Source organism: Amblyomma maculatum, chromosome 3 (genome assembly GCF_055883805.1).
Source record: "Amblyomma maculatum isolate TAMU_Amacu chromosome 3, ASM5588380v1, whole genome shotgun sequence".
Lineage (NCBI taxonomy): Eukaryota > Metazoa > Arthropoda > Arachnida > Ixodida > Ixodidae > Amblyomma > Amblyomma maculatum.
The window spans coordinates 77,015,647-77,159,825 of NC_139346.1; the positions used below are offsets into that span (position 1 = coordinate 77,015,647).

The 144,179-nt window shown below is 45.6% G+C and overlaps 1 protein-coding gene and 1 long non-coding RNA gene across 3 annotated transcripts; both read right to left on the bottom strand.

Moving 5' to 3' along the window:
- Positions 1 to 3,205: 3,205 nt before the first annotated feature.
- LOC146195022 (uncharacterized) lies at positions 3,206 to 70,695 on the bottom strand. Of its 2 annotated transcripts, none has more exons than XR_014705523.1 (5): positions 70,418 to 70,695; positions 59,823 to 59,977; positions 58,263 to 58,345; positions 13,470 to 13,562; positions 3,206 to 3,414 (listed from the first exon to the last, which is right to left on the bottom strand). It is a non-coding gene; the product is annotated as an uncharacterized LOC146195022 (long non-coding RNA). The 2 variants fall into 2 exon arrangements; XR_014705524.1 differs by lacking the exon at positions 3,206 to 3,414 and adding an exon at positions 7,417 to 7,539.
- LOC146195023 (uncharacterized) lies at positions 45,831 to 46,940 on the bottom strand. Its single transcript, XM_084595952.1, has one exon. It carries the CDS (start codon positions 46,938 to 46,940, stop codon positions 45,831 to 45,833), a length of 1,110 nt encoding a protein of 369 aa, XP_084452078.1.
- Positions 70,696 to 144,179: the final 73,484 nt, after the last annotated feature.

The window sequence follows — 144,179 nt, forward strand, 5'->3', positions numbered from 1 at the left end:
ACCGCCCCACTCCTGCGCCTCTGCTACCGCCGCTCACGCACAAGGGAAACGCGCGCTCGCTCTTCCCTCCGCCCACCTCAGTTTCAACCGCTCGGTCCGACATTTCACCCCTTATGGTTTATGCAAAGACGCCGTAATCAGCGTCTAAAATTTATCGTGTACGAGGAATAAAATATAGTCAACACCGGTCACGCGCGCGCGTCTTGGTCAGTGCGGCCGAGCGCGGTCGAATGAAGCTGGTACACTTCAACATTTTTTGTCCGTAGCTTCTGTACAGAAATAAATTTATCAGGCTATGCAGTGTTCATTCGAAAGCTTACAGCTTTCGAATGAACACTGCATAAGAATGAACATTGTAAGCTTTCGAATAAACATAATAATCTAAACTTCTAGCCTGTGTTTGCAGCATGATAGCTATAGTTGCTTATGCGTCATTAAACCCCATATTACTAACTAATATCGGGAATGAAACAATGAAACAACTTTGCTTGTACGCACTGCTAATCTGGATTCAGTCAGCACCAAGCAAGGCATACGACACACACGCTACTTAGTTCATCACAGCTAATGATGTCAAGAATGCAATACTGCACAGATTTTGTAGTGCTGACGGCTGTACTGTAATGGTGCCGACACCGCGTCAGGCATACTACACGCACACCACGATGTTATTGTAGCATATGTGGTCAAGAATGAAACACTGAAGCAGTTTTTTTCATGGCCACTGCTATATCTGAAGGCAATCTTGCCGAACAGGACTAAACATTACACACCCCTAAATTATTCGAAGCAAATTATAGAGGTGTTTTTTCAACAGGAGCAAAGTCAGCATTGGGACAATGATTTCCAATACTATAGGAGACTGGCCAATAGGTGCTAGCATCACAACTATTCAAGGGGTTCTACACCAGACATCACTTTCCCAGTCCGTCTCATCTTCATCAAGTTAGACGATGATGGCCTCGACATGTGCACTGTCTCTTCTGTCTTAAAGAAACTATTTTATTGCGTTAGCAATACTGCGCCAGTTTTCAGCCCATCGCGTAATCCCGGAAACGACCACGTTTCACCTTGAACCGTAGCCTGGCTGAATATGGCTTTAACCAAGCCGTATGAACGTACCTTAGTGGCCTATAGGGACAATGTGAATGCCAAGGTCCTGGCAGGCTGGTTCTGACATAACCGTCCCATGCGAAACAGAGACCCAAGTTTGCAGCTCCTGCCAGCCCACATATAAAGCGCTGCTTTAACATCTCAAGCTACACCATGAGGCACACTACATGCTGAACCATAAGCACAGTCATGCAGGTATTGCTAACGCCATCCAACCCGGTTTAACCAGAGCTAAACCACAGCCCAACATGCCTTACAGCATTTGTTCAGATGGCATTTCTGGCTGCCACACAATGTTTCACCTGAAACAACATGGCTCGATTGGATTGAGCTCGCAGTGGTGAAGTGGAAGCCTCAGCACAATGCGCGCTACTGTTTCGGCTGCCCTGTCAACACGATAATTTATGTATTGCGGATTTATAGATGCCAGAAGGTACAGTGGATTCTTTTTAAGCATTTTCTCTTTCTACATAAGCTCATTCAATGTTAACCAATCCTGGTATACTTCTTTTCTAGAAGCAGTGGTAGGCACTGCATTGTAAATTACAATAACACTATCTTGTCTTAAAATTTCCAGAACAGCATAAAACCATCGCTCGAAGCGGGTGTCATCCGCCTCCTCGTGGTGGTCGCCGGTCTTTTTACCGCGAAGGACTCGTCGACGAAGCCATCCACGTTGCTGACCTGTGGTACAATCGAGCGCAGCCCCTTTCTTGACGGCTTCTTTAAACCCGCCATCAAACCACGCATGAAGGCGTCGCTGTGCGAAGCAACAGTCGTGTCCACCCACATAGTAGTTAGTGTGTCCTGCAGTCACCCACGCATTGTCCAGAAAAAAATTTTGAACCTCCTTTCTCTACCTTACGATGTCATAGAGGGATCTGCTGCCAGTCAGCGATGACACCCCGCTGAATCTGCCGCGAGTCAGGGCCTCTCTTCTCCCTCCTGAGTCCTATATCATGGAGCTTTTGGCACACGATCCATAGCTTTAGGGCAGTATCATCGCCATAAGCGTTGAAATCGCCGACAATCTTCTTCACAGTCGCGATCTCATTACGGCGAAAAACATTGATGCACCCAAGGCCTTAATGCGCACTTCCTGAAGTCATAAAGCTGCGTGCGTCGTCTCTTGTATGCTCTTCGCGGGCGCTACAAGGGAATTGTAGCTTCTCCACCATTTTCTTTCCCTTCATTTTGACATTGATGATCAACCCCATGCTGACCACAAGAAGGTCACTCACAACAGCGCACGTTTGTTGCCCGCTGCACTCCGGGTGATAATACCTCAAGATTTCGGATCATCTGCCGTCAGCAATAGCAAGTAATACGGCCGCTGTTATTATTCTTGTACCAGGTGCAAGGTGTGAACATAACTCTCCACAATTTTTGCTCGAGGAGGATAAAGCGCATTCTGATGTCACCTCGTTGAGCTCCATGGTGGAAGAGATGCAATTCGGTGCAGAACAAAGCGGTTTCGAGAAACCTCGACAATATTAAAATTCGCCATCACAATTCGTCATTTCATAATATTGTACTGTGATAAGCAAACGACCATCGATCGAATTGAGTAAAGGTATGTATTTTTGCTGGAACTCGTGAAGCATTGAGGAAATATTCGCCAGCACGGATGCACTCGAAGAACTCAGTAGTACTTGCGAGCGGGCTAGTTGGCTATACGACTCCGAAGACCTCCAGAGCTGCATGGTTATAAACAAAAAACAATGCACACACAAGAAAATTAAACCAGGACGTTAACACAGATGATGCGCTCCTGGTGTTAACATCCTGGTTTAATTCTCTTGTGTGTGTATTGTTTTTTGTGTATAACCATGCAGTGTCAGAGGTCTTCGGTCTCGAAGAAACCGCGTTCCAAGCGCTACTCGTAGGTTCAAGGCGGTCACCCGTGACATGGCATAGCTCGTTAGCTATTGATAGGAGTGGTTTCCAAGCGACAGTAAAAAATATATAATTGGTGTGTCCGTAAATAAGGAAAATAATGCTACATTCCTGAATATTTTTTGGCAACTATAAATTTGGTAGAAAAACATTGCCCAAAAAACATCATAGAAAGAAGTACAAAAAACGTGCTGTAGCTATGTGCGAATTTAATATAGAAAAGTGTGGGTTCTACCGACACATCAGATTCCTAGCTGCCGAATAAGCGATCGCGTCGGAGAAGAGTCATGCACTCAGGACGAAAAATCAGGTATTTTTGCCTAGGGCATTGATTCAAGTAGATTCTTTGGCAATCCTCCGGAACAAGTTGCTGAACCGAATAGATGGTTTGCAGAAGCAGACATTCTGTAAAAAATGAACAATTGGAAATTACGAATTCATAGCGGCTCGGGATCCGATCTCTTGATTTGAAATCAGTTCAAGGTTAGGATGACTTGCTACGAGCAACAAAGAGAGAGCAACTTTTTAGGTATCAGCAATGTTTATCATTTGATATCTTCGAGGTATGTGCACGTCGTTTACTTAGGAATTCGAAGGCGAATTTGCCGTCGGCACGGGTCCTATGTAGAGCGTTGTTGAACCAGGAAGCTTGAAAGTGTAGCATCATTTACCTGGCAATAATTTATCGGTACAACTTGAATGCATTTTTCATCGTGTAAACTGAGTAGTTATTAGAAAACGTGTGCATTTAGAATGTGTGAAAGATACTTTTAGACACATCGGACGAATTATGGCATTCCTAGTGCAAATAGCATAGAAAAAAGAACGTCACTTTCGCACTTTCGCACTTTCATTGACCCAGGCAGAAGTTCGTCAGCATACAATCAAGGAAAGCTAATGTTCAAATTTGTGTTACGACAAGCAATACCATAATTTATTGTGTCATCTTCATACAAAAAAGCGATCGTCGCTGTATTACCAATATCTTAATGCAACTATATGTATAATAATGCGTGAAGCTGCACGCATTGTATTACTTAGTGAATAAATGCATGAGTATATTCTTAAACTAGGTGTTATAATAGTGACTTGAACTGCGGCATTTGATTCTCTTTGAACCTTCACATATGTCGTTGAGCGATTTGCAGTGCTACTTGCATGTTGGCTAACGTATGAGCTGGTATCTCCGAATTTGGCGCAAGCATGCTGCCAATATATATATATATATATATATATATATATATATATATATATATAATTGAAAGGCAAATGAGGGGCTCGTTAATAAAGCATTTAAAGGAGCGAACAGTCTCGGAGTGCAAGGCAAACTTTTTTTTATACTCTTGACATTTACAGGAATGTTGTCTTGCGTTGATATTGGAATAAAGAGCAATAAATTCAAAGTGGAGGGAAAAACAACCACCATCGGCGCGTTGTTCTTCCTTCCGCTTTGCATTCAATGCTCTTCATTCCAATAATCAACACAAGACAACATTCCTGTAAATGTCAACAGTATAAAAAAAAGTTTGCATTCCACTCCGAGACTGTTCGTTCCTTTCAATTCTATATATATATATATATATATATATATATATATATATATATATATATATGGGAAACGTCATAAGATCTAAACTTTTTGCTTCCTGTAATGCAACGTGCTCTAACGATGTTGTTACGTACTACAACACTCTTATTTCTGCCATTATTAGGTGATCTGAACGGGAGGATGAAGGGATAGAGACAGCAATGAATACTTCACTCTCTTTAAGACTAATTTGATGAAAGTGATAATTTCATAAGCCCCGCCGGGGTGGCGCAGTGGTAAGACGCCCGACTACTGTGCCGGAGTTCCCGGGATCGAATCCCGGCCTCGGCGGCTGCGTTTCGATGGAGGCGAAACGAAGTGGCGTCCGTGTGCTGTGCGATGTCAGCGCACGTTAAAGATCCCCAGGTGGTCGAAATTACTCCGTAGCCCTCCACTACGGCCCCCCTTTCTCTCTTTCCACTTTCACTCCCACCTTCCTCCCTTCCCTTACGGCGCGGTTCAGGTGTCCACAGAGCAAGTGTGACAGATACTGCGCCTTTCCCTTCCTGTGAACCAACCAACCAATCGATAATTTCATAACGTGCAGAAGTCGGCGGGTTCTTATTAGACAAGTAATAAATCTGAAACATTAGATAAGCGAAGGACCAATGGACGAAGTAAGCAAGAACGAAAGATAATAGAGCTGAAATGGACGGTTACAAGAAAAAGGAGGGAAGAAACATAGGCAGAAATTTTGAGTCCTGCCCTTTACACGCGCTGACACACACACACACACACACACACACACACACACACACACACACACACACACACACACACACACACACACACACACACACACGTATATATATATATATATATATATATATATATATATATATATATATGCGCCAGGAAAATAGGGGAATACTTAAGCTCGGCCATTAAAGAAATCGCTTGAGAATGTTAACGGCTGTTGGCCGCGCCTCCTCTTGCACTCCCCTTGTTCATGTATATGAGTTTTCACATTCGCCTTGAGATTATTCTCTTAATTTCAGCCTCCATTATCTCACAAATACTTATCAGCCTACTCTATGCTTCCATATGAGCTGAAAACAAAATAACACCTAAACGAGATTTGAGACTGCTCACATGAGCATGCCTTAGCATCGTTCCTGCTTTGTATAGGTTTGCAATTCTGATTTGGAAAAATGAATATAATTTCGGTGCCTGATCGGCCATGTCATGTCGTCGCGTGGCGTCATACAAACTAACCATCACTTATAACACAGCTTTTTTAGCTCTACGCAACACCAAGGTTTGTGACTTTACGCTGACAATTCCGACACAGTCATAGTCCATTTTCTGGAGAACGACGCCTTTAAGGCTATCATATTAAAAAAGAGTGCGGCTGTGGCTTTCTGATCATTGCATTTTCTCCTCGATATCTGCTCTATGTGGGACTCAGGCCGCATGTTCTCGATGCAGGAGTGCCGCAATAACTACCATGCATGTTTGAGCTTTAGTGCCTTGGCGCATGCTAAAGAGAATCAGGTGCTGCAGAGGACACTACGTGCGCTGGCGAGGATGGTCATCGGGTAGACAAGCATAGGACGTGCTTGCCGCTACACCAGAAGCTGATTGATGGCGTAGAGAGACCGAGATAGTGCTTCCAGCCCCACGCAACTATGTAATGGTTGAGTCCTTAGACAAGCCCTTGATGTCCGTACGAATCACTGTTCGTATTGTGATATGCGGCTCTCTTTTAACTATTTGTCTTTACGAAAAAGAACTTCAGCAAGTGTCATAGCTGAATGTTACGTAGGTGCGCCTACATTCCATTTTCACGGAGAGTTTTCTCTAAAACGTACTTGTGAGTGCGCCAATGATGCCCCGCCGGCACAGGGTATTAATCAAAACATTTATTTCAATTGGAGTTTACTGGCTACATCAATTGGGATCCCATTTAGCCCATTGAATAATGTTCAAGAAACAACATAGGTCCTAAACATATGTCATGATTCCTTAAACCAGCTCGGGAAAAATTTCACTTGCTAGATACCTGCACAATAAAGCAAACTGCAACATAAAGTAGCGCTGATGATTTTGATGATGGAAACGTTTATATCTCTCTGAATGGTGCTCTGTCCAAGAGGCCGACCCAGTCCAGGATTTCTGCTACGCCTACTGCAGGTTTGGCATGCATGGTTTAGCAGCTTGCACTTGTCATGCAGGTCTCTCATGGCCAGTAAGCCTTTCCGTTTGCCTATAGGGAGGTTGGGGATATGGCGGATACCACGGGTGGCGGTGCAACATAGAGGTGCCCGTGTGCTGTGCGATGTCAGTGCACGTTAAATATCCAAAGGTGGTTGAAATTACTCCACAGCCCTATACTATAGGCACATATTACTCTTTCCGTTTTCAATCCCCTCTGTCTACTTCCTTTAAAACGGCGAGCTTCAGATGTGCCAACACGTTTTACAGATACTACTGTCCTTCCTTTCCTCTGAATAAATAATTATTATTGCAGAGTGGACTACAGTGTTAGCATGAGTACTGCTTTTTTGTAAAGTGCGAGGACGATTGTCTTAGTTGCGCATCAGTGGAGGACTATGGAAACGTTTCGAACTGCGAAAATAGGCGAGTTTTAACATGTTGATTATGGCTACACCATAGTGAATCAGAAAGTGGCATGGAAAGATCAGTTATAGTAAATACTGTCATCTGTGGCAGTTGCAATGCCTCATAATAAGATATATTGTCGCGAAGTGGTGACAAGGTCGTATTCACCTAAGCAGGACACAGGCGTGTTAGTACTGAATTTACTTCTTTATTAGGCAGACTTGCACCCGCAAAAGAACTATAATCAACTTGGTGGTGGCGATAGCAACACGCGTGCTCTTCGGTCGCCAAACTGGGAATGCCTGCCGCTCCCGTCCATGCTCAATTTATAGGCGACGAAGAGAAGTCTATATAAACCCGCAATCGATGACAAGCATAACCTGCAACATTGTAGAAATGCACGAGACTGGCTGGAATCTTCGTTATGTCGCTCGACACATGTTGCGCGACAACGAACATGATACATCGGCTCGGGACAGCAGGCATGAATAAAAAAACAATACAGAATCGATCTTCGCGCTATATTCACAGTGATAAGGCCGATGCCAGCGGCTGACTAAAAAGAGCAAAGAATGATTCGCAAGATTCGCGCCATTGATCCCGTCTCAGAAAGGCATTGCCTTGTTGCTTAAATACACGAAATGCAAGAAATTAGAATAGCTGGGGCCTTTAGTATGCGTAATAAGGCTTTAGACGCACAACCTGCGCCGTTGAGATGTGATCGTGCCATCGGGAATGCCTTCAAAATGAAGCGGTCCGAAGCGTCGAACGACGTTGTATGGGCTGAAGTACCGCCTCAAGAGTTTTTCGTCAGTCGGCGGCGGCGTATCGGTATCCAAACCCATACTTTGTTTCCCGGCATGTACTCTGCGTCATGTCGTCGCAAGTTGTACCGCCGGTAGTCGGTGTGCTGCTGGTCTTTGATGCGCAGCAGGGCGAGTTATCGGGCTTCTTTTGCACGCTGAAGGTAGGCGGCGACGTCGGAGTTGTCTCTGCCTTACATTAGCATGAATAAGGTCGCTCTGGTTGTCTCCTGGATAGCCGTGTTATAAGCAAAAATTACGTATGTAAAGGCGACGTCCCAGCTCTTGTTTACGGCGTTGACGTACATGACGATCATGTCCGCGATAGTTTTGTTCAGGCGCTCCGTACGTCCATTGGTCTGGGAATGGTACGCACTTACTTGTCGATGGCTTTTATGACGGCATTTCAGGATGGCTTACATCATCTCTGCCGTAAATGCCGTTCTTTGTCCGTGATGAGCACCTCTGGGGAGCCTTGTCGCCAGAGAATCTGCAGGATAAATATTTAGGGACTTCTGCCGCGGTGCCACTGGGCCGTGCTTTTGCTACGGCGTAGTGGGTTGTGTGGTGGGTGGCCACAATGCTCCTCTTTTTATCCGTAGATTAAGATAGAAAGGGGCAGAAGAGGTCCATCCCAATTTGATAAAAGGGCATGTTCTGGGGTGGTATCGGGTTCAGCAGCTCAGCTGTTTGATTGGTGGCGTTTTGCATTGCTGACACTCGCAGCACGTTTTCACGTAATGGGTGACTTCGGCAGACAGCCGCCAGTAGTAGTACTCGATTCGATGCAACATGAACGCAAACCTGAGAGGGCATGCGGGCTCATAGTGCAACGTCTGAAGTATTTTCTGCCGGAGGCTTTTAGGAGCAACAAGAAGCTGCGCGGTCCCGTTCGGTGAGAAGTTCTTCACTAGGGTGCCATTGCCTAACACAAACGATGACAAATGATGTCTGAATACAGCAGGTGGGAAAGCGGTCTCTCATCGAGGTAAACAGCTAGGTCGTTGAAGTGCGGGTCTCAGCGCTGATGGTGCGCAGAACTGCTGGTGCTTACCGGTCCCATAAAGGCGTTGTCATCGTCTTTCGGAAGAGCGTCGACGGGAGCGCGGGATAAGCAGTCTGTGTCAGAATGCTTGCGGCACGAATTATCGGCTACGGTCACATCAAATTCCTAAAGTTATAAGTTCCATCGGGCAAGGCGGCTGGAGGGGTCTTTACAAATTTACCAGCTAGCAGAGCGCGTAGTGATTACACCACCTTGAATGGTGGACCATATAGATACAGACGGAACTTTGAAGGGGTCCAGATGATCACGAGGCATTCCTTCTCGGTCGTCGAGTAATTGGCTTCGGGTTTCGAAAGCAACCTGCTAGCGTGGGCAATTACACTCTCCGGTCCAGAATTTTTCTGAATGAGAAAGGCGCCTAGACCTAGACTGCTTGCGTCGGTATGTATCTCAGCCTCGGCATTATCATTAAAATGACTTATGGCAGGAGGATGCTGTTGGCAGTACTCAAGTTCCTCGAAGGTGTCTGCGCGCGGTGTTTTCCATTGAAATGGCACATCTGCATTAGTAAGTGGTATCAAACATGGGGCGAGGCGCGAAAGGTTCTTGATGGGTTGACGGTAATAAGCGCACAGTCCGACGAATCGGCGCACAGCTTTCGATTCACCGGGCTTTAGAAACTGTGCGATCGCAGCTGTCTTCTGTGGGTCGGGGTGATTCTCCCTCTTTGATGACTCTATGACCCGGAAACACCATCTCTCCTTAGGCGAAGTGACACTTCTCTGTTTTCAACGTTTCAGATGACATCTTGACTGCGTCAAGCACTGTTCGAAGCATTCTCAAATGGTTTTCAAAGCTCGAAGATAAGGCAGCAACGTCATCTAAGTATACCAAATTTGCCATTTCAATGCAACCAGTACCATATCCATTACTCGCTGGAATGTCGCCGGTGCGGAGCTGAGCCGAATGGCATTTTCTGGACTTCGGAAAGGCCGTCGGGCGTTAATAACGCGTTCTTTTCCCGGTCTCTCGTTGACCTCAATTTGCCAGTACCCGCTCTTCAGATTGATTGACGAAAAGTACTTAGCGTTACAGAGCCGGTCCAGTGTGTCATCGATATGGGAAAGTGGGTAGACATTCTTCTTCCTTATGCTAGTCGTGCGGCGGTAATTAACACAAAAGCAAGCTGTGCCGTCTTTCTTTTTCACTGAAACGACTGGTGCAGCCCAGGGGCTCTTCCATAACTGGATCACGTCATCACGCAGCATTTCGTCACCTTGATTGTGTATGACCTGGAGTTTTTGCGGTCATACACGGTAGGAACTTTGACGTAGCGGTCAAGCATGTCCGTTCGTGATGATGCCGTGCATTGTGATTGGAGTTTGCCGCACATTCGACGCTGATGAAAAGCACTCGCTGTACCTTTTAAGAAGAGTGCAAATCCGATCTTGCTTGTCACGGGGTTGTACTGCACAGATGTCGAAGGTGGAATGCCTTGCTCGGTTTGGTGCATGGTCTCAGGTTGGCTGGGGAAGGTGAAGACATCCTGGGCGTCCGCTAAATCGTCGAAGAAAGCGATCGTCGTGCCATTGTTCAGGTGCCGTTATTCTTCGGTGAAGTTCGTGACGAGCACTTGAGTTTGTCCTTGACGAAAATGGGCGACGCCTCTTGCCATTCCCAGTCCACGCTCCAAGAACAACTGCGTACTTCCTTCGACGACACCTTTGGAAGTTTCGATGTCTTCGTTGCCCACGCAGGCGACGACATTGATCGAGGCAGAACGGTCAAGTCTTCTTCAGGGACGTTTAGAGCGATGTGGTGCGTCGATGTTGTCGTGGAAGCTATAGCATCGTCCGTAGAGAGTTTGATGAGTTTGAGCGAATATCGATGATTTCCCGATGCTCATTCACAAAATCAATACATAGAATAACGCCTCCCGAGCAGTTCAGTAGAGCCACGAAGTCTGCAGGATACGTATGTCCATTTAATTTCACTCTTTTCGGTGCATCGCCCAGATGGCGCAATAAGGTTACTCCCAGCGGTGCGGATTTGCGGACTACCCGAAGTTGCCGTCACTTTCTTGAGCTGGGCTGCGAAGGCTCCACTGCTGACAGATAAAGTCAGCACCGGTGTCCACTAGGGCGGTAACCCTCCGACAGTCGGCAGCAACGGCCAGGTCACTTATTCGTATCCTCGCATTGCATGTTGGATTCGGTGTCTTATCTCGGCTTCGTCGTTTTTTAGATGGCGGCCGGGGCACATCGTTGTCACTTCGCTGGGCGGCGACTTCAACTTGGGATACGGTCGTGTTCTCGTTGCCGTTGTCGTGTGTAGCGGCGATTTAATTGCTGCGTGGTCGTCACTCGTCGTCGGAGGCGGAAGATGATTTTTGCCGTGAATTAGCCTCACCTGCAAAGGTTGCTTGCTAGTTTCGCCTGCGCGGGACAGGAGAGCTTCCTGGTACGTAGTTTCGTCGCGGTGACGCAAAGCGGGATCTGAACGGCAATGGGGAACATGAGAGACGATTTGTCGACGCGTGCTCTGCCCTTCTCAAGAAGTCGTCAATTTTTTCTCGTCGCTCGCCAGGAAGAGGTCCTGGGGCGCCGATGGCGAAACCACGCAGGCCAATACGCCTGTTTTGTCGGTGGTTAACAGTCCTCCAGGCGTCCCGTTTCCTGGGACCCAAGGATCAGACTTAGGCCTGATTGGCGGGGACCAAGGGAGGGCTTTTGGAACATGACGGTAGCGGCAGGGTTTGGAAAGTAACGTCGGGGCGCTGGACGACACAACGCAGTCGCAGAATTCAAGTCGAAATAATTTCAGTTGTTATGCTGCTAAGAGCGCACGTAGATAGCGTGCTGTGACAGGCATTTCATTTTCCTCGTTATTATTATTTTTTCTATGCCGTGTGCACATGCGTTGCTTTTTGTTTGTGGAAGAGTATATAATAAACGTTTGGAGTTCTTAAAAATAAACGCAGTTGTTTGTCAAGTGTTGTCCTGGATATTTTTCTGTATCGGCGTCCATGCAATTGTTTAAACTATACGAGTAGTCTTCCATGTACTTCGTCTCCCTTATGCATTATGGAAAGGTCTTTAAAGTGACTAAATGATAAAGATGATGATTTACGCTTTGCATTGGCTTGGCCCCGCCGCGTCAGACAGTCGATGTTCTTTCAGTATCGTTAATGGGTTGTATGGGTGTACATGTATTTTTGGTTCGTGTACACCCTCCCATTTTTTTAACCTAAACGCAAGAGCGTCGACGTCCGAGCCGATAAGCGCCGTACGACGGAACACAGCAGGGAAATGAGCGAGAATACGCGCATGCGCGCAGTGAGCACTGAGGGGCAGCTGTTCTTCGCCAGGACCCAGTGGTAAGGGCAGAGGCATGTTATTTTATATTTTATTTGGTAGCCTCATCATAATATATGTCCTTTGCCAGGCTGTTGAGGAAGCCGGATCCAACCCCACCTGCTTTTTTGTGCGTTATCGCAACTGTTTCTGTTTTCTGCATGCCGCTGGGGAAAGATTAGAAAAGGCCACGTGGTACCGCCTGCTCTTTAATTTGCCGCAGGAAAGCTTACGTGACCCATAGCAAAACGAAATAAAATGGCGAAACCCATGTAGTACATATAATCAGTGGACGTATATCGCATTCTATCTAGCGCTTCCACCTGACCGCTTATTTATAAATTGATGGAAATGTTAAAAAAAGAAAAATGATGATGACGATAACGGTGCTCAAAAGAAGCAGGGGTGAGGACCCGTTCCCAGAACAGCCTGGTAGAGGAAAGCTGCACCGGAGTGCTCATTGAGCGCATGCGCGTATTCTCGCTCATTTCGCCGCTGTGCTCCGTCATACGGCGCTTATCGACTCGACGGTCGACGCTCGTGCGTTCAGGTTAAAAAAGTGGGCGGGTGTACGTATACAGTCGTGAACAAAAGTGGTATATAACACTCAGCCGCTGACCTAGCTCAGCAAAACTGCATAGAAACACCATATAGCGATAGCTTTCAGGGACAGCGGCAGTGACACGTGCATGTGCAAAGAATAGGGCACTAACATTATTGTCTGGATTTTAGATAGCTGTTTGTAGATAAACTTGGGATGCGGTTTTCCCGAGCTCCGCCACCGGCTGAGTGTTGTATACCACTTTTGCTTACGACTGTACCTGTTGCAGGCAAACAAAATCGACTGACGCTACAGCAGATACAAGGTCTGCCAGTTTTGTGCACATATATATCACCGACTGTATACAATTCTTTACAGTGGCAGTGGGCTCCGTTATGAAAGGCCGTCATGCATCTAGTGATGCTTGGGAAATGTTCGGCTTACTGTGCGCGTCATACGGCCGCTCAGTGAGGTCACCCTACTTTTTGCTTCATCGCTAAGATTTGGCCATCTCGCGAGAGTTAATGAACGACGCTTCTGATGTGTCCCGTAATGGGAGAAGGAATGATTTCTCACTAATCATAGGTCAGTGGACGCATGCACTCACCCCTTCCGCCACGCCAACGCTGCCGAACGAGAATGAAGCAGGTCTTTTGAACGTTGATGTACATCAGCTTAAACAGGCTCGGTTGACCATGCACTGCATCCAGCAGAAAAAAAAAGAGGCAACAGCTTTACAGGCGCATCTTAGCGAAAACGTTGAAATGTTTGAACAATCGGAAGGAGCCATAGGTTCTGCCAAGGCCTTTTTGGGCAAACCTGTTCATGAAAAATTAATATATGCAACTATCACTCAAGCTAAGCATGTAGAAATTCTTTCCTGCATACGTTGAAAAGATAAGCTCCGAACACAATTTCGGTTTTCGCGGTATCTGATCGGTTAGGGGAAGAAGGCGCGCATGAATAAATTGATTCATTCGATCAGTATTTGTGATTAAAACATTATTTTCTTAACCCTTGGGACTTGGTTTTTATCTCGAAAACTTTTCTAGAGAATGTACTGCTGAGGTATGAAAAAAAAACTATTTTTTCCTTTGCGAAAAATTGAGGTGAATGGCGCAGCTGACCATACAGATTACGAATCCATTATATTTGATGAAAGCATCGAACTCCCTTGGTAGCGTCCTCAACAAGAAAGGTCACATGGTCAGAGCAACCGTTATTTTTAAAATGCCGCACTTCAGTAGAAGTAATTTCATATCAGGCGGTGGCTGAGGCAAGTGCCAGAAAAAAACTGTAAATTGATTTCAATGTATTTGGCTTTCAGATTCGGGCACTTGGCGTATGTCATTCGTTGGGCATATTATAATCAACCGCCGTAAAATAATTTTGTCGTTTCTTGCTGATTCTTAATTCACTGTAGGCTGACAAAATATCTAATTTCTCTTTATATTTTTCAGGCATTGAACTAATTTGTTTCTAAAATAGAAATTGTTATCATCGTTTTAAAATAGATGCATTTTTACAAAAATAAATCTTCATTTATTGTCATTTGTATATGTCACTCACAAGTAGATATGTTGAAAGAAATTCGCACTATTTGCAGGTCATCTACGTAGACTGAGACATTATGGATTTATGGATGACCTTTGCTATGGAGTTCATTTTAACTATGAAGAGGATTATACTGAGAATGCATCCTTGGAGTAAACTGCTCTCTTGAGTAAAAGGGTTTGCGAATTGCACATTCAGAATCTGCCTCTAGGCAGTTTCTGAATGTGTGACTGGCTAGGAAGTCTCTCAAACTACATAGCATACTACCGCGGACACCTATGTCCGCTAGGTCACGGTTGATACCGGACTTCCACGTGTTACCGTAGCCATCTCTACGTCGAAGACTACGGTACAGTGTTGGTTGTGTATAAACGCTTCCCGGGATTTGTTCTCGACAGGTACAATGAAATTAGTAGCGGAACGTCGTTTTATATTAATACCGGGCAGAAGGCTAGCACAGGAAACCACAGCAGGTGATGGGCAAGCGTTCACAGCACAGTAGAGCAGAACACAGCAAGTGTTCAGGCAAGTCCCAACGGTTTCTTCAGCTTCGTCTTTTTTTCGCGTCACTACTGTTTATCGTCCTCTTCTTCAACATCCAGCAACGCGCAGGGCATATATGTAACATTACCTTCCCCCCCTCTCCCCACGAGAAGCACAGTCTCAGTGCGCATAATGTCGAACTACTGCAGGTGTAGTACGGCTTCATTCGGGTGACATCAACGATCTCGGTACGTGGCCGAGCGGATTGTTTCGGCGGATGCACAGGGGTGATCTCATACGTCACAGGGGTGACTGGCCGTAAGACACGGTAGGGTCCTGCGTAGCGTGGCAAGAGCTTCTCACACAGTCCAACTCTACGAGCGGGTGTCCAGATCAAGACGAGAGATCCCGGAGAGTAGTGGGCGTCGCGGTGACGAGAATCATGGCGACGTTTTTGGGAATTTTGGGAGGAAGCTAGTCGGTGGGGAGCAATAACTCGGGCGGCGTCAGCTCGAGATATGGCGTCACGAACGGAAGGGGAGGGTCGCGGCCCTATAGATGATAGAAGGGGGAGTAGCCCATTGTGTCTTGACGGGAGGAATTACATGCGAATGTTACAAACGGCAAAGTAACATCCCAGTCACGGTGATCATCCGATACATACATTGACAACATGTCCGTGAGCGTGCGGTTGAGGCGTTCGGTGAGGCCGTTCATTTGTGGATGGTAAGCGGTGGTGAAATAGTGCTTATTGGAGCAGAACTGGATAATTTCGTCGACTACTCGAGCAAGAAAGCAACGGCCACGGTCAGTGAGCAGCTGGCGTGGAGCACCATGAAGCAGGATGACGTCGTGGAGAAGAAACGCAGCCACGTCAGTTGCACAGCTGGTAGGTATCGCTCGGATGACAGCGTAGCACGTCGTATAGTCCGTGGCCACCGCAATCCATTTATTCCCCGACGAAGAGAGTGGGAAAGGCCCGAGGAGATCAAAGCCAACACGGGAAAACGGGTCTATTGGAATGTCGATCGGCTGCAGGTATCCAGCAGGCAACACCGATGGCTTCTTCCGTCGCTGACACCGGTCACAAGAAGCCACGTAACGACGAACAGAGCGATAGAGGCCCGGCCAAAAGAAACTGCGGCGGACGCTGTCGTACGTGCGAGATAGACCAAGATGACCCGCAGTGGGCACGTCGTGCAGTTGCTGTAGAACGGTGGCGCGCAGGGGTTCGGGAACTACGAGCAGAAGCTCGGCGCCATCTGGTCGCATATTCCGCCAGTATAAGGTGCCGTTGTGGAGCACGAACAAAGCTAGGGTTGCATCAAGGTGATTAGTGCTGAGGTGATTGATAATACTGCAAAGCTGGGGATCTAAGCGCTGTTCATGTCGAATGTTTAGAAGGTCAGAGATGGCCAATACACATGTGTCATCGTCACACTCGCTGGTGGGTGGTGGATCTACCGGGTTGCGGGAGAGGCTGTCGGCGTCAGCGTGCAATCGGCCGGACTTGTGGACGACAGAAAAAGTGTGTTCCTGAAGGTGGAGGGCCCAACGCCCCAGGCGACCAGTAGGGTCCTTCAGCGTAGAAAGCCAACATAAGGCGTGGTGGTCGGTGATGACGGAGAACGGGCGGCCAAACAAGTAGGGGCGAAACTTTGTAATGGCCCACACGAGGGCTAAGCACTCACATTCTGTGATCGAGTAATTCCACTCAGCCGCAGAAAGGAGGCGACTGACATAAGCAATGACGTCAGTGCGACCCATCTACTGTTGGGCTAGAGTGGCACCAATACCGTCACCACTGGCGTCGGTGCGTACCTCCATTGGTGGTGAGGAATTGAATTGTGCCAGGATGGGTGGGTTGGTGAGGGCCGCAATGAGCGCAGGAAATGCTTGAGACTGTTCTTGGTCCCAGCAAAATGGAGCGTCGTTCTTCAGAAGAATGGTGAGCGGACGAGTCGTCTCCGCAAAGTTGTAGACAAACCGCCGAAAATAGGAGCAAAGGCCTAGAAAACTACGCACGTCACTGGTACAGCGGGGTGTAGGAAAATCACTTACAGCAAGTATTTTGTCTGGCTCGGGTCGAACGCCACGTGCGTCGACCACGTGACCGAGCACCTTGAGTTCACGTAGGCCGAAGCTACACTTCTTCGAGTTAAGCTGAAGGCCAGCTCTTCGGAAGACACCAAGAATGGCCTCAAGGCGATGGAGATGGCTCTCGAAGGTCGAGGAAAAGACAACAACGTCATCGAGATAACATAAACACGTCGTCCATTTGAAACCGTGCAAAAAAGAATCCATCATGCGCTCGAATGTTGCGGGCGCATTACACAGACCAAATGGCATCCCCTTGAATTGGTACAGGCCATCAGGCGTGACGAAAGCGGTCTTCTCTCGATCCTGTTCGTCAACAGCGATCTGCCAATAACCAGAACGGAGATCAATCGAAGAAAAATAGCTGGCGCTGTGCAAGCAGTCAAGGGCATCATCTATCCCGGGGAGCGGGTAAACGTCCTTCTTTGTAATTTTGTTGAGATGTCGGTAATCAACGCAGAACCTTCAGGTATTGTCCTTTTTTTACCAAGCACTACAGGTGATGCCCAGGGACTGCTGGCAGGCTCTATAATGTTCCTTGCTAACATCTTGTCGACTTCATCTTGTATGAGGCGACGTTCAGAAATGGCGACTCGGTAAGGTCGTCTGTGAATTGGGCTGGCGTCTCCGGTATCGATGCGATGTGTAACGAGGGACGTTTTACCCAAGAGTCAGTCACCAAAATCTAAACTATCACTGTACGATGTCAGTAGGGTCGTAAGTGCTTTAGCACGATCATGTGCAAGTCAGGAGCAACCATGCCAGATATACGAACCTCCTGATGTGGGAACGGTGCAGGTCGTGTCGGCACTGCGGCGATAGGGTCACGTAAAAGAGCAGCCACAATAAACTCCGACAATGGGGTCAGTTCGGCGAGAGAAATGCCCTCAGGAAGAACTTGCACAAAAGAGCTGAAGTTAAGGACTGGAATACAAGTGCTGTTATTCGCTACATGCACTATATTGTGAGACTAGCGCTACGCTCAAGTGTCACGTCAGTTATGGGGCAAACAATGTAGTCGCCATCCGGAACGGAGGGAAAAGGCGACATCAGCACGTACACTGCGGCTTCTGGTGGTAGGCGACTAAATGTAGCGGAGCGGAGACGGAGCGTTAAAGTTTCAGGAGCTTTGTTGTCAGGGCAGAGCGGCAGGTCTAGATGAATCAGTCCAGAAGAACAGTCAATGAGAGCGGAGTGTTCTGTTAAAAAGTCGAGTCCTGATATGACTTCATGAGGGCAACTGGTGAGGACTGTAAATAGCACAGGGATGTGGCGGTCTGAAATGGTAACTCTCGTAGTACACATACCAATGACAGTAGTTGTGTTGCCATCAGCAATACGAACAGTAGACGAGGAAGCAGGCGTGAGGACTTTGTTGAGGCGTCGACGGAGCGAAGAACTGAGGACAGAAATGTGGGCTCCAGTGCTAATAAGGGCAGAAACGGAGACTCCGTCCACAAGAATACTAATGAGGTTTTGTCTAGGTGCGGGGGTCAGTTCCGAGTTGACAGTCCGGGTCGGGAATGCAGCGTCACTACAGGGCGCTGCACTCGCTAATTTCCCGAGTAGGTACCTGCGTGTGATGGGGAGGAGTTGCGGCGAGATACCGGTGAACGGGATCGACGAGCCAGTGGGGATGGAGATCGGCTGGTGCGACGGGCAGGGGGGACGGTTTCGTTTCGAGTCTCATCTTGTTGAGAAAGATAATGTCCTGATCCATCGTAGACGGGAAGGAGCTCTTCTGGTTGGACAGGGAAGCGTCGAGGTCCCTGGTAGTATCGGCGGTCGGCGTTGTAATAGGAGCGAGGAGCGAAGAAGGTACGGCTACGTCAATAACGCGATGTGTGACCGGCGCGACAGCAAATGAAGCAAATTGGCTTGTCGTCTGAGGTGCGCCACTCTGCAGGATTGCGTCTAGGATAGCGACGTGGGGAAGGTGGGCTGGTAGTAGCAGCAGCCACTACAGGAGCAGAGTGGGGTGTGGCGTGGTCGGCACGGGGCTGGAGGACAGGCCGACGTTTGCAAGTTCTTGGCGAACTACGGCCTGTATCATGGCCACGGTGTCGGGTAGCGGAGACATGAGTGGTGTAGGAGCTAAGGCCTCGAGTTCTTTCCGGACGATACGAGTCATGTTCGTGGGATGAGAAGGCTTTTGCAAAGGGGCCAGATCATCGCAGGATGATGTAGCTGCGGATGTTGGAAGGCGCTCAAAGCGATGAACGAGGCGTCGTTGTTTAGCCTGCTCGAATTTTCGACATACTTGAAGCACTGAGTCGACGGTGGAGCAATTCATGCAGAACAGGATGTTGAACGCATCAGCTGCAATGCCCTTGAGGATATGGCCTACCTTGTCATTTTCCGTCGTTGAGCACTTGAACTTGCGACACAACGCTAGCACGTCTTGAATATACGCAAGGTAGGACTCTGTGGAGGATTGGATGCGAGATGAAAGTTCTGTTTTTGCTGCGACAGATCGACCAATGGGCTTGCCAAACAGGTCCTGAAGCTTTTGCTTACAGATTGCCCACGTTACCAGCTCTTGTTCGTGATTTTGGAACCACGTGCGAGCTCTTCCCGCCAAATAGAAAATGATGTTGGCCAGCATAATGGTCGCGTCCCAGTGGTTGTTCTTGCTGCAGTGCTCGTACTCATCCAGCCAATCTTCCACGTCTGTATTGTCTTCGCCCTTAAATATCGGAGGGTGGCGGATTTTTGTGAGCACGACTAGCTGAGCCGAGTTGCCGCGGTGGTAGGGGCTGCCTCGGAGGTCATAGTGGTAGTTATTGATGTCGTTGAAAGCCCAGATAGATGACGGCCACTGCGCAAATCCAACTTTTGGCAGCGCAAGGGGTAATCTGTGCGCTCGGGGATCTTTGGTCACTTCCACCAAGATGATACGGAACACAAGGCTAGCACAGGAAACCACAGCAGGTGATGGGCAAGTGTTCACAGCACAGAAGAGCAGAACACAGCAAGTGTTGATGTTGTTGTTGTCGTTGTTGGACGAGCTTGACACTATGAAAAAAGCTCCCTAAATGTTTGCCTGTGCTTTTAACTTTGTATGGCGAGTGTTATGAGCATTTGTATTATAAAGGAGTAAAATACTGCGTGAATGTCCGCATCTGTTCCCAAATTTTCATTCACATTAGTTAACTGTTAATGGAGGACACTTATTGTTGCCATGAGATTTTTGCGGCAGTGCATCTGATATGTCGTGCTTTGGCTTTAGATCTTTTAAAAATAAGTTTTCTGCGGGTGGATATCTGCGAAAGAATCCCATAGCTTGGGTTTGGTGCTTTTTGGCCAATTTCTAATATTTTGGCCACCAAACTTTCTGTTTCCTGCTTGAGAGTTCTGAAGTTTACGAGATCGCCGTTGTAGCTGCTGTTATTATACATTTTGTGCATTGTACGTTTATTTCATCAATTGTGGTGTCTATAGAGTATTCTTTCACAGTGGCACTCGTGCTCTATCTTGGTCAATCGGCAAAGTGGATTTTCCGGCGCCGTGGTCTGCTAGAGATGATAGGTGCAAGGGCTGATAATGTTAATTGTTTGGGCAAATTATCACTTCCCATGAGCTCATGTAAATCATCCTAATTGAAATCACTAAAATAAAAGGTGATGCAAAAGCGAAGTAAATGCAAGTGATTTTCATGGAGCTGGGAAAGCAAAATGTTGCCCTTTCCGTGCCTAATAAACACATGCCGTTTGAGTATAAAATCTAAAGTTTGGCCCCTTGCGTTTGTAGTTTCGCTTCGCCAAAGGGAACAGTTAGGATTAAGTTGCCCAAGTGTCACAATGGCGCCGCTACTTGTTTAACAAGGTTTTCTCAATAATAAATATGAGATGTGGTGGTGTGTACAGAGAGCTTATGGTTGATGCCTACAGCTACTGCTTAGAAGTTCGATTTCTCTTGCACGGACTCGGGATGTGTTATTATTATGATGTATCAGACAGACTGCTAGCCAGCATTTCAGCTTTTTGATACGTGTTGTAAGTTTTCATGATATTTGAGTGCTGTGGCTATAGGTTTGTTTCTTGAAGGCAAAGAGCTGTTAGTGCATTATTTTGAGTAGATATGTAATGTCAGTATAATTTCTGTGGAAACATCTACTGTTGCATTGCATTAAATAAGCTATTGTGATATTTCATTTCATATCATTTTATTACCTTAAAGACCCCACGCGGGGTATTACATAAGGGGTGGGATGAGCAGAAAAGGTACAAGACAATGCAATATATGTGATCATATACAAAAATGTTGTTTAGATTGCTAGCAAGCGATAAAGGGCAGGTGATGTCGACGATATGCTGGGGAAGGCCGTTCCAATCTTTAGCTGCACGTGGGAAGAAGGAGGCTGAAAAAGTAACAGTTCAGGCACGTGCGCGAAACACTTGAAGCGTGTGGCTAGTGCGGTGGGAAATGTAAGATGCTGGCGTGATCTAGGGGGCACGGTTAAGTGATGAGTGAAAGAATTTGTGGTACAGTGACGACGAACGGAAAGAGGCGACAGTGCTGATTTAGCTTTTAGGGCTGAAACACTGACGTCGTACGAGTAAGAAGGATGAATGAACCTTGTAGCGCGGTTTTGAACGGCTTCTAGATCGTTTATGAGCTTAATATGATGCGGGTCCCATATGGCGGATGCATATTCAAGTTTAGGTCTAATGAGTGACTTGTAGGCGAGCTATTTCACGTGATCGGAGGTAAGGCGAAGGTGACGTTTAAGAAATCCCAGAGTTTTGTTGGCAGATGATATCACGTTAGCAACATGTGCATTCCATTGTGGTCATTAGATAATGTGACGACTAAGTACTTGAAAGATGATACAGATTCTGTGGACTCGTTAGCGATTTTGTAATGGAAGGCATGACTCTTTCTGCGACGGGTAATGGAAAGAAACTTGCATTTGCTAGGGTTCAGGGTCATAAGCCAATTTTTGCACCACTGTTCAATTTGGTTAAGGCCCTGCAGGAGGGCTTCTTGATCAGTTGTGTTTGTTATTTGGCCGTAAATTACGCAGTCGTCAGCGAACATTCGAATTTGGCAGGATACATGCTGTGGGAGATTGTTATTATATATTAAAAACAGTAGGGGCGCAAGAACGGAGCCTTGTGGGACGCCGGATGTTACAGGGAGAAGGTTGGAAGAGTGGTTGTTCACAATGGCTGACTGAAAACTATTTGTTAAGAAGGCCTTGACCCAGTTTAGCACATTGGGATGTAAGTTTAGAATAGAAAGTTTTTGTATTAATCGCTGATGTGGAACTTTATCAAATGCTTTAGCGTAATCCAGAAAGATTGCGTCAACTTGAAGGTTAGTGTCCAGGTCAGCATGTAAGTCGTTGAGGAACATGGCTAGTTGTGTTTCGCATGAATGCCCCTTGAGGAAATCGTGTTGGGATGCATGGAAGAAATTGTTAGAGTCTAAGAAGTCCATTACCTGAGAGTATATGACATGCTCCATGATCTTGCAGCGGACGCTAGTTAGAGAAATTGGACGGTAGTTTAGGGGGGTATTTTTGTCATCTGATTTGTAGAGTGGAAAGACCTTCCCAAGTTTCCAGTTTTCCTGAATGAGACCTGTAGAGAGTGCTTGCGAAAACAATATTTCTAGATAAACTGTACTAATGCACTTCGTGTTTTTTAGTAGTTTAGTGTTTATCTCGTCGATGCCGGCTGACGAGGAAAGTTTCATTTTCTCAATTAAAGACGAGATGCCAGTTGAAGAAAAAGTTATTGCGTCCATCGGTGAGGTTGCATTCGTAGAGAAAATTGTGTATTCTCAGGAGACGTATGTGTGGTTTCGCTTTTCTGTTAGGGCGTTTTGCCGCCGCTGTAGAAGTGGAGAGCTCAGATTTGAATCCACAGCCCCTCTAGTATCTTCGAAACACCCGCGAAGATGCTGCGGGTGTGCCTCGGCTGCATCGAGCCATGAACCTTCTGTTTGCCTTTGATGATGTGCTATTCCCTGTTTGCCAAGTTGACGCTTTGACTCTGACTCGTGTGGCTTCCGATCCGCTGCAGCGGAATCTTGTTTACCAGTCTGTGGACAGCGCTCTGGAGCTGCGCCGCCGTGAGAACGTTTTTGACCTTTTACACCAATTCCCCTCCTACGTCGACACCCCGCAATCTTCATTAGGGCGCATGATGACCGTTTCCACATCATCGACACTGGCGCTCACCCACCTCTCCATCAGCGGCCGTACGGTGTGTCCCCGACTGAGCGCCGTGTTATTGCCGAATAAGGCAACGACATGCTGCAAAGCGGAGTAATTAGAGAATCCTGTAATCCATGGTCGTCTCTTGTGGTCCTAGTTAAAAAGAAGGATGGCTCAATACGATTTTGTGCTGATTATCGCCGCCTCAACAAAATTACTCATAGAGCTGTGTACCCCCTCCAGCGAAACGACGATGCCCTAGACTGCTTGCAAGGCGCAGAATTTTTTTCCTCACTCGATTTGCGCTCCGGGTGTTGGCATGTGCTCTCGGCAGCGGCGGATCGTGCGAAGACCGCCTCTATTACCGAAGACGTACTATACGAATTTAACGTTATGCCATTCGCACTCCGTAAAGCCCAAGCTACATTTTAAAGAATTATGGACCCCATATTGCGCGGCCTGAAATTTATTTATGCTACCTGGACGATATTGTCTTTTCAGCCGACTTCGCCAGGTCTTCACCTGCCTAAACCGAGCCAGTCTTCAACTTAACCTCGAAAAGTGCCGCTTCGGAGCCCAACAGTGCAACAACGTTAGAGGGCGCAAAGAGAACTGTGGCGGCGGTGACAGAAGAGAGTGAGGGGAATCAGAACAGCGCTAACATGTGGGATAGTTGTGCCGCGAGCTTGGAGGAGTATGGACGCAGAACGAGGACACGGCTCGCGGAGCAGAGCATCAGACGTTGCATCACTTGATTCAATAAGCTATAGTTGAGGACTGGCGCAGTCAAAGCTAGCATGATGCTGAGGCAAGAAAGCCGAGCCAAGAATAACGTCATGAGAACATGTTGGGAGAACGACGAACTTGGTGATGTACAAGGCACCAGGAATGACGACGTGAGCAGTGCAGACAGCTGTCGGCTGTATACTGTGAGCAAGTGCGGTACGAATCGATAGTTCCACGAGGGGTGCAGTCAACGTTCGGAGAGAGCTGCACAGATTTTGTCTGATAACAGATTTATTTTTATTTATTTAGAATAAACATCAAAGGCCCCAGGAGTGGGGTATTACATGAGGGATATGATACAACGGCACCGGTGTCGACAAGCGCCAGAGCATAAATACCCTCAACGATGAAAGCAAACATTGGCGAGAAGAGCTCGATTTTAAAATTCTGTCGAATACGCAGTTCGTGCCTTGCGAGCTGCTCATTTAGATTCCCGACTGAGTAGCGGGTCGTCGTCGCAATGGCGAAATGAAGCAGCGACGTTGTGACGGCGAACGACAAGGGAGGAAGTCAGGAGGTTCAGGGGGTGCAGTTGGAGGACCCTATGGGACTGGGAACTGGGGGGGGGGGGCAAATAAGGATGCGCCGGCCGGGCAGCCAAGGCCATAGATGAGCGGCGCCGGCAGTTGCATGCAGTGTGCCCAGGGATGCTGCAGTGATAGCAAATAGACCTGTTGTCCGACGTGCGCCATGGAGATCACGTGTGAGGCAAACGAGGAGCAAAAGCTGTTGATTCCGAACGCACAGAGGTGAAGCATAGGCATATGCTCTTGCAGGAGGTCGACTTAAAGCCACTTCGGCATACGTGCGACGAAGTACCTGAGGAGAAGCCGGCGCGAATGCTGGAACATACATCAGTGGTGCAACGCCAGAAGAGTGAATTTTATGCGCAAGAACAGCAGTGAGATTGCGGTCGGAGCTGGTTGAGGACCGGATATAGGGACGACGTCTGGGACATGTCGCTGGATTGCACGTCGAAGTTCCGGAGCAAGGCCTGTTGACGACTCGTTAACCTATTGCTGCAGAGACTGTTGTCGCGCGACTGCCTCGAGTACAAAAGCCTTGATGTCTTGAGAGAGGCTAGATGACTCCCTCTCGGCGGCTAGTCCAGCGTGCGAATCGCCAGGCGGGCGGCGAATGAAAACATGCTCCTTTCGGAGCTCGTTAAAGCTTTGGCAGAGGTCGCAAATTTCCTTGACCGTAGTGGGGGACTTTGCGATGAGCATATGGAAGGCGCCGTCATCAATTCCCCTGAGGACATGACGTATTTTATCGGCCTCGGGCATGGTCGGGTTAACGCGGTGACACAAATCAACAATGTCCTCAGTGTAACTGGTGAACGTTTCACCGGTCAGCGGCTCCCTCGACCGAAGATGTTTTCCGTGCGGAGTTTCCTGACGGCGGGGCCGTCTAAGACCTCACAAAATTTGTTCTTGATGTTACCCTATTTGGTAATGTCCGGCTCATGGTTTCGAAACCAAAGATTACCTACAATTCTCAGGTAAAATATGACATTTTTTATTTTACGATTGTCAACGCAGTTATTGTGAAGGCAGACCATCTCGTAAGCGGACCGCCAATCGTCGACGTCGTGCTTCCACTGAAGGTAATGGGGTGCTGTTGACTTGGGCACCTTTGCAGGTGACGGGCGAAGCTGGGTGGAATGAGGTCGGCTTCGTTATTGGGGCAGTCAACTTCTGCTGTGAAGTTAAAGGGCGAGATGGGTACAGGGAACCTCGGATGGACCTCCACCATGTGATATGAGCATTTAATAGCTTGGTCGAGCGTCTAGCGCTGCCAGTAGTTCGAGCACAGCTGGATAGAATTGCCAGTCGCAGGGCTCAGATTCAGCGCGAGAGATGGGAGCCGGAGACAAGCGATTGTCATGCGATGTCGCGGCGCTGTCTGTTGTTTGTCTTCCTTGCAAGCGTTTTGATGCCGGCGGGCTTTCGCTGATATTCATGCCCTCCATGTTGGATATTGAAAAAGAGTCTGTCGCGATGGCTCTAACTTTCGCGTGAATATTTTTTGTTTCCACCACTACTGCAGAGGCAGTGTCTTAGTATGGCAGCTTTACTCCTAGTGAGCTGAGGCAAGACGTCCAGTTCAACAGCGCTGTTTTGGCTGTCTGTCCCATGGGGGGTTGCTATTGAAGGTAGCAACTGAGAACCTCTGAGGGCAGATTTTGGGATCATCGCTCAAAATATTTAGCCCTGTGAACTGTGCCGGTGGCTACTGCGGACAGGGTGGGGACCTGGATGTCAACACCAAGTCCTTCATATCGAATTGTGTCCCGATTGAAACTGAAGGCGGTTGGGGTCCCCGTGGCACCGCTTCCGAGTATGTGCCCTTTTTGAAAGGAGAGTTGCTTTCTTGCCTCGGGGTACGTTATGTTGTTTTCGGAGTGGTTATTTCTTTTTCCATACTGGGCATGGTCTGCAGTACGCACCATGCGTGTCACTGCAGTTCACGAATTTTGATGTGCGCTCACACCGCCATCGGGGTGGTTATTTTCACTGCACGGGACGCAAGTTGCTTTGGCTCGGCAAGCTAGCACGTTATGACTGAAGCGCTGCCACTTTTAGCAGCGCCTGGTGTTGAAAAAGTCAGTACAGACATTACAATTCCGATAAGCTGCGTGAGTGAACTCTGGCAGAGCTATGGTGTTTAAATTTAATACGCCTTTTATTTCTACAACGACGTCTGCGTTGTTTCTCCTTATGGTGATTCTACGAGCTGCAATTACTCCCTGCTCCGCAAGCTATTCTTTTATTTCTATATTCGCCGCGAGATCGACCTAGAGGTGGCGCCAGCGTCGCTTCGGTAGTGTGGATCGGCCGTCGGCGGCGCTCGCAGAAACGCACGCTACGTATAGTCCGCTTCCGAGTTTACGGCGGGTTTGTTGGCGATGAAAACGTGTCTTCTGCAGTATTTCTGCAATATTGCAGGAAATATTCAAGGATTTCGCCAATGCAGGAGAAAAAGCGCGGATTTGAGGAAAACAAAGCACGCAACCACCAGTCTTCTAGATTTACTTTGCACGTTTCTTGCGCTGTACCACGCTCGCGCGCCTAATACTTAAGCCTGTTTAATGACAGCTTTGTTTTTCTTATCGACTTTTAAACAGTTTGCGCGTGTCTCATGCGAGTGAGACTGGCGAATTTAGTGTCAAGCTCGCGCAGATACAAGGTTCGGGCTCTGACCGGCAGTACTTTAGATTGAATCGAAAAAGCCTGATTCATTATATCGTACTTGACTCGAGAATTAAGCAGGTTAAATGTAGCACAGGCAGCGTACGGCATGGCGAGTTGCTTTAGACTGAGTGCACATCAACTCTGACCAAGACAAACACGCATCAGTATTCAACAAAAATGAGATCACGCCGACACTACACAGGAAACCTCGCCGCACAGGAAAGCTGATTGTTCACGTGTACAGCGCTGAGTGGATTGAATTTGCCGAGATGCTTTTTCCGGCCACTGTCATAGAATGTGATAGCGTATTACTGCATGTGCCACTAACTGTAAATGATTTCCTGAAACCGAGGAAAGTATAAGGGATTTCTGACGTGTGTGATGTGATATATAATGGTAAATTAGTAGTGTAATTAATTCGTTTTGCAATGCCAATAAATTTCACCGTGTGAGAGCTTTTACACACTTGACAGAATTTACAATAATCAGCGATTAATTTTCAGTAACGTTAGAGTGCAAGCTACCAATTACTCGCTGCGAAGACGTCGTTATAAACTGCGCATGGGCACTGTCATGTTCTGGGAAGCAATTTTAACGGCTGAAAATTTCTTTATCACTAATTATTTAGCAGTGACTAAATTTTATGCAAAGTAAAATATTAGGGTAGCTTCCAAAACAGGTGCCAGATATAAAACTATTTCGGAAGAAATGGAGGTCGTCTTATAATGCGACTATAAAAATGTTGTTGTTGTTGTTGTGTTGGGTTTTATGGCGCATAAGCAACTAAGGCTATCATGCGCCAAGAGCGAGGTTAATGTATGTTCTGGTTGCAAAAGAGGAAATGGATATGTTTAATCTATAGTTTATTTAAAAAGCTTCCTTCTTCTAGGAAACTGAGAACAGATGCTAGGTTTACAAGTGCTCTTTCTCCTAAAAGCAAGGTGGGATGGAATGGGATGGTATGATTGTAAAATATAGTAAAATGTTTTCTCCGTAGTGCCTCAAGTTTTGAGCATGTAATTAGAATGTGGTTTACAGTGAGTATCTCGTCGCATTCTTCACAGGTCGGTTTGTTATGTTTCATTAGCAGAAAGTTATGTGTTAGATGTGTATGTCCAATACGAAGACGGCATACTATCACTTCCATAAAACGTTGTTGATGTGTGCTCGATTGCCATTCTCCTAGTACAGGCTTTATGAGACGCAACTTATTATTTTCTTGGTTGTTCCATCTGGACTGCCATTTATTCATCTGTTTATGTTTTATTAATTTCAAGCAATCACTATGTGGTATGTTTACTTTCTGAATCAATTTGTTGTGGGCAAGTGCAGCACATTTGTCTGCTCTTTCATTGCCGTCAATGCCTACGTGACTAGGGACCCAACAGAACACTATGTTATGTCCTTGTGTCGTGATCATTTTTACATTATGTATTATGTCACCGATTAGAGGCATGGCAGCATTTCTGTGATTTAAAGCCATCAGTACACTCAACGAATCGGTGTAGATGACACTGTTCCCAATGCCTTCATTCACTATTTTTTCTACAGCTGTCAGGATAGCATAGGATTCAGCTGTAAAGATTGATGCGCACTGAGGAAGCCTAATTATTTGTTCCCAGTTCTCTTCAACTACGGCACAGCCAACATAAGTAGAAGTTTTTGATCCATCTGTATAAAACTCTGTATAATTACTGTACTTTTCTTTTATTGTGCGAAATTCTTGTATTATATGCTCTTTAGGAGTTTGGCTTTTGTTGAAGTGTGTTAGAGTGAGATCGCAGACATTTGGAAGTTTGTACCATGGGGGTAGGGGGCTGTTTTTTGGTGCAGTGTCGGGCAAGGTGTCCAGAATTTCTAACTCACTGCAAATGTTTTCGAAACGCATTATCAGTGGCCTCGTCGCTTGTGGTTTATTTGTGAAAATTACTCGTGAGCGGCATGTTGAGACTATTGGATAGCAGAGGTGTTTTTTCTGTGACCTTATTCTAAGGACATAAGCACATGTAAGTGAAGCCCTTCTATCTTTCAGCGGAGGCTCGTTCGTCTCTGCATATAGACTATCAACAGGGGATGTTCTGTAAGCGCCACAAGAAAGGCGTAAACCTAAGTTATGTACCGGGTCCAATTTCCTTAGGTATGATGGTCTAGCTGACCCGTAGACTATGGACCCGTAGTCCAAGCTAGACCGCACAACAGATCGATATATATGTAGAAGACACGCCCTATCAGACCCCCAGTGTTTCCGAGAGAGAACCTTCAGTATGTTTAGAGATTTTATGGCTTTCCTCTTTAGGATGTTTATGTGAGGCAGGAATGTTAGTTTTCTGTCGAACGTTACACCCAAAAATTTATGTTCGCTCTTTACTGGCAACTCAATCCCATTTAAGTGTAACTTGGGATTGATCTGTATACCTCGTTTCAGCGAGAACATTACTGCCACGGTTTTCTGTGGGGAAAATTTGAACCCATTTTTAAAAGCCCATGAGTCTAGTTTATTTAGTGTTAATTGTACTTGTCTTTCACAAATTGATATGTTTGAGGATGTGCAGGCTATTTGAAGGTCGTCGACATACAGCGAGAACATAATGGATTTTGGGATTACCTTGCTGATAGAATTCATTTTTACAATAAACAAAGTTGTACTTAAAATGCACCCCTGAGGTACCCCATTCTCTTGAATAAAGTTCCTCGAGAAGGTGGTACCGAGACGTACTTGAAATGAACGACCTGATAGAAAGTCCTTCAGAACATTTAGCATCCGGCCTCGGATGCCCAAATCTGCTATATCGCGTAGGATCCCGAACCTCCAAGTCGTATCGTATGCCTTTTCCATGTCAAAGAAAACGGCGAGGCAATTTTGTTTATGTATGAACGCTTCCCTGACAGTATTTTCAAGACGCACTAAGTGGTCGGTCGTTGCACACCCTTTTTTAAAGCCACACTGATGAACATTAAGAAGTTTATGAGATTCTAAGATGAAAGTTAGTCGGATGTTTAAAACACTTTCAAAACATTTTGCTAAACAGCTGGTCAGAGCTATGGGTCTGTAACTGCCCGCTGAGGTCGGCGGCTTTCCTGGTTTCAGAAACGGAACAATAACGGCTTGTTTCCAAGCCTCCGGGAGTTTACCCAGAGTCCAAATTTTGTTAAAGAATTTCACAAGTGCCTCTACAGAGGATTCGGATAAATGAGCCAGCATTTCGTAATGAATTTCGTCAGGACCAGGCGCAGTCTGTTTTCCAGCAGCAAGGACGTTCTTTACTTCTTGGAGTGTAATAAAACTATTATATGATTCATTTCTGCCACCACTTGTTGGGAGTTTTTGTTTCTCAGCTATGTTTTTGTATTTTAGGAATGTTTCTGTGTAGTGTGACGAACTTGAAACGTGTGCGAAATGTTCGCCTAGTATATTGGCCTGTTCTTCTATGCTAGTCTGAACACCAGGGGCTGTGAGGATGGGAATTGTAAACGGGGAAAAGTTTCCACAGAGTTTACGAACTTGTTCCCACATTTTCTTAGACGTCATTGAGCTATTTATTGACGTTACATACCTCTGCCACGATTCTTTTTCAGCCTTTCGACGAATAAATCGTGCTTCTGCTCTTGCCTTTTTAAATGCTATAAGGTTTCCTTGGGTTGGGTACCTGCGGAAAGTTCCCCAGGCCTTATTTTGTTTCTTTTTTGCATCCCGGCATTCTTGCGTGTACCAGGCTTTGTTACTGCTATGCACAACTCCCGAAGACTGTGGAATAGCTAGTTTTGCTGCACGTATTATGCAATTAGTAAACCTTTCATTCAATTCATCTACAGTGAGCTCCTCTGAAAAAACTTCTTCCAGATTGGCTTTGGACTCGAAAAGTGGCCAGTCGGCTAAATGGAGCTTCCATCGTCGCGGTTTGCTTGGGGTGACTTTTGGTGATGATGACATGCGGATTAGTACTGGTAGGTGATCACTCCCATATGGATTCTCTAAAACTTCCCATTTAAAATCATTAAAGAGAGAAGGTGAACAAAATGACAGGTCTAAAACACTCATCTTTCCCGTGCTCGGAGAGCAGTAGGTCGGTTTACCCGCGTTTAGTAAGCAAATGTTGTTAGATAGAATAAAATCTTCAATAATTAGGCCTCGCGCATCAATTTTTTCGCTTCCCCAGAAAGGAGAATGTGCATTAAAATCACCAACTACCACACAAGGTTCCGGTAGTTGATTTATAAGGTTTTCTAGGTCATTGAGAGCTATTTTTCGATGTGGCTCAACATACACGCAGCACACCGTGATTCTTTTAAATGTAAGCAAGGTGGCTGCCACTGCTTCAAACTGAGTGTCAAGTTTGTATTCACTAGCTGCAATATCATTCCTTACAATGATAGCAACACCACCCGAGAGCCTGCTAACGTGCTCTCGGTCGCGGCGAAAAACTTTATATTTTTTTAGTATGTTTTTATGCTGCGCACCGAGATTGGTTTCCTGAACGCACAGTGCTGCGGGTAAGAATGAAGCAAGAATGTCTTTTATATCGCTGTAGTTTCTTAAAAGTCCTCTACAGTTCCAATGAACTAAGAACGCCATTTTATATGAGGAAGGTAGAGAGACTAAGTTTTTTCTGGCCCGGTGATTCGGGCATTTTCTTTTCTAGTTCGCTCCAAGGAGCTCCGTCGCCTGTCAGATGTTGACGGCCCCGGACGGTCGTCGTTTGTTGTGTCCATTGCGTCCTCGGACGTGCTGGACGATTGTGCAGACTGCACAGACACATTTGTGGTAGATCTCGCCGTTACTGGAGAGACCTTGGGGCCAGCTGACCTAGACGCCCGCGCAGCCTGCTTTGGGGGTGGTGGAGCAGCCCCAGCTACTTCCACCGGGGACGTAGAGGTCCCTGCCTTAGGTGCACCGTGTGTCACCTGGGCAGGTTCCAAAGACTGTTGTGACGCCGCCCCCTTTTGCGTCACAACAGAATAAGTTGGGGTGTGAGTGGACGTGAGTTTCTTACGTGCTTCCCTGTAAGTGAGGTTTTCTTTGACTTTTAGTGTGATGATATCTTTCTCTTGTTTCCATGTTGGACAGGTTCGTGAGTAAGCAGCGTGGCTGCCCTCACAGTTGATGCAAAGATGCGTTTCGGATTCACAGTTCTCAGTGGGATGCTCGTGGGAGGCACACTTCGCACATGTAAGTTGGCCTCGGCAAGTCTGTGAGCCGTGGCCATACCTTTGGCATTTGAAACAGCGACGCGGGTTAGGTATGTACGGTTTCAGTTTTATCTTCGTGTACCCTACCTCCACAGCCTCGGGCAGTGTGCTCGATTCGAAGGTAAGGACTAAGTGCCTGGTCGGTATCTCTTTGTTATCCCGTCTGATTTTAATTCTGAACACATTGATGACATTTTGTTCTCTTAGTCCTTCAAGGAGTTCTTCTTCACTTAGGTACTTTAGGTCGTCATCTGAAATGACTCCCCTCACCATGTTTAGAGAGCGGTGTTTGGTGACATTAACTGGGCATTCCCCAAAGCTGGTTACTGTAGGAAGTTTTTCATTTTGATGATGGTACATAATTTCCAAGAGTAGGTCGCCATTTGGAAGTTTTTTGACATTGTATCCTTGGCCTATTGCTTCAGTCAATGTCTTGGTCACGACAAAAGGAGATATTTGCCTAGCTGTTTTTTGAGGGTCTTCACTGTGCACCACGTGGAAGCGTGGGAATCTGTTTGCATTCTTTAGAAAGAAGTTTGCAGTTTCATCGGTCCGTCCCCTTTTTCGGGAACGATCATTGGAGAGCAAAGAAGAAGCCATGCAGTAAGTTTTTGTTCAGCCGGGGTGGCGGCCACCCACCATGGAGCCCAACGAGGGGACGGGACAGGAACTCGCAAAGCAGACCTGCCCGCGCCAGCCGTACACCCCGACTATAACCAAATATGGCATAACGCAGGGTGGTTAGCCACACAAGGTTAACCCTCGCCGCCTGGAAGTAGGAAGAAACGAAGAAGGTAAGAGAAGACAGGACAGTTGTAAGAGAGAGGATAGGAAAGTGAAAGATGGAGGGGAGGACAGGAAAAGGCGACTGCCGATTTCCCCCGGGTGGGTCAGCCCTGAGGTGCCGTCTGTGGGAAGCGTGGGCCAAAGTGGTGTGTTGCCTCCGCCGAGGGGCCTTAAAGGTCCAAACACTCGGCATCGGCTCAACCACCAGGATCCCCTTTTCCCCAGACACGGCGATGCCACGCACGGCTAAGCGTGGGTGCTCGGGGTCCGTGGTGTCGCACAGTACACGCAAACATCTGCTTTAACAGATGCCCCCTGCGGGGTCTATAAAAATGTATTTATTCCCGAACTAAACACTGATAGCTAAGCCCGCATGAAGCTGTTTTTCTCCCCTTGTTAGAAACGACGAGTTCTCTCGAAAGACAGCACTTGGACGAAAGGGGATTATAATGATTATAATAGGCTACCAATAAAGTATATTAATCTAGGTGTATTATGTAATATTCAGTGTAACAATTAGGGGCAGGGAAGATGTTTCTCAAATATTTGAGGACTTCTCTAAGGCAAAATGTGCTCACTACCACTTTTACAGATGCAGAGAAACCTTCAACAACAAAAAAAAAGAAAGAAAAAAGAAAGGAAAAAAAAGAAAAGAAATGCATATTGGCCCGGGTTTAACGCATGAAAGCGGCACCGGCTATGACGGATGATTGCAGAGGCTGGTTTTGGTGCCGTTTTTATTTTTTCATTGTTTAGTGTGCAGTCAAATCTCACAGCAGAGGAGCGCTTTTCGAAACGGTCATGATTAAATCCCCCGTTCTCGAAATCAGCAATCGAGGCCCTCACCATTGAGACACCGCGACAGAGGTTTAAAAGCAAAAAAAAAATGTACTCACACAACTCTATCGTGCATACAGAAGGCATAGCAGGCATAGAGCGGTCTGTTCAAACTGCATTCTGCTATATGAAGCAGTCTGCGGTGGCGTATGTTTTAGTAGCCGCAGTATTCCAAACAGAAACGGGAATATGCGATTTCTGAGCGTTTGCATAAACTTTTATTGACGGCAGCAACTTGTTGTGCTTTGACACTGTTCATATTTTTTTTGCACGAGGCATATAGGTAGCAAAAGCGCACAGGAACCGCGAAACAAACAAAAACACTCCTGCACACGCCGCACGCGCACGTATATCACTGCGGGCTGGCACGCAACGCGAAAACGCATCCATACTGAGTAGGTTTCACCGCGGAGCCGCAAAGTGGCGACTCTGCTCGATCTCGAGGCCAATCAGCACTTTAGAGTAGTTCGTGTTTTGAGATTACGCCCTTTGTTTGGTTGCAGATGCGATAAAGAGTAACTTGGACACTCAACTCAGCGAGATTTTTTGGACAGTTGTTTATCGCTTTGCTCATTGGTGACTACTTCGACCAGGGGGTGTCCACGTGTTTGTTTTTTGGCTTTGTTGAGCCCCTGGCCTGGTAGACACATAGGAGCCCGTCGGTCGAGGCTGGACCACGACCCCGACCGCCACCATTCGAAGTTTCTTTACTCCACTTTGCAACGTACCGCCACGCTACGGATCACAGATTCGGTATGAGGTCTAGAGGTCCGTGCTGGCACCCAGCACCATCACCTCATTACACAATGTGCCTCGGTGGGTAACTGCTCGGAAAGTACCTACTTGAAGCTCACAACATTTTGCTCATGCGTATTGAGAATAACTATTCTTTCCTAAATGCTTCAAAGACTAAGCTATACGTTTTAAAAACTTGAGACATGTCTATCGAGTAGCACATCGCTGAGATTGACCTTAGTGCGCTTCTCTAAATCTGGTTAATGCAATCCGGCTGAAATTAAAAGCATGATTGTTCACAATATCTTGGGAGTGCTTAATAATTATTATCCCGATGCGCTGCTCCTAAAATATAGACTATCATTATATTTGACTATACCATGCACATCCCTCACTACTAGCTCAGAAGCCTTAATACCAGTGAGCACCACGTGGTATATTCTCTGTGTAACATTTTAAAAACTCTTGCCCTTGTGATGACTAGTTTTCTTTGGTTTACGAGGTAGAAGAGGCGCAGCAATAGCAGGCGGATTAGCTTTAAAAGCTATTCCCTGTGCGAATAGATACCATCATCACTAACCCCCTTTCGTAATTAAAGGAAGGCGTTTTAGTTTTTTTTTTATCTAAACGTATTTCAAATTGCGGTTTTTCATTTTTACTTGGTTAGGATAAGGGACATACCCATATGAAAAACCACCTCTAACACAAAGGCCAACCAGCCTATATTTGGCACGTATTACTGCGAAGGTGGTTTTCATTGCAGTCATTTAGACCAGGATAGGGTGCGTCATGCACACTGCAATCTCAGCGCTGGCACCTGTGACGTTGGCCACACAAGGCACGAGTCATAATTTTCCTGAAACATGATTAGAGTCACATGCCTACACGGTTTTAGTAACTTGACACGCCGTAGTGGAGAGATGTCTAGCTCCGACATCGAAGCTTGTGGAAAAATATTCGATTTTGCGATTCAAGGTTCCTCTGGTCGTTCCATTCTCGTTTCATTATACAAAGAGAAAGCAATATTTTTCGCAATGAGGTAATGAAAGTGCATTGGTTCACTGCAGTTTGAGGGACGCTGGCGGCGTAATTGATGAGCAAAGGTGACAAACTGATGAAGACGGACGTAAAGGCTGGTTACATTAACTCAATTGTATTAGTCCGTCTTTCCAACAACATGAATATTTCATTTGCCTAACATGAGTGCGGATAGGATGCACAGCTTAGGTCATCCTAGCCTAAGAATGACGTCCCAAAAAAGATATCTGATGTGCGCATAGTAAACATGTGATATAGACAGGGAATGGTTACGAGGTGACGAAATATATTATTTCAATATAAATATATATTTACTACCATATCGGTGTTCACAGGATGAGGGCTGAGGTCACCATAATAGCAGGATATAAGAATTTATTGGTTATATGTGGAGACCTTCGAGGGCGAGATCTAGTTCATGACGATGTTAGGTTGCACGTAAATGTTTTTGATTTCAATCGGAGCAGTACCATGTAAGTGGGCAACTTTTTATTATATGTGTTACTTTGGAGTTTTTACTAAATGTCTAGCAATTTATTCGCAGATAATAGAGAGATTTAGCTTACCGGAGACGTATTACGTCTCCCGGAGACGTACAGACGTAGACGTATGGGACGCCTACTGCGCATGCGTGAAAACTGCCGATACGTGCAGGCGCTGGAGACGTACTCCGGAGACGTATGCCGCGTGAAGTCCAGCTTGGCGTAATCTCGCGAGATCTCACGAGATTTCAGCAGCCATGGAGCTAAGCCGCCAAGCTAAGCCAAGCGCCGATGGGATGGTGCTACGAGTGCTTGTAGAGTGCTGCTGTGCGCAACGGGCCACATAGTTCTCCCGTTTTCACATTGGCGTCATCAAATGCTGTAATACCCTTGCCCCGGCCGTGCCAAGAAAACATCATGCGCAAGCGTTTCAGTGCGGCGGACGACCAGCAAGTAGCTCGAGATCGACCATCCTGTACATACACTGTACAGCGCAGGGAGAAGGCGCCGTCGAAAGAAGTTGCAACGATTTCTAGGGATCCGCCGACGGCGAACGAGCGCTCGCTCCGCTGCGCAATGAAGGCGTTCGCAAAGGCCTTTGCAAGCCATCCAGCGTTAGAAAAAAAAAATGATTCTGGTAAGTCACTACCCACTACCTTCTCTGTTCAGACGATCGGACTGGACAGCGGACTGTCCGAGCGGAACAATTAGTTATCATATGTGACGAAAACGGCACTTTCGAGTAGCTCTGAATGGCAATGACTCGGCGCCTGCCGATCGCGTGCGCTCCGAGTAGGAGTGGTGGTGGATGATGCTTTCCCACGATACATACGACCCGCCCGTCTGAACACCGCCTAGTCGATTGCTGGGGAATAGCAGCGCAAAGTAAAAAGCCACTTACGTTGTGCGAATTAGATACATGATATTTCAGCATTTTTGCTAAACATGGCTCGAGTTGCATAATATAATACACGTCGTGTAGCTGCTTTTGTTTACATGTGCATGTAAATGTGCACAGCCACCAGGAGCCACAATAAATGAAAATTGTTTGCAAGATGGTTTACTTTATCTTCTCAGACAATTAATTGTCTGGCACCATTAGCTAACAGCACATGCTGAATGCAGTGCCAAAGCCAAATAGTGCAAGAGGTTATTTAATTTTTTTTTGCTCCAAGCTTATGAACTTGTGTCCCTGTGTCAGCACGTGAAATGAAGCATTTTATGCTGTTGGACAAACTTATTAGCATATACAAGTCGCAGAGGCTGAACTGGTTTGCTCATTGTGTTATAAAAACACCTGAAAATTAAAAAAGGATCCTTGTTAAGGACCATTGCATTGAATGAAGGCAAGTGTCTGCGTCGTGGCACTTTTCTAGTGTCCTGGAGCAACTTTCAGCTGCACAATTAGATCCTGTATTATGTTGGCAAGTTAATTACCAATCATCTGTGTCTCATATGGTTATTCCCTTTCAGATGAAAATGAGCCTGCAAGTGCCTGAATGACATGGTGCCCAGAGAGACTCATGATGATGAAAGCAATCATGACAACTCCCGGAATAGTAAGCGACAACACTTCTTATATTACTTTCTTCAATGTTCTTGTTGAACACGTTACAGCTATTTACAAAGCACTGCAATGTTCAGTCTTGATTCTCTTACTGCAGTGTACAAAGTGTAGCCAGAGTGCTAAAGTAAGCTCGTGCATGTTGTTATGCACCGGAAAACAGCCTAAGATCTCATGGCTGCAGGAATAATTATTTCTTTCATTTGTTTCCTTGCTTCCATGGCACAGCCACAAGTCTGCACAGTGTGGAGCCGCTGCTGACAACACCAAGCCTGCAGTCAGTGCCCTTGAGGGGTGAGGACATATTTACGTTATTTTGAGCAGCACCAATTTGTAAAAAGTTTTATTTATCTCAATGCCTTAACAACTTACTATAGTTTAAAACTCAAGACTGCTTAGTACAACTGCACTAGACCCTAGTTGTTAGCTTTTGCATTCATGCCAAAACTATGCATGGACCAGCAGCAGCAACAGTGCATTATACAAAATGCAATGGCCTATGAAAGCAGCGATAAATGAAATAAATGAGTAGGAAAACAAATTATTCACAAATTTTCATGTTCATGGTGCACACTCACGATACCATCGCAATGCTTTGTGTATTGTTATGCTTGTCTCAGACTGTTTTGAAGCTACACTCCATTTGGTGGCATGACTGAGTCTTCGGTTTGAGAGAAGAATGACGTTTCGAAGATGAGAGAACAAAAACAATGAAATTTGATTGCACTTCTGCAGACTTATGTACATACTTCAAAGGTCTTAACAGCAAAAGGTCAAAAGCAAGTTCATAGCAATGACAGACTATTGAGCCTCTTGCCCAGGGCCAGTATTGTTTTTTTTTTACTCCACAAGAAACCTTTAAACAATCAATCCAGCCCTCTCACAGAACTTTGGCCAATAAAACACGGCACATCTCTTCGGGTCAATCAGCCAGTCAATCAAACAGTATTGGTAAGCAATGTTCCTGCAGTCATACCTTGGGAACAGGCGAGGAGACATAGAAACTTCCTTTTTCACTTTGATAGCGTTGCAATAGTCTAACAAGGAGTCTGTCTGCCAGAAAAACACAGGGCATGTCTGATGTCACATACAGCGGATCAAAACAGCATCTGTAGAACTCAACTCCTAATGGATCAGTGTAATGGTTTTATGGCCATGTCCCTTCTCCCAAACAGCCACCGTATCTTCCTGTGTGGTGTGGCCTCAGGCACCCCTCTCCAGAATGTATTCATCATCGGGCAAAGTGTGGGAAGTTCCCACATGCTTTTTTTTTTGCGGCTTCACACTTTTGTGTGATGTTTGCCTGGACGCGTGATGCATTTCCAGCTCTTAGGTCATTGCAGCATGCTGCTGTGCATGTGCATAATCAACGCAAAAGCTCAGAAGTAATATTTTATAGAGACATTTCTACCGCAATTACCCATTTGGTGAATTTTATTTATCCTCAAGAAAAGGATGGCAAAATTATATTATTGTTTACTCCACCCTCCACTGTGGTCTTAATGCATTGGTTGATGTGAAAAAATGATTCAATTTGTTTTCAATGTGCATCAGAAGGAGCGTTCACTGACATAAAATAACATCAAATACCATGGAAAATCTTTTGCATATGCCAGCAACAGGCAAGTCCGAGTATAGATTGCTGTTGAACGTGACACTTAGTATTCTCTGCGAGCCTACAATTGTAATGTTCCGGCTCTCATTGCTGACAGCACGATTAAAAATTTTTTTTTTTTCTGGGAAAATAATCAGCGTTGTCTTTGAACAATTTATATTAAGTTTGTTTGATTGAAACCACAACAATAATGTTAACAGGAAGGCTTTGCTTTGCTTTGTCAACGTGTCTGCATCAGTGCCCGTCATAATAGAACAGTCATCTGCATGTGGTGGTGGCAAAACTAATAAATATCCAACAGGTGCAAGATAGGTGTCAACTTATCCGCAAAGATGACGGCCTGGAGTCCTTGGACATGGGCGACGTCAGCTAGTCGGATTAGACCTAGCAGAGTTTCAGGGCGTGAGCTCGACAGTAGTTTCCCAAAATTATTTTTTGTCTCTCGATTTATATTTTAGATTTCTGGACACGCCCATATCATATGTACCAGATCCACCCTATATATGTACGACAAATTTAATGGATATGTCGATGTGGGCAATGTCTTTGATGAACACTTTCAACAACAGTGGCCAAAGCAGGCTTCCTTGTGAAACACTGTTAGTGACTGTTAGATCGTTCAAATGGTGATTACTCAGGCATGCTATTTGTGTTTATTCTCCTCTCCTTCGGGGCAAGTGCCAAGGGATATACCCTACAACCTGTGTGCAATTCTGTTCACAACTATATAATCACACCAGGAAGATTGCTACAATGAGAATTCACTGCCTTTTCTTTTCCTTTCTTTTTTTCATGAAATTCTAGTTTAAGATTCGTAATTATCAAAATACCCAATTGCTTGTCCATGAACCTTTTGTACTTGCTATATACCATGGCCTATTCCCCGCCGTGGGTATGTGCCATTACCACTAAAGACAGTCATCAATGGGTCTGATACATAGGTCAGGGGTGGAAGCAGGCTCAAGCATTTTGGAGCAGCTTTGGGAGCAGCGAGACAAGAGTTTTGGAGCAGCTTTGGAGCAATGAGACAAGAGTTTTGGAGCAGGTTCCTAAGGTCAAATGCCTCTGATAATTGTAGTAATTGTTTTTCTCTCTCTGACAGAAAAAGATGAGCTCTTCCTTTTTATGCAAGTTCAATGCCTCTCCAACTTCGCACTCATTTCTGACAATGGCCACCAACTTGAAACAGACTAGCCAGCAAACAAAATGCTTGCTGGTGTGCTTTATAACTGAACACCTAGTGTGACCTTGTGACCTAACGCATTTGCCTATTCTGACATGACAGATTCAAATGTCAAGTTTACCACTTCAATGCACTCAAGCAATGCCACTAATTTGGAGCTCAGATTAATGGACATGACATTTCTGCTCTCTATCTTGTGCATATCCCTTTTTGATCCTATGCCTGTGCTGATAAATTCCTGAGCAGTGGTCAGTAGTGCCTTCAGGAAATGTAGATGGCACTGAAGGGTAGCCTTTTCATCCTTCAGCATTTTTACTTCACTACCTCCTTCCAATAGTTTTATCATTCTTTGCTTGAGCAATGCTGGGGCTCATTTTTTAAATCTTGGCAATAGGCCCTGTATGGCTTTCCAACACTCTTGAGACGCTTCCTAGTGAGTGACATCTTTGGAGTACCAACCCATAACGATTCAAGTATGATTTTGTCTGCCGTAGGCCCGACAAGCTTGTTACTGAAAAAGAGGCTCGATAGGTGCCTGCTTGTTCTTAGACCACAACCATTAGAATAACTCATGTGGTTTTTTCAGTCAGACAAGTTTCCTTCCTAACGACTTACGGTAGTTTGCGCCTATCTGCTTCGCTTGCTGCTCTTGCTTCTCCCTCCACCGGTGATCCAAAGGCTGAGAGGAGGTGCTACGTCACATGCACAGTGCATGTTTTTTGCAATTATCTCCAATCGCCAGTGACTCATATTAAATTTACTTGCAAACAAATATTTATTATGCCACATTCTTCCTTCCCTTACAAAAATTTCGTTTGTATTAAGCCCAGTGCTAGATGCGTTATATCTTTGCCACTGGTGCAAAGACATTGTTTGCGTGTTGCACTAAATTTGATGGTAGAACATTAAAACAGCCAATTTGGAGCAGTTTTGGAGCAATATTGCATTTTGGAGCAGGATAGAGCAGGAAAAGCAGTTTGGGAGCAGAATGGAGCAAATGGAGTGGCAATTCCACCCCTGATAGGTGCATTCACAAGAGGAGACTGCTGCACTTCTGTGCCATGATATAGGGGTATGCCATATGCCCAGACATTTCATGAATAATCATGTGCGTAGTTATTCACTGCAATACGAGCTGGAGAGCAATATTAAACAACCTCCAGGTTTCTCATAACAGCTTTAATTTTACAGTAATTTCTGTGAACACTGCACCTTTTCATTCCAGGAAGGTAGAAGAATACAACACGGATGTTTTATGCAGCACCTGGTGACGAACACTGCCCCGTGTGAAGATGGACATGCGGAGATCAGCTGGTGAAATCTTGGCAATCAGTTGACAAGATGCTGATTGCGCTGATGAAAGAATGAAAGTTATTTATGTTGGCACTATATCACATTGCAGATAGCACCAGTTTATTTTCTCCAAAACTCTCTCGACCATGTTCACTTTGCCAAATAAATCCCAAATACATTTTTGCAACACAAATGCTGTCGGTGTGTTTCTGTTCTTGCATTTTATGGTGCATAAGTAGCTAAGGCTACAGTTTCGCAAATACAGGTCCAAAATTATCTGCAAAGGGCATTACACTAATTTTAAATTGCATATTTTAAGAAATATTTGCATTGTGAGAATTGTAAACATATGCAATGACTCGAAAAAAAAATTATGTGCGCAACCTCTCTCAAGTGAGCCTCAGCTACAACGTTGAAAACACTGTTAGTGGCCTGTGGTCACCACTTCACCAAAAGAAATTCAAAATGTCCCGTCACATAGTGGTAATTGCTAAAAACATATCATAGGTCAGTGTTTCTCAAATAAGGGCTCGCGAAATGATTTTCAGGATCCACGAAACCCACAGCTGCAAAAAAAATAAAGATATGAGTGATAGCTTTGGCCTGACTAGACACAGTTTTGCAGGGTTAAAATCTAGGAGATTCAAAGGCGACATTAGTTTATGAAAAAAAAAAAGAGTGCGGAAACAGAGGGAGAGTGCATCTGCGGCATTCGTTGATGCCAACGTTGGTAAAACTCGAGCTCTGGCTGCACTACTGGATGGGGCTACAATGCAAAGCGTCTCGGGCATGATGACAACATGACAGCTCAATGAGAGTACAATTAATTCAGTAGTGTACAGAAAACTGAATAATGACTCTAGCAGCACATGCGACCAATAATTATATGAGCTGTGAATTAGCGGCATGAAGTGAAAAACCATAAAATGGCATCATCACTTTTTTATTTATTTATTTATTTATTTGGAAATACTGCCAATCCCAATCGGGATTATTGCAGGAAGGGCACACAAATTTGGAAATACACAACAAAAGTACAAAAATATACAGCGTTACAACGGTTTGAAACAGTAGTACAGTTAATAGCAAGTATTTGATAGTAACGGATTACAAATAACATGAGAGTAACTAAAAAAATGCCTGAAAACACACCACAGCGAAGCACACTTGACATTAACATAGAGCACTGAATGAGTTTGAACTATGATTATAACTGACATTGTAAAACGAGTAGGTGGGCTTCATAAGACTGCAAAAAAGTTTCTAAAGATGAACGTGTTATACATGATGGTAGGTTGTTCCATTCTCTAATTGCTGTCGGGAAAAATGTATGTTTAAAACAGTCTGTGTTAAAGCGATATTCTTCCAGTGTTTGTGAATGTCTATGTCGTGTTGCTCTTGTGTCTGGTTTTGCAATATACCTCGAAGTATCTATGTTTATCATTTTATGAATGAGTTGGTAAAGCAGTTTCTGCCGTGCAAGCCTGGCGCGGTTTTGTAACGTGAGTATTCCAGCTTTGTTTATTAGTTTTGTGGGTGAGTCCGTTTGTCTGTACTTGTTATAGATGAATCTAGCAGCTTTCCTCTGGACGCCCTCTAGTTTTTTTATTAGTTTATCTGTAAACGGAAACCAGGCTACATTTGCGTATTCAAGTACGGGTCTGACAAAAGTATTATACGAAAGTAATTTAATGTCTGATGGGGCGTCTCGGAGGCGCCTCTTAAGAAAAAAAAGTCGTTTTAGTGCTGATGATGTAATGAAGTTCATGTGAGTGTCCCATTTAAGATTATTTGATATAATTAGGCCTAGGTATTTATGCTGTGTAACTGTGGGAAGCGGAATATTGTTTAGTGTGTATGAAAATTCGGACACACTATGTTTCCTGGTAATTCGTAACACGGCTGATTTTTCAGTATTAATGCTCATCTGCCATTTAGCGCACCATTCACATACTGATTTTAGTGCACCATTAAGTGCTACATGATCAATTGGCGAATTTATTTTATGGTATAATATACAATCATCAGCAAAAAGCCTCATATTAACACGAACGCTAGCAGGTAAATCATTTATGAAGATTAGAAATAAAATAGGAGCTAGAACGCTGCCCTGGGGTACACCTGACGTGACTTCAGTTATTGTGGACTTTTCACTGTTAAGCTCTACAAATTGTAACCGGTCAGATAAATAGCTTTTGATCCAGTTAATGATTGTTCCTTTGCCTAGTGTGGATTCTAACTTTAGAATTAATTTGTTATGCGATACACGATCGAATGCTTTAGAGAAATCTAGTAAAATCAGGTCTATTTGCTTTTGGTGGTCGATGCTAAGAGAAGCATCATGTATTAGTTCTACTAGTTGAGTGACGGTGGATAGGTTTTTACGGAAGCCGTGCTGAAATGGTGATATAATGCGTTGATCTTCCAGGAATGTTGTTATATGTTTTAAAATTAAGTGCTCCAGTAGTTTACATGCAGTACTTGTTAGTGAAATGGGCCTATAGTTACACGCTTGATTTTCACTTCCACTTTTATGGATAGGAATTACCCTTGCGATTTTCCAATCTGCGGGAGGAAAGATGAGGCTAAAGATTTGTTGAAAATAAGGCATAAGTATTTTGCGACCCATTCCGCATATCTTCTAAGAAATGTGTTTGGTATTTTGTCTGGTCCGGGTCCTTTTTTGGTATCTAAATTTAGCAAGAGGTTAAATACGCCAGCCTCGTCAATTGTTAGTGGTTCAAGGCATATGTTGGGAGCTTTTATGTGTGGTAAGTTGCCATCATCTGTAGTGAAGATCGAATGAAAGTAATTATTCAGTGAGTTCGCTCTGGCTTTGCTTTCGTCAGGACTCATTATGGTCGTATTATGTTGTTTTGGGTTTAAGTAGTGCCAAAACTTTCGCGGAGAGCTCTTGAGAAAACTAGCAAGTTTGCAAGAAAAATAGTCAGCTTTGGCGACTTTTATTTTTGATTTCATATTCCTGATTGCAACGGAGAGAATAGAAGCTCTTGTGCTACTGGGTTGTGCTTTTAAAGATTTTCTCAGCCGCTTGACTTTGCGTTTGGCATGGATGATGTCACGGTTGATCCACGGGCTGTGCTTATTTGTTTTCTTAGTTTTAACTGGCACAAAGTTACCCATGCAAAACGATATAATGAGTTTGAATCTTTGCCACAATTTTTCAGTGTCGGTATTAGTGTCTAAGGCGAGTTGTTCAAAAGAAGAGAATTCAAAAGACAGGTGATCGAGTATGCTGGTGTCATCTGCTTTGTGGAAATCAGGAAATGTTGCGAATGATTTCGAGTGCGTTAGAATGTCATGAATAGGTACATTGCATAATGTTATCTTGTGATCTGACATACCATCTAGAAGCTGAAATTTTGCTTTTTCTGTTGGGAAGTGATCACTAAGGAAAACTATATCAAGTATGTTTGAACTGCCACCTTGTACACGAGTTGGTTTATTTATTATTTGACGTAAATTAAACGTTAGCATGGTATCAAACAGTATGTCTGCGTGTTTAGAATGATGTTGCATAGTGTTCCAGTTAACACAGGGTAAATTGAAATCGCCCAATAAGATTAACCTCGATTCAAGCAAGTGCCTAAGCATGTAAGCGTGCAAGGAATGCAGAACATCGGTGTTTGAAGACGGGCTGCGATACACGCAGCCGATAAAGACTGGTCGCAGTGAATACAGGAGTTTGCAAAATATTGATTCGACATCTTCGACGTCAGGCAGAACCTCGAATGGGATTTCCTTTTTTATTAGGATAGCAACGCCCCCGCCACGTGTCAGCCTATCCTTTCTCACAATTGCATAGTTGGGGAGAGTTGCTTCGAAATCTTTTATATTGTTTGTTAACCATGTTTCTGTGATGGCAACAAAATCAGGGCTGATGCAGAGGAGGAATGATTCAAGGTAAGTTGTTTTGTTCACTATGCTGTGAACGTTCATGTTAGCAAATGTTATTTCGGAGGCTGAAGCGGGTGGCGGGAACCTAGCGACCGTGTTTCGGCTCTGTCGTTTTTTTGGTTAGCAGTCCGGGAATCTGTTTCAGTTGAAGCGACGCTGTCTTTCTGGTTTTTATGGTTAGCCGTCTGCGTGTAAGATCGAAGCAAAACAATACTTTGTGTCTCGTCATCCCATCGGTACAGATCATTGTTGATTCGTAACTTATCGAAAACCAGGGAAGCTTTCTGCCCTGAATCTTTCATTTCCTTACCAGTTTTCCAGAGCTTTTTTCTAATTTCACGCACTCTTGCTGAAAAATCTTCACCAATCGAGTATTCAGTGTTTTTTAATTTTGTACAGGTTCTTAAGATTGCAGATTTGTCTCGAAAATCCCGCAGCTTTAGAATTACAGGCCTGCATTTTGTCGCTTCTGGTTTGCCCAGCCGGTGTATTCTTTCTATGGCTACCTGTTCAACCTTTAGTGTGTCCCTGAAGATTTCGCCGTTAACTAAATTTTCAAGTGAGCTGTTACTTTCCTCGGGGTCCTCAGGGACCCCATACACGATTAAGTTATTTCTTCTCGAGTAGTTTTCCAGGTGGTCGATTTTCTTTTCAAGGAATGCCACTGTTTCCTGCAACGTAGCGACTTGGTTTAAGCAGGTGGAAACCTTATCATCAAGAGACGTTAGCCTTTCTAGTTTGGTGTCTATTGAAGTGAGCCGCTCCTCTTTAATAACCTTCAGGTCGTCTGCAATTTGCTGCAACTGTCTAGAAAGTTGTGATATGTCGGGACCAGGGTTAGTTTCCACGTCTCCAGCAAGCAGTAGCAGTTGTACAAGATGGACAGATAAATCATAAAGCAATGGACACGCAAGCCGAGGGCACGGCAGCACAATCAAACAAGGGTTATTCGAGCGGATACATTTTCCATAATGTTTGCTCACCTGCACCAAGAAGACAAACGGATTAGACTGCATAGTTGCAGAGCTGCCGTGCCCTATGGCTCGCGGGTCGTGATGTCCGGCCTTTATATTCGCCCACGAAGCTTGCAGCGCCGCCAGTGTGTCGCTGAAGATCGCCCGGGCTTCTGATGTTGATTTTCCAGGGCGGCCATGCTGTATCATATCGTCATGAAGCACTGCAGCCGGCAAGCAGCATGCGCGATGATCCGGTTTCTTTGCGTCGACGATCGTAGCTGGCGCGACAGGCGCGTCAGTCCGTGGCGGTATCAGCACCAAGACTCCGATTAGCTGCACCAAGAAGACAAACGGATTAGACTGCATAGTTGCAGAGCTGCCGTGCCCTAGTATCTGGTATGCATCTGTATGCCCTAGTATGCATCTGGTAGCACAGGTTCTCACTGAAGCCATCAGACGGCCTGACGAAGACAAGCTGTGGAGGTTCGCCGCCTCGTTCGCCAAAGCAGATGACACTTCACACATACAGACACTTTTATAACTCAGATCCCACCTTTCCTTAATCTAGACAATACACAAATGCATACACAACCGTTCGGGTGAAACACTAGAGACGGCCCACGCGGCACAACTCATGTACAGTGTTCAGACTGGTGGTCTAGTGCATATTTGCGGTCACAAGCATCTCGTGCCACTAACAGTTCGAAGTCAGCGTTGGGAACAAGTGAAGCCGTTGGTCCGGAGCACAGCTGTCAGGTGTCCACCGGTAGACGGTCACGCAGTCAAAGGAGCATGGGAGACAATGCCGAACCAAAGTCATCGCGTCCTTTCAGTTCGCCAAGTAGCGAGATGGTAAACCGAAACTGTCATATCGCTGCACACAGCACTCGGGCAAAAACCCCTGCATTTGAACACGAACACTATCACACGCCACCCTAAATGCCACCACGCACACAATATGTCATGTTGAACACTGTGAGACGAGAACAACGAGAAAGTAGTCATGCACTGCTGCAATCAATCGAGATAAATATTGCTGCATCTCGCATAAAAAAAAATTCATAAAGCTGCGTCTCGGCATAACAGCGTCAACAAATGAACAGCATAAATCTTTGGGTAGCATTGTTGCATGCAGTGATGCTCATCTTGGAAATGGAGTAACTGTTCTAGAAAACACGGACAACAGAAACAGAAGTGGACATGGACATACACAGGCTCACAACTGTATTTTACTAACCGAAAGAGGACATATATACAGCAAGCAAAAGTATAGCGTTGAGCATGCGGTTTTGTGCACTTTATATATGTCATCGTTACTTAGTAAAATCCAGTTGTGAGTCTGCAAGCCTATTGTCCACTTGTTTCTGATGTCCAAGTTTCCTAGGTCACTTACCCTATTTACAAGATATGCACCACTGCATGCTGCAATTATTGCTGTAAGGAATACAGAGATGAATTTTGCAACTGTTGACAAATGCCTCAACTATGAAGGTCACTGCTTGCCATGCTTGTCCATATTTTACTGAGAAAGGCAGCCTAAAAAAAAAATGTTCCAAATTTTTTGACCGCAGGACATAGGCCGACACTTATGTCTGAAAAGGCACAAGGTATTGACCAACTGAGGCAGACACAAGACAAAGTAGATAGACACATGACAGCTGTACAAAGATGTTCGGTAGTTCATTGCGCAACTTTATACATGCGCCCTACCTGTTACCATCTCAAAGTTTGGTTCTTGAAATAGTCAATAAAAGCAAAATCCCATGCTACGCTGCCAAACCCCCCTCTACAGCTTTCCTAACACTGCTAATTGCCTTGTTGAAGGCAACATGATGAGGTTGCAGTACGGCACCTCCAAACAGCTTGTAGAGTAGAGGCCATCAGGGGTAGGCTGCATCACTATAGATCACATATTTATGACCCATGGTGATCTTCTGCAGGTTCTCAAAGTGCACAGTCTCCTTGAGGATCCCTAAAAGATAGCAAGAATTAAAAATATAACCAATGCAGGTCTACACAGGTGCCTCTTCTTTTTGTATAATGAGATGTAATTACAGTTGCAAGTTTTTAGATACAATTTTTTTCCTACTGTAGTGAACTACACGAGGATATACGAAGACGAGGATTAAGTAGGTGATAATATCACGAAGACGAGGATAAGGACGACGAAGTGCCGCTGCGCTGCTCGTGCTCGCTTGTGTGTGCTGAGACTGGCTGTGTTCTTGTGTGGTTCGCCGTGAAACTTCGACAGGGCTATTATCCCTGTTAAAGCACAGTAAAAACCCCCTTTCACTTGGTGGAGGTGAGCATTTCCTGCCGCCCTGGAGCTCCGCAGCCGCACACTCCCGACACAAGCAATGACCGACGCTACTACCCCCAGTCCAACCGGCCCCTCCTCCGCGGTGTTCTGCGCTGGAGCTTTGCGCCAGCGTGATCCTCCAATCTTCAGCGGAACCGGCGACCATGACGTGGAAGACTGGCTGGCCTCATATGAGCGGGTCAGTATTCACAACCACTGGGACGACAACCAAAAACTCAATAACGTCATTTTCTACCTAACGGACGTTGCAAACCTATGGTTCCGCAACCACGAGGACGATATCACATCGTGGTCTACTTTCAAAGCTAGTTTTGCCGATATTTTCGGCCGGCCTGCAGTGCGCAAATTGCGCGCTGAGCAACGCCTGCGCGGCCGTGCACAGCTTCCTGGTGAGAATTTTACCAGCTATATTGAAGATGTCGTAGACCTCTGCAAGCGCGTGGACGCTTCAATGTCAGAGAGCACCAAGATAGATCACATTATGCAAGGCATTGATGATGACGCGTTCCAGATGCTTCTGGCTAAAAATCCAACCACCGTCGTCGACGTTATCAACGCATGCCACAACTTTGATGAATTACGCAAGCGCCGTAACATCACTCGCTCTTCGCTCTCAAACCCCGCGCCGCTTGCAGCTTTAACACCTGAAGCAGACCAGTCCACCTTGCTGCCACAAATACAGCAGTTCGTTCGAGAAGAAGTTGCCCGTCAACTATCCCTCGTTCGCCAACGTCCTGACGCTCCCACTCCTTTAGTGCCAAAGCTGCAGCAAGTCATCCGCCAACAAGTTGCGGAAGCACTCCCCACGCTTCCTGAAACTCCTTCTGTTGCTCCTTTGACATACGTCGAAGCACCAGTCCAGTATAGTCAACCTGCTGTTCCAGCCCCTTTGACCTACGCGGCTGTGGCTGCGCGGCCACCGCCTGAGCCGTCACAACCCATGCAGCCTGTTTTACGCCCTGCACCGCTTTCTCAAACGGCCCCGCTTCATCCGCCCACTGCGCGCTATTACAACCCTTGGCGTACTTCTGACAATCGTCCTATTTGCTACTACTGTGGTTTCGCTGGACATGTGGCCCGCCGATGTCGTCGTCGCATGGCCGAGCCTGCGTCTTCTGATTACTCGCCACCGCTGCTTCGTTCTGCCCACTCTCCGCCTGCGTATGCCCCAGAACAGCGTTCATATACAACGCGTCGTTCTCCTTCTCCGCGTCGCCGGTCACTGTCAACAATGCGCCGGCGACCACCACCTGCTGACGAGGGAAACTAAGCTCCGCGGTTCCTGAGGCAAGAACTGCGTACTCTGCGAAAAGCTCAAGGCCTCATATTCCACCCACGAACATTATAATGATTTCTATCGATGGTCTGTCCGTATATGCGCTGGTCGATACGGGTGCTGCAGTGTCAGTGATTCATGAGCAACTCTGCCGACGATTACGAAAAGTTACGACGTCATTTAACGGTTTGTCGCTCCGCACTGCCAGTGAAGAGAGGATTGCACCTTTAGCAGCATGTACAGCGCGTGTCGTCATTGAAGGTATTTAGTACAGTGTCGAGTTCGTAGTTTTGTCATCTTGTTCTCACGACGTGATCCTCGGATGGGACTTCTTGTCTAAAAATAACGCCGTGATCGATTGCGCCCGAGCTGAAGTAGAATTTTCTGCACTGTGCGACGCACTGCCCGACGACAGCCGTTCAGTGTGTCCTCAAAAGCTGACCATCGCTGAAGATGTCGACGTAGCACCAGAGGCTTGTGCCCTTGTGCCTCTTTCGTGTCCTGCCGCGTCAGACGTTAGTGTTTTATTTACACCGTCTGCATCCTTCGTCCACCGCAAGAACCTGCCGCTGCCATCTGCTGTTCTCGATGTTCACGGTGGCTTCACGAAGCTACTCATCTACAATCCGTCCCCACGCCCGATTACTCTGCTACGTGGGGAATCTCCCGGTTCCATTCAACCAGCCCACCTTCTCTCTGACCTGGATGCCTCCGAGACCTACCGCAGTAACTACATTGATGCTCTGCAGTCCGATCCGACGCCTGATTCGTTGCCAGACGACTTCTTCCGAACCGCCATCGATGAGGCTCTTCCTTCCACCTACCGGACTCAGCTCGTGGCCCTTTTACAGACATTTCGCTTTGCTTTCGACGCCGCCCACACTCCTCTCGGCCGCACTTCAACAGTCGCGCATTACATTCAGACCGGCTCTAACTCGCCTTTTCGACAGCGCCCCTATCGTGTGTCAGCGGCAGAGCATCGCGTGATCAATGAACAAGTTGAGGACATGCTACAACGTGGTGTAATTCGTCCATCACAAAGCCCCTGGTCCTCACCAGTGGTGCTAGTGAAAAAGAAAGATGGCTCGTTTCGCTTTTGTATTGATTACCGGCGCCTCAACAAAATTACCCACAAGGACAATTACCCCCTTCCGCGTATAGACGACGCTCTTGATTGCCTCCAAGGTGCCGAGTACTTTTCATCTCTTGATTTACGTTCAGGTTACTGGCAAGTACCAATGGCCGCCCGTGACAGAGAGAAGACCGCATTTGTGACGCCGGATGGCCTCTATGAATTTAATGTGATGCCCTTCGGTCTGTGCAATGCGCCCGCCACATTCGAGAGGATGATGGATAACACCTTGCGGAAGTTCAAGTTGCACATCTGCCTCTGCTACTTAGACGACATTGTTGTCTTTTCCGCCGACTTCGCTACGCACCTAGAGCGCTTGCGGCAAGTTTTGGTTTGCCTTACTGACGCCGGCCTGCAGCTGAATCTCAAGAAGTGTCACTTCGGTGCCAGGGAGTTGACAATTTTGGGGCACATCGTCTCTAAGGAAGGTGTTCGCCCTGATCCGGCCAAGCTGCGCGCAGTGGCAGAGTTTCCTAAGCAAGTTTCTCTCAAGCAACTTCGAAGCTTCATAGGTCTATGCTCCTATTTTCGGCGCTTCGTGCAGAATTTTGCTTCGATAATTGCACCCCTGACGAAACTACTCGGAGGAAACAGTGACTTAACTGCGTGGTCGGTCGAGTGCGACGAAGCGTTCAACGCATTGCGCCGTCTTTTGACTTCGCCACCAATCCTTCGCCACTACGACCCGACAGCACCCACCGAGGTCCATACTGATGCGAGTGGCGTTGGCCTCGGAGCTGTCTTGGCACAACGGAAAAACGGTTTTCACGAATACGTCGTCGCGTACGCGAGTCGTATCCTCTCTACAGCTGAACGCAACTACTCAGTTACAGAAAAGGAGTGTTTGGCAATTGTGTGGGCATTAACAAAATTCCGACCCTACCTTTACGGTCGCCAGTTTGACGTCGTCACGGACCACCACGCGTTATGTTGGCTGTCCTCTCTTAAAGACCCGTCCGGCCGCCTCGCACGATGGGCTCTCCGCCTACAGGAATTTGACATCCGCGTTATATATCGCTCTGGCCGTAAACACATGGACGCCGACGCACTATCTCGTTCTCCCGTCTCCAACGAACCTGCTTGCTCTACGGCGGCTGATCCCGTCCTCTCCTCTCTAACCATCGCTGACATGCCTGCGGAGCAGCGAAAAGACCCGTGGCTCGCATCTCTTATCGAGATCGTGTCCGCTTCTCCTAACGCTGCTGCGCCTTCTCGGGCTTTACGCCGTCAAGCACCACACTTTGCCCTACGAGACGGTCTTCTCTACCGCCGAAATTATATGACTGATGGTCGACTGTGGCTTCTCTACATTCCCCGCCATTTACGACATGAAATTTGCACCTCTTTCCATGCCGACCGTCAGTGTGCCCATCCTGGTGTATTGAAGACGTTTCAAAGGATCTCTCAACGCTACTATTGGCGCGGCATGTACGGTTATATTCGCAAATACGTCCGCTCCTGCATCGCCTGTCAGCGCCGAAAGTCATCCACACCTCGTGCTTCTGGCCCCTTACAACCACTTCCATGCCCGGCCCGCCCTTTTGACCGCATTGGCGTTGACCTTTACGGGCCACTTCCCTGCACGGTTTCTGGGAACCGGTGGATTATCGTCGGCATCGACCACCTCACCCGGTATGCCGAGACCGCCGCTTTACCCGCCGCTACTGCCCGTGAAGTTGCCCTGTTCTTGCTACATTATTTTGTTCTTCGCCACGGCGCGCCGCGAGAGCTGCTGAGTGACCGAGGACGCGTCTTCCTTTCCAACGTCGTTGAATCTCTACTAGCCGCATGTCGCATCATACACCGGACCACAACAGCCTACCACCCTCAAACAAACGGGTTGACTGAGCGCTTCAATCGCACTCTCGGAAATATGCTGACGATGTACGTTGCCGCCGATCAGACTAACTGGGACGCTGTCCTTCCTTTCGTGACATACGCTTATAACACCGCCACGCAGTCAACTACTGGATTTAGCCCTTTCTTCCTCCTTTATGGGCGTGAGGCGTCGTCCACGATGGACACTATTTTACCATATCGTCCCGACTCCTCCGAGTGTACTCTCCTTTCAGACGTTGCCAAACATGCGGAGGAATGTCGCCAGTTGGCCCGGTGTTTTACATCGGAATCTCAAGGCCGCCAAAAGCATCACCGCGACAAAGATCAGACGCCACACGTTTTTCCTGCAGGATCCCTTGTTTGGCTTTGGGTTCCCGGCACCCCACCGGGATTGTCATCAAAATTTCGAACCGAGTATCACGGCCCCTACCGCATTGTCCGTCAAACCTCCCCTGTGAATTACATCGTGGAGCCACTCACTACCTCTTCGGACATGCGTCATCGCGGCCGCGAAACTGTGCACGTGAGCCGCCTCAAAACCTACTACGATCCGCTCCTCTTACCCTCACCATAGGTCGCCAGGATGGCTCCTCCTCGCTCCGGGGGAAATTGTAGTGAACTACACGAGGATATACGAAGACGAGGATTAAGTAGGTGATAATATCACGAAGACGAGGATAAGGACGACGAAGTGCCGCTGCGCTGCTCGTGCTCGCTTGTGTGTGCTGAGACTGGCTGTGTTCTTGTGTGGTTCGCCGTGAAACTTCGACAGGGCTATTATCCCTGTTAAAGCACAGTAAAAACCCCCTTTCACTACAAATTTATAAAATGCCACATGCTAACACAATCTTGCATCACATACTTAAGTGCCACGTTTCTTTACAGATGAAATGCTGTTTTTCATGAGGTGGGTCATTGAGTACCCTTTCCCAAAAACCAACTCAAAAAATATAAAAGTACGTGTGGAATTTTCGCAGCAGAGATGTTAGGCTTTAATTTGGAAATGCACTCCCCTGAATATGAAAAACATATTACAGCTAGTTACTGCAATGAAGACATGACTGAACAGGCTTACCTGCATCGTGACGTCTGCCTTTAAATGGCCCACTGGCAGACTATGGCATTGGTACACATTAGTGCCCGATATTTCTGCACAGGCTCCACTTGTGCCCAGAGAAGTCCTCCTTCTGAGCCACAGACGGTCGACAAATTTGCCTTGCTGTGCCATGATGAAACCCCAGCAGTTGAGCATGGGGGCCTTCCTTTGCATGCACCGCCTGAGGAGGAAAAATTGGTGCGGCTGCAAGCAACGATCGCTTATAGAGTCCCTATAAAGTGGTCATGAGAAAATAATCTTTCAGTGTGCACCTTCTTTACTGTGCCGTAGCATAATACTTATTGCATTGCTTTTGGAAGAGTTCACTAGTGTTACCTCGTACAGGCCCATCAATTTTAAGGTGAAAATCTTTAATGGCTCATACTGTCGGCATTCGTTTGTTTGGTCACACTATAGCTGTCAATCAAATGACGTCATGATGATGCCATCAGAAAAAATTAAAATCCTGTTTCCGCTGGGAGCCGAACCTCTATTCCTCGCATCCCCATCCGAGCGCTTTAGCCAACTGTGCAACGTTCGGGATCTTGAAACACACATCAAATGTCTACTGTAAGGATGATAGTAGCGATGACAATGAAGTTGGAATTAGCAGTGATGCCATTAGCAATGATAATGACGGTGCATTTAATTCATAATGATGAGAGCAAACGTGATGCACCGTGTGCACCAGCAACGCTTAGATTTTCCCATTTCTGCAGTGTAGATTCCGCAGTGCGCCCGGATTTTTTCAACACTATCATCGACACTTGATTTTTTTTTTCAAAGCAAGCGAAATTCAGAAACCTACACTAGGTTATTTTCTTTTTTTTTTTTGTAATTGAAAGATCATATATACATCTCACTTCTGCAAACAGTTTGAGACAGTAAGGATGTAAATAAAGACCAGGAATTTCACAGAAATCATGTGCCAAATCAAAAATGAGCCAGATTCTGCTGATGTGCAGATGGAAATGAGCCAAATCTATTTTATTCTTGAAAGCTTTCTTTCTCAGCTTTAGCATGATAGGGTGGACTACTGCGAGTGTAAATTCAATTATTGCTTCTCCATAGCTACTTCCTTATCACTGTCTGGATACGAAGAGATCACAGGAAAATCTGAAGCCAGAAGATAAGAACACTGGGAACATTGCAGCAGACGAAGCAGTTTGTGCATAAAGCTAGCAAAATAACTTATAAAAGACTACATTCAGTTTAGCCTGTTGGCAGCGGCTTTCTGCATTTAGCAACATAAGCAAATAGCCGAAACTGGCAAGAAACGACAATATTTACCGCTGTCTTGTCGCTTTGCATCCTATGTGCATCTACCATTCCCCGGCAATACAATGGTGCACTGAATTAAAATAGCTCTTCATTAAACACATTCCATCTAATTTCTACCAATAGAAAATAGCCTCACATCTTTGCTTGAAGCCGAAGCCCACTAAGCATTTATTTGCTCCCTTTAGAGCAAATCAGTGCGGCTGATTGTGTGACAATGAATATTACAACTCTTCATCAGCTGTGTTCACAGTATGATCATTTACAGGTATTATTTTCACAAAGAGACTAAAAACGACTCTGAAAAAAATTTCCTTCAGTTGAAGTAGGGTCAAATATAGATTTTCATATCGATAAGGGCCAAATCCAAAATTGCTTACATTGTTTATATTATTGCACAAAATTTTATGAAATTTCTGTGTTGAGTATTTCTAATACATGAAGCAAATTAAAAAATAACTTGTGCTGATAACAACCTTTTGCGTATTTCTCAGTTTGTGTTTCCGTGGACTTCCCTAATTTAATAAAAAAAATATTGACTTGTAAGTGGGCTAGTGTTTATGTTGATGACCTTATGCTGTGCTAGTGATAAAAGCGAAAAGCAGCATAGCACTGGTTGCATTCGGGACGTTAAACAGTTTCACTAAATTCGATGTCGACAAGAAAGCACCTTCCCAAAGCTCTACAACCGAGTTGGAGAGCAGGGGTATATATATATATATATATATGCTTTTGCACAAGTGTGCCTAAGTTAATTGACGTAAAAAAAAAAAAAAGATCAATGATTACAGCAGACGTTCGGTGACTGGGCACGAGTCAACTGCAATCTATGTTTTACAGTAGCCAAAACTGCTCGCCTGCTAGAAACGGCACAACGTCGTTACGCGCCAGAGAGCATTGGTGCCTTTCGACTACAAAATGGTAGGGTTTTGACGTAGTTATATCGAGTAGAAGGCTCGGTAGCGTTTATGCACACATGGAAGCTGATGGGGATGATGTGCAATGAGTAGCGCGAGAGTGCGTAGCAGTGTGCACGCGGGATGATACGACATCCCGCCCCGCTTCTCACAAGGAATTTATCGCTTTAAATGCGCTCCGGCCTTTTTTTTTTTTTAAATTTGAAAGCGCTATAAGCGGTCGCACAAGTGTTAGACTGTTTTGATAAGCTCTGAACCTCAGGATTAGCGCTAATTCGCATTCAAAGATGACTACTGAAACGCCACAGCCAGTCAGCTTTGCTTTACATGTTTCGGCGGGCATATTTATTTGACACAGAAAGCGCTGCTATCAATAATTTGGCTTGTAACCGTCAAGCCACCACAGCCACCACACCATGCGCTACTTACCTCGGAGAATCGCTGAAGAGCTTGCAGATCAAGCCACTTGTCATATCGTAGAGTAGATGACCGAAGTAAAAATCGAGCTGTGCCAAGGTGCCTCGGAGCCGGAGACCCTGACATGCTGCGCACTGATGACCTCATTTGGAATTAGGAGGGCTAACTGCAGCTCTCCGAAATCCTCTTTCTAGAATCTAAAAATCCTGCTGAACACTATGTTGTTGTTGGCGCCGATGTTGAAGGGTACCACGCTCACGTAAGTTCCTTCGAGGCTTTGGAATATCGCTCTCCCGTTGAAATCAATGCATGTCTTCAAATTCATCCCATGATAGGGTGCTCAAAAAAGCTGCCTGTCGTGAAGGGTGAAGGATGCTGTCGGCATGATGTAACGTAACGTGGGCAGGTTGCACCGATAACACGACCAAATTCTAGCACACGACCGAACACAAGCAAACACGAGCAGATGTTTCCTTCCTCCATGCGAGCACCAAAACAAACGGATTTATTGCAACTAGGCTTGGATTGTTCAGGCTTGCTGCAGGTGGCAAAGTGGTTAAAAGTGAGCTCAAATTAATAATTATTCGAAACACAGCTAACACATCAACATGATGACTTCGGGGGATCTGCAGGTGACATTTTTGTGACATTATTTGAAGCATTTATTAGAAATAGCTTCTATCTATTTTTATTGGATAGCCATCATCATCATCTGCATGTACGTCTAGCGATACGTCTTACGTATGGGCGATACGTACAGCTAAAACGTGTTTTGCCCGGTGTCAGCCGAATACGTCTACATCAATTTTCACGCATGCGCAGTAGGCGTCCGATACGTCTACGTCTGTACGTCTCCGGGAGACGTAATACGTCTCCGGTAAGCTAAATCTCTCTAATATTTCCTACATCCACGTGCCCAGGTAAATTCAAAACAAGAGGCTTGAATATATGTAGAGTGATGTGTAGAGAGGTTTACAATGACACTTGGTGTATTTGTAGATCGTGACTTCTTTGCTTGAATAAAATACTTTTGCAGTGGGTGTAACATAACTTACTTTTAAAATTATAATGAATGAATAACATTTATGTAGTTTAGATGAACTTATAGTTTTTGACTGGAACAGTCATTTACTTCTTGATAACATCAAATTTCCGGAGCAAAGCCTTCTGATAATTGGGAAAACTAAACTGAGTGAAGTAACTGCACGGATTATTTTGCGAAGATATAGAGAATTTGAATAATTCGGCACTTACACTGTTCACTGAGGATACTGATTGCGTTCTCCTGTATATGCGGCGGAGTTGCAAAAGTTGTGAACAGAGTCGAAAGCGGGACGCTGCGGAGAAAATATCAAAATTTGGCATTATTGCGAGACTACCACAAGGGGGGTTGCTGGAAAAGATTAAAATTTTTTGCACATTTCACATAAACATGGTACACAATATATTTACAAACGCATTTAATTGCATAGGGTTATGGACTGATTCATAATGAATCTTCTACTAATAACTCGTGCAAATCTACACTCCTCTGTCATAGTTAATGTAGGTGTTTCGGAAAATATTTTCACAGCTTACATTCATAGCGACAGAACTGCTGTGGCAGCTGGGCGAAAGTGTACCAGGTGATGTCATGCTGCATGCTCCTACAAGATCGTTAATGTAGCCACTTCTGTGGCTAGACCTGTACAGAAAGTTACTGCACTTACAATTAGACAAAACCAAATTGGAAGCCAGCGCTTTCATCAACAACCGTATTGTAGAAAGTCTATATTAATGTCAGTAACTAGTGTACTGACATTGAAGGCCGACGAGCAGGCACCTGGCCCCTCTCCACGCTTGTGGATTGCAAAATAAAACGCAAAATAGTGTGAATCATCGTTGTATTGAGCAGAAATATTCACGTAAGGTGGCCGTGAAAGTGTTAACAAATAACTTGATTGCGCGTTACAGGTAGCGATTTGAATAACTTTTGTTTCACTGGCATCGCCGTGTAGTTCGCCTAATTCTAACAGCCACAATGTTGCTACAACCCTCCTTTTAACATATTGCAAGAGCTAAATGTTTGACACAATTAAGGTATTTTTCGGCAACAAAACTTTGAACTCGTGCAACAAGATGCCAGTTTAAATGCAGTAAAACCTTCTGCAAGCACCCCATTCTAAGCTTGGACTCCGCATTTATTAATATCACACCACAGCTTTCAGAAAAAAAAAATTCTGGTCCACGTCGCGCGTTTCTGAAGTATCCGAAAGAAAGGGTTCATTATGTGTTGTCTCCTAGGATGACGAGCGCTTCCAGGGCTATGCTGCCGCGAAGATATGTGAAGAACAAGTAATAAACGCCAAGCTTTATTTTGCTCCTGATATATGAACTGAAATGGAATAACCTTCACCTCGAATAGAAAGTCCGGTGGGATGAAAGTGGTCTTCTGTCGGTATTTTCAGCCACTTTAAAGCTGATCAAGAAGACTAGAACCTCGTCACACACTCGAGAAAGGTTTAAAAAGATTGCAATCAGCACGCCAGACCGGTTATCAAAGTTCAAGCTGGTGGCTTTAGGGCTTTGTTCTACACCAGCAAAACAGCTAAACCATAATGGCATTGATCACAGCAATGTGCAAGTTATCTGAGGCGCGGAAGCTACTGGCGCCAGGTATGTTATTTTTATATTTGTAATTTTGTACAATGACTAAAAAAATATTTTTATTGCATGAATAAGTTCATTTATTACCAGGTTATGCTAATTGAAACGACACCTAAAATCATGCTATTGGTTTGAAATCATTCGAAAGGGTTGTTAAGACATACTTACAACTGACCTTGTGGAGGTTGAGGCGACAGGAACATCGTGTATTGATATTCATCTCTCCGCAATTGGCGTTCTTTTTTGAAGGCGTGACAAAGAAGGATTGAGTTCGAACGAAAGTTCCGGCTTTTTACAAAAATCAACTCTGTCATTTCCAACATCTGTGTAAACAGGTAACCAAAACTGTATTTGTCTGTTTCGTGCTTTTTGCATACTCTTTTGTTTGTCATGCTTGTTTAGGCTTACTGGAAACGTGCACCAGACATTTTACCATTAGAAAGCTGCAGCATGTGAACTCTGTCGCGACAAAATGTGTGGTGGTCGCGTATATTTTTATAAATGCCCTTTCACCGAGATGTTACTTTGCTTGTGCTTGATACTTACCATTACAGAGCACTGTGACTGACCGCCATGGAAAACTGATATAATTACTTTTGGGGGGATGTCTGCCAGTTACATATTGCCTCCTGCCTCGGTGTTGTTAGTTAGAACTGACAGTGGTTAAAAGCGGCCTGCATGCTCCAGCCTATAGATAAAGAACAAACTCGGAATTTCTAGAAAGATCCTTGGAGCAAGTGGAACCAAAGCACACATCTCACCGCAAGAGTGAAAGGGAATTTGCGGTAGGGAAGATACGTTTGAGCGCGCATCTGCCATTACACGGAATGATTTTAATGCGAAAGCATTGCTTCACTATGTTCATATATTTATCTCCACAGACCGCGTCCGCAGACCACGCCAGCAAATACGTGTCCGCAGAAGTTGTGAGTAATTGAGAATAAGTGGAGGTTAATGAGGGTGTCAATCAATAGAGGGTGACGCAATGTTGTGTCCGAAATATAGTTAGGTCAAAGCCTTCATGAGGTAATTATTTACAGGCAAAAATATATTTGTTGTCCGCAGCAGTTGTGAGTAATTGAGAAGTGTTAAAGGTTAATAAGCGGTGTCAATCGATAGAGTGTGATGTAATGTTGCGCCCGAAAAAGTAAAGGAAATTAAGTTAGTTCGGTAATTCTTTAGCAGGAAAAATGTAAAAGTACAGACAAAAATGGTCTCATTAGCCAATGGTTTGGCGCCACATTTGAATGTATCAAATGCTAAGGTAGTTTATTAAATCAGTCACTTAAGGTGACGTCAAGAATGCGATGTCACGCAACCTGAAGTCGAGCCAAGAACGCGTATAGGATTGTAATCATCATCATAATCAGTCTGACTATACCCACTGCAGGACGAAGGCCTCTCCCATATTTCTCCACTTAACCCGGTTCTGTGCTAGCTGCATCCACTTGACCCCTGCGAACTTCTTAACCTCATCAGCCCACCTAACTTTCTGCCGCCCCTGCTACGCTTTTCTTCTCTTGGAATCCAGTTCGTTACACTAAGCGACCATCGGTTATCCTCTCTTGGCACTAAATTCCCATGCCCATTTCTTCTTCTTGATTTCCACTAGAATGCCAGTTACTTGAGTTACTTCTCTAATCCACTCTGCACGCTTCCTATCTCTTAATGTTACCCCTACCATTTTTCGTTCCATAGCCCTCTGGGTTGTCCTCAACTTAAGTAGAACTCTTTTGGTTAGCCTCCACGTTTCAGCCCCATCGCTGAGTACAGGTAAGATGCAACTGTTGTATACTTTCCTCTTGAGCGATACCGGTAAGCTGCTAGTCATAATCTGTGAGTGCTTGCCAAATGCGCTCCATCCAAATCTTATTCTTCTTGTTATTTCCTTTTCATGGTCCAGATCTGCAGACACTACCTGTCCTAAGTAGACATATTCGCCTACTACTTCCAGTAATTCGCTACCTAATGTAAACTGCTGTTCCTTTCCAAGGCTGTTGAACATTACCTTAGTCTTCTGTATATTGATTTTCAAGCCTACCTTTCTACGTTTCCTGTCTAGGTCACCAATCATTATTTGCAGTTCATCCCCCGAGTTGCTTAGCAAGGCAATTTCATCAGCAAATCGCAGATTACTGAGGTATTCTCCATCTACACTTATCCCTAACTGCTCCCATTCCAAGTCTCTGAATACTTCCTCTAAGTAAGCTGTGAATAGTACTGGGGATATTGTGTCTCCTTGCCTAACACCTTTCTTTATGGGAATTTTGTTACTTTCTATATGCACAACTATGGTTGCTGTGCAGCCACTATATACCGGGTGTCCCAGCTAACTTGAACCAAGGGTTACAAAATAATACATTTGAGGTAGGTCAGTGAAATCAGTTGCATACAACTACCAGCCTGCTTGCGCACTACAGGCAATTTTTTGTTTCGCAATTACTTAATTGGCTAATTATGTTAATTTTTCTAATTTAATAAATATCGACTTTAGACCAAACATGTGAATTGGAAACTTGTAGAGCACCTTCAGAAACCCCCATTCCATTAATTGCGATAAAGAAAGTCTCAAGTGTATCTTTTTTTCCGGGCTCAAAAGAAAGCCCGCGAAATACAAATAATACCACGTGACTAACGCATTTGTGCGCCGCGATTGTGGTGCTCTCAGTCGTGGTTTGAGCGAACGAAATCAGCTGCAGCCGTGACCCGATGGTCCCGTTGCAGCGGCAGGCAGAAATGTTGACGATGGTTCGAGCGAGCTCGAGCTCGCCCGTCGCCACCGCGATTTCGGCCAGGCCTGCGCACTGCAGCAGCCTACATCACGACAGGCGGATGGCGATAAAGAACCGGCAAATGAAGGTGCAGCGCTAATTTTAGTCGAGTCACATGATGTCATCTCGCCCGTTTACCTGTATGCGCAGATTCAGTGCTGATACCTTATCGTTCATCCGTTTGTCGTTACGTTCGCTGATGAGAGAGAAGGTGATGCAAAGGCCTTGTTAGAATGTCGGTGGTGTCGGCTCGCCGCTCTCTGCGCTACTGCACCGTCACGTGGGCCGGCTGTCTGACGCGGGCGAAGAAGCCTTCCCAGGCATATCGGCCTGCCGCTTTAACGGGGCCAAGAAGACACGGCCGCAGCTAATTTCGTTCGCTCAAACCACGACTGAGAGCACCACAATCGCGGCGCACAAATGCGCTAGTCACGTGGTATTATTTGTATTTCGCGGGCTTTCTTCTGAGCCCGGAAAAAAAGATACACGTGAGAGTTTCTTTATCGCAAATAATGAAATGGGGGTTTCTGAAGGTGCTCTACAACTTTCCAATTCACATTTCTGTTCTAAGATCAATATTTAATAAATTAGAAAAATTAACATAGTTAGCTAATTAAGTAATTGCAATACAAAAAATTACCTGTAGTGCGAAAACAGGCTGGCAGTTGTATGCAATTGGTTTCACTGACCTACCTCAAATACATTATTTTGTAACCCTTGGTTCAAGTTAGCTGGGACACCCGGTATATCGTCCAGCACTTTCACGTACGGCTCGTCTACCCCCTGATTTCGCAATGCCTGCATCACCGCCGAGTTTTCAACTAAGACAAATGATATGTATAAGGGCTGGTTATATTCCGAGCATTTTTCTATCACCTGATTGATGGTATGGATATGATCGATAGTAGAGTACCGTTTCCGAAAACCTGCTTGATCCCTTGCTTGATTGCAGTCTAAGGTTCTCCTGATTCTATTAGCGATTACCTTAGTAAATACCTTATACGTAACAGACAGTAAGGTGACTGATCTGTAATTTTTAAGGTCCTTAGAGTCCCCTTTCTTATGAATGGGGATAATGTTTGCATTCTTCCATGGTTCCGGTACCGTCGATGACAACAGGCACTGCGTATACAGGGTGGCCAGATTTTCTAACACGATATTCCCCCTGTCCTTCAGCAAATCTGTAGTTATCTGATCCTCTCCAGCTGATTTCCCTCTTTTCAAAATCTCTAATGCTTTCTTGACCTCATACTTCATAACTGGTGGAACGTCTGTCTGCTTTTCCCTACCGCCAATCTCCTTACTGTCGTGACTACTTTGGCTACTGTAGAGATCTGTATAGAACTCTTCGGCTACTTTGACTATCTTGTCCATATTCGTGATGACGTTGCCCTCATTGTCCCTTATCGCATACATCTGTTCTTGCCTATGCCCAATTTATTCTTTTGCCGCTTTAAGGCTTCCCCCGTTCTTTTACAGCATGCTCAATTTTCTTGATGTTATACTTCCTTATACCGGCCACCTTGCGCTTATTGATTAGCTTTGATATATCGGCCAATTCAATCTGGTCTGTTGGTTTGGAAGCTTTCGTACTCTGGCGTTTCTTAATCAAATCTTTCGTCTCCTTAGACAGCTTGCCGGTATCCTGTCTGACTATCCTACCGCCTACTTCTACCGCCCATTCAGTAACGATATCTCTGAAATTATTGTTCATTGTTTCTAGGGTAATGTCGCCATCCTCGTTTAGAGCTGAATATCCATTCTGTAGTGAGATCCTGAATTCTTCTGCCCTCCCCTCACCGCTAATTCGTTAATGGGTTTCTTTCTTACTAATTTGTTGCGTTCCTTCTTCAGATTTAGGCTAATTCGGGACCTCACCATCCTGTGGTCACTGCATCGCACTTTCCCGATTATCTCTACATCTTGCATAGTGGAGGGGGTTGAACACATTATGAAGTCAATTTCATTTTTCGTCTCCCCGTTAGGACTTTTCCATGTCCATCTCCGGTTCTTCCGTTTGGTGAAGAAGGTATTCATGATTCTTAAGTTATTGCGCTCTGCCAACTCAACTAGTAACTCCCCCCTGTTATTCCTAGAACCGATGCCATAGTCACCTACTGCCTGGTCTGCTGCCTGCTTTTTCCCTACCTTGGCGTTGAAGTCGCCCATTAGTACAGAGTATACTGCGTCTTTATTTTTCGCATTGCCGATTCTAAATCTTCGTAGAAGCTTTCAACTGCCTCGTCATCATAACTACATGTAGGTGCATAGGCCTGTACAACCTTCAGTTTGTATCGCTTATTAAGCCTGATAACGATGCCTGCCACCCTCTCATTATTTCTATAGAATTCATCTATATTAGCCGCTATATACTTATTTGCAGGGAAACCTACTCCTAGTTGTCGCCCCTCCCTCGATAACACAGTATATGCCCATCCTTCAGTACTTAGTGAGGTTAGGATAACCTCACTAAGGATGAGGAGGATAACCTCACTAAGCCCTATGATATCCCATTTCATACCCTCTAGTTCCTCTAACAGCACTGCTAAACTAGCTTCACTAGCTAGGGTTCTAGCGCTAAACGCTGCCATAAGATTGTAATGGGACGCAATTTGAAAGTACCAAATACTAAAGTAGCACATTAAGGCATTCAATTATAATAGCGTAAAAGATGTGACGTCACTCAACCGGAAGTAGAGCCGAAAACGGGCATAGGAATGGATTGGCGCGCAATTTGAAAGCACCGAAGACTAAAATGAGTAAACAAGAAGTGAATTAATGTGACGTCAAGGATGTGACGTCTCGCAACCGTAAGCAGAGCCGAAAAAGGGCATAAGAAGGGATTGGTGGGCAATTTTAAAGTATCAAAGACTAAAATGGGTAAACAAGAAGTGAATTATAGTGACGTAGAGGGTGTGACGTCACGCAACCGTAAGCAGAGCCGTAAATTGGCATATGAAGGCATTGGCGCACAATTTGAAAGTGCCAAAAACTAAAATGGGGAAAGAAAAAGTGAATTAAATAACTACAAGCTACCAGAAGCAACCAACAGCAGCATCCATGCTTTCGTATTACTCCGGCTGATTCAGAAATACTCTTTAGTTTTAGGTGATGCCCGCTCAATAAAATGAAAGTCGCATAGCGTCAGCTATTTTCTCGTTTTGCACTTCGAGTTCTTAGGATTCGGTTTGCGGATAGTCGGTGAAAGCCGGCTGATTGTCCAGCGCATATCTGTGAGGGAGCGCGCGCCACTATGTGAGACGGATGGATCTCTTTGGAACGCGGCAGGCATCCAACTCTCGCAGTACTCGCTCAATAATATTGTGTAGATTTCACTTTTGTGCGTTGTAACCTTGTGCAGTCTTGTTGATAGAGCTATCTTTATATAGTTTTCGCCAATCTGTACTTTGGAAGAGTTTTATTGGGGAATTTCTGTGTATGTGTATTGATATGTACTTTTTATCCTTGTAAAGCGCCGATTGCTGGTGTGGTTTTAATAGGTAGGCATTTGTTTGCTCATGGATGACTTGGACAGGATAGGTGACCATGAGATGCGGATTGGAGATGACAATGAAAGAACGATAACTAACGTTATCAGGCAGTAACAGGAAATCATTATTGATCGTGACAATACTTAGAAATGTAACGTAGATTACTAGACTGCCATTATAATGAAAACGATATGAGAAAAATAACACTGGCATTGTAAATCAATGGCAATATAGGTAAACTATATTGGCAATAATATATCAGATTTGATAGACAATTATTGATCAGATACTGATATTTCTAGCTGATGATAGTTAATATTCTAATAAAAATAATAAGAATAATAATAATAATACCCAGATAAGACATTTAAGACTAATAACGTAAATGAATGAAAATTTAGGTCAACAATAAAGGTACCCTGAACTGCTTATTAGTAAATTACAAAACGCACTGGACCATAAGTATCGCATCTGTCCATGCCAAATTTTAAGCTAGGTTCCATAGCACCGAACATATTGGTGATCGAATATGATGCTTCTCCGCTTCCCCTCTACAAAGACTGCAACGACGCGCAAAAAAAATCTAGAAAACAAGTCGGGAACGCACCCCACCACTCCCCACCCCACTTTCTCACATGGGAGCGTCCAATGAGAGGGCGCACGCAGAGTGCCCTGATAACATCATCTTGGAGGAAAGCGCGCGGAGATTTGCCGCCCTCATCGCGTGAAAGTTGTCGCCAGGGGCACATTTTAAGAAATACTTGCATATTGGGCTTCATGAAGAGATGGTAAATTTGAGTCAAATACCCACAAACACCAGCTTTTTGAATTTCTGGCAATAGAATATTGCCACAATTACCTTATCTGTAGGACCTTTAGATGCCATATGACGTCATCATATTAGATATACATTTTTGGCTGGTAAGGTGGCGAAAAATAATTATAGCCATATTTGCGAATGAGCAGCGACAAGACTGGTAATGTACCGTCGGAATTCGGTTCAACATAATGGTACTCATGTGATGCCGTCAGGTGAGTATAGAGTTAGTGATAAGATTAGTGTTAAGACAGTGGAAATTAATGACAGTGATGAGTCATCAACTCATGACATGACACGGACATGTCTAGCGAGATCTCAACAAACAGCTGATGAGGTGATAGTTACATGCGTCAAAAATGCTTGGACAACACTGCGTAGACGTCGAATCAGCTTGAGACATCGGAAAGCGCAGAGCCAACTCATAATGAAGCTAGATGAGGAATTCACAATGCTTTCGCTATTCCGGACGTAAAGAGAGTTATGCTCAACACTATGTTTTTAGAACAGCAGTCTATCACCTCTCTTGTATCTTACAACTGTCAAATGCTGGGTATGATCAAGTACCCCTCTTTTGACTGAGCAACATCATTCCGGTTGAGTTTTAACGGAGCAGCTACTATTACACATTCTAAGAGTGTGTAGGATGGCACATCACAAGTGCCAATGTAAGTGATAGCAGTTCCGGAATCACGGGAAACAATTCACTGCTCTCGACACAGGGGCACGGTTCACTAACCTGAAAAGTTGCATATAAATGCATTGTAATTGCGACGGAAGTAAGACATTCTGTGTAGTCTCGCGTCTAATTAGTGACACTCGATATAATTTATGAGTCTAGTTAACCATTACATATGCAGCTCCAGGGTTCGTATTCCAAGTTTGCGTCGTTATTGAAGTGCCGCTATCTCACGTGACCTCTAGTCACCTGATTGTTCGAAACGCCGGAACCGGCTGCTGCCACCACGAACCGGAAGAGGGGGCACCATCATGTTCTGGCGTTTCCACCAATCAGATGCCTCGAGGTCACGTGAGATAACGACATTTTCGATAACGATACAAACTCGGAATACGGGCCCAGGCGGACACTGAAGCAGAGTGCTTACCTCCATGACTGCAAATAACTGACCTTTGCTAGTTATTTGTTTTTTGTCGAATCGGTATGGTTAGTGGGTATGACGCTGTTCACAATATGAAACCTCAATTACAAGCTGCTGGCATCCTTCACATTTGCACTGTGACGAAATAAACAATTGGTGATGCAGAACCCTACATTTTACTTAAGAGCAGTGCGCTAAATATTTCGCGTCGATTTCTTCGGACTCTTGACTAGCCTAAAATTGAAAATGCATGACTACAGAAGGAATGCAACGCAGGTGGAACATGAACTTTATAAAAACATGTGCACAAAAGTGGTGTGTACACGTAGATGGTGCACTGGGTGGGTTAACATGTGCGAAGGTTGCTGAGGACTGCCGAAATATTATCATTTAAACGCAATACAAATTTGTAAGCATCCCGTAAGCAATGCACTCGCCAAACTATAGTTGTTCGTCTAGCGGCCAAAAATTGATTTTCAGGAAGGACTACGTTAATTCAACGCGATGATCGCTCTTGGCCTATTGTGAAGAAAATCTGCTATGTTGCTCTGGAAAGAATGCACTGACATTAGAAGTAGTCTATATTTATTGAAACTTTTCAATAAAATAACTCTGCAGACTATGCCAACAATCCGAGGTCATATAATATAGCCATGGTATATATATATATATATATATATATATATATATATATATATATATATATATATATATATATATATATATCAGTTCAGTTTAGTCGTTCAGTCGTGTCCGACTCTTCGTGACCCTATGGACCATGTCACGCCACGCTTTCCGGTCTCTCACTATCTTCCTAACATCACATAACTTCATCTGCAGTGCCTCGAGGATGCAATCTAACCAACGCGTTCGCTGCCTACCCTTCTCCGGCGACCCTCAACCTTTCCCAACATCAAATCTTTCTCCAGCGACTCCTCTCTTCTCATCAGATGACCAAAGTAGCTGAGCTTTAACTTTAAAATTTGACCCTCCAATGAGCAGTCAGGGTTTATGGTCGACAATATCGACTGATTTGATCTTCTGGCAGTCCAAGGAACTCTCAAGAGTCTTCGCCAGCACCACAATTCAAACGCGTCAATTCTTCGGCGGTCAGCCTTTTTCGCAGTCCAACTCTCGCATCCATACATCACAACTGGAAAGACATAGCACGAGTTATACGGATCTTGGTTGGCAGACTAATGTCTCTGCTCTTTACTAGGCGGTCAAGGCTAACCATTGCTCTCTTTCCCAGAAGCAGGCGTCTCCTAATTTCATGGCTGCAGTCTCCTTCCGAGGTAATCTTGGAGCCCAAGAACAGAAAATCTGTCACAGCTTCCACTTCTTGTCCATTGACGCTCCAGGACTTGATAGGGCAAGACGCCATGATCTTTGTCTTTTTAATGTTCAGTTTAAGCCCAAACTTGTCACTCTCTTCTTGTACGCGCATCAGGAGTCTCTTGAGTTCCACTTCACTTTCTGCCATTAAAGTGGTATCATCCGCATATCTAAGCTGTTGATACGTTTTCCAGCAATCTTCACTCCAGCTGAAGACTCGTCCAGACCGGCCTTCCTCATGATGCACTCTGCATATAGGTTAAATAGGCAGGGCGACAGTATGCAGCCTTGCCTCACTCCTTTCTCGATCGGAAACCAATCAGTAAGACCATGCCCAGTTCTGACTGTGGCCTCTTGCCCTTCATACAGGTTCCCGAGGAGACAGATGAGGTGAATTGGAACTCCCGTCTCTTGGAGAGCTTGCCACAATCTGCTGTGATCTACGCAGTCAAACGCTTTCGCATAATCAATAAATTAGAAGTAGATGGGTTTCTGGAACTCTCTTGCTTTTTCCATGATCCAGCGAAGGTTAGCAATTTGGTCTCTAGTTCCTCTGCCCTTGCGAAACCCAGCTTGCACGTCCGGAAGCTCCCGATCCACATACTGCTGCAGCCTACCTTCGAGGATTTTCAACATCACCTTGCTAGCATGCAAAATAAGCGCGATCGTGCGGTAGTTGGAACAATCTTTGGCACTGCCTTTCTTTGGAATGGGGATATAAACTGACCTCCTCCAATCCCGTGGCCACTGCAGGGTTGTCCAAATCTTCTGACATAATGTATGCAGAATGTTAACAGCGTCATGGTTGAGGTTTTCAAGCAACTCAGCTGGAATGCCATCAATTCCACTAGCTTTGTTCTTAGCAAGGCTGGCTAAGGCCCATTCAACTTCACTCTTCAGGATGCCCGGCTCGAGATCAGTAATCACAACCGTCTTATGTTGGGTCGAACCATCTAGTAGCTGGTTCCCTCCGAAGTTTCCCTCAGGATAGCTGGCGCTCCATGGGAGAGCAGTCACACCTGGTAAAGCGAATGATTAGAGGCATTGGGGTCGAAACGTCCTCAACCTATTCTCAAACTTTCAATGGGTGTACGGGAAACCTTCTGGGTTGAGGCCTCCCGCTGCGATGAGAGTGTATGTGTGTATATATATATATATATATATATATATATATATATATATATATATATATATATATATATATATATATATATAGGTCTTAGGGCACTAACAAGAACCCTAGCCTTACCTCAGTTATGCGCTGTCTGTGGAAATATCGTGAGTCGTCCTCGTAGTGCACAGCTGAAACAGATCCGTTCATGATGGAAGAGCAGATACACAGTATCGTGATTTTCATCGTCAGAGCGTGTTTAAAACAAAAAAGTGGCCTCGTTTCTTTGTGTAGACACTCTATAGCTTCAATAAACACGCCACTTTTGGTATCCATGCTAGCATAATCCCCACACAGATCTCATTATTCAGAGAGCCACGCTTGTGATATTTAGTAGATTTCGATTGGTTCATTGGGTGCCTTCCAACGCACTGACCTTTTGAGTGGCAGTTTATGCGCCAGGCGCAGAAGTTGTGTCCTCATTGTTTATGCACGCCCTTTACGTACTTTAGCAGCTTTTGCGACATTTCAATTCCAATAGCTGTCTCGCACAAAAAAGCAGTAATGTCTAACCGTCCTTTGTGCGAGACATAATTGATCACTTGTTATAATTGTTTTTATTTTATGTTGCTTGGAGTGAAACCAAAAGCGTATGGAAGAAAGAATATACAGATATAATGTTCACAATACCTAAGATCCTAAGATGTCTTAAAACAAATTTTCCCTATTGCATCGCGAGTATTCATTACTGAAGATGACTGTAAATTAGTTCATTTCCACCTCGCATTCCTTCATAATGAAATCAAGTGCGGCCTGCATAACGGAGGGGATTCAGTCTGTCGTGCAGGGGTTTTACAGATTTACAATGGATAATATTAACAATCCTTCAACACTCTAAATCTGTGAAAGCGGAACGGAGAGAAACTTCGACAATTCTTATCTATGAAAACAAAAATCGGTTCTGCCCCTGTTTTTAAAGGCGGCAAGAATTTATTTTTTTCTTAAAAAAATTGCGAGGAGTAGGTTTAACGCCAAGATCCGTTTTACATTCTTCTGTGTGCGGCTGGAATGTCTCAGAATGTTTAGAAATTATAATCACCACACGATCAGCAAGTGTTATAAAATGACACACAGAGTGCACCATATGGGAAATGATGTCTCTTCACACTATGTGCACATAGTTAGCTTTAAAAGGCCATCTACCTGCATTGGAGAAATTTTAAGGGGCGTAAAAAATGCCGAGTGTACAACAGCACATCAATGGGGACAAGCAGCCCCGCAAGCCTAGAAAGTATTCTGGTCGAAGTTCTTCGGTTTTTCATCCTGCAATTCACAGACTGCAAAAAAATTCTGCAAAGGTTTTATATATCCTTCTGAGCCACACCAAAGGTAATGTGTCATGAGCCTGCAAGGTCAAAGCTTGCTAAGAATCTCTATTCATGCTTTTTTCAATACCCTCGTTGTTCAGTGACATTGAGCTTTTCCTTTTCTGCGATGCAGAGAAAATTAGGACCGCGCTTGTGGGTGTGACTTAACTTTCACCGTAAGGTCAAGTAACGTAAAGGCAAACCTAGAGTAAAATGTTTACCATAATACGCAAATGTCATAAACAAAACCTGAAATCTGCATTTAAGGTATTGCGACGAGGTGTAAATGTTGCTGGTGTTGTACATCGCTAACCAACGTGGTTGTTTTAATATAGTAAAAGTAGGGCATGGGCAAAATGTAGAAACGAGAACGATGATATTTTTGGCCGCCTAAAAAGAATTACATCAGCACTAAACTTGAATTTCAGGAAGATGTTATGATGGCATAAAAAACAGAGTGAGAGCTCTTTCTTTGGCGGAGACACCAAGTGAAGGAAGAGATTTTTACATTTATGGATTTCTGGAAATATGCGCAAGAGTCTGGATGAAGTCAGAATGCGTTTATTTCGCATTTATTTGGCTCGTCTTGCTTACAGTTCATTTTCGGGAAGCAATACTCTTTGGGTCAAACTGTATGACATTAGCACAAGTGTGTTCTCTTTTTCACGCCAGTTGAATATTCTAAGGCACGTACCTAAACAAACATCGTGTCACTGCTTGGGCGCCGCTTAGAAACACCGTCAGGCTACATTTGTACATCTTTCCGGAGGACAAAGATATTATAGAGAGGCACCTATATAATATATAGTTTGGAGATAACTAGCCGATAGTTTTAATTCTGTTACCAAAAGCGCGATGTGTTTTGTTATTGTGTTGGGTCTAAACTCGGCTGCTTTCACATTTTCAAGAAAAATGTGGCTGCTACTATATGGAAAGGACAACTTTATGTAAGCACCATCTGATAGCTGATGCAAATGTTGAATATTTATTCGATGTTCATATTAATAAAACATATATTTTCGGCACCCACTACGTAAAAATATCGCGGCCGCACTTGCCCTTATTAGCGACGTGTTCATGCCGCATAATGTTCAGCAAGAAATGGTTTTTCTTAAAGGCTGAAGATTGCATAAATATTCTACAGACACCACCTGGTTCCCCAGAAGCTATGCAGCACAGACTATTCTCTCTAGTATTCGGGGATATAACGCGCACTTGAAAACCTGTCGCAAAGACAGCAGATCATTCTCGATGCCCAGTATTGGAAGAAAAAATTAAAATTTAATTATTATGCTATGTTGAATATTTCTGCGGCTTAATATTTTCCTTGCAAATAACGTGTAGCTAACCGGAAGAGCCTCCACGTTTGCAATTTGCTGCCAGTTGCATGCTAAAACTGGAGGTGCTTCATCATCTTCTGAATCGTGCCGCAATCTGCGCTGCCTGAGTCTGTCATACTACCGCACGCGAAGGGAAAATAAAAAAATGACCATTTTGGCGAAAATAGAAAGCCACTGACGTAGAGGCTTATTCCTCACAACTCTAAGGCTTCTTTCCGCAGTGGAGAAGATTGCGTTATTGTTATTAGTGTCACGGGTATCTTCTGGTTTAGATTTTGCCCTAATTAGCTATATTGTTTGCATCTGTTGTCTTCGAAACTGTATTTTTGCGCTGGTTATCAGTAGTACTACAACTTATGACGCGAATTCAACTGCTCTTATAATACTCCCTCCGGTACGAAAATAAACCTCAGCAATAAAAAATATCTGGGGACTATTTTTGGCTCTCTACACTTCAAACGACGTGTACTGAAGATACAGAAAAAGGCTTTGATTTTTTTCATTGTGTTTTGCGATGTCCCTTTACAGACACAGGGCGCCTAATACGGAAAACGTTATACATGCTGCTGGCGGAAAGGGTATTGGCGTTTTAGAAAGATATGATTACAAATAAGGTTAACGAATTATTGCTTAATTTTTTAATTGAAGCAAGAACATTCATAGTCCACTTGTGCAAACTGTAAAAACAATTGACGAGAGCAGACACACACAGAAAGGTGTGAACTTTTTGGCAGCGAATCAGACACTCCAGCCAATGGTTGTTGGCGTCTTACCTAACAGTGGCTGTTGGTAGCAAAATAGGCTAGCCTTCTTCGCAACAGGCTATGGGTACTCACAGCTCGGACGACCGTGCTATTTTGGAGATGTTCTACTACACACAATTGGGCTGTTCGTAATTCCAGTTTTGCTGACCCTGGCAACATTTAAGACTAGAATCCTAGCTAGTGAAGCTAGTTTAGCAGTGCTATTAGAGGAAGTAGAGGATATGAAATGGGATGTCATAGGGCTTAGTGAGGTTAGGAGGCCGAATGAGGCATAAACTGTACTGAAGGATGACCATGTGCTTTGTTATCGAGGTTTACCGGAGAAGCAAGAACAGGGATTAGGTTTCATGGTCAATAAGTATATATACAGCGGGTATTATAGAGGAATTCTATAGTATTAATGGGAAGGTGGCAGGCATCGTAATGAGGCTTAATAGGCGGTATAAGCTGAAGATTGTACAGGCCTGTGTAGCTACATATAGGTCTAACGAACAGGCAGTTGAAAGCTTCTACGAAGAAGTAGAATCGGCTATGGGAATAGTGAAGACGCAGTATATTGTACTAATGGGCGACTTCAGTGCTAAGGCAAGGAAAAAGCAGGCAAAAGACCAGGCAGTAGGTGACTATGGCATTAGTTCTAGGAATAGCAGAGGCGAGCTACTAGATGAGTTTGTAGAGCGTAATAATTCAGGAATTATGAATACTTTCTTCAGCAAACGGTAGAACCGGAAATTGGCATGGAAAAGTCGTAACGGGGAGACTAAAAATGAAATTGACTTCATACTGTGCTCAGCCCCTGCCATTATTCAAGATGGAGAGGTAATCTGGACAGTGGTGCGATGCAGTTACCATAGGATGGTCAGGTGAGAATTAGACTAAATCTGATGAAGGTAGGCAACAGATTAGCAAGAAAGAAATTCATCAACAAATTAGCGGTGAGGGGGAGGGCAGACGAGTTCAAGATCTCGCTACAGAATAGATATTCAGCTCTAACCGAGGATGGCGACATTACCCTTGAAGCCATGAACAATAATTTCAGAGATATCATTACTGAGTGCGCTGTAGAAGTAGGTGGTAGGATAGTTAGAGAGCATACCTGTAAGCTGTCTAGGGAGACGAAAGATTTGATTACGAAACGCCAGAGTATGAAACCTTCCAATCGAATAGACCAGATATATTTGGAATATCACAGCTAATCACTAAGCGCAAAGAGTCCGATAAATGTATTTATTACATGCAGAAAATTGAGCATGTTGTAAAGAACGGGGAAGTCTTAAAGCGGTGAAGAAGAAATTGAGCATAGACAAAAACCAGATGTATGCGCTAAGGGACAAGGCGGGTATCATCATCAGGAATATGGACAAGTAGCCGAGGAGTTCTATACTGATCTCTACAGTAGCCAAAAAAGTCAGGACCGTAATGAGAATGGCAGTAGGGAAAAGCAGTGAGGCGTTCCATCACTGACGAAGGACGGGGTCAAGAAAGCAATAGAAACTATGAGAAAGGGGAAAACAGCTAGAGAGGATAAGATAACTACAGTTTTGTTGAAGGAAGGAGGGGGGGATCGTGCTACAAAAAGTAGTCACCCTGTATTCGCCGTTTCTGGTATCATTGATGGTACCGTAACCATGGAAGAATGCAAACATTATCCTCACTCTTAAGAAAGGGGACGCTGAGGACCTTAAAAATTACAGACTAATCAGCTTACTGTCTGTTACGTATAAGGTATTTACTAAGGTAATCGCTAATAAAGCAGGACAACCTTAGACTGCAATCAAGCAAAGGATCAAGCAGGTTTACTGAAGCGCCACTCTAGTATCGATTATATCCATGGTGATAGAAAACCAGGTGATAGAAAAATTCTCAGAACATAACCAGCCCTTATACATAGCATTCATTGACTACGAAAAAGGATTTGACTCAGTACAAACCTCGTTGGTGATGCAGGCATTGCGAAAAAAGGGGGAAAGACGAGCCGTACGTGTAAGTGCTGGAAGACATATATAGCAGCCGCACAGCAACCATAGTTCTGCATAAAGAAAGCTACAAAATTTCCATAAAGAAAGGTGTTAGGCAAGGAGATACGATCTCCCCAGTACTATTCAAAGCTTGCTTAGTGGAAGTATTCAGAGACTTTGGAATAGGAGCAGTTAGGGATAAGGGTAGATGGAGAATACCTGAGTAATCTGTGATTTGCTGATGACATTGCCTTGCTAAGTAACTTGGGGGATGAACTGCAAATAATGATTAATGACCTCGACTGAAAAAGTAGAAAGGTAGGCTTGAAAATCAATATGCAAAAGCCTAAGGTAATCTTCAACAGCCTCGGGAAGGAACATCAGTTTTCATTAGGTAGCGAAGAACTGGAAGTAGTGGGCGAATTTGTCTACTTAGGACAGGTAGTAACCGCAGATCCGGACCATGAAAAGGAAATAACAAGTAGAATAAGATTGAGATGGAGCGCATTTGGCAAGCACTCACAGATTATGACGAGCAGCTTACCGGTATCGCTCCAGAGGAAAGTATACAACAGTTGTATCTTACCTGTACTCACCTATGAGGCTGAAACGTGGAGGCTAACCAAGAGGGTTTTACTTAGGTTGAGAACAGCGCAGAGGACCTATGGAATGAAAAATGGTAGGATTAACACTAGGAGATAGGACGCGTGCAGAGTTGGTCAGAGAAATAACTCAAGTTACTGACATTCTAGTGGAAATCAAGAAGTAGTGGACATGGACAGGACATCTAGTGGGAAGAGAGAACCGATGGTCGCTTAGGGTAACAAACTGGATTCCAAGGGAAGGAAAGCTTCACGAAGGATGAGGTTAAGATATTCGCAGAGGTCAATAGATGCCCCTAGGATAGAACGGGGTAATTGGAGAAATATAAGAGAGGCCTTCGTCCTTCAGTGGATATAGTCAGGATGATGATGATTGTTATTAATTTTAGTTTTGAAGGATATCATCTGGAAAATATTTTTGTGTGCAAGCGTTACAACACTCGCGTCACCTTTGAGGGTATAATGACATAAGGATGTCGATTCGTCTAATTTCGCGTGCTTTGAAACATTCAAAACGCCATTTTTATTATCCTTTTGCGTACAAATCCGCTCAAATTGAGGAATTGATGCAGAGCACTCAGTAAAGGGGTCTGACTGCAGTGGCGGGGATGAAGCACCTTATCCCAGAACAATGGTGCTAACATTCGGAGGTGCATGGAAGGCTCAATACGCTCGTAATAAAGGAGGATTGTAAAACAGGTATTGGGCTCTGATATGTTCAGCGCCTGATGCTTTGAAGAGAACGACAACCATGTTCAACGCGCGTGATGGTCAGGAAAGAAAACGACAACGAAGCTCTCTCTCCGACGCTCGGGCGTGCTCTTACAGAAGTGCAACGACTGATCGCAGAACGTTCCACTGACTGTTGACGGCTTAGCGCCCTTTTTAAGGACTCCTATTACAAGTGGTGGAAGTGACAGCAATCCCCTCAACCTGGAGCTTCGCAGCCGAGCGTTGCGTACCACTTCCGCGATGCCTGAGACCGCCAACCAACCGCCAACCCCATCGCCTGTCATCTGTTCCGGTGCAGCGCGCCAACGCGACCCAGCCATCTTCAGCGGCACCGATGACAGGGATGTAGAAGACTGGTTGGCGTCGTATAAACGCTTAAGTGCGTACAACAAGTTGGACGACAACGTGAAGCTCATAAACTTCATTTTTTATTTGAGCCACGTGGCCAATCTATGGTTTCGCAGCCATGAGAGTGACAACCCTACCTGGGCGGCTCTCAGAGACCAGCCTGACCGAAATGTTTGGCCGTCCCGCTATAGCTAAGCTTCGCGCCGATAAACGCTTGCAAAGTCGGGCACAACAAACCGGCGAGACCTTCACCAGTTTCATAGAAGATGTCGCCGACCTCTGCAAGCGCGTCAACCCTGCCATGAGTGACGCCGAGAAGATCGGGCACATTATGCAAGGTATTGACGATGACGCCTTCCATATGCTCGCCGCCAAAAATCCCCAAACTGTGTCCGATGTTATCAGCTTCTGCCAAATCTTCAATGAGCTGCACAAAAGGCGGCTTTCCACACGACGTGCTGGCCTTCAGCAGGCCACCCTTTCCAGCGTGGCTCTCTCCGGGGACGGTGCCCTGGATCAGCAGTCGCTCATTCAGCAGATTCAACAGTTTGTTCGTGAGGAAGTCGCACGCCAGCTTTCTTTGTCTACCTGCCCCCCAGCACCTGCGCCTGCGCCGCCGCTCAATCCCACGCTTCAGCGTGTTATACAAGAGCAGGTCGCTGAGGTTCTGCCTTCACCTCCTCAGTAGCCCCTGGTGGCGGCTCCTCTCACGTACGTTGATGTTTTGGTGCGACCACCACCCCCTGTCGTCCCTGTATACAGCCGGCCTCCCCTCCTACATGAGCCTCAGGGACATCAGCAACCTCAGCAGCCTACAATCCCCCCTTATCGTCCGGTTCTCCGCCGTCGATTACACCCACAGACTTCCAACCCCTGGCGCACACAAGACAACCGACCCATTTGCTACGCCTGTGGAGTCGCCGGCCGTGTGGCGCGTTTGTGCCGCAATCGTGGCCCTAGTCTCTACGACTATACACGTGAGCAGATGTAAAATCTTACCCCGTCCCCCTCGCCCGTGTTCCCTGAGCCTCCTCTGCAGTCCTCTTTAAGTTACGATCGCCGATCCCACCGCTCGCCTTCACCTGGCGGTCGTTCCCGTTCTCCGATGCTCCGCCGCCAATCAGCCGGTCACACGGAAAACTAACGGCCGCAGTTCCGGAGGCAAGAACTGCGCCATCAGGGACTAACACAAGACCTGTTTCAGTACCAGCCACCATTATTACCGTATTCATTGAGGGAGTTCCTGTCGAAGCACTTGTAGACACTGGCGCAGCCGTATCAGTTCTTAATTACACTCTCTGTCGCAAACTCAAAAAGGTAATGACGCCGCTTCCTGCCGTTTCTCTTAGCACCGCCAGCGCTCAGGACATTCGACCATTAGCCGCCTGCACCGCCCCCCTTGTCATCGACGACGTTATATACACAATAAAATTCCTCTTCCTCGCCCGCTCATCACACGACGTCCTCCTTGGTTGGGACTTCCTCTCCAATCATAACGCCATAATAGACTGCGCCCGTGCTCAACTTGAGTTATCACCCCTCAGTGACAATTCTTTCGACGCGTCCGCTGCTGCTGCCGCTACCGTGCACGTCGCAGAGGACACCGATGTTCCGCCTTTCTCCTCAATGCTTGTGCCTCTTTATTGTGCCGCTCTTTCCGACGCCACTGTTATCTAGACACCCTCGTTACGATGCGCTGACCAAAAATCCGTGTTGCTGCCCCATGCTGTGCTAACAATTTTTCGCAGCTCAAGTGCTATTTTTGTTTGCAACCCGTGCCCCTGCCCAACTACTTTGCTCCGTGGCCAGTCACTGGGTAACGTTGCTTTGCTCGATTCCACTCCCACCTATCTATTCGTGGATAACACTGCCGGCCTTCACATCAGCGCCATAACGCCTCTTCCTGTCGCCTGTCCATCTCCCCTCGAAGTTTCCCACCGGTCCATCGGCGCTAGCCTGACGCCCTTACAACGAGCCCAGCTTGTCGCTATCCTACAACGTTTCGCGGCTTCGTTCGACTCCCAGCAACCTTCGTTGGGGCGCACAACTGCCGTTACTCACATCATTGATACCGGCACGCATGCCCCTTTGCGCCAGCGTGCGTACCGTGTTCCAGCCGCCGAGCGCCGCATTATTGACGAACAGGTGACTGAAATGCTCCAGCGCAACGTGATCCAACCGTCGCACAGCCCTTGGGCGTCTCCAGTCGTCCTGGTCAAGAAAAAAGATGGTTCCATTCGATTCTTTATAGACTACCGCTGACTGAACAAGATTACGCGAAAGGACGTTTATCCTCTCCCTCGTATCGACGACGCCCTTGACTGCCTGCAGGGAGCTGAGTTTTCTTAAATAGACCTGCGTTCCGGCCATTGGCAGGTGCCGATGGCCGAGGCCGATCGCCCAAAAACCGCTTTCGTCACACCCGATGGGCTCTATGCATGCCATTCGAACTATGCAATGCCCCTGCCACATTCGAACGCATGATGGACAACCTACTCAGAGGGCTCAAATGGCACACTTGCCTTTGTTACCTGGACGACGTTGTCATCTTTTCCCCAGATTTTCCATCTCACCTCCAGCGCCTTGAGACAGTTCTGCGATGGCTGACCGACGCTGGCCTCCAATTAAATTTAGAGGAGTGTCGTTTCGGAGCACGACAGCTAACAATTGTCCAAGGATGGCGTTCTTCCCGATACGGCAAAAGTGCGCCCTGTGGCAGAATTTACCAAACCAACTAATGTGAAAGAACTCCGCAGCTTCGTCGGCCTCTGCTCGCACTTCCGCCGCTTCGTTCACAATTTCGCCACAGTCATCAAACCTCTCACCAAGCTTCTGACCAGTTGCGACCTTTCAGCCTGGTCTCCACACTGTGATGATGCCTTCGCGACACTCCGCCACCTTCTGACAACTCCGCCAATCCTGTGTCATTTCGACCCTTCTTCTCCCACGGAAATCCACACTGATGCCAGCGGCGTCGGCCTCGGAGCAGTACTTGCTCAGCGGAAGTCTGGCTGTGATGAGTACGTCGTCGCTTACGCCAGTCGGACCCTAACAAAAGCTGAAGCAAACTATTCCGTCACCGAGAAAGAGTGTCTCGCTATCATCTGGGCAATAGCAAACTTTCGCCCCTACTTGTATGGCCGTTCTTTTGATGTCGTCACCGATCATCACTCCCTCTGCTGGCTGTCTTCTCTGAAAGATCATTCTGGTCGACTGGCGCGTTGGGCTCTCAGGCTCCAAGAATACGATGTTAACGTCATCTATCCCTCTGGCCGTAAACATGCCGATGCTGATGCTATCTCACGTTCTCCATTGCCGTCTGAAGCCACTCCTGCTATATTCGTTCTACATCCCACCGACATGCCCACCGATATGACTTCCGAGCAACGCAAAGACGCATGGATCGCTTCACTCCTGGATGTTTTATCTGGCCGCGCTTTACGACCTCCTTGCTGCGCTCTCCGTCGCCAGTCTCACCATTTCGCCATCAGAGACGAGCTCATCTACCGTAGGAATTACCTCCCGGATGGTAGAAAGTGGCTGCTTGTAATTCCGACCCATCTGCGCTCTGTTATTTGCTCCCATTACCACGACAATCCCCAGTGTGCCCACGCAGGCTTATTGAAAACCTTCAGTCGCCTGTGACAGCGGTACTACTGGCGTGGGATGTACCGTTATGTTCGTCGGTTCGTCCAGTCCTGCCAAGTGTGTCAGCGCCGAAAACACCCACCTCGTCAGCCAGCCGCTCCTCTGCAGCCGCTGACCTGCCCAGCTCAGCCCTTCGAGCGCGTTGGAATCGACCTGTACGGCCCGCTTCCTAGCACATCAACAGCCAATCGCTGGATCATCGTTGCAATTGATCATCTCGCACGTTACGCCGAAACGGTGTCTTTGCCATCTGCTACAGCCCAAGACATTGCCTCCTCCATCATCCATCACATCATTCTTCGCCACGGGGCTCCCAAAGAATTGCTGAGTGACAGAGGTCCCGCCTTCCTTTCTGAAGTTGTCGAAGCTGTTCTTAGAGAATGCAAAATCGTTCATCTCGCCACCTCCGAGTACCATCCGCAAACAAATCGAATGGTTGAGCGTTTTAACCGCACTATGGGCGCCATGCTGGCAATGTATGTCGCTTCCGACCACTCCAACTGGGACCGCGTTCTTCCATTCGTCACATTCGCTTATAACTCTGCCACTCAAGCAACTACAGGATTCTCGCCACACTTCCTTCTCTACGGTCGTGAGCCCTCTTGTACCACGGACACCATTCTCCCTTACCGACCAGATTCTTCCGAATTCACAACTGTTTCACAAGCTGCAACTTATGCCGAAGAATGCCGCCAGCTTGCCCGGTCCTTCACTTCTCACGCCCAGCAGCAGCAGAAAACCACTCGAGATCAATCTGCACTTCTTCCTACTTATCGTACAGACTCTTTGGTCTGGCTGTGGGTGCCTTCCTCCAGTCCCGGCCTTTCATCCAAACTTCTGAGCAAGTATCAGGGCCCCTACCGTATTGTCAAGCAAACATCCCCCGTCAACTACCTCATCGAACCCCTTACGCCATCCACTGACCACCGTCGCCGCAATCGTGAAATAGTACACAGTAACCGCCGGAAGCCTTACTACGACGCTGCCATCGTCACATCGCCATAATCCGCCAGTATGGCGTCATTTCGCGCGGGGGAAGGTGTAAAACAGGTATTGGGCTCTGATATGTTTAGCGCCTGGTGCTTTGAAGAGAACGACAACCATGTTCAACGCACGTGACGGTCAGGAAAGAAAACTACAACGAAGCTCTCTTTTCGACGCTGGGGCGTGCGCTTACAGAAGTGCGACGACTGATCGCAGAACGTTCCATTGACTGCTGACGGCATAGCGCCCTGTTTAAGGATTCCTATTACATGATAACCATGCAATTTTTCACAGTCATTGATGCTTGTTTCGATAAATAAATGCTAATACCCTGCAGGGAGCATCTATTGAAGCAGATGTTTGCGTGTACTCTGCGACACCACGAAACCCGAGCGCCCATGCTTAGCCGTCCGTGGCATCACCGTGTATGGTAAAAAGGGGATCCGGTGGGTTGAGCCGAGGTCGAGTGCTTGGATCTTCAGCGCCCCTTGGTGGAGGCAACACACTACTTTGGTCCATGCTTCCCATAGACTCCACCTCCGGTTTGACCCACCCGAGGGAAACCGGCAGTCGCCTTTTCCCGTCCTCACCTCCATCTTTCACTTTCCTGTCTACTTTCTTACAACTGTCCTGTCTCTCTACCTTCTTCATTTCTTCTAACTTCCAGGCGGCGAGGGTTAACCTTCGGTGGCTAGCTATTGTTAGTTGCGCTATATAAGGTTATAAATAGGGAGTACAGACGGCATTGCCTGTACTTGCTTGCGAATTCCGGTCCCGTACCCTTGTTGGGCTCCAAGGTGGGTAGCTGGCATCATGGCCGAACAATATACACTTTTCATGGCATCCGAACTCCGTTAGCCTAATCATCCTCCTAAAAAGGGGACACACCAAGACTACAATTTTTTTCTTAGAAGAATATTAACAACTTCTTTCATTTCCATGTGGTCTAAAGCAAATATGACAGTAATTTAAATACAGTAATGAAATTGCTGTAATTTAGTTATTTTCCTCGTAAATTATAATGTAATAATTTAATTTTCAGACCTGGTAGTTTAGTAATGTAGACAAGTACTTTTTGAGGTATTTTCGACCCAAAGGTAATTAGTTCCTTTCGCAATTACTTCCACTAAAGTGTGTCGTTGCTATTTCGACAGACGACACTCAGAATGACGCGAAAGCATAAACGACGTGAGGCGAGCCTGGGCCAGTGTAACGGATTGGCATAAGGAGGCAGAACTGAGCAGAAATCTGCGTCTTAGACCTCCTATCTCATGTGTAGCCGGGTCATCTGCAACTAGTAACCATTATCCCCGTAGCAGGATGTAAGATGCCGAGGCACCGCCGAAGGAACATATGCTGCAAGACGGCCGGAGTTCAAATCAAGTTGGGAGCGCGCAGAGGCATTTCCTGCTGCGTCGGCTAAGGCAAAATGGTACCTGGTTACACTCATCACACGGAGCGAGACAGGGTTGGAGTGCGGAAGGGGGTTTCGGGAGAGACAGGCGGAAGGGTCCATGGCGTGAGCCTTACTTAGCGCAAGGTGAAGGGGTCAATTCCTGAGACCACGGAAGCAATAAATAACGCAGCTTCACTGGGCCTTCAAACGGGGGCGCTCTGGGCCCGCAAGACCTTGGGTTTGGCGCTCATTTTGTGGGCTCTAGACCATGTTACTGTTTTAGTTGTTTTGTAGCTGTCGTCTTATTTTTGTAATGGCCCGTGCTGTAGGAAAGAGGGAGGAAGAAGTTTTCTGGAACGGAATTTGGAGGAAAGATGAAACAATGTGTGCGTCCTTTTGGGGAGACGCTTTTTTATCTATAGCTTAACTGAGTTTATGCATCTATAAAATTTAGAAAGTAATGCAAAAGTAATAGAATTAATCACCAGAATGATTGTAATTTTATTTTATTAATTTGGGAGCATTAATTCGTAATAAAATTTAAATACATTTTTTGCGATTTTCGTCAAGAGAATTCGTACCTAAATTTATTTCCTTATACAAAGTAATTTTTCCTGGTATTGTCCACATGACAAAAAGGAAATTACTGTATGACTTGTGTCTCCCTTTGCAATTTCAAGGATTTCAACTGAGGCCATAGGGCACAGATGTAAAAGAAAAAAGCTTGAAAATTGCGACCTGCTGTTGCAATTAATTTACAACTTCCACAATAAAATTATAAGTGAAATCATTTGGAGAACTACCACTTGCCATTAGTTCGCACCGGTCACTCAATACAATCCTAGCACTCATCTCTAATGATGAACTTAAGTATGTGAGCGAGCAAGACGTCCATGAAGGCACGAAGAACAAAATGTCACAGATGTCCGTCGAATCAAGGCCAGGCGCGAAACCAAAGAATAGCGAAGAACACGAAGTCACTTTAGAAGCAAGTACCCTCCAGGATCAGTCGAAGTAGGCTATAGAAAGGTAAAACTCATGCAGTACAACCCAAAACCTCCTAGATGCTACAACTATCGCAGCTCGAAGAGCTTACGGGGCCAACTTACCTGCGCCAGATATGCTTCCCACAATCACCCCACCGCCAACTGTGATGTCGAGTCCCACCTGTGAACAGTTTGTCATATAACTCATTCTCCTTACTTTCGGTCATGCTCCGCGTGGAAAAAATAACGAGGTACTCACTCTGATAATCACGGAAAATCTAACTTTAGGGGGAGCACGGAAGAGCCTTTAATTGCCAGAAAAGCATTTCTACTGCGCTGTGACACAGCAAGGCGCGGAGTCATAGCAGTCATCGGCACCTGCCCAGGCAACACACATTTATGTCAGGATGGTGTAATCTGCACCGCTTTGTGAAAACAGGTAGCGCTGCTCCACTACTGGCAAAGCAGGGGTCGCTGGCCTGTAGGTCAACCGGCCTCGAGGGCTCGACTCATGAGCTGAGGGCTAAAAGTGATAAACCTTTGCTTTCTGCACAGTTTTCCATCACATCGGAGGATGGGATGAACACTAGTTCTCTAACCTGCTGCCAAGGCGGCAAATCTTCCTTGAGAGAAAAAGAAGGGAGATAATTTCTATAACAGGTCCAAAGGTAACAAAATCGTAGGCATTTAACTCTATCCCCAACTAACCTTTATCAATGGCGTTTCTAGTTCACTGGAACTGTCGTGGACTTTTAAACGACTACACCGATATCACAGATAATTTCAAAATGCATTCTCACCGGTAGCCCTGTGTCTCCATGAAACTAACTTAGGACCACAGTAACAAAACATTCTGAAAAAGTACCAGGTATTTCACTGCGACCAAAAAAACTCAAACAAGCTGTCTAGAGGCCCTGCTATCGGGATCCAAGACGATATCAAAACCCACCAAACTGACCTTAAAACGTTTTACGAATCAGTTGCGGTCACCACGCTCCGTTTTAAAATTATAACATGTTCCATATACATCGACCCTCACCTAACCATTACACTTCTCGATTTAGCAAGGTGTCTAATGCAACTACGAAAACCATATCTTTGAGGTTGGGACTTTAATGCTCACTCCTCTTTTTGGGAAAGCAAGCAAATGGTTGTCAGAGGCCAGAATTCAGAATAATTTATTCTTGGCAGAAATGTCTGCATGCTGAATACGGGCAAACACACGTATTGCTCTTGAAGCACTGGCAAAATGAGCTGCCAAGATTTGTCTTTTTGTTCCTCAAGAATTTTTACCGATTCTAGAAAGGACGTTCTTGACAACCGCTATGCGAGTACTTATCTTCCTGTCATTATCACTCTAGCGTCATCACCCTCAATCACGTTAACAAAACCGCAACATTGGATGCTATATATGGCCGACTTGGCGTTTTTACATAAAAAGGCTGCCCTAAAAAAAACCATTCCAACAATCTTGATGTGGACAAATTAAATGAACCTTTTTACATCATGTATTATACGGAGTAGCATACGTGAAATTTGAAGTCCGACATTATATACCGAACCCATGAAAATGCTCAACTGCCAAAGACACGGCTATGGGTCCACAGTTGCCGCAACCGCAAAACTAGTGCAAAATGTGCTTCCAGAGTACACCAGTCTCAAAACTGGGATGCGCCAGCGCCACACAGCGTGAACTGCGACGGGGATCATCCTGCCTATCCCAGATCATGCCCAAGATGAAAGAAAAAAAGGAGATCATGACTATCAAAACAAAAGAGAACATTTCATTCACAGAGGCCAGAAAACGGCAAGCAGAGAAATATCTGTTTCTATTTACTGCAAAACCAGACTACTGAGTTGTAGCGTCCAAAGACGAGGCAGTACACCACAATCAGGCGTCTAAAAAGGTGTCTTCAGAACCTGTGGCAGGGCCGTCCAGCTCGCCACGGGCAGAATCAGCAAATGCTGCTCTGTCAGTATCAAAGAGGGCTTGCCGACCACGAAGTCGGGAGTTCGCAAGGTTTCTCCTACCAGGGAGAGGTCTAAGGGCCAGCCGTGCGTGCCTTCACCACGGACCCCAACACTCCTCTGCTGCAGGGGAGGAGGCACTCACTTGCAAAAGGAGGAAACCCACGTATAACGTCTCTTGAAGGTAAGTGACTTTTCTTAATCCTCGACATACGACAATGGCTTGCATAGTACCGTATATCAGTACACGATTACTGAGAAGTTGCAAAGGCATTAAATATATATTCTCAGTTATGACACCCATAACTATGTACCTCCAAGAAACGATCCTTGGGCCTCAGAGCTCAAATATCTTGAACAAGTTCAAAACTTTCCAAAACGATCGAGCGAATGCTGGTAGAATTTCAGGAGGTGTCGCCATAACAATAAACCTGATGTCCCTGTCAAAGGAATACCACTGAAAACAAACCTCGAATCAATCTCCGCAACCATTATAAGACGCAAAACGATACCAATATGTTTTGAGTACATAGCGTCGCAATTCTCAATTACAATACATGACCTAGCAAACTTGACTGCGGATTTGTCAGAGCCGTACGTGGTTGGAACTAAATTGGCACTCCCTCTTCTGAGGAAATGAACATACTGATATCAAAAATAGATAAAAGATTTAGTAATTTCAAATAATATATGTCATTTAAACAGCAAGAAGCCTACTTGCTGCTGCCCCAACTCTAGAAAATTAGGCTGCGTTTATTTAGGCTTGGCATGTCAATCAATTTTTAATGATTTTAATTGGGGTGTTTTAAGTGACCCCGGAGAAGCGACCACTTACCGACAGAGGGGGTGGCAGTTCCTGGCCCTACGGGGCTGGGACGGTAGGTCAACGCCGCTTGCGGCGGGGGCTAGCCAGCCAACAAATTTTTTATCTGCTGTAGGCCATCATTGCACCCGCAACCGCTTAGGTGGTGGACGACGGCGTGCGTCTTTCTCTCCCTCTTCTTTTTCTTTCTTCTCTATTTTCTCTTCTTTACGAGGCAGCAGAGGTGACTAAGCTGCAGAGCCAGTAGCAGGCCCGTGCATTTCCTTTTTTCTACAGCCACAACAATAACAACAACAATTACCAACAGTGTTAGAGTTATCATATACACCAGTTATCCGCACCTGGCCGCAGCGTTTGGAAAATACATATCGCTGATTGGTCGCTATTTAGAGAAAAAGCTACATTAGATAAAGAGTATTGTCAAGAACTCAGCGTACATGAAATTCATAAGACATTTACGGCATGCATAATATCAGACGCAGCAATAGCTATCCCGCAACCCATCAGGACTTACACAAAGAAAACACAAATTATGGTGGACACAATACTGCACACTAGCAAAAAAGCAGAGTAAAGCCTGGGGCGCTCTACGCTGGCATCCCACGGCAGAAAACTTATTACACCTTATGAAGGCAAATGCCTAGGGATGGTACATTAGAAGCAAAGGAGAAAAATAATCGTAGCAAAAATGTGCCTCACCCATAAACAGTTCTATATCCTCAAAGAAAACGTGGGAAAGATTTCTTGAGTTTAGGGATAACTATACTCCATTCATATTTCTAATGTTGACAGCCCCCGGTACACGGACATAATTAGAAGAGCAGGCCAACAGAATAGGTAAGGATATTTATTAAGTCTCAGCTTTATCTAGCTATACTCACACATTCGAAAGACACAAAGCAATAACAGAACAACGAAAACTAGCTTCTGGAGCTGGTGCACGTGTGCATTACAACCAGCTTTTTACACTGCAGGACATAAAGTTCTAAGCTCCTAGGTAGCACAGAATGGGGGGCCCCAGTAGGTCCAATGTAGGCAAATGGGGCTGGGGCAACCATTATGAAACAAGCATCGGTCCCCGATGGGGCAAATGTGGGCAAGCCCCATTTGGGCTTGCCCCTGTTTCTTCTACATGGGTCCCATAGCAGCGTTGCCCGGGCTAATACAGAGCACATTCCTGCATCCATACCGCAAGTGTCCTTTCTCGGATATTTAAGGGCAATCCAACCTAAATGCGGGCTCTTTATGTGAAAGCCCTCATAGATTCGAAATGAGGCCGCCCCCATAAAATCTTTGTGGGACCTACATCGGCCGTAGTGGGGCAAACAAAATGTACATGCCTACATGCCGCCCCAATCGGCCCCTTCTAGGTTACTTGAGGGCAGGTGAAATATGAATAAGAGCTCAATTTTGGCAGGCCCTCGTGAAGCCCTAATGAGGCAGCCTTAGCTAAACATCTTAAGGTCCCACATTGGCTGTAATGGGGCTGGAAGGTGGGCGTGCCGCATGGTACCAAAATTGGTCTCTTGTGGGAAATTTGAAGGCACGTACAACCGCAGGTGGCCTCTAGGTTTAAAAACAACACCCAGCGCAATTGGGGCTGCCCGCACAAAACTGCTTTATATCCCATATGGGCCGTAAAGGGACTGGAAGGCGGGCAGGCCTGCATGATACCAAAATCGGTCCCTTGTGGGGAATTGGAAGGCATGTCCAACAGCAAGTGGGATTGAGGTTCAAAAACAGCGCCCAGTCCAATTGGGGCTGCCCACACAAAACCGCTGCAGGTCACACATCGGCCGCAATGGGGCTAGAAGGCGTGCGTGCAATTTTGTAATGATTCCTTCCAACCTTTATTTGTATTAGATGCTGCGCTATATTACTATTATAGATGATTTGTTTAACAGTTGTTGCCATGTTTAGTCGGTTAGAAATATTACGCGGCTTTAGTTTTTGCACTCATGCAAATTGCGCTAAAAGTACTAAAACATACTGATTTCTAACTGTTGCTCCTAATGTGGTTGCCGTGGATAGTCTGCAACACTCAGCACAATATCAAATTTTACAATAATTCGTAACATTAATCTAGCCTAATTGACTTCGTGTACATAAGTCAATTAGGCTAGTATAATGTTACGAATTATTGTAAAATTTGATATTGTGGCTGTTTAGAAAGGGCAGACAGGTATAAAATAAAACCTAATTATGTGCATAAAAATGATTGGGAAAACTTGGACAAGTGCTTTCCATCCATTTCCTGGATCGGACCCCTATGAGAATAGTGTGGGCAAGCCCAATTGCGGCTTGCGCTATAGAGCCCGCATCGGTCCTATGTCATTATCTGAGGGTCGGTCCAAAGTAGGATCATCGTGGGTAGTTGGCGGGATGTGCCCTTTTAGCAATGCGGGAAAAATGTGGGCGGCCCCGTAAGGGCTGCCTGCATCGGTCCCTAAGGGGGGCCCGTCGGGGCTTGGTCGACAGCCCCCTTCAGGCCTACGTCGGCCCCTCTTGCAGCACCCCCATTGAGCCTATCGGTGCTTCCTGCATTGCCTACATCGGACACACCAGGGGCCCACCCTTAATTGCCCACTTTGTGCTACCTGGGCTGTGCTAAGGAAACTGCACCAGGCCCCGATAACATCCATTACGCAATCACTGCTCATCTATCTCAAGCGGCCGTAACAGCACAGTTTAAATTATTTAACAATTTTTGGCTAATCGGAAAATACTGCGAACATGGAAAGAAGCCAAATGAGCACATTTACTGCAACCCAGCAAACCAACGAGTCCTAGCAGTTATAGACCAATTGCCCTTACCAGCTGTATTGCAAAATCATTTGAAAGCATTGTAAATATCAGACTAACCTTTGTTCTTGAAACCCGTCAACTTCTAATTATAGATCAGTGTGCTTTTGAAAAAAGCATGCTGATCAAGTTTTCATCTCATCTGACACAATCCTGGAGGCGTACATCTATAGGCAACTTTGTATTGAGGTCTTCTTCGACATTGAGAAGGCCTACGATACCGCGGGGAAGATCGGTATCCTACGTGACCTAGCAGACGTAGGTATCCGCGGCAGGATGCTGTACTGCTTGAGCGCCTTGCTAGCTAACCGCACATTTAGAGTCAGGCTAGGCACAACTTACTCCATGACATTCATCCAAAGGAATGACGTACACCAGGGATACATTTTTAGTCCAACGCTCTTTATAGCAAAACTAATTCCTCTAGCGAATTTGATCCCCAAACCTATAATGTGTTCCGTTTATGTAGATGACCTTCAAATACCATGCACTTTCTGCAGCGTATCAACCTGTAAGGAGAAAAATACACGCGACCATAAACAAGCTCTCTGCTTGGGCAGATATAAAGAATTCGAGCCCTGCTTGCAAAAAAAAAAAACGCAGCCGTTCTGTTCTCACTAAAACGAGGCTTACAAACGGAACCTAAATTGCACCTGCACCAAACTGCGCTAGGTGTTAAACAAGAAACCAAATTTCTAAGTATCACTTTGGAGAAGATGCTTATATTTTTACTACATATAAACTACCTCAAGAAGAAATCTGTCCACATATCTAATGTCTTAAAAATTATCTTCAAACACTGCTGGCCTTCTGATTGAGCATGCCCTCTACAGATGTATCACTGCAAAGCGTGCTCTAAATTAGGCTACGGGGGCATAGTGTATGCCTCAGCAAGGTCATCCTACTTGAAACGGCTCAGTCCTGCTCATACCCTGGTCTTCGTTTATCATCTAGAGCGTACAGAACATCCCCTGTATCTAGTCTCTATATAGAATCAAATGAGCCGTCTCTACAGGACAACCGAACTGCACTGATGCGCACATGTGTTTTAAAAATCTTTTCTCTCCCTAAAATCCTCTGCTACTCCAGTATCACCGAATGCTCATCTAACATTTTATTCTACAAAAAAACCGCATTTTATAGCCCCTTAGTATTGTGTTTCGAAGGAAAATGTAAAGAGTTGGCACTGGACCCTCACCCTGACATTTCATTAAGAAACAACACCTGGCACAAAGATGCAACATCTCTTTTGTAAGTTACTTTCCACTATCACATTTATTCAAAAAGCAACCACCGCATGAGCACGTACTGCAAGAATGTTTCGCACTTAAAGAAAAACATGATACCTGCACTGAATTTTATACAGATGGCTCAAAAACAGAAGCACAAGTAGAAAAGGCAGTAGTAGAGAAGAATGTGAAAAACATAGTACGGCTGCCACATTGCGCCTCAATTTTCACGGCCGAGTTTTTCGCTCTATTTGTTGCTTTTGAATAGACAGTCGAAGAAAAAAAATAAAAACGGCATCATCTACACTGATTCTTGGAGCCTACTCACAGCCGTAAAAGCCTAAAACGTTCCGGAACATTTGTTACGAAGCATCATTCATAACCTAGTTAAAATTAAATCTCAAACATAACATCCGGTTCTGCTGGGTCCCAACTTATGCTGTGATTGATGGTGACGAAACAGCTGATACATGTGCTGCGGAAACCGGATTCAGTGAAGCAAAACAGGTGAGCGTGTGGCACAAGGCTTGTTTGAATTCATTACAGAAAAATGTGAGGCATAGATGGCAGGCTGCATGGAGAGAGCAAGTAAACAAAATATTGCCTACCGTAGAGCCCTTTTTAGTAGAATGGAAGTCCAGTAGACATCTGAAACGTTTTTAGAAACTAATTATATGCCGCTTACGCATCGAATACACTCATCTCGCTCACAATGTCCTGATAACAAAACGAAACCATTCCACGAAAGGTGCGGTGACGAACGCACAGTTAACATATCTTGGTTTTCTGTTGAGAACTAGAAGATGCAAGAAAAGAAAAGTTTTACATATTTTGATAAGGAACTCATCCATTCACCCCATGCTGCTGTTACGTGAACAAGCACTACATGATTATGGGCAGATTTTGAGGTTGCCTAATTATGTCAACATTTGAAACAAACTATAACCATCAAGATATGCCATTATCAACCTCTGTCAGCAGATTTGACCTTGAGGTTGGCGCAGCATAGCGTTGGCCACTTCGGCGTCATAAAACCCAATATAACTAACACAAAATCATAAACGAAAAACAATGCTTTAGTATGAATAATAAATGAACGGTGACTACATGTCGATGCTCTGACGTTTTGCATAATTCAGATTATGGATTTAAGGCGACTCGCGCATTCTCCTGGTAGCCTAAAAACAGGAATAGTGCAATTTGTTTCATTGCTCAAGCGCACAAAAAGTCGGCGAGAAGACCAGAGCACAAAGCAGGTTCTCACTCGGAAACGGAAGTTTATTAAAATAACAGAGCAGTATGAAGTACTTAAGGGGCAGATATAGCACGAAAACGAAACATTATGTCGCCGTATTGGTTTTTCTGTCGTTAAAAAATTAGCTCACCAACTTGTCGACTTATGACATGTTTGCTGTAAAGACGGCGTCACGAGGTAGAGTGAGAATTGCATCGACTAAGGCATTTGTGAAAGTTCAAGTGCATTCAGTAGAACGATTTAGGCCAACTTGCATTAGTCAATAGGGACAATAATTCAAACGCCATTAACATAACGCCGCGAAATGTGTCTTCGCGTTCATTTAATTGGAAGGTTTTCTTTTGCAGCTTACCTGAAATGACATACCGCTTCCTCGGTGCACAAGTCGCAGCATATATGCCGAAGATAGATGACTCCACCTTTAATGTAAAATCAATGTACGTACAGCGAAGAACATAGTGGCGATGCTAAGAGCACTGCTAGGTGCTTACATGTCGCCGGCGCAGCCTTCAGCCGGGGACACATTACTCCCACGGTGTGTTGCGGCGGTGAGGAAGTATCGCAACTGCTTGTAAATTGATGTATTTCTCATAAACGACTCATGGGTGCAAGCGTAACCAATGGTCTCATTATTTTCAATATGTGTAGGCGGATTGGTAACACTATAGCTAGATCATGCAGAGTTTGGGCTCTTTCTTACGTGACGAAATACTACACGGACCATCAAAGGAAAACGACTAGAAGAATAACATTGGGAAGGAGCGCATTTGGATGGTGCTCGCACAATAGGATCAGCAACTTATCGCTATCACTCAAGAGGAAAGTGTATGACAGTTGCATTTCACCTATGGGCGGTAACATGCAGATTAACAAAAAGAGTTCTACTTAAGTTGAGGACAACACATAGGGACATGGAATGAAAAATTGTAGGTTTATGTCAAGAGATAAGAAGCGTGCAGCGTGGGGCAGAGAAATAACTTAAGCTAATAACATTGTAGTCGAAATTAAGAAGAAATAGACATGCGCAAGACGTTGCAGTGCAATATAACCGATGGTCTCTAAGAGTAGCCCATTAGATTCGAAAGAAAGGAAAGCGTAGCAGGGGGCTGCAGAAAATCACGTTGGCGGATGAGGTTAAGAAGGTAAATAATAGAGTGTAACGTTAAGCTAGTTGGTCTAACATCTATCATAAAAGCAGCACAGCAGGCAACAAAACAGAAGAAGACACATAGACACAGACGCAAGGACAATGCTGCGGCCTTCTTTAATTGTTTCTGCGTTGTCCTTGTGTCTGTGTGTTTGTGGGAGTGTTCTTGTGCGTGTGCATGTGTCTGTGTGTGTTGCAAGGACAAGCGTTGCCCTTGTGTTTGTGTGCACTTCTTCTGTTTTGTTGCCTGCACTGCAGCCTTTAAGAAGTTCGCAAAGGTAAAGTGAATGCAGCTAGCGCAGGACCGGGTTTATTTAGGGAAAATGGGAGAGGCAATCGCTCTGCAGTGGGTATAGCCAGCCTAATGATGATGATGACGACCACATGCTGACATGACTTCTTTGCGAGAATGATAGCGAATTTTGAATTAAGAATATAGTAATCGGTCAAATATTGGTAATATTTTTTTGCTTATGCATCTTTATTGCCATTCCAAGGGGGTAAAACCGTTAAATAATGTCCTAGCCACCATGCTGGCGCTGGCGCCTTATGTAACCCTTGCAGAAGGGACGGTATGTTGTGTATTTTGGTCCAGGGCAGTTTTGCAGGTATACACTTCTGCAGCTGTCTGGAACAAGGTCGTCTACTGTGTTTATTGTCTGGAGTAGCAAGCATTCTAGAGAAAAAGAAAAGAAAAAGTTAGAGGCAGCTTTGAAGGATTGGGAGATCTTCAAGAAAGAGTTTTTGACTGCCTTTGCAAGTGTCGTTCGAAAGGAGACAACCGCCTTCCAGGAGATAACCAGGCCGTCCCCGTTCTGCCTTGTGTACGGCAGGGAGCCCACGACGACGCGACTGCCATGTCGGCTTCGCACACCCAATCAAGGCTACAAAACAGTTTGACTAAAAGATATTTCTAGAGTTGAATACCAAAATGGCTTATTGAAATTGACGTAGGTATAAGTTCCAAGCAGGAAATGATTATCGAACTCATTTATTTAGGCCTCAAATTCTCAGCCACTTGAGTACTTTAGGTGTTTATAAAAATGCAGCATTGACCACAGCACCACGGTTTTTGCATTGTCGACGCCGTCAACAGACCTCGTTGGCCCAGGATATTATTTTATGATATACCTCAGTGCAAAAAAAAACTTGCATTCCCGATTAATTTCAGTGTTTCCATTCCTGCTTTTGCAATGCACGGTTTAAGGAATAGCTATTTTTTTAGTATTTCAAGACACTGGGAGGTAGCAGCCATTAAATTTTGCAATTCTTCCTATTCTCAACCTCTTTGAGCTACCAAAAAAAGGTAAAACAAAACGAGGAAGCAGTTCATACCTGAAAGCATTCAAAAACTTACATAAAATTGCAGCTTTAAAAACAACGAATGCTTTATTACTTAGACGAAGTATAATTTAGTTGCGCGGGCATGTAGGGCTCCACTTTTGGTTGCGCTTTCAAATCTGATGAAATTTGTATTTTCTGTTATACAGGCTCCACACAAAGAGCAGCCACAAAATCTGCTGCTGCCGAGAGCTTGGCGCGGCAACTGCCCCATTCTTAACGGCAGCATTGGCACATTGAAGGCTCTCCTACTCAGCATCGACACAAAATTCACCTGGATATTCTACAAGAATCAAGGCCTATGAATAAGAGAAAACAAGATGGAAAACGACTGAAGGATCACATAAGCCGGAGACACACTCACTAGGCTAACTGAATAAATAACATCCCAAAACAATTGTTCCCAAGACTGTCTAGGCTTTGTTTAGCGAGAAAATATTGTCAAGAAACTGGTTATTATTCCTTACAGCGCTCTTATAAGACATCGTCAGTTGTAGGTCATAAAATTCCTTAACAGTAATAAATGACGGTGTTCTAAAGAGGCTTTTTGCAAGATTTATTTTGAACGTTTTCTACAATTCTTATTTCTTTCTTCTGTATAAGCAAAAAATAGTTGAGGTTTGTTTTCGTAGTACGCGTTTCAACATACAAGTGGCTTCAGACAAAGATAAGCAACATTGATGGTGAAAGCCCTCCTTATTATACTAGTGTCGTTTAAATTCTAGTAGGACCTGCAGCAGTGGTGTGTTTTTGACTTCTTGTGCATGGATAGAGGTGGGTGAACATGCAGACATGCAGTCAACCGCGCAAAAAATTGCCATTTAAAATGCGGGCATTCCTGCTGCGGCGGGTATGTACTCGACTCAAGGAACGTAAGTGATCCTGTTGTTTTCCACAAAAGTACTTTGGGCAAATACATCTTGACAGCCGAGAATTCTGCTATCGAAGGACCAGATTAGGATGTTCAGCCTTGCCAAAATTTAGGGATTTTCGCCCCAAAGTGTTAAGCACTGTGATAATGACAGTGACGCGTGCTGAAAGCGCTGTAAAAAAAACTGTATGTATAGAACTTTGTGCCAATGTGATGAAGACAGTTTGTCAAAGAAAACAATACGGCGATGTCATTGTCCTACTGAAAAATCCTGTATAAAAATCGTACAGGAAATCGTATACATTTTTACTCTACAGGATCTGGGATACAGGATTGTGGGCTATTTAAAGAAATTCCTGTACTGCCCTGGAAAATCCGCAATGAAACCGCGCGGAGCGCTGATACCGGAATGGCCTGTATGGTTGATGGCCCTCGTTTCCGGAAGGAAACACGTCGCCGGGGTGGAAAAAGCATGCAACAATATAAAATAGCATGACTACATTTAAAATAATAAATAAAATAAAAGATAAAAAGAACGTGAGGAATAGAACCTCGGTCCTCATGGTCTTCAGACGGGCACCTTAACCACTGCTCTACTTTTTGTTTCTTTTTTGCATAAATTGATAGAAGTACACCAGTAAAAGATCGTGATTGCGATGCCCCTTGGCTGACAACAATGTCTAATGGACTTTCATTACCACAAGTTCGCCCATCAGACTCAAGACCTCCTCCGCAGCATGGTGCTGCTTCAAAGTTTCTTTTAGGTTATAAGGTTTGTTGAAAAAGTGTATAAACCTTACCCCACTGCTCTACGGCAACTTTTTTTATTGCCTGACTTCGGCAGGGACCACAATACACAAAACCACTTACAGGGCACAATGAGCATTTATTAATACAACAATCAGTCAGGTGGGTTGTGGCGTCGTCATGCTAAAAATTCTCTTAGGGTCACTAATGGCTCCAATCTTCCGAGCCACTCAGGAGCTTCAGGAGCAAGTTTCTGAATTTCAATATATCTATTAATGCCTTCCCGAAAATAGATCCTTGCTGGCCGTGCGTCAGGATCGCAATGGTATCCTGCCAATCTCGAGCGCCAAATACAGTGGAGGGCCATTAGCATAATAAGGCCAAATGGCACCCCATCCTCATTCTCAACTGGCAAGTACCTAATACCGTGCGAGTCTAATGGAAATTCCTTTTTTAAAGTCCTTTGTAAAATATCCCAAACGTATACCCCTTCCCAACAATGTAGGAAAACGTGGTGTATAGTTTGTGGCTGATTACAAATTAAGTAATGCGAACCCCAAGGTAAAACTGAATTCTTCCCTTCCAAGAACTTCTTTACTGGCAGTGTTTCCTTGTGTAACTTAAAGAAAGAAGTTTTTGCATTTGACGGCACCTGCACCGCCTTCACCCGCTTAAGTACGTCGCGTCCTGGTCCTCCACTGTATAAGGCCCTGTACATTGGTATGGGAAGAACTACGTCACACAAACCCTTGTACAGCTTCTTCCTGCTAACACAAGATAGATATTCATAAGAAAATCGAACAAACAGGAATCGCACAGTCGCGACAACTTCTCTAAAATAACCAAAAATGCGTCCCGTTATAGTGGTTATTATTCAGTATATGTAGCTACTTTTGTTCTTTCGTACTTTGTATATTTTCCTTGGCTGTAGAATGTGTTTCCGTAATTCACCGATCGCCCTTTAAACACGCTGAATATTTTTCCAGGCTAACACGAGGTTCACAAATGTGCCGTATCTTTATAATGCGTCGCTTTATTGAAGGCAAACCTCAAGATGTCATAATTTACTAGTGCTGATGTGTTTTTCATCGTCTAGAAACGCTTGTAAGTTTTCCTACATACAGAGATATACGGTGCCCTAATACTTTTAATACTGGGCGTTTTAGCTTCACGTTCTACCAGCGGAGCATCGATGTCAGTGAATACACTTCCGACTGAGCGGTTTTAATATGTAAACATTCGAGAACGCGTCGCCCGGTGCATGTGCGGCTATCTGCGCATATTTCGATGGTCAGCGGTGTTTGTTTATTTTTTCTCGAACAGTTTTTTGTCATCGCTAGCGAAACGATACGTTCGTGCTTCCACTTTCGCGTTGAAGGCGGCAGATCTTCAGTCGCAGATATGATGACGCACCGCAAGATCGTACGAGCTGCAGCGACTTTTGTACGCTCAAAAGCGACACGACACGCGTGTATGCTTGCTAGCACAGACTTCAACGGCTTCGTATTTTCGAGGTATTAGGGAAACGAAGCGTGCTCTTTATATATATAGAATAGTTCTATAATATGTTTGGTATCATGCTTATTTAGTGCGCTGGCGTGTCCGGCATGGTCATTCTGGTTGAGCTTCGTCGATCGGCCCGGGTTTTGTTCAGATGCGGAATACTCTGCCCGGTATCAGTTCCAGAAATTACGCGTTCGTCAGGTTTCTGGTTAATTGATACAGGCTGAACCGAAATAAAACCGCGCGGAGCTCTCAATCCGAAAATTCCTGTATGGTCCGTGGCCCTTGTTTCATAAACAAAACTGGACGCCAGGCTGGAAAACGCATGCAGAGCTATAAAATAACATCACTACATTTGAAAAAGAAAAAGAAAATAGGAAGGAAAAAAATTTACAAGTGATTCGAACTTCGGTCTTTGCAGCCAGCAAGCACTTTAACCACTACACCACGGTTTTTCTTATTGCATGAATTGGTACAAATACATCACTAAAAGATCGTGGTTGCCATGCCTCTTGGCTGACAACCGTGTCTAATGGACTTTCATTACCCCGGGTTCGCCCATCAGACTCAAGACCTCCTCCGCAGCGTCTTGCTTCTTCAAAATTTCTTTTAGTTTATACACTTGTTCAACAAACTAATCACATACAGATCGTGCATCGACATCACAGTGTCTATAAGCCACCCTACTCCTCCAAATACTGTGAAGGCCCAATAGCATGATGTGGTCATACTCAAAATCATCATTAACAGTTATCAAGTACCGAATTCCACGTGGCGTCAATGGCAGGTCTTTTTCAAGTGTCCTTTGTAACACATCTCAGTAAAACACCGCATCCCAACAATCCAGGAACACGTACTCAACTGTTTCAGGTTCCCTACATAGCAGACAGTTTGAGCCCCAAGGTAAAAAAAGGCCCTTTTCTTCCATCCCTGTTTTGACTGGGAGGGTTCCTGTATGCAATTTAAAAAAGATGGTTTTTACGCCCGGTGCAACAGTCATGTCTTTAACTCGCTTGAGCACGTCTTTCCCTGGGCCTTCACAGTATAACGTTCTGTGCAATGGAGCTGGGGACAATTGTGAAATAAGATCCTTGTACAGCCGCTTAGGTGGTACCGTCGCTAAATACTCTACAAAGCACCGCACGCACAAAAACCTGAACGACCACACCCCTTCTCGCAGGAAGCGTGACACAGTGTATCCACGAGCAGAGCATGAAGAGACTATAAACTCTGGAGTTGCACTGGAGAGCATGATTTGCATAAAGGTTCTCAGGAATGCATCTTTTTGGTCACGTAGGAAATAAAACCTTAAACCCATCTGCCACACATATAGATGCATTAGAGACAACCCTCCGTCTTTAACTCGCCGAAAGAGATTATCTCTGCTAATTCATTCCCAGTTGGACGACAAAATGAAGACTGCAAATACACGATGGAACCTTTGTATATTGATTCGAACACAATACAATACTTGAAGTGAATACCTTATTCTTGCCACCAAAAAGGTATTGCATACAGTCGCACGGGCGAAAATAGAGAGGTTACGTCTCATCCATCCTTTCGTTCTTTCCCGTATTTCTTCCGCTTTTTCATTCCAGTAATTCTTATTTTCCCCGTATTTGTCCAAAGGGACTCCCAAATAAATTCTGGGCTTTGTAGCCCCATCTTACTCCACAGAAAATTTACGGTTCCTCTTCCCATTCCCCGTGCCAGACTCCGAGACTTTTCTTTAAATTAACAGCACTACCAGTCTGCCTGCAATACCTTTGTGTTACTTTCAAAGCTTTCGAAACGCTTCCGCGGTCTTCACTATAAGGCGCCACATCATCAGCGTATGCCAATATTTTCACCTCACATACTCCCAGCTTAAAACCACGGATGTATTCGTTAGCAGTTACCGTTCTACGCAATGGTTGCAAATATATATCAAAGAGGAGAGGAGACAGTGGACATCCCTGCCGCACGCTTTGTTAATAACGCTTTGTTAATCATAAGGCGTGTAGAACAACATGCATAAGCCATTTTATCTACTTTCAATAAAACGGCACCAACACCAATATGTTCCAACAAAGAGTACACTATTTCATGAGACACACGATCAAATGCTTTTTCAAAATCAACTTGAACCATGGCCACTCTCCTGTTTAGAGCATCGCAGCACTCGAACACACTACTCGCTACATGAATATTATTAAATATTCTTCTGGTTTTTATTCCACATGTTTGATAAGGTCCATGGACCAGGAGGAACTGGAGAGCGCTGGAGCCCTGTCCCCTACAGGATCCGGAGAGGGACCTTCTGTCCAACAGCCGGAGCACATCACCGGCGGAGGGAAGACGCAAGTTAGCGAACCCACTGTAGAAACGACTGGAAAAAGGACGGAGGCTGCTATGTAGTCGGATCAGCCAACAGCGGAAGGCATTTCGGAAGGCAGCGTTGCTGAGTCCCCGATGGATATGAAAACCGCCTCTATGAAGAGACCAAGAGACTATGAAAAATTTGGAGGACGCTTAAGCTTCGCCTTCAAGAGTGGAACGCAATAGCGCTATTGCACCTCGTTCGCACCGCCCACTCATTCGCTCGGTATGCTCTTGAGTCACACAGTGTTCGGCGCGGCAACGAAACGTGCGCCTGAGCAAGCGGAACAAACCAAAGAACTTCGTGTCTCGGAGGGAGAAAGCCGGGCAGCGACACGCCGTGAAGGCGGACGCAATCATGGGGCTGACGCCTTGATGGGATCGTCCTCTATCTCGCTTGGGAGCGCCACGCAGAAGCATGATTCATCGCAAGGGACGCTTTCCCAGCAGTACCGCTACGGCGCAGCGATCACGTCAGAGGCGTCCGGCATCAGACGCTGCACCTAGCAATCGCGCTGTGAGCGGAAAGAGGAGCCGCGTCGCCTAAACACCACTGTTCGAGTGACGCACGCTGGATGTGGAAGGGGAGAGAGCGAGAAAAACTTATTAAACAAAAGGGTATTGGGGCATCCTGGCACCGGTACCCGCGCGGCCCGAAGGGGAGAAGCGGGTGAGTGAAGATAGTGATATAAAGAAAGGAAAGCCGCTTGATTTTACAACCCTTGAGGGTGCACGGCGAAACGTCAGGGGCGAGTGGCGCGCCACGTGTCTGGGGAGCGCCGCACATTGTGAGGAGGGGTTCTTCCGTGTTTGCCGTTTATGAAGTGCATGCCGGGATTTATCGCTCACGGCCAACGCCGCCGACGACACCGGCTTTTCTGCGACACGAGCTCCTTAACGCTACCGCGTTAAAAGTACCAGCCACAGACCGGGAACTGCGTCGACTAGAAAAGCAGCGGAGGGTGGAAGGCGCTAAGAAAGGCAAGTTAGCCTTATCCAAAACCTCGTTGAAATCTTCGTCGCTCACTCGCGACGAGAGACTGAAGCAGTGAGCCTTTAGCCATTGTTTGTTAGCTGGGTTTAGAGTATGGCTTATTGGAAAAAACCGCTAAAAGTGGGCACTCTAAACGTTCGAGGGCTCTCCTCGAGACGGAAGCAAGTGCAGTTGAACCGTTTGCTGAGCGAACTAGATTTAGACATCGTAGCCATACAAGAAACAAAGGTTGAGGATGAGCAGCAAACAGATAATATGGTGTTTGGTTTTCGGTCACGATTCAATGTTTGAGTAAGCCATGCAGTCGGTTTGTCGGCAGGTTGTTGTCAGTTCCTGAGGAAAAGTGTAGGCATAGCAGTGGAGCAAGTAATAACTTGTGTGCAAGGGGGCGTTTTGTCGTGTGCGACATCAAGTACGAAACCTCTGCGGTGAGGGTGGTGGTCCTGTATGCACCAACGACACAAAAAGAACGGCGCGACTTGTTTGAGCAGTTGGTGCCTTTCCTTGAATGCAGTCGTGCGCTTATACTTTTGGGAGATTTCAACTGTGTTGTAGACTCTAAGGATCGTTCGAATAGAAATGCTGGAGAAGACGAAAGTGCCGAATTGCTGAGGTGTGTCCTCAATGAGTGCAGCTTAGAGGACGTAACAGTCCTGGTGAATGGTGAGAAACGTGTGCATTTCACACATTTTCAAGGTAGTAGTTCGCGACTTGACAGAATATATGTGTCGCCAGAGTTTTCGCCTACCTGTGAACAGTATGAAGTGAAGCAAGTGTCATTTAGTGACCATTGCTTACTTACGGTCACGCTGGGCTTAAAGCAGCAGTGTAAATCAAAAATGAACTGGGACTTATGGAATATAAACGCTAGGCTTACAGAAGACGAACTATCTTTAAGAAGAGTTAAGGAAAGCATTGATATTTTTTATGAGAGCGAAACAGGCTGTATTGAATCCTGGGAACGATTTAAACAGGAGGTTAAAATGAATGCAATTGAGCGCTCTTGCATTATTAGGTATGAGGAAAAGAAAGAAGAAAAGCAACTGCAAGAGCTCTTAAAATATTTATGGCGTGAAGAAGAACGAATGCCGGGTATGTTCATGCATGATATAAGGCATCAAAATTAGGCTAGAAGCGTTGGACGCCCAGTAGTACAGAGGCGCTGCGATAAGAGCGCTCACGGAAAAATGGCTCAGTGGCGAGATGCCAACCACTACACCACGGCAGGATACAGTAAGTGGTTATATTTCTACTTATGTAGTCGACAGTGCTCTTTTGTATGTGTATTTTTGTAGGGTGAGAATTTGTGGTCGTAATTGAACGATCGCCCTTCAAACACGCTGAATCTTTTTCCTGGCTATCACGAAGGGTTATCCGTGTCCCGCATCTTTACAATGCATCGATTTCTTGAAGACAAACCTCAGAATGTCACAATTTACTAGTGCTGATGTGTTTTGTCAACATCTTCGAACGCATGCAATTTTTGCTACATATAGATACATGCGGTGCACCAACACTTGAAATACTGCTTGTTTTAGCTTCATCTGCTGCCAGCGGAGCCGCGACGACAATAAATTTACTTCTGAAAAAGTGTTTTGCATACGTAAACACTCGAGGAAGCGACTCCCGACGTCCGGCTAACTTGTGCATATTTCGATGGTCAGCGATGTGTTTCATTCATTCTCGAGCGTATTTCATCCTCGCTAACGGAACGCTACGTTCTTACTTGCACTTTCGCGTTGAAGGCGGCAGATCTTCAGTCGCAGGTATGAAGATGCACCGCAAGATCGTACAAGCTTCAGTGACTGTTGCACACGCAAAAGCAAAATGCGATGCGTGTATGTACTTGCTAGCGCACACATCCACGGCTTCATATTGTGGCATTTATGCGAGAAAGGAGTTTCTCTGACAAGCCTGGACGGCGAACTGGTGTCCACACCCAGACTTGGTCCCCAGGTTTGTGGTGAACCTGGCGGTGCCGGAGGTTGTAGCGGTGCGCGTCAGAGGTCTGCTGCCGCCCGATGTGCACATGGGCGAGCTGGCGGGCTTCCTCAGCGCGGATGGCATACTGCTGGGCATCTGAGTAAAGCTGGTCATCAACTGGGAACGGGAGCATGGAATCCAGCGTGCTCTGAACTTCACGCCCGTACACAAGTCGAAATGGTGTGAAACGCGTTGTTTCTTATTGGGCTGTATTATACAAAATGTGACGTACGGCAGCAATTCGTCCCAGGTCTTGTGCTGCACATCGACGTACATTGACATGTCCGCAATCGTCTTAATTAACCTTTCGGTAGGACCATCGCTCTGCGGATGGTACGCTGTGGTCTTGCGATGGGTCGTGTAACTGAACTCAAATATGTGGTCGATGAGCTGCGAAGTGAAAACTGTCCCTCTGTCGGTAATGACATACGAAGGTACACCATGCCGCAAGACTATGTTATGCATGAAATACTCGGCTACTTCGGAAGCTGTGGCATGACAGATTGCCTTTGTCGTAGCGACTACTATCCATTTGTTTTCCGCTAGCGACAAAGGGAAAGGGCCAAGGAGATCCATGCCTATTTGGTCGAACGGCATACGTGGTGCTCTAACGGGCTTGAGAAATCCGGCAGGCTTCAGGGGCGGTGTTTCACGGCGCTGGCATTCGCGACAGCTTCTTACGTAGCGTTTCACAGTTGCGGAGAGTCCATGTTGCGGACACGAGCAAGCGTCCGTGAGTAACCCAAATGACCAGACGTCGGTTCGTCGGGGCAAGCAAGGAGAATATCCGCACGGAACTCGCATGGTACTACCAGAAGGTAAGCTCTTTCTTGGCCTTGGGAGTTTTTTTATACAAGACGCCTTGCTGCATGCAAAATGAACCAAGATAGGTGTCGAGGGAGCGTCGTATCACGCCCTTCCAGATAATCGATGAATGGAAGGATGTCTGGATCAGCTCTTTGTCGATCCCTGAGCTCAGGTGCACTGAGAGCTCCTAGAAAGCCGTTGTCGTCATCGGTTGCAGCATCGTAAGTATCAACGGGGGCTCGTGACAGCGCGTCAGCGTCTTCGTGTGTGCGGCCTGACTTATAAACAATAGTTAGGTCAAATTCTTTAAGCCGTAAACTCCAGCGTGCAAGTCGCCCCGATGGGTCTCGCAGATTTGCCAACTAGCACAATGATGGTCCGTGACGACTTTAAATGGCCGGCTGTAAAGATAGGGGCGAAACTTCATAGTGGCCCACACGACCACCAGGAATTCCTTCTCCGAGGTGGATTAGCTTGTTTCGGCGCGAGAGAGTGTGCGGCTAGCATAAGCTATTACTCGCTCAATCCCGTCTTGATGCTGAACAAGGACCGCGCCAAGACCGATACTACTGGCGTCAGTGTGCACCTCTGTGTCAGCCACTTCATCGAAGTAAGCCAGAACAGGGGATGTTTGAAGGCGCTCGCGAAGCAAAGAGAAGGCCGTCTGCTGCTCAAGGCTCCACGCAAAGGAGGTGTCCTTCCTTGTGAGGCGCGTCAGAGTTTCCGCAATTTGAGAGAAGTCCGCAATGAACCGCCGATAATATGCGCACAGGCCGAGAAAGCGCTGAACAGCCCTCTTGTTAGCTGGAACGGGAAACCGTGCGACGGCAGCAGTCATATCGGGATCCGGAGCACCCCATCAGCGCTCACAACATGGCCAAGGAAGTTGAGTTCTGTATACCCGAAGTGGCATTTCTCGCGCTTCAGCGTGAGATCAGCAGAACGGAGCGCTTCCAGTACAGCTCGAAGGCGTTCGAGGTGTTGGTCAAATGCTTCGGAAAAAACAACTACGTCGTCCAAGTACACAAGACAGATCTACCACTTGAGGCCAGTAAGGACGGTGTCCATCATCCTTTGGAATGTAGCTGGGGCAGAGCACAATCTAAATGGGAGTACTTTGAATTCATATAGGCCATATGGAGGGACAAATGTGTTTTGTTATCTCGGTGTCTTTCGTCTACTTCGATTTGTCAATAGCCGCTTTTCAAATCAATAGATGAAAAACACTTCGCACGTCGCAATCTGTCCAGTGAGTCATCGATGCGCGGCAACGGGTATACATCTCTCTTTGTCACATTATTCAAATTCCGATAGTCGACGCAAAATCGAAGAGTACCGTCTTTCTTCTTTACCAGGACTACTGCTGAAGATCACGGACTTTGTGAACGCTGCACAACACCATCATCCAGCATCTCCTGAACCTGCGTCTGGATCACTTCTCGTTCTTTGGCAGACATACGATAAGGCTGCTGTCGTATTGGGCGAGAGTCTTCATAAGTAATGATGCGATGTTGTGTGATGGGCGTTTGACGAACCTTCGAGGTTGAAGCAAAACAGTGCTTGAAGTCCAGCAACAGCAGCTCTAAGGCCCGCCGTTTCTCCTTCGACAAGTGGCAGTTAATGTCGATGTTGTCAAGAGATGGCTCAATAGTTTCGACTGCCATGGATGCAAAACAGACCGGATCGTGCGTAACAGGTTCAGCGAAAGCGATAGCAGTTCCCGGCAACAATTGCCAGTGCTCATTAGAAAACATTTTTGACAAGGAGTGCAGCCCGGCCATTGTGAAGCGACAATAAACTTCGAGCAGCGCAGATGCCTTGAGCAAGCAGGAGTGAATGGTTCGCTTCCGCTACAGCATCGCCGGAGGTCGTCACAGGTAATTTCCCCAAGAGCACTGCTTCGCGGCGGCAGCGAGATGCTCTCGGCGAAAACGCGAAGTGCGGCATTGCTAGGACTGCTACTATATTGTTCGGCAGATTGTCCCATCGAAAATATGACGCGTCTATTTCGCACGTCGATAACTGCTCCGTACTCTCGCAGAAAGTCAATGCCGAGGATAAGGTCACAGGAACAGTCACTCAAAACGACGCAACTAAAGACGAACGTATATCTGTTTATCTCAATGCGAGCCGTGTACATCCCCTTTGGGGTGACAATATGACCGCCGGTGGTTCGAAGGTAGACACCTGTCCAAGCAGTGAGCACCTTCCTCAAAACAGTCGCCATGCGACCACTCAAAATCGAATAATCCGCACCGGTGCCCACTAATGCATTGAAAGTAGTACGACCGTCTAAAATAGCAGGAATGACCACAGAAACGCTTTTGGCTTCCCTAGGGGACGGTACCAGTAGCTCGCAGTCGGATCGAAGCGGTGACGACGGGAGGTCTTCAACGCAGCGACTATCAGCGGCCTCGCCCCCAAAGGTCGCTGTTTTCAGTTTTCCCGACCAGGGCTAGACGAGCGGCCTTTCCCCTCTCGCGAGGAACCTTGGGTGAACGTCGATGAGCGCCTTGGTGAAGGGGAGCGGGACTGACGCTGCGAACGAGATGAACGCTGCTCCGCCAGGTACTCTTCAATAACTCGGGGTCGTTGACCAAACCGGGGAGGAGGCGAGTCAACGCGGAAGCCGTGAAGACCGAGGCGTCGGTAAGGACAATCCCGGTAAAGATGGCCTGGTTCACCGCAGTGGAAGCAGAGTGGACGGCGGTCAGGCGTGCGCCAAATGTCGGCTTTGCGTCGGGGCAGGGGACATTCGTCGAAGTGCTGCACTGCTTGCACCGAGGGCAGCGGAACTGTAGGCGGCGCGAGAATGGGCGGCGGTGAAGGGGGAGCCTGACTCTACAGAACTTCCGCATATGTGGGACGGTTTTCGGTCCCCGACAGCAATGGCTGGTTCGTAACTACAGGCGAAAGAGGGCTCTTGAGCACCTGTCGCACCTCCTCCTGCACTATAGGAGAAACGGAAGCTGGCGATTGCTGCAGGGGGTTCTAGAACTTGCTCAGTTCGTCGCGCACGACACTGCGAATTAGTTCGCGCAAAGCATCAGGATGCTGCTCGGAAGATGCAAATGACTCCGCGGTTGGGCCAGTATGGAGAGGTCGGTTATAAGCCGCGGCACGTTGTAGCACCCTTTCCATTGTGGCGGCCTCCGCAAGGAATCAGTTTATAGTCGACGGTGGGTTGCGCACAAGGCCTGCGAACAGTTGCTCTTTCAAACCCTGCATCAAGTATCTGACCTTTTTGTCCTTAGGACATGGCGGGATCGGCTCGCCTGAAGAGGCGCGTCATGTCCTCGACGTACGCTTGGACACTCTCATTCGGCACCTGGATGCGAGAGTGAATGACACGTTCTGCATGTTCGCGACGATCCGCGCTAGTACAGGCCTCGAGCAGTTGACGACAGAATTCCCGCCACGATGTAAACACTTGCTCTCGGTTTTCGAACTAGATCTGGGCGCCATTCTCAAGGCTGAAGTAGACGTTCCTTAGTTTGGCAGTATCGTCCCACTGGTTAAAAGCAGCGACACGTTGAAACTCTAGGAACCAGTCCTCCACATTTTCAAAGAGGTCCTCATGGAAAGACTGCAATACCCGAGGGGCCTGCAAGGTGTAGTTACAGGCCGGTACGACACCCTTTACCTGCTGAGCAGAAGCACTGGATGTCATGGCGGCGGGTAATGGCTGAAACTCCGGAGACAGTCCCTGGAGCCGTCGACTGGAGCGATGCACGAAGGTGTCCAATGGCACAGGGCTGGCGCGATGTCGTTCAGATGGAGACTCTTGCATAGGTGATCTTTCCCAGCACTTCCACCAGAATGTCACGTACAAGGTGATTGAGGATATCAAGAAAAGCAAGGGGTTAGCTCCGACGCAACAACAGCGAGCAGCACAGACGCAAACCCGCAAGCGACACTTCGTCGTCCTCTTTAACTTCGTCCTCCTTCACTCCTTGGCAAGCACACTCAGTCATGTGCCACCTGGCAACGATAGGTGGCAATATCTTCTAGGTATTTGCGAAACAGAACGTACTCGACATGTACAGAAAAGTTGTAACGTATAATATGTATGGTTTCATGCTTATTTAGCGCAAAGGCATGTTAGACGTGGTCATCCTGGTTGAGCTTCACGATCCGCCCGAATTGTGTTGAGAAGCGGAAATACTCTGTCCCGTATCAGTTTCATTCATATCGGGTTTGTCCGGTTTCTGTTAAGCCGGACATGACCTGTCCTGTATATGAGCTCAATACAGGACTGGTCCACCCTATTTCATATGCATACCGGACTAAGATGTCATGTATAAGGTGCATACTGGAAATGGTCTGCCCTCTATTAACTCTATACCAGACTCGACCGTCCGGATTGAGATTCATACCGGACATGACCTGTCCGCTATAAACCGTTTAAGTTTCATGCAGGACTGGTCACACCGGTATAAAATTTGTACGGGATAGTACAGGACCAGTTCAAACCCGTTTGTCGCGATACGGGATTTTTCACTAGGGTGTGCTCAATGCAGTGGAGTGATGCAAGTATTTTTCACACCGGTGCAGAATTGAGAGCCACTAGCGGTCACAAATTTTTGATCTATTCTTTCTAGGCCAGGAAAGACGGGACAGACAAGATATAGCATCGGCAAAAAGCGGAAAATGGGGTTTACATTACATGTTTGAGCATACGTCTTCATCCGCCTCGTCCTCATGAGTGTTAGTACATGTCTGAGGTGGCACCGCCAAAAACGGTTTCCCAAAGATGTTCTGATAGCTCTATCACTAACGCCGCACTAAACCAAATTCATTTCTGCTTCATGTAATATTTTGACTGATGGTGGCTATTGGAACCTCAGTAAGACAAGCTGTCTCAGGACAGGTTGCCTCTGCACCAGTGCTTCATATTTTCGGCAATGAAGTGGCAGCGAAGTTATATTTTCCACAAACCAAGATCAGGCTACCAAAACTAGGGTAAAGCTACCTGCGAGGATCACATTAGGGACATTTTTCTTGTACAAGAGTGGTTTTACGTTATGACCGTAAGTAGCAGGGACACAGTATCAGTAGAAGCTTCAGCAGCCATGGAGGAATTAAGAATCAGGGTGTTTGATGTGTGATACGTGAAATTACCGGAGTAAATCTATAGTGGCTGCTCAGCAACCATACGTTTCCACAAAGTATGCAATAAGTTATAAATAATTAGTTGTGTTAGACAACGACCCAATCTTTCGAGTAATATTCACCGTTTCCTTAGAGGGAGTATTCAGTTATCTGTGTTGGGAAAAGTTAAGAATAAGGGTAAATGGAGGATATTGCTGTAATCTGAAATTTTCTGATGACATTATTGATGAACCCTGGTGACAGACTGAAAAAGATTACTATTTATATATACTGACAAAGCCGAACGCTATGCCTTAAAATCAGTATGAAAAAGACAAATGGGGGCACCCTCGTAAACGAACCGTAGTTGTTTTGCGGTAGGTAGCGAGACGCCGCAAGTAGTAAGGGAATACTTCTACATAGGGCCTGCGATAGCGCCTGCATACACGGAGCACAAGATAGAGAAAACTGAAATCGTGAGACTGTCCTAGTTCGAATTGGGCTACTGCGATTAGAACATAAACGGCGAGCTGCCAGTAACCGGTACCCACCTACCGGGAAGAAAGTATTACCGGAGAATTGAGCCTAATAGAGCAAACACAAAATTCATTATAATGAAAAAGGGTTGGTGTAACGTTGAAAGAAAGGAAGTGCGCTGAATGGGTCGGCGGCCAAACGGAATTTATTGTCATTCAAGTAGAAGTCAAGAAGTGAGCATGGGCATGTTACGTATTGAAAAGGCACAATAACCAATTGGCCATAAGGATATCGATTCCAAGCGAAGGCAAGCGTAGTGCTGCGGAAATAAATTAGGCGGATGAGATTCGGAAGCTTGCAGCCAGCCCTGGATTAAATGGATGCAGCTGGCACAGGACAGGATAAATGTATGGGTTGTGGGAGAAATCTTTGCATTGTGGTGAAGATTTGCGTGTTTCTGACAATGACTGCACTGACTCATTGACGGAGACTATTACTTTAGAATACGGAGGGGACATACGTATTACCAGCAAATGTTACAAACACAAGTTACGCAGCTTATATAAAGACTGCACTATGAATACGATTTCGAGTAATATTGAGTAGGCAGTCAAATGTTCTTAGAAATGGCATATTTTTCCTGGAAACATCAGATTATAGGTTGAATAAATGCGCAGAACAGATAATCAAAGTTCACTCGGCTGAAAACTCTCTTTCTCTAAAAGGAAATTGTATATCGAATTAAAGCGAAGTTATTTTTGTGGAAAGCTGCCTACAGTGACGCTTCGCAGTAAGGTTTTTAAAATTTGGTACGGACATTTTGTTTTAAACAGGTCTTGGATGTTATTTGTTTTTATTTTACTAAAATTGACGGGAACACTTTCCGCAGAATGATCTAACCTGCCTTCATTAAAAATAACAGTTGGTAAGTTTTTTGCCCCCACTACTGCTATGAGCGAATTCGAGATTAAGGCAACAGCTAAAGGTCGTGGCTGTGAAACATTGAGGTGTAAGCCTTGAAGCGCTCATAATAACGGCGTCCGTGCGGTCGCAATATAGCGTTTAATCAAATAACGCCATGATGGCGGCATCAAAAAAAAATTGAAATCCTGTCTCCATCGGGCATCGAACCCCAATCCGTCGGTTGCTCACCAGAGCTGGTTAACAAACTACGACACGCCTCTGATCGCATCTCCGGTGAAAATGTAGGTAAAATTACCAGGAAACAGGAACGAATATGCCGGCAAATGTTAGAAAGATTGAAGTGGTACAGACAATGCCGAACTTGCCCGTCGAGTGTACGACGCGTTGTCAATACCGGGAACCATTAGCGGTCAAGAGTGCCTCTGGCACATCATATTTCGCGGAAAAAGACACTGTCTCTATTTATAATTTGTTTTTAATTACCATGCCGTCCAAAGCGCCTCCTTTTAATCAAGATAAATATTCCTCGATGCCTTAGCGATCGCTTCTCTGTTCTCCGCCCCATTGAATATATAGCTTTAGCTCAATCTGTTTACAACATATTCTCAGGTGTTTTTGTTGGGTTCGAGTAATGTTGCGATTTTGAAGTCAGAAGTCTTTTGATATTTTATTCGCTTTCATTTGCAAATGACACCTCAACCCGTGCACACTTTTTGTGATGACAGCGAGGACAGTAACGTAGGGCAATTTATGAACGGTTCCATAAGAATAATTTCAGGATTACAATTGAAGCGGTGGGCCGGAACCAAAACTGTCATGTGTGCTTTTTTTTGCTGATTTTAGAAAGCCTGCTAACCCAACTTGCTTTAGCGGTATTACTTGTCATTTCAGAGTTTGTTGCAGACCTCAAAGTGGCATACTCAGCCTCTAGTTGACTATCACCATTATGTGCACGTTTCGATGAAGGTAAGATGAAAACAAAAACTCCATGGCGGTGTGAAATATAAGTTATTTACCTCATTGTGGCCCTTTATAAAACGGGCTCGGCCACTTCCACCTGTTTGATAGCCTTCGTGCCGCTAGTTAAACTAAATGACAAACACGAACACTACTAGTATTTCAACTCCACGCTTTAATCTCATGATGTTTTTGGGCACAGTGGGTATTGCAGCTAAGGTTTTAGGTATTTAAATGCGTGTTTCGTGTATAAACAAGCACAATAAGACCCTATTATGTGTAAGTTGGTGATTGAGATTGCGGTTGACTCTTATTTATGAAATAAAGTTGCATGATAATGCACTGCAAACTTTCGCTTTGTTGCACATGGTCGATGTTTCCGAAATGGTAGTAAATGCTAGGTTCAGCATAGGAGGATTTTGTTGTTTCGTAGTTAGAGGCTGTCAAACAATTTTGAACATGATATCTACTTTAGGCAGGATAGATCTGGTATAGTGCTCACCTCGGGATACAGGGGGTCGTTTTCTAACGAGAATAATACAACCACGCCTTCGGTCCATGAACATCAATTTGAACAGAAACGGTTCACCATTCACTGCGAACGAAGTGAAAAAAAAAAGACAAGTCTTAGTCGGGACTGAATTTTGGTGCTCCAGCTGTAACTAACCGCGATTATAAAGTGACAGCGTTGCAACCACCCGTAGACTTCGCGGCCAAATGTTACAGGGTATGTTGAGATGACGTGGCTGGGACTGCTCGATTGATTAAATGCGCACAGGAGCTACACGTTTGCGCTGATGCATTTATAATCCCATTATATAAAACTGAACAAATTTTAAAACAAAATTTAACGCCAAAAAGTAATTCACAAATATCAGTTGGTTGTCTTTAGAGATTATCACAGTATTATTAGTTCCAAATATTTTCGCTCATGAGGTCATTAGCCCGGACACTTGTATACTGAAATATGAGATCTCGGAAGCTGTACAAATGTTTTCAGTACCATTTTATTACTCAAAATTTTGAGTACAAATGTGGCATGCGCAGCTTTACATAGCGCTAGGGTATTGTATCGCGCTTACAACTAGGACGATAGATTTAACAGGCGTAGACTTACCCTGTTCACTCAGCCAACTGAGAGCATTTGGTGTCGTGTGCGGTAGTATTGCTGATGTAGTCAGTAGTGTCGGATGAATAGCACTACACAAAAGAGAGTAAAAAAGAATGTACATTAGTGCCTTTAAATGACAGGTTTTCATTTAAAACTTCTTCACACGTTATTGCCGTTTCAGTCAAGGGACTCGGTATTTCTTGATAATCAGATGCACTTAAAAGTGACAGCTCTAATTTCAAATACTAAGAAGGCCTGTTTTTTGTTAGTCGCATTCGTTCCATTTAAAAATCTGACGCTGCATTTACAAAATCGTTGTCAGCCTGCCGGTTAATGGCTTGGTAATATTTTTAACATTTTATGCAGCTGTTCTCAAAAAGCACAGACGATTAATATATCTCCGAATAGGCCACAATCATGCTCAACTTACCCTTAAGATGATTCCTCCGCTGCTTGAAAATCAAGTATTGTTAAGGCTGTGCCGTTATCGCTGCTGAATAAATCTAAGGCTTTTCGCTTGGCGCCTCCATAATTGTTTTTGCAGTGAGGGTGGAACAGCTGCCCCAATAGCACCTTTTTGATGCGGCTGCATATTTCTGCACCAAGCTATCCAATCACCCTGGAATTTGTTAAATTTGCGCCAAGCAACGCCAAAATGTCCAGACTAGCCACAAAAGTTTGCCATTCTCAAGAAAAACTTTCTGCGCCCGTGATATGGCCGGCCACGACGTTTCAGACACTGAAGCAGGTGTCACTGGCCTTTTAGCTTTATTTTGAGACGGCTATACCCCGTTGTAACACCCTAACACCTGCTCATATTTCTCTCTCGCATGAACGTGTTTCAGCCATTGTCGAATACGCCGAAGCGCTGGAGTTTGACGATGCTTCCCCTTACTAACTAAAACCCATGTGGTGAAGCATTCCATAACTCAAAGTGCCGTTTCTAACGAGGCACCGCTTCTAGTACGTCGCATTGCGAAAAGGCTCATGTGGGTACTTGTGGTACTTGTAACTTTGCAGTAATACAGTAAACTGTGTTTTAATGAGCAGCATGTTTTTTAACGGGTGTACATCTAGTCTTTATGCAGATCTTGGAGGTTTTATACATATATTGTTTGGCCATTCATGTACAGTGAGGTTGTTATGGTGTTATCAACGAACTAACTTTTCCTTCGTTAGATAGTGTAGGCGGCGCGTCAGGTATGGCCTTTGCGTTTTTGCTAATATAACCCGAGGTGGTGGTACGCGTGAAAGTTATTTCGGGTGTCAGCTGGTCGTAAAATGCGCACAGCATTATATTTTGAATTCCAGAACACCACAGTGGAGTCCGAGACTACCAAAATTACATTTACAAATTCTGGAACATCTAAATACTGTAACGACTGCTCTGTGCAGTACATATATAACGTAACATGATATCTCGAGTCATCGCCAGCCCCTAGAAAGCTTCAATCACGTGCGGAAGGCGTGCTCTGTTGATAGTTTTGTTTGTTTATGACTTGCTTTCTTATCTGGTTTCGGCATTCGCCCTTTCGCCTTTTGTCGAAATTTCTATTTTATTTTTATTTAAATTTTCTGCCTTGCTTTTGAATCAACATTTCGTTTGTTTTGTATTGCGCTCGTTTTGGGCACAGGATCATCGCAGTCACGGTTTCAGATTGGGCCTCTTCTGGAGCTGCCTTCACATAACACAAGCTGTAGACTTCGTGTACAGTAAAAGATTGTTTTATCAGTCTTGCGAGGAAGATAAGATCCCGTTATTAAGATTGTCAAATTGCGCTAGATGCAAAAATGCATATTCTCGAGCTTCTTCCAGTTTTGGTCCGTCCCCGAAGTTTGAAACATTACCCTCCTTGGTTTCTTGGCTCGCATTCTATTTGTTCATTGCGATAGCATGCATTGGTAGTACAAAATGCTTATTTACAAAAATAGGCACACTAGAGATTCATAAAGTAAATATACGGAGCGCTGGTGATAGGTGGTCCTAGCGAGATTTCTTTTCGATCACATTATACGATCCGATGTTCCTATCTCTTTACATGTTTGCGCCGAAAATAAGTTGTCCTCTCTGTTTAACGGCTCCAAAATTTGATTTGATGTTGCAAAGTGCAGTTTTTTTTTCTGTGAGTTGCTCCAAATATGAATTTCGCTGCTCCAAAATTGCAACAAATACTACTCCACTGCAGCTAAAACGATGAAGATCGCTGTCAGCGGTCTTCGTAGCATTTTCGATTTCGCAATCTCCGATTTGTACCATTTTTTTTAGCACAAAATCAGACGTTTGGAGCAGTCAGCGGGCTTCATTGCTATTGACGCACTTGGGATTTATTGCAGCCATTTACAGCTTTTCTGGAAAAAATATTGTAAAGCAAACTTCCTTAGTATTTCTTTAAAACGAGCAGCAGAGCCCGAATAAAATACTCACTATTCAGTGTTTGGCGGTATAGGGGCGAGAAACACCATATATTGAAATGCAGTGTCAGATAGCTGCTCATCTCTTCTGATGGCATAGCAAAGAGTGAACGTGGCTGAACGAAAGTTCCGGTTTTTCACAAAAAGCATGGTGGTGATTTGCATCATCTGTTGAAATAGGTATGTGACTATAAATATTGCCAAGTAGTAAGAATATACGACGTTGTGTAGCTTAAGTGAAGTTTTACACAGCTGAGATTACTTTTCAAAATTACCGCTAATTTTTACAGTAACTGTGGGTACATGCTTTTTCTAACATTAACTTCATATTTCTGAAGCCGCATATACCCTAGGGTATGTACGGTGCCAAAAGTGTTGGATACATATGCAGTTGTGAGCGGCAGTATTAAAAGAAAGAGAAGGTATAGGTGGTTCTTGAAAGAATAAAAAGCTATCACACAATCAGCGAAGGGCACACGCATGCCGCGAAGAGTGTTTTTATGCAGCCCTACAAAAATCTGCTTCGTTGAATGTATGATTGAACACACGTTTAATTTGCAAACGTTATTCCTGTCTCCGTCCAATTAGACACAAGGGGGTGTACAGCAAATACTGTCTTGTCGTATAAATGAAACCAATTTTCACCGCCGTCAAAATCAGCCTGTCTACGCTACTTAAGACAATGCTTCGTCCTCAAACCACAGCAACTCATAATAATTCACCCACTAACCTGTAGCTCTGTTGAACCTCTTACCCTTCATTGGAATAGAGCCTGTTAATTTTAACGGCTATCAGTTGCACTGGATGTGTATTACATCTTAGATGTAATCACCACGCCTTTGTTCCTCGTCCTACGCTAGTTTCATGCTGTCTGATAATACAGCGGCTCTCAGTTATCTGTCAATAGCTTGAAGCCTGTTTGGTTTCGTTCACCTCCGCGTTCATGTCTTATAGAGAATCTGCACCACCTAGGTGGCGTCCTGGATGGATGGAAGGAATATAGGGGCGTCCCTTTTTAAACGGGGTGGTATTAGTAGCTGTCATGCTCATTTTTCTCCCTATATCTTAACCATTGTTTCAGATTGATTAACTATACAATCATTCAATTCATTAAATTTTTGTTTCTACATTAGTAACATTATGTCACTTCTCTGCGTTTAAGTCACCAGTCTTCCAGTCATGTTTTGCTAGCTTCCACCGCCGGCTTATATACCTGGCCACGGGTATCTCTAAACCCCAGAGTTTCAGGAACAGTGACTGCGCCTGCATTAGCTTCGGGATCGATGCCTTTATATTCGAGTATAATATGGTCAATTGTTTCACTGGAATTACCACATACAGCACATGCGTCATCTCCATTGCTAAATTTCTTTTTGAAGCTGCGTGTTCTAAGGCACCCTTGCCTAGCTTCAAAAAGTTGAGCATTGACCCTTGAGTTATCAAAGAAAGCTTCCTTCCTGAACTGCCTTTTCCATGTTCGGTATAATTCCACACTCCGTTTCTTTTCCATCGCATTTATCCCATTTTTACCTTCTGTGTTTTTCACCTGTTTCTTAACGCTATTTATTTCTCTGTCCTTGTGACTACACATACTTACTAGTTAGTTTCCTAGTTCTTTTCCTCCATTGTGAGTGAATGCTTTTTAAGTATAGGTATTTAAATGCTTTAGCTGCCAACTGTTACTGTCCAATTTCTTCAGGCGTTCCTTATATAATATTTTACTCTGAGCTTCCCGTACTTCGAAAGATGCCCAGCCCATATCTCCCTGTATCGCCTCATTTGTGGTTTTGCCGTGGGCACCTAGGGCTAATCGTCCAACCGCTCTCGGATTTATTTCTAATGTCGACTGTACCTCTGATTTAAGGCAAAAAGCTGCATTTTCGAAAGTAAGTCCGGGCACCGTAATTCCTTTTCAAGTACCCGTCAAAACCGCATACAAGTTGTATCCCTACAATACCCTATGCTTCATTATCCCGCCATTTCTTCGCCCTTTGGCCTTATGTAATTGCTCATGCTTTCCAATGTATGCCAAACCTTCGTTTACCCATAGTCCCAGATATTTATATTCTGCTTCTGTGGGTATTTCATGGCCTTTTATTTTAACACCCTGATCAGTTGAGACGTGTAAAATCATCAAACTCAACTTAACTGCGCTAAAACTGAAGTCTAGAGCGTTCCCTTCGTCTCTGCAATACTCAACTAAAGTTTGCAATTCTTCCAGACTCTCAGCTAGCAGCACAATATCGTGTGCTTACATCAAACAAGAGAGGCACTGCTCTACCGCCTTTCCACCTAATCTATATGACAGGTTAAAACCTAGGTTACTCTCTGTATCCTCCGTCCCAGGTTTATGATATTGACGCATATAGAAGACGACGCAAAAGATGACATCTGAGACGACAAGCGCGAGCCTGGAAGTGAAAGAAGCTTGAACGCAAGACTTGTTCTGGTCGACCATTCAAACCATCTATCGCTAGGTTCTCCTTGGTGTTCTACCGAGACGTGACACTGGTGGAGCGCGCTGGGGTATGCATAGGACTCCTTCCGGCAGTCCACAGCGGATCCCAAACGTCGACACGCCTGTCCATCGTGCTAGCCGCCGCCTTCTAGGCCTAGCGCCGGAGTACAGTCACCTACCGAACGACTCCTCAAACGCCCAAGTTCCTCAGACCTCCCAAGCCATGGCACATACCAACCCTACGCCGGTGACTCTACAGAACACCAAGGTGCCAGAGTGCTTTCGCGGGGAAGCGTTTGAAGATGTGGAGGACTGGCTCGACCAGTTTGAGCGAGTGGCCAAGATAAACCAATAGAGCGCAGACCAGAAGCTTTGTAATGTTTATTTTGCCCTTCAGGATAATGCTAGAACGTGGTTTGAAAACCACGAGGCCAGCTTATCCACATGGGATGACTTCCGCTGCCAGCTGGCCGACACTTTCGCGAGAACTGACCGACGGGACAATGCGCTGCGCCTGCTTGAAGTGCGCATCCAGAAGCCAAATGAGAGCGTGGCTATGTTTGCGGAAGACATGGCTCGCCTTTTTCGCCATGCCGACCCTGATATAAGTGAGCCAAGGAAGCTACGGCATCTCATGCATGGTGTAAAAGAACAGGTGTTTGCCGGCTTGGTACGCAACCCACCTAAAACGGTGAGAGAGTTCGTTAAGGACGCTACTGCTATAGAGCGAGCCCTACAAGACCGGTGCCGCCAGTACAACCGACCCGTTAACTGTGCTTCGACGACTGCGGCGGCGCTGAATGCAACCGATAGGACCGCTCTTCGAGACCTCATTAGAGAAATTGTCCTTGAGGAGCTCCAGCGAATTACGGCTACGAAGGCTCAGTCATCACAGGCCCTTGTGGAAACCGTCAGGAATGAAATTCGGTATGCCTTATCACCGTCTGCACCATGTAACCAGTCTCACCCCGTCGACAACGCGCCAGCTATTTCGGAGCCATACCACGCTCCACAACCAGTCAGCTTCACGGCCGACGTCCCTGCACCTTACCAGGAGCAGCAACATGAGAGCTATGCCGCAGTCCTTCGTCGCCCGCCTCCAGACTACGCCCCACCGAGCTCATCGAGCCGTCAGGAGACGCGACTCTTCCATGGACCTCAGTGGGCGCCTTCCAGGCGCTTTCAACCACGCCGAACTGACAGGTGGCGCAGTTATGATAACCGGCCACTCTGTTTCTACTGCGGACAACCTGGCCACGTGTATCGGTACTGCCGCTACCGCGAAGAGGGGCAAGCCTTTCCGCCTGCTTCTGCTCGCCAACACTTCAATGCCGACACTGCCCAAATCGAGGACGATCCTCCGGTCAGCAGGGAAAACAAGTCCCGGGGCTTCCGCCGCCGCTCCTCCCCATCACCACAGCGTTATCCTTCGCCAATGCGCCGTAGCATTGCTGACGTTAGCGGACAGCGGTCCCCGAGCCCTCACCGGGAAAACTAACAGCCGCAACCTCGCGAGGGGAGGTTGCAACCAGTCGAAAAATGCCAAACCCCTCACCACCGCCGCAACCGCCGACAACCTGTGCTTCTGACGCCGCTGTTAACATTAACATTGACATCGCCGCACTACCGCCGAAAATGCCGCCTACATTACCGCCGAAAATGCCGCGCCAGATGAGCAGCCCCGACGACGAAGCTGACAGCGCCGACCTTGCTGCACTTCCGCCGCAGATGCCGAAAAAGACGAACAACCTGGATGAAATTGTTAGTGCTGACCTCGCCGTTTCTATTGACGGGCTGGAGGTACATGCTCTAGTGGATACCGGAGCGGATTTTTCAATTATTAGCCAGAAACTGGCTGACACGCTGCGTAAAGTAAGAACCGAATGGACTGGGCCAGTAATTAGAAGTGCTGGGGGTCAGCTACTGGCACCGACAGGGAAGTGCACTGCCCGGATAGCAATAGGAAACGCGGTGTTTGTCGGCAGTTTCGTTATTCTCCCTGACTGTTGCAAAGACCTCATCTTGGGCATGGACTTTCTGCGCCTTCATGGGGCTGTAATCAGCATTCGAGATAGCGTCGTTGCCTTCACCAAGAATCATGGAGACCTTGGTTATGCGGAAGTACCACTGATGCCCTTACGCGTCGCCAAGGAGACGGTGACATTACCTCCGCGATCATGCTCTCTTGTTCAAGTGAAGTGCGACGTGGCGCATACCGGCGATGGAATCCCCGAAAGGGCAGTCACCCTGGTACTAAGCCGAGGTGTTTCTATAGCTCGGGGGCTAGTCAACTTGACCGATGGACAGACCGAAGTGCTGCTGACAAACTTCAGCGACGAGCGTCAGCAAATTCCGAAAGTCACAACTGTGGCCTTTTTCGACAGCATCCTAAATGCGCAGCACTGCTTCTCACTGCAACAGGAAGAGCCAATGAGCAAGACGCCCGTAACCATCGTCGATGTGAGTCCAAATTTGTCTTCTTCAGAACGGGACCGCCTTTTGGATCTCATAGATCAATTTCGAGACTGCTTTGCTTCCGAATCACGGGTCGGCCAAACGCCCTTGACAAAACATCGAATCATTACGGATGACTCGATTCGCCCAATTCGACAAAATCCTTACCGTGTGGCTCCGAAAGAACGCGAAGCCATTCAGCGCCAGGTGGCCGAAATGCTTAGAGACGACGTTATCCAGCCGTCACAGAGCCCCTGGGCTTCCCCCGTGGTGCTTGTTAAAAAGAAGGACAGCTGCTTACGATTTTGCATAGACTACCGCAAGCTCAACCAAGTGACTAAAAAAGCCGTGTACCCTCTTCCTCGCATCGACGATTCCCTTGATCGCCTACAATACGGCACGCCAAGACACCACTCGTATGACACCATTCAGCCTCCTTCACGGGCGACCAGTAACAACTATGCTGGATGCAATGTTGCTCCCAAATGCTGACACCGATGATCTCGATCAGGACGCCGAGGAATTCGCTCAACGTGCAGAGGAAGCTCGACAACTAGCGCGTGTGCGAATCAAAAATCAACAAGAGCATGATGCACGACGCTACAATCAGAGACACCGACATGTCATGTACGAACCTGGCGACAAAGTGTGGGTCTGGACTCCTATTCGCCGCCGTGGACTCTCCGAAAAATTATTGCGGCGATACTTCGGGCCCTATGTTGTCCAGCGACGTTTAACCGACGTCACTTATGAGGTGGTGCCAGACAAGGTGTCGACATCAAAGCGACGCCAGCAACAAGCACACGTCGTCCACGTTGTGCGTATGAAGCCGTACAACTCGGATTGACCTCATCGAGACGATGCTTCCTGAGGAGGGGGGCAAATGACGCATATAGAAGACGACGCAAAAGATGACATCTGAGACGACAAGCGCGAGCCTGGAAGTGAAAGAAGCTTGAACGCAAGACTTGTTCTGGTCGACCATTCAAACCATCTATCGCTAGGTTCTCCTTGGTGTTCTACCGAGACGTGACAATATAAAGCATGAACAGCAGTGGTGATAAAGGACAGCCTTGTCTTAATCCTTTGCATACTTTGACAACTTCCGTACTTCTTATCTCTTCCCATGTAATTTCTACTTTGTTATCCCGGTATATTCACTGTAGGAACTCTATTATATCATAACCGATACCTTCTTTTAATGTGTTCCATAGGAGTTCCCTGCTTACGTTGTCGTACACGCCGTTTATGCCCAGGAAAGCCAAATACAAAGGTTTATTTTCCATTCTAGATATTCCGATGCATTGGGTAAGCACGAACAGGCAATCATCTAAGCGCCTACCGTTTCTAAAGCCGTTCTGAAGTTCTCCGACTATCTTGTTACTTTCTACCCATGCTTGAACCTTTAATTTCCCCGCCTGCATGGCCAACCTGTACATACATACATACATACATACATACATACATACATACATACATACATACATACATACATACATACATACATACATACATACATACATACATACATACATACATACATACATACATACATACATACATACATACATACATACATACATACATACATACATGAACTTTATTGCGAGAAATATACATGCAAAAAAAAATAGCGGGTGCCCGCAGAAGCGCAAGCGCTTGTGGGCGGGCAACGGCAGTCACAGCAGTATGCATTCAATATAAAAACGCTGATAGTACACCGTCAGTCAAAAAAGAAAAACAAACAAAAACTGGTACAATGCATGTATAGTTTTCTCAGTACAATCAATAGCTAAAAAGACACTGAAACCTATAGTCAATAAACGTAATAAAATCGGCAAAAAAAAGAAAAAAACGAACATAAATTACAAAGAAGCTTAATAGCTTTCTTCGCGACCTGCAATCCACGCTTTCAGTGCAGATTTAGTAGCCTTCATAGAATCGCAACCCAAACACATGTGCTGGTAGTTTGTTGAAATAGTAAGGAATATAAAACTGTCGTGTCTTTTTGCCATAATTGGTATAAACCCTTGGTACCTTATAACGTGCTATGTGCCTAAGGGACTCTGGTTTTTTATCTGGTTGTTTAAACTGGTTTGAAAAGCCCCGCCGGGGTGGTGCAGTGGTAAGACGCCCGACTACTGTGCCGGAGTACCCGGGTTCGATCCCGACCTCGGTGGCTGCGTTTCGATGGAGGCGAAACGAAGAGGCGTCGTGTGCTGTGCGATGTCAGCGCACGTTAAAGATCCCCAGGTGGTCGAAATTACTCCGTAGCCCTCCAGTACGGCTCCTCTTTCTCTCTTTCCACTTTCATTCCCACCCTCCTCCCTTCCCTTACGGCGCGGTTCGGGTGTCCACAGAGCAAGTGTGACAGTTACTGCGCCTTTCCCTTCCTGTGAACCAATTTAAGTAATTTCTTAGAATTACCACTTGCACGTACAAGTCATGCAGGGGACTAACACCTGCTTCAGCCATCCTGGTGTTGTAGTCAGCCTTCTCATAAGCAGTTCCATACAGCAAATTAGTAGATATTCTGCACAACAACTTATCAACCTTCCTAATCTTACAGGGCGCACACGATCCATAGACAGAAATGCCGTATCTAAGCATAGATTCTCCCAAAGATTTATACACAGTCTGACGCAACTTTACAGGTGCAGTGTATTTTATGCGATACAGCTGCACAGAAAGGGAACGCATTCGCTTTAACAAGTGGTCAATTTGAGACGACCAACACATATTGGAATCAAGATACAGGCCGAGATATTTAACACTGTTCGAGTAGGGCAGCAGCGGACAGTGACAATTGGCACAGTCACTACCATGCAAAAGAATCGACGCGGAAAGATCAACATTCTTGTGCGGATTTCGGAAACATATCAACGCAGTTTTCTTTTTGTTTATGTATATTTGATTTCCAGAAAACCAATCTACTATTTTTTGACATCGTACTGAAGTAGTTTCAGTGCCTGTGGGCTTGATTCATGGGATATTACTAATGCCGTATCATCAGCATACTGAAATAACCTTGCATTTAATTTTAAGTCAACCATATCGTTTACATAAATATTAAACAAGAAGGGCCCCAAAACAGAACCTTGTGGTACGCCGTACTGAATATCAGAAAAGGTACTAAATGATTCATTAATTTTTACTACTTGTTTACGATTAGACAGATAGCTTGCAAAATATTTTTGATATGGACCACGGAATCCAACACTTTCCAATTTTTTTAACAAAACAGAGTGTTCTACGGCATCGAATGCTTTCGATAAATCCATAAATAACCCAAAAACACACAAATTCTCATCCAAATTACCATTGATAAAATCGCAGCAATCTTCGAGAAGCTCAACCGTACCAATATTACGACGAAAACCATACTGTGTAGTACTCAAACATGAATACTTTTCACAAAAAGATGTCATATATTGGTGGACAATTTTTTCCATCAGGATGCTAATGACCGGCAGCTATGGCAATCGGTCTGTGGTTGGTTGGATCCGGCTTTTTTCCCGACTTGTAAATTGGTCTTAAAACTGAGATCTTAAGACCTGGCGGTATGTCTCCTGAATTAAAACAACCATTGAGTATATGTAAAAGTACTTCTTTAAGTATGGAGTAATTGCTCCGCAAATCACGCAACCTAATCCTGTCGTATCCTGGTGGTTTGCTATCTGGTAGCGTCTGAATAAGGTTCCACAACTCTTCGTCATCAACAGGTGGAAACGCGGCCGAATTCATTGTTTTCTTGCCTTGGTAGGGGATGGTAGAATCATTAGTTCGCGTTTTCAGCTCCCTAATGGATGATAGAAACGAGTCATTAAAAGAATTCGCAACGATCGCAGAATCCACTTCTCCGAAAGTACAACGCAAATTCTCATCCAAATTAGGTTTTTTCTGTCTACCTAATAATCCATTAGGGGTTATTAGTAGCAATTAGAAGTAATCGGTAATAATAGCAATCGATTTCAAGAATTAGATCTAGAAGACAGAGAGCCCGAAGAGATGTGGACTGATGTTCGTGATATAATACAAGAAGTTGCTACTAAGGTAGTTCCAAAGCAAAAGAAATGCAAGAAAGCAAACTGGTTATCTGAAGAGGCTTTGCAAATAGCTGAGGAAAGCAGGATGGCAAAAGTTATGGGGGAAAGAGAAAGATACAAGGTTCTCAATGCGGATTTTCAGAAAATAGCAAGGAGAGATAAGAATGCCTTCTTGAACATACAGTGCCAAGCAGTTGAGGACAACAGCCAATTAAGGAACACAAGAGCTCTGTACAAGACAATCAAAGATATCGAAGGAAGCTTCAGTGCTAAGCTGGGCGTGATAAAGGACAAACGAGGCAAGGACTTCACTGAAGCCTCATAGATAAAGAAGAGGTGGCAGGAATACACAGAAGAACTGTACAAGAAGGACCCGAATGTGCAAACTCAACATATGACGGTTGTGATTACTGATCTCGAGCCGGGAATCCTGAAGAGTGAAGTTGAATGGGCCTTAGCCGGTCTTGCTAAGAAGAAAGCCAGCGGAAGTGATGGCATTCCAGCTGAGTTGCTTCAAAACCTCAACCATGACGCTGTTAGCATTCTGCATACATTATGTCAGAAGATTTGGACAACTCTGCAGTGGTCACAGGATTGGAGGAGGTCAGTTTACATCCCCATTCCATAGAAAGGCAGTGCCAAAGATTGTTCCAACTACCACACGATCGCACTTATTTCGCATGCTAGCAAGGTGATGTTGAAAATCCTCCAAGGTAGGCTGCAGCAGTATGTGGATCGGGAGCTTCCGGACGTGCAAGCTGGGTTTCGCAAGGGCAGAGGAACAAGAGACCAAATTGCCAACCTCCGCTGGATCATGGAAAAAGCAAGAGAGTTCCAGAAACCCATCTACTTCTGCTTTATTGATTATGCGAAAGAGTTTGACTGCGTAGATCACAGCAGATTGTGGGAAACTCTCCAAGAGATGGGAGTTCCAATTCACCTCATCTGTCTCCTCAGGAACCTGTATGAAGGACAAGAGGCCACAGTCAGAACTGGGCATGGTCTTACCGATTGGTTTCCGATTGAGAAAGGAGTGAGGCAAGGCTGCATACTGTCGCCCTGCCTATTTAACCTATATGCAGAGTGCATCATGAGGAAGGCCGGTCTGGACGAGTCTTCATATGGAGTGAAGATTGCTGGAAAAGGTATCAACAACCTTAGATATGCGGATGATACCACTTTAATGGCAGAAAGTGAAGTGGAACTCAGGAGACTTCTGATGCGCGTACAAGAAGAGAGTGAGAAGTTTGGGCTTAAACTGAACATCAAAAAGACAAAGATCATGGCGTCTTGCCCTATCAAGTCCTGGAGCATCAGTGGACAAGAAGTGGAAGCTGTGACAGATTTTCTCTTCTTGGGCTCCAAGATTACCTCGGAAGGAGACTGCAGCCATGAAATTAGGAGATGCCTGCTTCTGGGAAAGAGAGCAATGGTTAGCCTTGACCGCCTAGTAAAGAGCAGAGACATTAGTCTGCCAACCAAGATCCGTATAACTCGTGCTATGGTCTTTCCAGTTGTGATGTATGGATGCGAGAGTTGGACTGTGAAAAAGGCTGACCGCCGAAGAATCGACGCGTTTGAATTGTGGTGCTGGCGAAGACTCTTGAGAGTTCCTTGGACTGCCAGAAGATCAAATCAGTCGATATTGTCGACCATAAACCCTGACTGCTTATTGGAGGGTCAAATTCTAAAGTTAAAACTCAGCTACTTTGGTCATCTGGTGAGAAGAGAGGAGTCGCTGGAGAAAGATTTGATGTTGGGAAAGGTTGACGGTCGCCGGAGAAGGGGTAGGCAGCGAACGCGATGGTTAGATGGCATCCTCGAGGCACTGCAGATGAAGTTATGTGATGTTAGGAAGATAGTGAGAGACCGGAAAGCGTGGCGTGAAATGGTCCATAGGGTCACGAAGAGTCGGACACGACTGAACGACTGAACTGAACTAAACTGAATAACCCATTTAATAGATTCCAGGTTTTCCTTTTATTCTTGCTACACCTAAAAAATTCCGCAGAAAAATATTGCTTCTTTGCTAGCCTCAGTGCAGCAGTAAGTTTATTACGATGTGCCCTGTATTGCTCTTTCAAGGCTAGATTCCCGACATCTTGTTTATACGCACTCCAAAGTTTGTCTTTTTGATGAGATAATTTCAGTATATCATTCGTTATCCATTTCTTCTCAGGATTCCTTAACCTGATTTTAACCTCCTTTGTGGAACTGGCATACAGCTCATTAAACTTAGCTACTAAAGTGTTATAAGCATCAACGTGACTTTGAGTTAACAGTATCTTCCAGTTAAAAGTTTGAACGAGGTTGTCCAAACAATTGTTATCGATAATTTTTATCGTTCTAACAGTCTGACTTGACGTTTCCCTATCGTGCTTGAGCACACAAAGCACAGTAAAATAATGATCTGCCACTTTTCTTTGTATTACTGCAGCGTTAACGTCATAATTCGGGAGTCTAACTGCTATATGGTCGATACACGACTGAGTAAGTCTAGTGCCCATTACCTCTTCTCTTGTATGACTACGAATCATATTCTCTATTCCGTATGAGGCAAGTAAGTCTAAATAGCACTCAAAACCAGGCTTCCTTGTTTCTGAAATGTCAATATTAAGGTCTCCTGCTATTATCAGATTAATTTGACTGTGTCGATTTAACAATTCTGTAAGTTCAGAAAAACATACGTCGAGTATTGAGTTAGGAGGGCGATATATTGCCAGCACAAAAAATGTCTTGCCTTTGGAAGTGAGTGAAAGGGCCACCACCTCCGCCGCAGTAAAAGCACAGGATACTCTTTCAACGTGCCAACATTCTTTAAGAAATACTAATGCGCCACCACCCCTACCAGAGTCACGACAATAAGAGAAAGATTGGAAACCCGGAAGAATAAACGTGTCAGACTCATACTGGTGAACATTAGTTTCAGTCAGAATCACAATGTCAAGGTACCTAGCCAAATCAGACAGGTAGACATTTAATAAATTCCAATGCTTCTTGATGCTCATTATGTTGATATGGACAAGATCTACTGCAGCGTTGGCTTGGGAGTTAAACAAACTATTTCTATGTGTGTTCCAGTCGGCAAAAGAATCAAAGTCGTCAGTCATGGCTATTTGAGCTTATCAATATCACATAGGTTTTCAATTCTTATCGCTCCAGAGCCCTCAACTTTCCTCACAAAAAATTTCCCATTTTTCAGCCATACAAATTTGTATGATTTTTTCTTTGCTTCTTGTTTAATTTGCCACAGCAACTTCTTTGTCTGAGCAGGTAGGTTCTCATTAATGTACACATCTTCATATTTCAGTGCGTAGCGCTTATTTATCCACAGTTCACGAGCAGTATGTGAAGTAAATTTCACCAGCACAGCCGGTATCCTGTCCTTTTGTGCAGATAGTCGGTGCGCAACTTCTACGGATTTAAGTGTGGTCTCTGGAATTTCCAACCTACAAGCTAGTGACCTCAATATAACCTCAAGGTCCTCATTTTGCTCTGGTTTGAGACCATGGATTTCTATGTTGTTACGCCTTGAGTAGGCTTCCAGGTTATTCAAGGCTGTGCTAAAATAACTCAGCGTATTAACCTGCTCCGCAAGAGAACCCGCCAACTCTCGTGACCTCTCTTTTAATGCAGACACCTCAGCAGAATACGAAGCCACAGACACCTTCATTTCTTCGTATTTTGAAGCGAAAAGTTCATTGGAAGCCTCAATTCCAGTTATCACCTGTCCTTGCTTCTCAATGTGTTCAAGCACTGAATCACTCTTCTGACTCTGAGATTGTATGACTTTGTCTAGCTTATCAACTCTGGAACTGATTTTCGAAATCTTCTCATCTAATGAACGGATAGCTTTCATGAGCTGATTCAGCGTTGGTTGCTTTCCTTCATCTTCACTATCTGTATCCGAATTTTCTGTGTCGCGCTGATGTACAGACTTCGACGACATACATGTCTGGCACACCCAACCAGATTTTTTCAGAGTTTTCAGGGATTTCTTTGCAACCCCAGAGCACTTGCCAGAGTGATAAGAACTGTTACAGTCACTGCACTTCAGGCCATTGTCATCAGGCACTAGTTTTGAACAAACACAACAAAAACCGATAGTATTAGAAGACATGGCAGAAAAAGCACTTGTACCAGACACACGCGAACAGAACACGCAAAGAGTACGCTGATCGCAGTCCGACGAAGTGAACAGAATTCAGTCAGTTTGGTAGTTGCAAAATTGAACAAATTGCTTACCTAGAATAAAGCATGGGTGTTAGCATCTCGTTCCGCACTCCGTCGGACTGCGATCCGTCGAACATCCGAGGCCGCTTAAGTAGCCTTAGTTCGTCACCGCCCTCCCTGATAACGGCGGTACCACGTGACGATAAGATAAATGATGCCGTCTGTCTTGCTTGAGGTGATGCGCGCCGGTAGCTTTTGTGCGGGTTTTCCTAGTAGGGTCACCAGGCAGCTGCAGGGATCATTCCTTCATCGACGATCAGCAGGCTAGAATAAAACATGGGTGTTAGCATCTCGTTCCGCACTCCGTCGGACTGCGATCCGTCGAACATCCGAGGCCGCTTAAGTAGCCTTAGTTCGTCACCGCCCTCCTTGATAACGGCGGTACCACGTGACGATAAGATAAATGATGCCGTCTGTCTTGCTTGAGGTGATGCGCGCCGGTAGCTTTTGTGCGGGTTTTCCTAGTAGGGTCACCAGGCAGCTGCAGGGATCATTCCTTCATCGACGATCAGCAGGCTAGAATAAAGCATGGGTGTTAGCATCTCGTTCCGCACTCCGTCGGACTGCGGAACGAGATGCTAACATAACAGATGTCATGGTAATCGGCCTGTAGGATTTTATGTGCATCCTTTCTCCTTTCCCTTCCATCATCCCTTCCGGCATCCTTTCTCCTTTCCGTCCGATTATCGTACACGCAGCGCCACCTGGGTATAATACGAGCCCCCTCACATTAGGACGGAACAGATTAGTCGCCAGAGTGTGGCTACGCCTGTAGGCGGATCCTAAGCATTTTGTGCTTACACATAGACAACACTTATAGGCTGCATTTTTGAAAAAGTGAAACTTGTTAAGCAGCTTCAATGGGAAAAACATTTGTCCACTGGAATTATCCAGTAGATCTGTGCCGCAATACATAATTCAGTTTTTGCAATGGCGAAGTAATTGAAGCCTTCTCTAGAGAGACAGATTCCTGCCGTTGCATTTCAATGCTTGCGGGACGACGATCGCCCATGACTACCATTTAAAGGGCCTAAATCTATTTGGTTTATTCTTCGAAATGAATAGCAGTAAAAACAGTACAGCATCACACTTCCTAAAAGCTCGCTTTGGTGACACTTCAAGCAATTAAGTAGGCGGAATGCTCCTTCTGTTGATAAATGAAGGGCAAAAGGTGTCTTTGTCCTGTCTGAAAGTGTGAGGGGAGCTACCACTCCTCGTAATCTCCTTAGAATCATCTTACGCTTGCTTTCGGTCTGTAGGAGCAAAACATTAGCTGAATTGATGGATGGTGCTCCAGTCACTGCCAATTAAGAGAGAGATAATCAGTAATTTCTCGTCCAAGAATAAAACTGAGCAGGCATCATTTTAATGGGGGGATGAGCCAGGTGTTATATAGACGTATTCTCTTCCCTCTCCTTGCGCCCGCTGCGACAAAACCTGGGCGTAGAAAATTTCACGGCTAACAAAAAGACGGCGATGCTTCAATTAGCAGCATACTTGAGTAAAACAGTCCATTATCGTGATGCAGCTAGATTGTAGAGTGCAATACGTACAATAGTAAATTTGTTATTGCTTTAGCGGAAGGGAGTTAAATCAAATCGCGGCATGTCAATTTGTATGCACTCTGAGACAAATGATGCACAAACGCTTCAAGCGATGAAAAAGGATCCAAGCTCAAGCAAGTCGGTAAATTACAACAAAAATGGGATTTCAGCGCTTCTGAAGCGACATATAAATTATTCGAAGAAAACAGCAGGTGAATCCTATACAGTCGGAAAGTTGTTTTCAATCGCGGCTTACTTACTCTACCCCTCCGTAATATTTAAGGCGTAAACAGGTTAGCTCCGATAGATATTGGCAGAAGAGTTGTCAAAGCTTGCCGGTTAGTGCTGTGCCTCATACGTGCTCTTCTGGCAGAATACGTTTCATTTGCACAGATGGCTCATTTCTGCGGTTCGCCGTCTTGATTCCCGGTCGCATATCCATACTAGATTAATACGTGCTTAAGCCTTCACCTTCCTCTCCTTGATTGCGATTTCTTTCCGTCGATCTCGTAACGGCCCGAGCAAAGCAATAGGCTACACTAAGCGGTTTGATGCTCGAGCACCAAGACAGAGCTCACGCGCAGTCCAATAGAGCCCCCCCCCCCCCCCCCCCTTCCACGTTGACACATACGATAGCGGAATATATGAAAACGAACAAAAAATAGTGTTTATACGTACTGTACGACAGGCGAAACCGCATTATGAAGTGTGATAAAGAAGAGCACCTTAGTACCGTTCTTGTCCAGAGGCCTGAATCAGCAGCTGTGCCCTTCATTTTCGCACAGTGATGGCGGAAACGAATACGGAACACATTTCTCTTTCATACCTGAACACTAAAAGGCAGGAGAGATCCCTTGGCTTCATGATAGCCTGCCGGTCCTTCAGCACCTCTAGCCGCGGCGCCGCCAGTCGTCCGCGCCATGTCCCCTAGACGGCGAAGCGGCAAACGGAAAAGTCCAGCGCAGGTTTCCTACATTCTAGTGCCTTTAAGCCGAAGCAGTACTATACTAGTTTTGACGAATACTGGGAAACTCCGATTTATATTCACAGTAGGAATTAAATAAGCTCTTAATGTTTGTCGTATTTATTGCCATAGACTTTAAGCACTTACACTGATCATGAAACGTCAGCGAAAGAATGATATGTGGAGAGGGGCCGCCGCTAGTGGTTCCTTTTACCTCTGTGTGGCCATCGGATTGGCATGGCCGGTGGTGCTCTACGGCACATGACAAAAAGGCAAAATGGTTTAACTATGTCCACAAGTGTTGAAATATCTACCGGACGCCATTACGTGGATAGAAGTTTGGGAAAAGTGAAATCAAGCGGAAATTACAAGTGACTCAGGCCTTGGACAAAAATTTAATTGAGGATCTATGCAGTGTATTTGTGCACTGCTGTGTGCTGCCGTCATAAAAATGCGTTCTGTGTTCTTGAAGTATCTTGGTACCGCCGGGGTGGTGCAATGAATAGGGCGCTTGACTACTGTACCCGAGGACGCAGGCTTGAATCCCGGCCTCGCCGACCGCTTTTAGATAGACGCGAAATGCTAGGCGCCCGTGTGCTGTGCGTTGTCAGTGCACTTTAAAATCTCCAGGTGGTGGAAATTCCTGGAGTCCTCCACTACGGCGTCTCGTAGCCTGAGTCGCTTTCGGACGTAAAACCGCGAAACCGCACCATTTTCCACATGAACTCTTTCCCTGACCCTGCGTGCCTATAATGAACCGTGCCGGATAATGGAACACCACATAATGCAGTAATTAAAACTCGTGACTTCGCATGTGTTGTGCTCATCAACGCGACATACCACACCGTCGGGTTTTGGACTGGCGCCTGCTCGTCGAGAGCGCAGCTGCGGGGCGTGCACTTAAGAGCCGGAGCGCCGTGCGTGACTTTTCTTTCATTTCCCGTGGCCCTGGATCGCGGATTGCCTGGCTGGCGGGGATTTCAAGTCGCCGACGCAACACCGCCCGCAAGACGACTCCGGATGTCCCGCGTCAGCAAGGCGAGCAGCACTATTCCGAACTACAGATCATCCACGGTGTGTGGAGGTGTGTGGTTGTGTGTGTGCGAGTGCTGGGCACTTGTGTAAAGAAGCCGCGGAGGGCAGGAAGCTCATTCCCACGGGACTCGGGCTGTCCGACAAGGACGTACATGACCACGGCGGCGGATTTGAACTCTGGAATGTGCACGCGTGATGTTGTGCGTACCGGATGAAGGGTGTGAGGAGGAACTGTGCTGGAGCCTATTGGCCCCGCCCAGAGAGTTTACTTCGTCCCTATTGGCGTAACGATATGGTGTTTGTTTAGGAGTCTATTTAACGAGCTGTTAGGGGTGATTTAAAAAAAAAAAAGAGAAGAGACCAGTTGCAATAAACATGCTGTAAACCTGGTTCGACACCGGGTAGTACTCCAAGGTGCCCAGCAAGTACAACTCAACAGACCGCCGGTTAGCGCAACCGAGCACGGCGGGTGTGAGGAGAACCCTTTCGAATGCCAGCAGCTGAACAGACATTCGCCCTCTGGACGAGCACGGCGGGTGACAGCTTGGAGAGCGGCTTCGAAACATAACTGCATGTTTCTTATTTTATGTCTCTGGCGTGTGTCCACGGAGGGCTATTAAATGCGTCAGATTTATCGGATTGCGCTTCGAATGCAGGTAATAAATTAATGCGATCAATTGTGTCAAATTGCTCAGAATAATACCAATGCTTGTTTATGCTAGTTAGGAAACTTTTGATAATTTATGAACTAATGGAATTCAGTAGAAAATTAAAACAATTGATCAAAAATGTCGATTTGCTCAGAATATTTGACAATATTGTTATCTGGCGTACCGAATTTACCCACTACGGTGTCATTTCCCCTCGTAACAATATTTTGCTGAAGCTAATGATGACAACTTAGAGCTCATTTATCGAATATATTTGAAGTAATAAAACCACAAATAAAGTTGCTTACAAAAGCTGATGGGCACGTTGGTTAGTTATGATTTCCAGCGCAATGGACCAGTGGACAAGAAGGAACGAGACACTGCGACAACAAGGGAAGTTTGCTCATGAAGCCATTGCTTATAAAAGCACCAGAGACACTGAGCAAAGATAAAAACCAACAAAAAGAATCATGCAAATAATATCCCTCTGAACAAGAATGTTTTTGATGCCGTAATGTAAAATATATATGCAAAAATGCATGTTCTTTCTTTAAGATAGTTATAGGAGAGGGGCTTATATATCTCTGACCTAATAATGATCTCAGCGGCTCATTCACAATGTCTGATATACCCAGGCTCTTTTCATGCGCTGCCTGGCAAGAGAAATCACGAATCAGGCCGATGTTGAAGCGAAATGCGCACTCATCAATGGTCTCCAAACAGCTTTGCCTTTTTCAAGAGGTGACACGACGTGCCTTCTTACGAGTTGTATGAAGAATGCTACAGCCGCTGACTGGGCCCAGCCTGACGCCCGACACATTCGTCTAAGAATGCTCGATCAAACATTAAAATTTTGTGTTTCGCGTGATATTCCGCGTCATCAGGCATGCTTACTACATAGACTTCGTTTAAGCGTGGCTTTCACGCACAAGTACTTACATTTAATTGGACAGATGGACTCGCCAGAATGTTCAACTTGTGGCATCCCAGAGACTGCGGACCATATATTATTGGTGTGCCCAGAGTATGCGCGCGAAAGAGGTTTGGTAGCGGCTTCCTTGAAGCGTTTAGACAAGAGGCCTCTATCGGAGGAACTGCTGCTGGGCGCTTGGCAGGAAAAGGGGAAGGGTGTCCAGGCAGTGCGTTCTCTTTGCCGTTTTTTGTGCGCCAGCGGACTTGATTCGCGCTTGTAAAACAAGCTACTGTGTATATGTATTTCATATGCCTTCTCTCACATCGTCGCCCATCATGACCTTCTTTCTTTTCTCCTGCCCCTTCCCCAGTGCAGAGTTGCAGGCCAGATTTGAATTATTCCGGCCAACCTCTCTGCCTTTTCCTTTCAATAAATACATCTATCTATCTACGACAGTGAACTCCGATGGGGCGGGTAACATTCTCGACAACGTGTTGGTACTTCCTCATCCTATTATTCATACAACGACGAGTTTGGCCAACATGGAATCCACAACTCAAAATGATCGAATACATCATGTTTGCTATGCACTCCACAAGGGCGTTTTTTTTTTATAGACAGGTTGACGTTTGACTTTTTGGGACCGTTTAAACGCGCGCACATGCTTCTCAATTTCACAGGAGTTAAAAACACATTTGCTGCAGATATCCATCCAATTTTTTAAAAATTTTGGAAACAACATAAGCACATGGTATAACACACGTTTCTCTGCCAGATTTCAACTTCCACATCCTCTGCTACTGGTGCTAAAATTTTAAGAGGATATCCTGCCATAATGAGCCTCGCAACCTCGCAAGGAAAGCTATTGACGGTCCCGTGGGTGCATTGTTTCATCATGGCATTATTGAAATAGGACGCAACAATACCCCTTTTTACAAGCTTGGAATGAGATGAACTGCATGGAAGCACCGGATTTTTACTCCAGGATTTAAAGAGCCAGCACGTATGTGCAACAATGAAGTGCAAGGCCTGTACAGAAAATTTTAATCAGCCATTAACTGGCAATTCATGTATCTCTTCACGAGGAAAAAGAACGTAAAAAAAGTCAGAATAGATAGCAATACCTTTGCCATAAAAGTTCCCCGAATCAGATTTAAATAAAACCGGACAGTCATCTACAAAGGGAACAACTTGCGGGATTTGAGCTTATGAGACAATTTTCTTTCACTTTCCTGTCATGGACAGCTATAAATAAATATCGCTAGCAATAGAATAATGCACACTCATATGCATATCGCTTTATTGTCAATAAAAAAACGTCCATCCCAATCAGCGAACGTATACTCAAGGCAGGTTTGTATCAAAACCAAAATGTTTTGCACGGAGATGTTAGAAGCATTCAGAGAAACAACAGCTCCGGACCTGTCAATAACTTTATTGTCATGCGAGGTAAAATAATAAATGTCTTTGTCGTCAATAGAGAAAGCGTGCAGTCATTTATCCTGGTTGTCTTTGAAAATGTCGATTACATTGTCCAATGCTTTGCACCTGATAAGGGTCGTCAACGTCAGAGACCTAAGCACTTTTGTAGAAGCTTCCCCAGAGGCTTTTGCTATGTGCCATCCTCTGAAATAATCTCGAGTAAATACATACCCACTTTATAAGATTTGCAGTAAGAAACATATAATAATAATTGATTCACAGGAAATGAAAGGCGCAGCATCTGTCCCACTTGTTCTGTGCACACCTAAACCACGCCCAAAGTACGGGATGAAGGTGGGAGTACAAACAGAAAGAGAGAAAGGGGTGCCGTAGTGGAGTGCCCCGGAGTAATTTCGACCACCTGGGAATCTTTAACGTGCAGTAGTAGTAGTAAAAAGATTTCTTTTAACGGAGGAATTCGGGACGCGCAGGCCCCTGGGCCTCCGTACGGCCCCACTACACTCAAACGTTCATGTTGCTACGGTTCATGACGTCGGCAACTCGGTCTGTGGCGGTCTTTTGCGGACCAGGTCCTCAGAGCGTAGCAGGGTCTCCCTTTCCTCCCAGGTGTTGAAGTGCTCCAGACCCCGCGGGGGAGGATCCGCCGGGCATTGGAATAGAATGTGGCGAGGGTGGCAGTGGGGTGGTTTCAAAGGGTGCAAGAGGGGTCGGTGAGAGTGGGGTGGTAACGGGACCTAACGTAAGGGGATGGCAGGGTTCGCGTCTGGAGGCGGCGCATAGTGTTTGGTGGTGATTGCTGAGGGATGAGTGAGGAGGGGGTTGGATCTGTCTTCCGACCCGGTAGGCCTGAGTCATCTCTTTAAACATGTGCATGCGCTCCCGGGAGAACTCCGATGTGGGAACCGCCTGTGCCCGGCGTATTGGACCTGGTACTAAGCTGTTGGTGGCCTCGTTGCCAGGGTTCCCTAAGTGCGCAGGCACCCAGATAATCTGCACGTGGCGGGTGGGGGGGGGGGTGGCAGTGGGCGAGGTCGGTATGCAAAAAGCAGAAACATGAACTCGCCCACGTGCGAAATTTAGTAGTGCAGTTTTTGACTCTGTTAGTATATATCTTGCTTCCGTGCGGGAAATTGCAAGGGCGGCCACTTCTGAGGAGGTAACAGAGGGGAGGGGGGATTGCAATGGACTGAAGTGTATTTTTCACCGCGGCTGCCGCGGCCTCGTCGCCCGAGCATGCGGCGTCCACCCATACGGCATCCGTCTCGAATCCGTAATATTTGTGGAGCGCCTTTGCGCGGCGGGGCTCGTGGTGTTGCGGATGGGAGTTTCGGGGAAGGGGTTTGACAAGAAGGTTGGAGTGGATAGGGCGTGGGATGGAGAGGACTGTGGGGTAGTTAGCTGGGATGTGAACATCGAGAGGTTTGAGGATGTGACGTCCGGTGCCCTCTGTGTCACTCGGAAAGACTGGGCTTGCCTGTGGGCCTCCACAAGCTCCCCAACAGTATTGTGGAGACCCAGCTGAAGTAACTTCTCTGTTGAAGTGTTGAGGGGTAGATAGAGGGCGGTTTTGAACGGCGTACGAAGCATCGGCTCCAAGGTGGAGATCTCGTCACCTCTAAGTTTGAGGTAAGGGAGCGTGTATGCGAATCGGCTGAGGATAAAGGCATGAATGAGACGACATATATCGTGCTCCCCTCATGCCCCTGTGGTGGCCCGAAACTCTGCGGATGAGGTGCGAGATCGCACCTGTCACCCGCTTGAGTTTCTTTATTGTGAGGCTGTTTCTACCGTCGCTTTGGATATGACGCCCCAGGGCCTGGAGAGTGTCCACCTCCGTAATGGGGCTATCATCCAAACCAATGGTTATGGGGGCGCTGGGAGGGTTACGGGTGGTGGGGCGGAGGATGAGGAGCTCGGACTTCTCTGGGGAGCATGAGAGTCCGATGCTTCGGGCGTGTTCTTTTGTTAATGCGGCTGCGCTTTGTAGTGTGCCTTCCACGTCGCCATCACTGCCGTGAGTGGTCCACAACGTTATGTCGCCGGCACAGAGGGTGTGCCGGAGGTGTGCTATCGTGGTGAGTTTGCGGACGAGTGAGATCATTGTCGCGTTGAACAGGAAAGGGGAGAGGACAGAGCCCTGGGGAGTACCGACCCCTTTAAGAGAGTAAGGAGGTGATGTGTGGGCCAAAGTAGACCTCAGTGATGCGATTGTTAAGGAAAGCTCCGATATAGGTGTGCGTGCGCACACCAACATCACGACAGGAGAGGGCTGTCATGATCGCGGTGTGATCAACTCGATCAAATGCTTTAGATAAATCAAAAGCCAGGACGGGCTTCGTATGGCCCGGGATAGCCGGGTCAAAAATGTCGGTGGTGAGCTGCAGCATGGCATCCTGCGCGGAAAAACGGGGGCGGAAGCGGACCATGCTGAGGGGGTAGAAGTCATTGTCCGTCATGTGCTGAGTGCGTCTTGCCAGCACAACGCGTTCGAAACATTTTCCCAGACATGAAGTGAGGGAGATGGGTCGGAGGTTTCTCTAGTGTGAGCGGTTCATTTGGTTTGGGAATAAATATAACTTTGGCATGACGCCAAGACTAGGGAGGGTGCCTTCTGCCCAGCATTTGTTAAAGTAGTCCGCAATCTGGGTGATCGATTTATCATCCAGGTTGCGAAGCATGGAGTTGGAGATTTTGTCAACGCCAGGAGCGGAAGAGGTGCGGATAGTCAGGAGGGCAGCTCGGACCTCGGCTTCCGCAATCTCCAGATTGAGAGTAGAATTTGGTTGGCCCGTATAGGGAAGAAGGGGGTCGTATGTGTTTGTTTTAAATTGTCTAAAAGGATGTCCGGGGTTAAGTCCGTGTTGTGTATGCGTCGAGTGACGGGATGTTGCGTAGCTGTTTTGGACTGTGTAGAGTCGTTGAGATGTCGAAGGAGTTGCCAGGCTCGCTTGATGGACAGATCGCCGGCGAGGCTGTCACAAACCTGTCCCATGTTGGACCGGCAGAGCTCCTCTGCAGGTTGGGTGATCTGTGACTGCAGTGCGGGCAGCCCCTTTTTCAGCTTGCTGTTGTTCGTTCTTTTTCCAGCGCTCTAGGAGGCTATGATAAGTCGCTAAGAGGTGGGCGAGTCTAGAGTCTAATGTAGGAGTTTCCTGTGTTGTTTCGAAGTGTTGGGTGTGTGTGGAGACATCGGTCATGAGTGAGCTCACCCATTGGTCGATGTCTGTGATGGTTGAATCTAGGTAGTCCACTCGCATTTTGGGGATGGCATCCCAGTTTGTTAGCTTGTGTGTAATTCTTACCTGGCTGTGTAAACAGCACCGCGAGAAAGATAATGTAATGGTCGCTGTCTAGTGTATGGTGGTGTCCTGTTCCAGGTGATGCCCTCGAGATGGCGGCTTAGCGTCAGATCTGGACTGGTGAGACGCTATTGCCAATTCGTGTGGGAGTGTGAAAATTATTGTGCACAGTGAGACATAGCCCACGTACCAAAGACCAGAAGTGTTGCCTTCGACTCGAGTTGGCCCGATAGCCCCAATCTGTGTGTGCACTATTGAAGTCCCCCCAATGATAAATGGATGCATCCCTGCGAGTCGTTGGAGATCTTGCAGGAGCGTTTCCAGTGAGGCCACTGGGCGGGAGGGGGAATGGTATATGTTGGCTATAAAAATAGATAGCATAGCGTGTGTGTGTGGTGTATAATCTCGGTGATGACGCAATGCACGTCCGATGTTATGTCATGAGTTTGAAATGTTAGCGAGCGGTGTAAGACGATAGATGCTCAAGGGGTATGCGTAGTATCGGAGTGAACTGAAACATGACTAGGGAGCATGGCGGGTGTATTGGTGTCCTTTAGGAGGAGGATTTGGGGGTGAAGGTGGGGAGGAAAAGTTGAAGGGAAGCGCGCTAGTCCCGAAAGATTCGACACTTCTATTGCAGGAGAGGTAACAGGTTGCAATTAAACGTCTGCCCCGCCATATTGGAGCGTGGGGGGTTTCAGGATTGTGTGTTGGGGAGGTACTAAGCTCATTTCCAGCGTCTGGAGCATTCGGGTTAATAATTCTTCCATCTGCTGTTCTAATAGGTGGTTTCTAATAGCTGATCTATGATGGAGCTAAATTTTGCATCGAAGCGCGCCTCCATTTCTTGCAATTTGGCGTTTAGTTTTTCTTCTAGGTTCCTGTGGTCGTCTTGGGTGATCTGAGGAGATTCTGTTGTGCGTTTCTTTTTGGCGGGTGAGAAGTCGGGTTGAGAGGTTGATTGGCTAGGGACGGGTGATGAGAGGGCTTCTGTGGGATGGGATGAGTGAAGAGTAGTAGGAGAGTGTGGGGGAAGGTGTTGAGGGGATGAGTATGTTTGTGTTGGAAGGGGTGGGGGAGCAGTGGTATGCGAGTGTGGGCGGGAAGGGTTGAGAGGATGAGGCAGTTTGTGTGGGAAGGGGTGGGGAAGCAGCGGTATGAGAAGGCGCTCGGATCAGGGATGAGAGGCGGCTTACATCCATCCTTAGGACCCGTAGCTCCTCGTCTCTGGGATCCGCACGGGATTCGCTGGGTTTCTTGCCTGCAGCTCGGTCGGCCCATAAGAGTTCGTGAGACTCAGTAGATGGGTTTGAAGAGTCCTTTCTCAGGTGTGATCGCGATCTTGAGGCACTGGAGCGATATCTGGCATGGGTTTTCTCGCGTTGCTGTGGAGTGTCCTTGCTTGTTGTGCGGGTCGATTCTTCAGCTTGGGTGACTCGGCGACTACGAGCCTTGCACCCAGTAGTACCCGTCATGTGGGGCCCCTCCCAGAGGATGCACACTGGCGTGCACTGAGGCGTGTTTTCTCGGGGGTGTGGAGTGCCGCACCTGAACAGTTTCACGTTCGTGGTAGTCTGCAGACATCTGTTCGATGCCCTGGTTGTCTACAGTTAGTGCACGCGTCCATATGGCCTCGGTATGGGGTGCACAGGTGCAAGCCTCCTCCATATATACTTTTTGGGGGACTGGCCCTTGTCGAAAGGTGATAAGAATGGATGTTGTTTTGCCCGTCCATCTGGCATCCACTATAGGGGCCTGCGCGGGTTTCTGTGACCAAGTAATCCACAGCTCAGTAGGGGTCTTTCCAAAATGCATTGCTAATTATCCCACGTACAAACACGTCTGGAGGAGCAATGTATGCCGCTACTGCATTAACTAACAACCCACAGCACGCGGACGCCTCTTCGTTTCGCCTCCATCAAAACGCAGCCGCCGGCGGTCAGCATCGTACCCGGGTACTCCGGCACAGTAGGCACATGGTACTCCGGCGTCACACTGCACCACCGCAGCGGGGCATGAGAAAAAAAACTCTGGTACCTCCTCGGTATACGAATTGATAAAAAAACATGTTCAGGATAAGTTTTTTGTATTTATCTATCGAGGAACACGGAACTTCTACACAGAGCTTCTTGAGCTGTTGGTTGCCCTTCCTTTTGGCTTTCGCAAGGTAGGCCATTCCGTCCACATAGTAAACTGAGCAAGCCACATCCTCCTGCTGTTTGCTTAAATCAATTCTTGGGAAATCGTTTTATTGTTTAATACTGTTTTTGAAATCGTACGGTATCAAAATGGAAGATGTGGTAGATAGAGACAACATTTTAGATAGATTCGTAGATAGAGACCAAACATATTCCCTGAGCAACCACACTTTTGATACATTACGGCACCAAAAATGTTCTTGCTCAAAGGGATATCTGTTTCGTGTTTTTTTTTGTTCTGTTTTCCAGTGTGGCGCAATTGGAAGCAATATCTTCGTGAATAACCTTCCGTTGTCTGTCAGCAGTGTGTCTCGTCCCTTCTTGTCCTCTGCCTCGAGCCGTTGTGCTGTTGCACTAGAAGTCATGAAAACTGCATTCAAAGCTGTTAAGCGCCTATAAATGACAAGCCAACGTTTTGCTGAAGCTAAGTATCGATTCTGCTCATCGCCAAATTATTGCAAGCCACAATCCCATACTCGTCAATTGTTTGTCAGAAGTCTGTGCACACATCACCAGTAGCAAGACATCCCTTTCAGTGCTCTGGCCGCTTATCAACGCTGCACTCAAGTAGTTCTGGTGAAATAGTTCTAAAATATCCTTGTGGGCGTATTCCAGTCACCCACAACGAGTTCATTGGTTTCAGAGAGCAGCTTTTAGGAGACAAATCATCTCCGACCTGCATCGCCATCGCCATCAGCGTATCCGGAGTACAGCTACAAACAGGGGCACCCTCTTCGAATTGGCGCTAACATACCTGGAATCAACATTCTCGTTGGTCTCCGCCACCCACCACGGGGACCAGCAACACAGAAATTTCGGACAGTCTGAAAAGGGTCCAAAGCCTTAGGGCCCCGTAACTCTACTGCGTCCTACACCTAATTTGATACTGCAGTGCATTTTAGGTAATCTGAAATTGTACTACAGTGAAAGCTGGTTTTCTGAGGTTCACCAAAACTACATCGCGTTTTGCAATAATGCCGCAAAACGCATTACTTTCCTAATGTTTACCTTGAACTAGCACGCATGTTGGCGGCGTCCGAAATTTCACATCCACGGAAGCTGTGATGTTAAGGGTATGTTTGCATTTGCGCTCAGATCACCGGTCGCAGGCCTGTCCGCTTGACATCTGCGGCAATACGTGTCGGCTACACGCTACGGAGGAGATGCACTGAGAAGGATGTTACTTTCTTCAGTCACTTGTGCACAGAAACATAGAAAACATTGCAGCGATCGGTAAAAAAACGCATGTGTCGGGAAAGACGCAAGCCTGTTTCCACAGTTTAAACCCCAATAAATAGCTTGAAGCCACTTATAATGACTTCTTTGTTCTGGCGCATTTGACGATGACGCTCCAAAATTAACGACATTTTTAAACATAAGCAAACATGCACTGTTTCAGTGATATCAAAGATGAGGTCACCAGAAATGTTAGCAACAACAGTATAGAAAGGTCGGTTGGTGGGGGGGGGGGGGGTGTTCATGATGCAAATTAGAGTGCTTTGTCTCTGTGCTTGTAATATTCGTCCGCCAATTTCAGATATATACAAGTTTAGTAATCTTTGAACAAGTCGTCACAAAAACGTTGACAGCCTCGACGACACTGTTGAGAAATATGCTCTGTGGAGCTGATGACGCATTCACCCATCAGTATGGTAGTTAGGTTCATTTTTTTTACTGCTTTGATACACCGCACGTAAGTTAAAAAGAAGCTTAATTTAGGTATTGCTGTGCCGCCACATTTCATAGTTCTCATTACGCACGACAGCAACGATATGAAAACAATAAGATATGTTACCAACGTGAAACGCCCACTTCAGAAATGCTGCAAGAACAGACGCTGAAATAATATATTAAGGCAATGCCGACTAATGACAGCTCACGCAGTACACTGAACTTCTGCTCCTGCGCCTGCAAGTGCACGTTGAGAAATAATATTTCTTGCGCAATCGTGTAAGCTATGGACGCCCCATATAAGGTCAAAGGTTGCGGCTGTAATACGAAAGCCACCGCTAGCGCATATGTCAAGCTGTTGAAGTGGTTGTTAAGTAGAAAATTATCTGTTATTTTCTACGTGTGTGGTGCTTCATTCAGACTTATTGTGTAGAGTAAGTGAAGTCAGAAGGCATTGCCGATTTCCTTAGGGTGACTGTCAACATCCAGATGATGGTGGAGCGCCAGGAGCTACGAAGCACCCGGTTTTCCTTAGGACTACTTAGGACTTAAGTTGTATATGTGGGCAGCAGCTGAATGATAAATATTTAGGTGATGTGGTCTTGCACTTTTAATTTATCGTGAGAATAGGTATTACAAATTTCGCCCGAAAAGCAATCCTAAAGTGTTTTGTATTCCATTTGCTGACGATTGTGTAATTTACCGCCCGATCACTAACAGTACTGACGTTGGCATTCTTCAACAAGATCTTAACCAAATCGAAGCTTGGTGCAAACGTTAGCTAATGTATCTTAAGAAGACGAACGTAGAGTCGGTCCTGACACTGTTCGTTCTAGGGCTTCATACCCGCGTGTTTCTCTTGCAACGTAACAACTCCTGTTCACGACTTTGATAAATCAGCTGATAAGTGTTTTCTCCAAAGAAAAAAATATATTAAATGGAACTTTGGATATTTATTCCTAATATGACGCATGACAGACTTTGACTATGTAGCACAAGTTCTTGCAATGTATGGGCAGCTTTCTGAAATTATAATAATACTGCGCGAGCGTACACTGCCAAGGGCACTATGTAGGACGAATAATGAAGAGACAAATCAGGAAAGAGCAAACGTGGGCCGACAATTTCTTGTCCTAAGCGGTTCAGTTTAGTGAGGAGCAACCACTACTTAGCATCTGTTGACATGCGTCTCAATTTCAAGGCATCTGCTATGAATTGCTTGTATCCATTGTATATAATTTGTGGGACATTGAAAAGAGCACACATTTGCAATAACAGCCTAATATACGAAATAAACCAGATCCAGGCAGTAGTTAAGAAACGTACTCATGCTGTACCCAGTCGGAAAAAGCTACAGAACATTTTCTGATGTTACGACAAAATTTCTGTGCGGTTTTTGATGGGAAACCGGTTGCGACAGCCGAACATTCTGTAGTTACAACGGAAACGTGCTACAGAATAACAGACAACAGAAATGACTACAGAACTACAGAAAAACTTGATGGTTATGACAGAACTATATTTTGTCGTATTTTTGACACAGATCTGTAGTAGTTTTCGACTGGGAAATTTCAATATTAAAGTGAATATTTATTTACAATTTAGTAATCCCTCAGCAATGACTATCCGAGTGCATTAGAAGTCCTATAGTCTATCAGAATGAACGAGAAAACAAAGATGGTGCGATAGGGATTGGTCATCGTACACGGAGAATGGAAGAACTGTGCTCAGAAAGGTTGATGCAAGCGTGCGTACAGAAGGGAAAAAGGACAATATCCGGACACTTCATACATATCTGTGTTATAGGCGTGAGTCACAAATGGCAAGATGGTGTCTCAGTTCTTGTTATCTAATGCTCCGTACATCGAGAGCATGTTGATAGTTGTTTAGGCGCATGTTGTTGACAGCATGCTGTTTAGGCGCTCAGTAAGGCCATTGGTCTGATGCTTTTAGGGAGTAGAGTGACGGTATTCGGAGCCACAGAGCCGTAAACGTTCTTCCGCAATATCTGCAGTAAACTGTCGACCCCGGTCACCTATGATTAATGTAGGCTCGCCGTGGCGAAGA

Coding starts and splice junctions, on each gene's coding strand:
- LOC146195023 (XM_084595952.1), bottom strand. CDS start 46,940: ATGATACAGCATGGCCGCCCTGGAAAATCAACATCAGAAGCCCGGGCG.